The following is a 133,642-nucleotide window of genomic DNA, read 5'->3' on the forward strand; positions in this document are numbered from 1 at the left end:
GATCAATGGATGGAGACAGACAGACACTCCTATCGTCAGAGGGGACGTGGATCACAAATACATAGAGCTGGAAGGGATTAACAGTCACCTGGTTGAGCTCCACGTCCAAAAGAAGAACCAGGCACCCCATAAAGACTGGCATGTGCTTTTAAAAATAGAGGTTTAGCGGGATCCTACGACCGAAGCAATTGCAGCCGCTTATGGGGCTTCCTTCCACAAGCTGGCTGAAACCTTTTGTACGGATGATGGTGCCGAGGGATATCAGAAAGGCGGGGCGATTACTTTTGAACAACCTGCTCGTAATAATACGAGGGCATCAGGCTCTGTAATGGCACAAGAAGAGTGTGCCTACTTTCACCTGTGAAATGTTAGAGGGCAAATAATCAACCTGCAAGGCTCTGTTTTTGTAGTTTAGCAACTGGTGACTTTGCAAACAGAAGGCACACAGGGGAAGACCACGAAGTCAAAAACAACAACAACAACCATTTGGCAGATTTTGTGTTTCTTGATGAAATCCTTGAGAGTTTTATTTTTATTTACACCTGTTTTATGAATAATGTTATGTACTGAGCTGAATCCTAGAACAATAGGATTCAGAATCAGCGGGAGCTACCCAATCCAACTCCAGGTGGAAGTGAATCCGCAACCTGATTGGCCTGCTGGAGCAGCCAATCAGGCGGCTGGCAGAAGTGAATCTGCTACCTGATTGGCCTGTAGGAGCAGCCAATCAGGCTGCAGGCAGAAGTCAATCCATAATATAATTGGCCCACAGGTGTAGCCCTGAAGTAGCCAATCACGCAAGGCCCATTGTGTAAATAATGTATATAAGCAGATGGTTTGGGGAAAAGAGCCATTCGTCTTCTCTTCTCCTCCTTGATGACTATGAGCTGAATAAAGAGCATGAAATTCACTCTTGACTCCGAGTATATTTCACTGGCGACGAGGATGGGATCCTGCTGAGCTGACCGCCACCACGCACTGCACCGCAGCATCGCCACCTGCTGCACCGCTGCATCGCACCGTGCATCCAGGCTTCAGCTCCAGGACCCAAGGAACCCAGAATGGCAACCGACAGCAGCTTCTCGCCATTCAAACCAGCATCAGGAGACTGGGAAGGGTACGCCGCCCGTTTCAACTTCCTCCTGCAAGCGAAAGAAGTCACCAACGATGCCATGAAGAGGGCGACATTCTTCAGCGTCTGTGGAGAGGAGACGTTTGAAATCGCCCGGGCTCTCCTTGCACCTAGAGATGTCGCTACCGTCTCTTACAAAACAATAATGGAACGGCTGAAGGAGCACTTCTCACCACAGCCCTCGGTGGTAGCTTGCCGAAATGCCTTCTACGCAAAGCGGCAAGCCCCGGGGGAAACCATAACTGGGTTTGTGACCTCCCTCCGCCAAGCCGCCCGGTTATGCAACTTCTCAGAATTGGAGAACATGCTTCGTGACCGCCTCGTCGGTGGCCTGAGGGACGAGATGTTGCAACGACGCCTCTACGCCAAAAAAGACCTCACGTTCCAGATTGCCCTGGAGGAAGCCCTGGCAACCGAAGCCGCCGAGAGGTCAACGCAAGAGGCACGACCGGCCCCGCCATCCCAACCGAGGGTCTACCACGAAGACCTCACCGACGAATCCGAATCTGACAGGGAGGAAGTACACCGAGTACAGCGGCGCACTCAAGCAGCACACACACCACAGCAGCCTCGACGAGAAGGAGGGAACTGTGCAAGCTGCGGGGAGAACCACGAGAGGAGGACCTGTCGTTTCCGCAACGCAGAGTGCAGGCAGTGCAGAAAATTGGGACACATCGCCCGGGTGTGTCGGGCTCGACTCACCCGTCGACAAGCATCAGATGACCGACCCAGGAGCCCCAGGTCACACGGCACCATGCACCAAGGCAACTCGACGGAGATCACGGACTACCAGGTATTCCAGTTGCCCCATCCCAGCACAGAGAAAATTTATATAGAGGTACAGATAGAGGGAGCCCCATGCCGCATGGAGCTGGACACGGGTTCAACTCTATCCATAATCTCGGCCCGAACATTAAGGGAACTGTGCCCTAATGGGGGTCCCAAACTAAGGCCGGCCCCATTCACCCTCCGGGACTTCCAGAAACGTAAGGTCCCTACTATGGGGGTGGGGACCTTCAGGGTGCAATATCGAGGGCGAAAGCAACAATTGGACTTGCTGGTAGTTAAGGGCCCCTACGTTAGCTTACTGGGACTGGCATGGTTTGGACCTCTGGGGCTAGCCGTTACCGGGGTGAACCGCACTAGCTTACAAGTGGACGTGGACGCCATATGCAAAGAGTTTCCAGGGGTTTTCGATGGGGCATTGGGACGATATACAGGACCCCCCATTGCCCTACAGCTGGACCCCGCTGTACGACCCATCAGGCACAAGGCCCGCCGGGTCCCGTTCGCCCTGAAACCCCGCATAGACGAGGAATTGGACCGGCTCGTGGAGCAAGGAGTGCTGGAGCCGGTGCCCAACGCCCCCTGGGAAACTCCAATTGTCACACCCGTCAAGCCTAACGGTTCGGTCCGCATCTGTGCAGACTACAAATGCACCATAAACAAGGCTCTCACGGCCCGTGCATACCCAGTGCCAGTGGTCAGCCATGTCCTCGCCACCCTGGCTGGGTCAAAAATCTTTGGCAAACTGGACTTGGCCCAAGCGTATCAACAGTTGCCTGTGGACGAAGCCACAGCAGAGGCTCAGACGATTGTGACGCACAGAGGGGCATTCAGAGTTAAGCGGCTGCAATTTGGCGTTAGCGTGGCACCAGGCATATTCCAGAATCTAATGGACTCTCTCCTTAAAGGGATTCCTGGCGTCACCCCCTTCTTCGATGATGTACTGATCGCCGGGCCCACACCAGAGGAATTTGAGGACCGCCTCCGCTCCGTCCTGCACCGTTTCCAGACGGCGGGCCTCAAGGTGAAGCGGGAAAAGTGTTTACTGGGAGTGCCGCAGGTGGACTTTCTGGGATTTAAGGTGGACGCAGAAGGGGTCCATCCAACCGGTGACAAGGTACGGGCCATTTGTGAGGCCCCAGCGCCCAAGAGCAAGCCCGAACTTCAGTCATTCTTGGGACTATTGAACTTTTACCATGCCTTCCTTCCCCATAAGGCAGCGGTAGCGGAGCCCCTACACAGACTCCTAGATAAAAGGGCCCCTTGGGTGTGGGGCCAGCGACAAAGGGCCACATTCCAGGCAGTCAAGGACTTGCTCGTCTCGAACTCGGTCTTAGCACACTTCGACGAGAGGCTGCCAGTGGTGCTGGCATGCGACGCCTCTCCCTATGGCATCGGCGCTGTCCTGGGACACCAACTCCCGGATGGAAGAGAGGTGCCGGTGGCATACTTCTCCCAGACGCTTGCTGCAGCCAAACGAAACTACTCACAGAGTGACAAGGAGGGTCTGGCAATCGTGAAGGGCGTAAAAAAATTCCATGATTTCTTGTACGGGCGGCCCTTTACCATAGTGACTGACCACAAGCCGTTGCTTGGCCTGTTTGCCCCTGAGAAGCAGACCCCCCAAGTGTTGTCTCCACGTGTCCTCAGGTGGTCAATTTTCCTTGCCGGCTACCAGTATGCACTAATCCACCGCCCTGGGAAGGCGATGGGCCACGCAGACGCCCTCAGCAGGCTACCACTACCAGAAACAGGCCCCGACCCAGCGCCTGCGCAAGAGGTTATGACCCTGGAGCTGCTTCCCGACCGACCCATTCAGGCACAAGAAGTTGCGCACCATTCCACAAAAGATAGGGTCATCTCCCGGGTCCTGGACTGGGTGTGGCGAGGATGGCCCAGCAGCAGCCCCGGGCCAGAATTCGCTGGCTACACAAACCGCAAACATGAACTGTCGGCCCACAAGGGGTGCCTGTTATGGGGAAGCAGGGTCGTTGTTCCCCAGCCCCTCCGCAAAAGGGTCCTCACAGCCCTACACGAGACACACCCAGGGGTAGTGAGGATGAAGGCCCTTGCCAGGAGTTATGTGTGGTGGCCGGGGATTGACAGAGAGATAGAGGCCTGGGTCCAACACTGCCAGACCTGCCAAGAATCCCGCCCGGATCCCCCAAGGGCCCCAGTCCAGCCCTGGGAGTCCGCCCGACATCCATGGTCACGCTTGCACGTGGACTTCGCTGGCCCCTTCCAGGGAAAAACATTCTTCATAGTGGTGGATTCCTACACCAAATGGCTGGAGGTCGCACTGGTACCATCCACTTCTACGGCGGCAGCCATCCGGGTACTACGTAAGCTGTTTGCGACCCACGGGCTCCCTGACACCCTCGTCTCGGACAATGGAACCGCATTCACGTCAGAGGAGTTCCAGACCTTCACAGCGCAGAACGCCATCCGCCACATCCGCTCAGCACCATTCCACCCTGCCACCAATGGCCAAGCGGAGCGCATGGTGCGGACCACCAAGGACAGCCTCCGCCGCATGACACAAGGGGACTGGGAATACCGCCTTGCCGCATTTCTTCTAGCACAGCACAGCACCCCAAGCACAACGACGGGCCGGAGCCCAGCTGAATTACTAATGGGCCGGCGCCTTGCAACTAGACTGGACCGACTTCACCCCGACAGAGCTCAGGATGAGGTAGTGGTGGGGAAAGGCAGGTACCCCCGGACATTTGTGGCCCAGGACCCAGTGTATGCAAAGAATTTTGGGGCAGGCCCAGCATGGGTACCCGCCACAGTCACCAAGGTGACCGGTCCCGTGTCGTACGAGGTACTAACGGAAGGGGGGCAATGTTGGCGCCGCCACTGCGACCAGCTACGGCGACGATTCCCAGGAGGAACCCGGGAGGAGAGCGGGACAGAGTGGTCCCAAGGGGACAGCAGGGCAGTGAGGCCTGTAGAGCGAGAGGGGTGGGCAGGGGAAGCAGAAGCAGTAGGCACAGAGGGGCGCCCCGAGGCTGGAAGGACACCGGAACCAGAGCTACAACCTAGTGGTTCAGTGGCGCCAGACCAGACAGCCCTGGCACAGCCAGCAGCCTCGGAACACGAGCCAGAACCAGAACCCCTGACCAAGGAACACCCCAGGCCACAACGCACACGGAGGCGGCCAGCAGACCTTGGGGACTACGAATGCAACTTCCCGGGCAGGACTGGAACTTAGAGGGGAGGGGTGTTATGTACTGAGCTGAATCCTAGAACAATAGGATTCAGAATCAGCGGGAGCTACCCAATCCAACTCCAGGTGGAAGTGAATCCGCAACCTGATTGGCCTGCTGGAGCAGCCAATCAGGCGGCTGGCAGAAGTGAATCTGCTACCTGATTGGCCTGTAGGAGCAGCCAATCAGGCTGCAGGCAGAAGTCAATCCATAATATAATTGGCCCACAGGTGTAGCCCTGAAGTAGCCAATCACGCAAGGCCCATTGTGTAAATAATGTATATAAGCAGATGGTTTGGGGAAAAGAGCCATTCGTCTTCTCTTCTCCTCCTTGATGACTATGAGCTGAATAAAGAGCATGAAATTCACTCTTGACTCCGAGTATATTTCAAATAACTACAGATAGTGCTAGATATGGATCATTGTTGTTTAATCAGTGGGTCTTCTGCAGTTTCTTTGCAACCACTGAGAATTTTGAATAGCTGTAATAGAGCTTTCTTCTGGACAGCTGGTTGCCTTACATATGAAGCCACCAGCTGCCTCCCTGAGCTCCTTTGGGAGGAAGAGTGGGATATAAATTGAAGAAATAAAATGGAACAAATCGAATGAAGTCCATCTAACCAAGGGCTGTTTACTCTGACTGACAGCAGCAGCCTAAGGTTCTTGGCCAGAGTGGGTTCCACTCCTCACTATAGTCCACCCTGATAGCTGGGATCCGTTATCTAGAGCTAGATTTCTGGGTGCAGCAGAACACCCCTTGCAGAGCACCCCTTGCTCTTTTGTTCCTCTCCTCAAGGGACCCAATGCAGCTAACAGCATGCATACAAAATGTAAATAGACCGTTCTTATATGTTGGTTTGTTTTAAATACAGCATTTGAAAAACAAAATTCATATTTTAAAAATCCACTTAAAACACACAGAATCTTACAGAAGGAATAAGCTGTGCAAAACATAACTATCCCCTGGCAACATAAATTAGGGTTGCCATATTTCAAAAACTGAAAGTGAAAATCTGAACAGAGTTTTGGGGAACGGGGCAAAGTTGTTGAGCTTTTTTCTGCAAAAAATCTTGTGACATGGGTTCAGTGATTTTCCGCCTGGATACTGTTTCTGACTGCTATATCCAGGAAATTCTGGACATATGACAGTGCTCTACATGTCTTTTTTGCTGTCTTTCCTAGATATCCACAGGGCAGGAGGTTAGGGTCTTTCTGGGGAGAGAGAGAGGGGGATATACCACCATCCTGTAGTTCTGATACTTAACAGGAATATCATTAAGGAATGAGAATCAAAACCCTGCTTCATCTCAAATCAGGATGAATGTACACACAGAGGTTGGCACATGTTGGAATTAAGTAACTTAATGCAGATGTTGATTGAAGAATACTTTGAAATGTCTGGTCAGCTGAGCTATGACCACATAATTGATAGCCGGTGGTTTGAATCCTCCATCACGACGCTGTCCATTATCATCATTTTAACATATGAAAAAAAAGTAGCCAAGGTTAGCCATGTGGAAGTATATTTATTCTCCCCATAAATAAATTAATAACCATCTGTCTGGTGTACATCCCCACATTTTTCCTGTTTTGTGCCCAAAGAGGCAATTTACATCATGCCGCCTGGACTGAGGGTCAGCATGGGTCCAGCATAGGCCAAAGGCCCGCATCCCAAGAGGGGTCCCGCAGTCAAAAGCTCCAGAACCCTGCTGCTGCAGTAAGGAGGGGAGAGAGAGGGGGGGAGTTATGGGGAAGGGGCATGAAAGTTGTCTCACCCAAGCAAGGGCACTCCAGAACCTGGAAATGACACTGCTTGGACCTTAAAATGATAAAGGTTACTTTCAGATCATAGAGGGCTTCTCCATCCTCTGAACTTTTCAGGCACAGTCCGCAATTTAAAGCTTGGCATCCAAGTACTCCAGAGTTTTCCCTACGAAAAGCTGTTCTTTAAAGCTCCATTGGAGCAAACAGCAATCCATGGAAAAGCTGAATTGACATTTGCTCCAACTCAGCTCTAAAGAGCTGATTTGCTCAGGGAAAGTGTCTGGCTGTGGGTCCCTCTGCCTGGAAAGAGCAGGGCAAAAGATAAGCATGGATAAGTCTAGAGTCAGCATAACACTGGGAGTCTGAGGCCCAAACTACAGGCTAACAGCATGTAAAGTTTGCAAATGGCCTCTTCTGAACTCTGTCCCGGGGAGGAAGAGATTTGTAGTGGACAAGCAACATTTAAAGTTTTCCCTTTCCCTCTTAAAACTCAACCCAACACTTGCTTCCTGTCCTTGAGGGGACACACACACAGGGTACCACATACATGTTTGCATGTACCCTCCATCTGTCTCGATTTTTCCAGGGATAGTCCCAGAATTACAGAAGCCATCCCAGGTCCTGATTTGATCCTGGAATGTCCCAGTTTTCCTTTTTTCTATATCTCGGAGAACAATTAAAAGTTGGGGGGGTGCAAAAACAAAGTCCTGTTTATACAGAAAATAAAACGCCTGCACCAAATGAAGGAAACAGTGGTGGCGGCATATGAACCCCTTCCTATAATTTCAAAGGAAAAGGTAACCAATCCACTTTGAATTCTTTAATTGCAATGCTTCAGCAGCCAGCCATTTCTTAGGAAACGTGTGGAGTCTGACGCAGTCTACGCAGAAGTATTCAATGCAGTTTACTCCCAGGTAACTAGACAAAGGATAGGCAACCTTACACTGCAATCCTATGCATTTTTATTCCCACTGAGTTCAATAGGATTTACTCTCTGCTATGTTCCTGATCATACTCACAGTTTCCTCAAGACAGCTTACAGCTAAAATCTTATTCCATTCCATTTATCTGTTGAAAGTGTTGTACATGATCCCTTCCCTCACATTTTTTCTTTACAACAATCCTGTGAAGTAGGTTAGGTCATAATTGGCTCATGGTGACAGATGTATATGTGTCTATGAGGTCTCTCTGTGTGATGAGATCTCATTCTACTCATCCATAATGTGTGAATTCTCAATTTGTCATTCTGTTCCTGAAGTCGAAAAGGGTCCAGTTATACATGAAACATCACACAGGTAACACAGATACAGTCACACCTAGGTTTAAGTACACTTCGGTTTGAGTACTTTCAGTTTAAGTACTTCGCAGACCCGTCTGGAACGGATTAATCCACTTTCCATTACTTTCAATGGGAAAGTTCGCTTCAGGTTAAGTAGGCTTCAGGTTAAATACGGACTTCCAGAACCAATTACACTCATACTTCAGGTTAAGTACGCTTCAGGTTGAGTACTCCGTGGACCCGTCTGGAACGGATTAACCCACTTTCCATTACTTTCAATGGGAAAGTTCGCTTCAGTTTATGAACGCTTCAGTTTAAGTACTCCGCGGACCGTCTGGAACGGATTAATCCACTTTCCATTACTTTCAATGGGAAAGTTCGCTTCAGGTTAAGTATGCTTCAGGTTAAATACGGACTTCCAGAACCAATTACACTCATACTTCGGGTTAAGTACGCTTCAGGTTGAGTACTCCGCGGACCTGTGTGGAACGGATTAATCCACTTTCCATCACTTTCAATGGGAAAGTTCGCTTCAGGTTAAGTAGGCTTCAGGTTAAGTACAGACTTCTGGAACCAATTGTGTACTTAAACCGAGGTACCACTGTATCAGAAAGGCCAACTGAAGTTCTTTGGTGTCCCTAATATACATTAGGGAAGTAAAGGAAGAAGTCTGAAACTGGCTTCACATCATGGTTACTCCACATTGCAACAGAATCACAGACTTGGCAATTGTCCAGCGGGCTGTGTGAAGCTGAGCGTTACCATTTGCACTCCTTAAGTGGAATAATAACGTCTTCCAAACCCAGAGACACACACAGAGGGGGAGAGGGGTTGACCCCTTTGTTATGATCATGTGCCTGGTTGGTGTATCTTGTGATTTTTATATTGTAATTTTATGTTGTGAACCACCCTGAGATCTACAGGTCAGGGTGGTATGGAAATTTAATAAAGAAAGAAAATAAAAGAAGATTAAAATCACAGAGAGAGCCCTTTGTATGCACTATAGCAGGCTGGGGTAGCAGGGGTTGTGGTCACCAGTGAAAGGAGGTAAAAAAGAGGTAACATTGGGGGGGGGGCACTGTAATCTAAACCACTGAGCCTCTTGGACTTGCTGATCAGAAGGTTGGCGGTTTGAATCCCTGTGACTGGGTGAGCTCCCGTTGCTCTGTTCCAGCTCCTGCCAACCTAGCAGTTCGAAAGCACACCAGTGCAAGTAGATAAATAGGTACCGCTGGCGGGAAAGTAAATGGCTTTTCCGTGTGCTCTGGTTTCTGTCACGGTGTCCCATTGGGCCAGAAGCGGTTTAGTCATGCTGGCCACATGACCAGCATGTCTGTGGACAAATGCCGGCTCCCTCGGCCTGAAAGCGAGATGAGCGCCACAAGCCCATAGTTGCCTTTGACTGGACTTAACCATCCAGGGGTCCTTTACCTTTACCTTTTACCTTTAGTGAAAGGAAGGCCTCGAAGTTCACTCCCAGCATCCTAGGCCACCTTTGCCCATATCACCTTATGTGCAGAGCACAAACAGATAAAGGATGTGATGGGATTGGGAACAGCGTTTGGAGCCCCTGGCATTGTTCAGCAGATGCCCTACATACAACATTATTTTTAGTCGAGTTCAAAGCTGGCACTCAGGGAGATTAATGGATCAAACAGTCGCATCAGCTGCTGTTCCAACAGTTGGCCCCACTGGGTGGGTTTGGGGGGGGGGCAGAGAATGCTTGCAGCCCACGGCTCATGGCCTGAATGGAGCCAGCCAGCCAGCCAGCCACCCAACCCAACCTCACCCGTGGTGACTTAACAGGTGCCAGGCGCCTTGGCAGAACAGGGGAGCTGGCTATTTTGTCCAGTGTCCAGAACAAACTTCTTCCTTGATGTATTCATTTCCAGAATTAAAACAGGATATGTGCATGGGCTCATAGCTTGCCTCTCAGTTCTGTCCTCTCTCACCAAGGTAGTGGAAGAAGGGAAGTGTCGCGGTCACCCTGACCTGCGCAACACCCCCGGACGTTTTACAGTCTATTGATGATGCGCCAACGACAAAATAAATATCTGCTGTCACTGAAAACACTTCAGACCAGGATAATGTGAAAGTAAAAAGATGTTGCTTTATTGTGCGTACATAAGCGTAATGGTTTCAGTATAAGTCTTAGAATGTTCCAAATAACAGGTGTTTCCTATACCGGCCTATTACCTCTAATTAATACTATTACCGGCCTATTACCGCTAAAGACAACTAAATATATATTTGTAAATAAGCTCACAAACTCTCTATCTTGACTGATTATAATCCACCATCTATGCTCCACCTCAATATTTAAAACCAGCTCTCTCTCTACTAATAACCAACCAACTACCTCACGAACTCAGGGGTGGGGTTTTTATACTCTGTCAGAGCCCTCCCCCTTGGATTCTATTTGGATTAACCCTTAATAACCTGGCTTAATTTTAGGCTGATCGCCACAGGAAGCATTTCTCATTTCCTCCAAGTCCTCACCTCTCTGAACAAAGCATGTGAATAAATTGCTTTCCCCCCCCCCAACAAGAGTTTAAAAGCATGGCAAGAGAAAACGATGGGCCCATCCACACTTCCATAATTTCTAGGCATGGGTTCTGTCCTCCCCTACTGTCTCCTCCGGTGTCCCAGGTGTAATGGAAATTAAAGTATATGCTCTGAGGGATCACCTACCTGTGAAGATAAGTAAAAACTGTTAAGAGTGTGAAAGGATATTGTTAGGAGAATCTGCTAAACTCAGACTGTATTAAGAATGCGTCAAGAATGTTTGTGCGGGGAAAACGCAGCCTTGAGCTACCCTGATAAGAGAGTAGACACCCTGTTATTCTCTGTGAATCAGGCATCGAGCTCTGTTAATGCAGGGGTGCTTTCCCCCTGAGAATGTGACTTAATTTCTACACATTGTATAAAGGCTTATATAGAGGGAATGCCTCTATATTGGCCTGAGTAATTCATTGGCCATGGGACTCCACTTTTCTGAGTTGCCCAGCAGCAGCTGCTATGAGCTACTAAAGTTGTCTTAAACATCACAATGGTGTGGTTTTTGAAGAAATCTACCACACAGCCATACTAGAAGTACCTGGATCATCATTATCTCCTCCTCCTCCTCCTCCTCCATCATCTATTTATTTATACCCTGCCCATCTGGCTGGGTTCCCCCAGCCACTCTGTGTGGCTTCCAACAAAATATTAAAAATACAATAAAACACCAGACATTAAAAACTTTCCTAAACAGGGCTGCCTTCGGATGTCTTCTAAAAGTCAGATACTTGTTTATTTCCTTGACATCTGATGGGAGGGTGTTCCACAGGGTGGGCGCCACTACCGAAAAGGCCATCCGCCTGGTTCCCCATAACTTGGCTTCTCTCAATGAGGGAACCGCCAGAAGGCCACCGGCGCTGGACCTCAGTGTCTGGGCTGAACGATGGGGGTGGAGACACTCCTTCAGGTATACTGGACCGAGGCCATTTAGGGCTTTAAAGGTCAGCACCAACACTTGGAATTGTGCTCAGAAATGTACTGAGAGCCAATGTAGGTCTTTCAAGCCCGGTGTTATGTGGTCTTGGCGGCCACTCCAGTCACCAGTCTAGCTGCCGCATTTCTTCCACTACTGTAAAGAGCAACACTGTTGTAATTTGGTTGTTCTGTAGATTGAAAAGGGCGGTAAAAAATATATTTTTAAAAATGTTTATTAGGATGAACTCATTCTATAATTCTGAAGAATTTTCATAAATATTTTCTGAAAAACAAATTTGCAAATTGCTGCAGAAATAAGGAGCACTGCATTTAAGATTTGGGGGGGGGGGCAGGCGGGTGGATTTTAAAAAGCAAAAGCAAAAACCTGAGGGAACCAAAATGGACAGATCGTAAAATCAGAGTACAGTATTGTTGATTTGGAAGGGATTCTGAGGGTCATCTAGTCCAACCCCCTGCAATGCAGGAATCTCAACTAAAGCATTCTTGACAGATGGCCACCCAACCTCTGCTTAAAAACGTCCAAGGAAGGAGAGTCCGCCACTTCTCATGGGAGTCTGTTCCACTGTCAAACAGCTCTTACCATCAGAATGTTCTTTCTGATGTTAAGCCAGACTCTCCTTTATTGTTACTTGAAGCCATTGGTACTCTTGGGCGCAACTTATCAGACTCTGGAGATTTGAATTCAATGAGCTACCACCTCTTCTCTTTTCTTCAGCTGCAGCTCCCTCCATGCACCGTGTATTCTGTATTCACCCAATTTGCACGGCGGTTGCCCTTGCATGAAATCGCGTGAAATTGAAACACCCTGCTGCGCCCTTTTAGTGACATCTTTTATGACGTTGCCTGGTCACTTCCTGGTTCAGTGCTGTGTGTGTGATTGGGCACATATCAGTCGCACCTAAAACAGGGGTTGCCTGTATCTAGGGGTGTGTGTGTTGGGTTTCTTCTCTATCCAAAAACATCCTCCTTGTCCCTGTCCTAGCCCATAATTTTTAGATAAGATAGGCAGGCAGGCAGATACACTATATTGAACTTTGGCAGACTTTCATTTTGCTAAGCTGAATTGGAAGATACAGTACCTGGAAGCAGGGGACTTCAAGAAAGCTGAAAAACTCATGGTACTTGGTGGTTGGTTACAAAAGTGCTGGGCTGTCTCCTTTATCTGGCAAAGGACTTCCCCACCACACAACTGGGAGACCACAATGCAACTAGGGCACCAGTAATCCAGACATCAAACAGACCAGAACCACAATTCTTTAAACTATTCTCTCCCCACCCCCCACCCCAATCATGATCATGCCCAACTCCTTCCCTGTTCATAACAAACTCATGTTTGGTTTGATATAAATAGGAGTATAGCATCTAGATCAAGGGAAGTAATAGTACCACTGTATTCTGCTCTGGTCAGACCTCACCTGGAGTACTGTGTGCAGTTCTGGGCACCACAGTTCAAGAAGGATACTGACAAGCTGGAACGTGTCCAGAGGAGGGCAACCAAAATGGTCAAAGGCCTGGAAACAATGCCTTATGAGGAACGGCTTAGGGAGCTGGGTATGTTTAGCCTGGAGAAGAGAAGGTTAAGGGGTGATATGATAGCCATGTTCAAATATATAAAAGGATGTCATATAGAGGAGGGAGAAAGGTTGTTTCCTGCTGCTCCAGAGAAGCGAACACGGAGCAATGGATTCAAACTACAAGAAAGAAGATTCCACCTAAACATCAGGAAGAACTTCCTGACAGTAAGAGCTGTTCGGCAGTGGAATTTGCTACCAAGGAGTGTGCTGGAGTCTCCTTCTTTGGAGGTCTTTAAGCAGAGGCTTGACAGGCATATGTCAAGAATGCTTTGATGGCGTTTCCTGCTTGGCAGGGGGTTGGACTGGATGGCCCTTGTGGTCTCTTCCAACTCTATGATTCTATGGACACGAAGGGTTGTGTGGCGAATGGACAGTGACTAAGAATTAAACAAGTCAACTGTGTGGAGGGGGCTTCCAGGTGGGTATTTCTTATTAAAACAGAGCTCCTTGTGGATGCGAGTGCTTTTCCATGATGATGTTGTTGGCGCCCAAACGCCAGTGTGTATTTTACTGCCATTTAGCCCAGATCTACCCTTTCCATTGAGAGTTCTGAACAAGGGGTGGGCAAATCTGATAATAGAGGTTTCTCACAATTTCTCAATTTTTCTCCAAACTTAAATTGGATGGCCATCTGTCATGGACCCTTGGAGTCCCTTCCAACTCCGCCATTCTATGATTCTATGAAATTACTTTGCTTTTTTTTTTTAGGTCCTCATGAAAATTAATGAGCATTTCAGTGTGAATTTCACCTAATATCCACAGCTTTGTAGTTTCCTAATTTACACATTTTTGCAAAGCCATTTCTCCCACTATAATTATTTTCACTAATTATTTTTACGCACAGTTTTCCATCTTATATGGCCGGAAGATTGCACTGCAAAATGTAAATTTCAAAGGATTGTTGTGCCTTGATTCACGTTTCAGAAAGTATGAATTTGGGGAGTTCACCTTTCAATAACAGGTCACGTTTCTCCCTAATCCGAACAGCCTATCAGCACCACCATCATCATTTCTAAACTGCTTTATATTTTAAAGATAAAAAAGAATCCCAAAGTGATTTACAACCTACATTTGCAGTTTTGGCCCCCCATCTGAAAGCAATTTCTTTCTTTCTCTAGCCACTTTCAGATGACCTGTTTATGAAGTATTCATCCCGATTTGTTTGCAGGGGGGTGTTAAACAGCAGTGCATCAAAGTTAAGTGTTATCTCGCATCAAAGTTGGGTGTTATCTCACAAACTTCCCAGTACATTTTCCTGCCATTTTCCTTATTGCAAAAAAGTCCGTTTGTTGGGGGATGTGGTGGGTTTGTAGCGCAAGACTTCCCAATCAGCTTCAACTGCGCAGCCTGAATTTGCTGGTATATGACTGAATCCCGCCTGAAAATAAGTGTCTTCTCTCTTCAAAGCCAGAACTCGTTTTTTGCTAGTTCTTTTCATGCACCGTGAAGAGCAATCAAGGCAGAGAAGCCGCTGCAGTTCTCCAGGAAGTGCCAGTTTGGAGTGAGAGAGGTTGGAGCAAGAGCGGTTACCGTATGCCCAGGAGACAGCAAGCAAAAGCTTGCACAGGCTGGTATGGGGAGCAGCAGAACGGATGTGTGGTTTGGAGGGGTATGATGTATAGCAGAACTTTCTGCAGGATTGTCGCCACTAGGGGAGGAGATCTTCCTAACCTTTCTGAGAGCAGTTGGGAATGGTTAGCTGGGAATAGAAATCTGAAGTGGTTGGCTGGTTTTTTACAAGTCATATGGGTTTGGGGTATTTAGGGACCTGAGACTCATGTCTGCAGGAAGGGAGAAACCAAGCAAGTTTTACAGGAAGGTCTGCAACTTCACCAGATGGGTGCAAACAGATTGCCTGTAAATATGGATCCATCTCCCAGCCAGATCTTCAGGAAGCGGCAGCCAAGACAAGCTGGGGAATAAGAAGAAGAATCCGTGGAAGGGCTCTTTAGTATCATGCCCTGTTTTTTTCATCTTCAAGTCTGAGTGTAAAAATACAGCCCTGGCAGGTTGACCACCTGAGCACTGCCAGAAAAGATGGAATGCGTCACACAAACCTCGCCCCCCCCAAATGAGGCCAGAAAAGGGCACCGATCTGCATAACATTTGCATATGCTAATTTACACGTCTAGGCAAATTTAGAAATAGTTGCTATAATTTAAATAGAAATATAATACGTATCACTGTAGTGATAAGACTGTGGCCAGCTGACCTGGGTGCCTGCTCAGTCATCTAAGGGTTCTTGGCCACCTTCAAGGCCCCATCCTGCTCTTCCCCTTCCTTCTTAAGGTTATTTGTGTTTTAAACTGGACTTGGAGCAAGCAGTCCTTCAAATAGAAGACCATCATCTGTGAAGCATGACACCTAACCATTGCACCTAGACTGAATTGTTGCAGACTCTGAAGGGAAATGGAAATTCACCAGCTCCAGCTTTTTTTAAAATCGGTGAATTTTGTTTGCTGGAAATGTCTGCGGAGTTCACCTCTTGTGACACAAAGAAAAGAGACTGCAAACACACACACACACACACACACACACACACACAACATGCTGCCCCCGATTGCTCAGAATATTATGTTGGGTTCCAAGCAGATGCCTTTCATGACACACTGATGGGGCCTCCTCCTGGTATCCATTGTGAATTACTGTTTCTTGGTGTGCTGTCCACTTTCCAGGGAAATTTGGCAGTTTCCCTAGCAGCCTCCTCTGCACAGAGCTTGAGTGCTCCGAAATGGCTACTACGCGGCAGAAACACATAACGTAGGGAAGGGATTGCCCAGCCTTTCCCGTCCCCGAAATGCTCTGCCAACACATGGCTCCCAGGTGACATCCAGCGGCCAAGCCCATTCATCACAAGGGGGTGGCAAGCACCATACGGGCCACTCTCCTTTGTGCTTCCTCTGTGCTTTCAGCAACAGTTGTTACCGAGATATTGAGATTCAAGCAGGAGTTGAAGAAATGGGCAGCTTTTAAAATTGCTGGTTGAGCTCTGCGCAAGTTGTTGTGGACGCTGTCGAGAAAGAGAGATGGAGCAGGGAAAGTGGATCTTTCTTCTAAGCCAGTTTTCCTTCCTTTCTTTTCTTTTTGCATGAGAGTACGTGACTTTTCGTGCTTTGAAATGACAAAGGACGTCGGGAGGCACAGTGGAAAAGGCAATTCATATTCATCCTTAGTGGTTCTCACTTGAGAAAGGAAAGAAAAAGAAGCAGCCCTCTCTGTATCATTTACATTTACTTCTCTGCAGCAGGGTGGACAACAGAGCTACATCAGGTCATACCTGAAAGCTTTGTGAAGTTTTTTCAATGAAGGACTAAACACCACCCAAATTCCAGCCCCATTGAAAACCAGGATGACAACAGAAAGAACAGAGGGATGCAACACTTTAGAAGAGCATTATATAGATTCTCAGGAATGGATGAATGGCTGCTTGGATGCTCTTAATGCCATTTGGCACCAATACCAGAGAAAAAAACCTAGTGTGCGAGTGCTCAGAGTAAGAATAGTGCTTAGCATTTATGGAGCGCATTTTTCTAAGTGCTCAAAATTCACATGCCTTCTCTTCATAATTCTTACAACCATACTATTGTTAGCATCCTTCCTATTATCGCTGGGAGGCTGAGGAATACAGGCTTCTAAGGACCACGGCATTCATGGCTCAAGCTCTTAACCACAAAGCATAGCTATGTCACTCTTTCAGCACTTCACACGGACACAACTTGTTGTCAAAGACACTGTATCACCAGATGAAAAATTGTAGTCACCCCATCGCTTTCTCAGAGCTTAGGTTGGCAACCAGGGTGCAGAAGGTAGCCTGATAAAACATTGGGGGGGGGAGAGAATAACCAAAATGATCAAGTTAGACGGCTCTCCCTTTGAGGGAAAGCTAAAGCGTTTGGGTGTTTTTTAAAAGTTTTTTTTTTTTAAAGGCAACCAGGGAGATTGGAGGCTCGATAGGGACGTCTAAACTCTCCCCTTGTGCTAGAAATCAGGGTCATCCTACAGCAGGCATCCCCAAACTTTGGCCCTCCAGATGTTTTGGACTACAATTCCCATCTTCCCCGACCACCGGTCCTGTTAGCTAGGGATCATGGGAGTTGTAGGACAAAACATCTGGAGGGCCACAGTTTGGGGATGCCTGTCCTACAGGAAGAGACAGGGGTGCCGACTTGAATAAAATATTGGGCAGGTAAGCGTTGCCCCACACATTCGATCACATGACATGGCACACGTACACACCATTTGAATGGCAATGCCCATCCACTGGGGGGGGCAGCCCACTCAAATATTTTAGGGGGGGCAAAGCGACCTTGACCCTGGAGGTTGGCTCCTATGGGGGAAGATCAGCAGTGGAACAGATGCAGGACAGGCAAAACTTCACAAAATGTGCTATCAGCTTAGGTCATCACTGCCGCAAGGTTCCATGTGACCACCAGCTTGGGTGGTTTTCTTAAAAGACAAATTCATAGAGGACAGGTCTCTTGGCTGGTATTCCCAATGTTAGGTACAAGTGGTGTGGGAATATTCAGGGTGGCAGGATAGGATATATTGTCTATTAATATATCCTTCCTAACTTGCGCTAGCAAGTTGCTTTGCTTAGCAGAGTTTACATTCCCCTTCTCACGCACAGCAGATAACTAGTTGCAGGCTCGTGTGAGACAGATTGAATCGTACGCTCCTGGTGAGTTCCCTTGAATCCATCTTAAAAAGAATAAAGATGCCACAATCTTATTCAAAGATGATAAAAGAACTTTACTCACATCAGTTCACACTTGGATTCCTGAAGGCAGACTTAGTTACAAATATGTACATGTGGCTCTACCCCATATGGGGGGGATCCCAGTGCTTCTGCTAGCTGAGCAGTCCTAGCTAAAAGCTGATCAAACGAAGAAGGAAGTGAGAGAGAGAGAGTGCTGCATGACCCATCCTTTTGTAACCTGGACAGGTAAGGTCATGCCCACCTTCTATCACATGCAAAAGGAGGGATGCTCCAGCCAGGAGGAACAGGAAGTTTTGACTGGCTGGACCAAGCATTCCCCCATATGTCTTCTCTAGCGTTACAAGGAATGTTGTACTTGACTTCCTCTTATGGATCACATCCCACAAGTGGCAACATACCTCTGGATACTACGGTAGTTGCATGTGTGGTGGAAGGGAGTGGGCTCTACTGTCTCTAGGCTCTACTGGCGAGCTTTCCTGTAAACATCTGACTACTAGGCAGGCACAGTGGGGGGAAAGCCTTTTGGATGAAGTCAAGAGATGAGGAATCTGCGCCTATCCAGTTGTTATTGAGCTCAGATTCCCATTCAGTCGTAGCCAGCATGGCTAGTGGTCAGGGGGTGATGGGAATTGTAGTCCAGCAACATTCATAGCTGTCAAGTTCTCCCTTTTTTAAAGGGAAATTCCCTTATGCTGAATAGGCTTCCTCGTGAGAAAAGGGAAAACTTGACAGCTATGGCAACATCTGAACTCTAGATCTGGACAGCACCCCGTTGACCATCATGGGATGAGAAGGTCATGTCCAGCAGGACACTTATTGTGTTGTGGAACTGTATGCAAAGGACAGGCAGCATGGATTTTACTGAGCAGTGGGCACCATGGAGTATACCTACGGGACCGCCTCTCCCGGTATGACCCACAGAGGACATTAAGGTCCACAAATAATAACATACTGGAGATCCCGAGTCACAAGGTGGTTAGGCTGGCCTCGACCAGGACCAGGGCCTTCTCAGTACTGGCCCCAACCTGGTGAAACGCTCTGTCCCAGGAGACTAGGGCCCTGCGGGATTTGTCATCTTTTCGTAGGGCCTGCAAGACAGAGCTGTTCCGTTTGGCATTTGGACTGACGCAGTCTGACCCCACGGTTACCCTCCCCTAAGGTTTTATCTCATAATGATTTTATCTTATTTGTAGATTTTTAATTTTAAAATTGAATTTTAACATTGTATTAATCTGCATTTTAACTGAATTGTTTCTTTTATACTTGTGTTGATATTCTTTGTTGTCAGCCGCCCTGAGCCTGCTCTTGACTGGGAAGGGCGGGGTATAAATATTATTATTATTATTATTATTATTATTATTATTATTATTACAGGGGACATAAACTCCCAACAGACCCTACCAGCATGGCCAACAGTCAGGCATGCTGAGATTTGTCGCTTTGCAGTATCTGGAGGGTCACAGGCTTCCTGGCCAGGGCACAGTAGTGGCCTTCTGCCTCCTAAGTAGTGGTACCTCTACTTACGAATTTAATGCGTTCCGAACGCAGATTTGTAAGTCGAAAAAAATTGTAAGTCGAATCCCATAGGAATGCATTGGGAGAAAAAAATCGTAAATAGAAGCAACCCTATCTAAAAATTCGTAAGTAATAGAGATGTGGTTTTTTTTTTTTAGATTTGAAAGGAGATTATCAGTATAGCTGGGAAGAATGAATAATGGGATAGCGGGGTGCTCTAACCCTCCCCCTGTGGTCGTCTCCGTTCTGGGGTTCCCTAGTGGCAGAGGGGGGCTTCCGGAGTGGGGGGGGGAGGGGGGAGGGGGAGAACCAGCTGGAAAAGAACCATCCCTCCCTTCCTTCCGTACCCTGGAGGCTTTTGGTGGCAGGGAGAGTTCTGGGGTGTGGGGGGAAGGAGGGGAATGGAAGGAGATATATAAGTAAACAAATAAAAAATCTATTGATAATCTGATTAATTGGCTAAATGGACAATTTTAAATTAAATGAGATTAGAATGGTGGGTAAATAGTGAAAACTGTAAAGATGGAGCTGGTAAATGAAAATCAATAAAGGGGGGTGGGTCTGGGGAAGCCCAAGAGACAATGTTTAGGAAATTAGATATGGTTTAAATTCTTGATGTTGTGTGCTTGGTTTTTATTTTTATCATACTTTTTTATGCTGTGGTTTTTCTTTTCTGTTTTTTGTCATTATTCCTATTTTTATTTTTATTTTATTTTTTATTTTATGTGTATGGTTTTTGTTATTATGTAAAATCTTACTATGTAAAATCAATAAAAATTAATTTAAAAAAATAAAAAATAAAAATTCGTAAGTAGAAAAAATCCTATCTAAACCGCATCCAAGATGGCGGACGGAGCTCTATTCTGTAAACATTCATAAGTAGAGTTATTCGTAAGTAGAGGTAATGAATCCAGGGCATGAAAAATTAAACCCCTGGTGGTCATTTGAAAGTCAGCAGGATACATCCTGACTTTGTAACAGAGATAACAGGGTCTGGTGACTCACAGAATTTGGCTACCCAATGGGATGGGTGTGTGTCCATTCAAAGTCAGGTTTGGAAGCTCAGAACGAAAATCAAAGCTGAAAGAGACTCTGCACACTGCCCCTGAGAAACAATGCACTGTGGCAAAATAAATAACAGAAAGAAGACTTGGCGGGTGACCCCAAAAGAAGACCTACAGAGATATTTCCAAATCAAGCCAGTCTCTCTCCCCCCCCGCCCGCCCACACAAGCTTTCAGTATCCTCTCTCCTTAGACAGCAGGGGCTAGCCAGCACCCTTGGGTGAGCGCTGAGGCAGCTTGGATGGGGCCATGAAAGCCCACTGCAGTCAAGCCTGACTTGAGGACAACCCACACTGCAGAGCGAGATGTAAGTGCCCAGGTGACTGAATGCCAGCTTATGCCATCTGCCACGGTGGCAGGCGCAGAGAGGATTCCACCCATCTGTTCCCTTGTTTGGATTACAGAGGAGAAGGCCTTGGACCGGATTTGGAGAGGGGCTCTCTCTGGGTGAAACCAGCCCCCCCCCCACTCTCCAAAAGCATAGGAGGAGACCTGGCACTGGATCCGCCCCCCCCCCTTTCTGGGATGGACTCCAATGAAGAGAAGGCACTAGCCGCAAAGGCTGGGAGGGACAGCAAGGAAATTAACTAGGGTCACCCATCTCCTAGCAGCTACGGATTTGGGGGGCGGTAAGGGGGGGGCTAGGCCTACTTCCACCGTTTCCGTCTGGCATCTCCTGCCACTCAGGCTCCAGCACGTGCTGCGGGAGCAGGGAGCAGAAGGGCATGGGGAAATTAGTGCACACACCAGCTCAGAGGAGCCTGGGAATATGCCACATTTCGAAGGCACTAGAAAACCCTCCCCTCTTGGCAGTTCCCAGGATTCGGCGTCTGCCAGTCCTAAGTGCAGAGGGCAATTGTGTGCGTTCCAACGACAGCGCTGGGGCTTTTAAGAAGAGCCCCCCTCCCCGCACAGCTCCCGTCCTTTGAGCCTTTTAAAAAGCCTCTAAAAGCCTCTCTATTCCCTTTGGCCTTTGCCACTGCTGTTCTCCGCTTCTCCTCCAGCTCCTGTGCCAACAGGATAGCTCCCACTCCCCAAATGCATCGTAGACGCGAAAGGCCTCCTCCTCCACTCAGAATTTGGCTTCGGTCCTTCCAGGCCACAGGCACGGATGGAAGGAGGTCCCTGAACAGCTGGGCACGCGCCTGTCACTTCCTGCTCTGCCCTCCATGCTGAAACGGTGCAGAAGAACCCACCCATTCCCCTTGCAAGCACGAAAGCACACATGCAGGTCTCTTATAAACTTATTGGCAGGGCTGGATTTACGTATAAGCTAAACAAGCTACAGCTTAGCCCCCCCCCCCTCCAAAAAAAATCACTATTAATATACTTCTTCTTAATTGTATTTCAGTTCAACAATTACTTTGATAAAAATACATCTTTTGTTATGTGCAAATGGCTTTAGATACCTATTAGGTCCATAAATAACCATATAGCATATCTTCAACACACACAAAAAACAGTGACACTTTGTTGTTGACAAAGGACAGCTGGACATATAAAGGGCCCGGAGAAGAGAAGGTTAAGGGGTGATATGATAGCCATGTTCAAATATATTAAAGGATGTCATATAGAGGAGGGAGAAAGGCTTGTTTTCTGCTGCTCCAGAGAAGCGGACAACGGAGCAATGGGTTCAAACTACAAGAAAGAAGATTCCACCTAAACATCAGGAAGAACTTCCTGACAGTAAGGGCTGTTCAACAGTGGAATTTGCTGCCAAGGAGTGTGGTGGAGTCTCCTTCTTTGGAGGCCTTTGATGGTGTTTCCTGCTTGGCAGGGGGTTGGACTGGATGGCCCTTGTGGTCTCTATTCCATGATTCATCAAATCTAAACCCGGTCCTGCTTATTGGGAAGCAAAAGTTTCAAAGCAAGCTGACATGGAGGGATGTAGAACACCAGCAGAGGCTACAGATTTGGTCTGGGGAGAGGTTCAAGAGCTTGAGCTTAGAACTGCTCTTTCCTTGCCTTTTTGCACCACATTTTTCTCATACTCTCAGCCAGTGCTTTTTTCCTTTAAAAAATGTTTAGGGGTGTGCTCTCGTTTTCCTACTCATATTGAAATACTGCCCCTCAATGAGGCTGAACTTAGCTTCACAACATGTTTAGGGGTATGCGTACCCCTGCATAGAGGCGGAGCGAGCTGCTCTGGCACATGCTGTGCACCCAGGGCGGGGCTAGCCGCCAGGGGGCAAAGCTAGCCGCCCACGGGGGCGGGGTGAGCATCCCGGGGGCGGGGCGGCAATGTCACCCCCCCCTCAGGGATGACACCCGGGGCGGCCTGCATCCACCGCACCCCCCTTCCTCCGCCAATGCCCCTGCGCCCGCCCGCCCCCAGAAAAAAAGCACTGCTCTCAGTTCAGCCTCTTTGCTAAGGTCAAAGAATAGGCCACCTATCTTCTTACAATATAAATGGGTTTCCCCAGTCTGACTCCCAGCCTTGGACATTGTAGTCCTTTGGCAGGGTCCCAGGGTCTCTTCTATGCTTATTAGGATTTAGAGGTGCAAAGAACGCAAGGTGTATCTAAGGTACAACTAAAATGTAATTGCAAACATGTGCTCAGGAGTTAGCTTAGAAATTGTGCAAAACAAGCTTGACTGTGCAATCCTATGCGCGTTTATTCAGAGGTAAGTCCCACCGCATTCAATGGGGCTTGCTAATAAGTAAGTCTGTATTGAATAGAACCCTAAAAGTGGCAGGAAGGTTTCTAAGTGGTGGGGGCTACTCTGTTGGACTCCAGCTCCCAGCAGCCCCAGGCAGCTCGGCAAATGGTCTGTCTGGGAGGATGGGAGTTTATAGTGCAGCAACATCTGGAAGGCCACAGAATAGCCACTCCTGATAAAAACACCTATCAGATACAATACTGCAAATTTCTGATTAGCATTGAGGCAGAAATCGTTTAAAGTTTACAACTTGGGTTTGTTTCCCTTGAATTCTGGGCGGCTTCCCAAAAAATATTAAAATACAGAAATCCATCAAACATTAAAAGCTTCCCTAAACAGGGCTGCTTTGAGATGCCTTCTAAAGGTCTGGTAATTGTTGTTCTCTTTGACCTCCGGTGGGAGGGCATTCCACAGGGTGGGTGCCACTACCGAGAAGGCCCTCTGCCTGGTTCCCTGTAACTTGGCTTCTCGTAGCGAGGGAACCGCCAGAAGGCCCTCAGCGCTGGACCTCAGTGACCCGGCAGAAAGATGGGGGTGGAGACGCTCCTTCGGGTATACTGGACCGAGGCCGTTTAGGGCTTTAAAGGTCAGCACCAACACTTTGAATTGTGCTCGGAAACGTACTGGGAGCCAATGTAGGTCTTTCAGTACTGGTGTTATGTGGTCTCAGCAGCCGCTCCCAGTCACCAGTCTAGCTGCCGCATTCTGGGTTAGCTGTAGTTTCCGGGTCACCTTCAAAGGTAGCCCCATGTAGAGCGCATTGCAGTAGTCCAAGTGGGAGATAACTAGAGCATGCACCACTCTGGCGAGACAGTTTGCGGGCAGGTAGGGTCTCAGCCTGCGTACCAGATGGAGCTGATAGACAGCTGCCCTGGACACAGAATTGACCTGCGCCTCCATGGACAGCTGTTAGTCCAAAAGGACTCCCAGGCCACGCACCTGGTCCTTCAGGGTCACAGTTACCCCATTCAGGACCAGGGAATCCTCCACACCTGCCCGCCTCCTGTCCCCCACAAACAGTACTTCTGTCTTGTCGGGATTCAATCTCAATCGAGTAGCCGCCATCCATCCTCCAACCACCTCCAGGCACTCACACAGGACCTTCACCGCCTTCACTTACTACTACTACTACTACTACATATTTATCAATTTATAAGCAAACATAGACAAAGATTCCCATGTATGACTCTCATAATCACCATTCTGCCAGGAGAAAAAGAAGCCCTCTATACCTGGATGCTAAACCACTGAGCCTAGGGCTTGCTGATCAGAAGGTCGGCGGTTCGAATCCCCGTGACGGGGTGAGCTCCCATTGTTCGGTCCCAGCTCCTGCCAACCTAGCAGTTTGAAAGCACATCAAAATGCAAGTAGATAAATAGGTACCGCTATAGCGGGAAGGTAAATGGCGTTTCCATGTGCTGCTCTGGTTTGCCAGAAGCGGCTTTGTCATGCTGGCCACATGACCTGGAAGCTATACGCCGGCTCCCTCGGCCAATAATGCGAGATGACCGCGCAACCCCAGAGTCGGTCACAACTGGACCTAATGGTCAGGGGTCCCCTCTACCCTTTACCTTTTTTACAGAAAGGCACCCACAGCCACAATTTTGCTCTTCTTCTTCGGTTTGTTGCTTTTAACAGACACCCAGAAAGTCTATATCATGGGTAGGCAAACTAAGGCCCGGGGGCTGGATGCGGCCCAATCGCCTTCTAAATCCAGCCCGCAGATGGTCTGGGAATCAGTGTGTTTTTACATGAGTAGAATGTGTCCTTTTATTTAAAACTAGCTGGCCCTGCACGTTAGTCTGTCAAATGGCGGGTAACAGTCCCCCTTCAGATCCCCCTGAGCCTCAGAGTCCCCCTGTTTTAGTCTCCGATGAGGTCTTGGACACCTCTGGCGGATGGATATCCGTGAGTGTTGGATCTCGTGGCGGAGGTGGGGTTTGTGGGTGTGGCGTAGACTCCATGGGGAGGGAGGGGGTGTAGGAGGAGGAGCTGAGGGAAAAACGCCACTTGAGGGCGCTGTTTTAGTTTGTGGAAAAGCAGGTTTTTACCTGCGCAGGTATGAGATGTGAGGCATCTGAGGTTCTGCAAACACTCAGGTAGTGGCATGGACCGTTGTGTCAAAATTTCAGGATGATCGGTCAAGCGGTTACCGAGAAAAGTGGAGCCCACAGTTTCACCCTTTTTTACATTTTTATATATATAGATGCATCTCTGGGTTATTTGTGGGGCCTGCCTGGTGTTTTTATATGAGTAGAATGTGTGCTTTTATTTAAAATGCGTCTCTGGGTTATTTGTGGGGCATAGGAATTCGCTCTCCCCCCCAAAAAAATACAGTCCGGCCCCCCACAAGGTCTGAAGGACAGTGGACCGGCCCCCTGCTGAAAAAGTTTGCTGACCCCTGGTCTTTATGAACTGGCCAGCAGGCCTCTCCCGGAAGAACTACCAGTGCTATCAAATTGTGAAAGGAGAATGCGCTTCGTATTGGAAGTAGGTAAAGCACTGCAGGGAGGGCAGGAGGCAGAAAACCCAAAGAGATAAGTTCAGTGGGAGGGGTAGGAATGCCAGCAGAGCCAAGGCTGACCTGGAAATCACTGGCCAGGGAATCCTATAAATGTGGGGCAACAGTAAAACAGCATTGCTTCCTCTCTAAAGCATTGCCTTTAGTGGGGCCAAGCATGCAACCAATCCCCAGTAGGAAAGGGTAGGGGACTCGTGGCACAGCACCAGTGGTTGTAGAGCCTTAGAAATGGAGGTAGAGCAAGTCCTCTCTCCAGCTAGCAGACCAGTTTTCCAGTTCCTAACCAGTAGGACAATTCTCCCTTCCTTCAGAACGAAGGCGGAAGGGAGGAAGAAGATTGAGAGAGCACATCTGAAAAAACAAACAACAGGACACAGTCTAGATGGTGTGGCCTGGTGGCATCTCCTACCCGTGGCTGTTTTTGTCTCTCTCTTCTCTTGTGACCAAGCCTGTTGGCCAGTTCCCACACTTCCCAGAGCCCCCTCCGTGACCTGTAATCATCTCTGTTAGGCGGCCTCTTGACATCTGGTTGTCAAGAACAGGAACCCACAGGACTGGAGGTATTCATAGTTAGTCACACATGCGTAATAGATGATCCGCATTTATGCACGCAGTGTAAGCACACTGGTGGGGATGGAAGCCTGCAGGTGATCAAACTGGGCTTGCATCCCACACAAGAGCCGGATCTGGTGGAGTGCCATCAATTCTATGTGCAGAAAGATTTACCTACTTCGAACAAGGCTAAGCGGATGCATTCAGCTGCAGAGACAAAGGCAGCTCATTGTTAACGGGGCAGGGAGGTTACTGTAATGCCCTGGGCACGTTATCTACACATACATCCCTAAACAGCTATATTCCATGTTCAAATCTGCCCCAAAACATCCAGATAAAGAATACTGGTACTGTGTCACTTAGGGAAGGAGGGCTGCGCCTGAACCGAATATCTGATGCAGATATTTCAGTTTTTGTGATTTTTGGATTCCTGTTTGTAGAACTGTAATGTATCCCATTCTGCAAGCTTTCCAATCCTATTCTGATCAGCAGGGACTCAGGCACACTAATTTTTCACCCTGCTTTCTAGGTAAAGATTCACACTTTTCTGGTCCATGTCAGAGTAACCTTTCTCTCTGCTGCTTCCTCCATGAAAACCGGCTCTTCAATGCTCTTGGCAATCCATGGCAAACGTGAACTGCAATGTGTTCCAATACAGCACTAAAGAGCGGGTTTTCCTGGGTAAAGCAGTGGGGGCGGGGAGTGTTCGGAAACAAACTGGGAAAGCATGAATCTGAACCTAGAAAGTGCAGGGCAAAAGGTAACTGTGGGTGAGCCCTAGGTTGATCAGTTTCTTTCCAATCTGCCATTTGCTAGTTCGTGATCATTCTGTATTCTTTTGCAACTCTCCTCAACTCAGTGTAATCTGGCTAAGGATCTTCCAACTGAACATTTCTCCTGACTGTTCAAAGAAGGAGAATATTGGCAGGAAGGAATGTGTGCCGAGGAGGGTGACCGAGATGATCAAGAGTTTGGAAACCAAGCCTTATGATGAACATGTGAAGGAGCTAGGTATGTTTAGACTGGGGAACAGAAGACTGAGAGGTGTTATGATATAGCCATCTTCTAATATCTGAGGGGTTGTCTGTCGCATGGAAGATGGAGCAAGCTTGTTTTCTGCTGCTCCAGATGGTGGGACCTGGACCAATGGAATCTAATTATAAGAAAGGAGATTCCAACTAAACATTAGGAAGGGCTTTCTGACAGCAAAGAGCTGTTCAATGGTGGAACAGACTACCGCAGGAGGTGGTAGACCAGGGGTCAGCAAACTAAGGCCCGGGGTCCGGATGCGCCCCCCCCCCCCGGCTCATAAATCTGGCCCACAGACCCTGCCGCCCACTCGGTCAGTCCCCGCGCGCTGCAGACGTCTCGCTGCATTCCGCAACGCTGGCACGGCTTCTAGGCGGGCAGCGGCACTGGCGTGGCTTCAGATTGACTGCAAGAAGCTCTTGCAGCCAATCCGAAGCTGCAATGTTTGGATTTGCGTGCAGGGGCGGCGGCAGCGCAGAGCAGAGCGGAGGCCTCTCCCAGCACACCTGAGTGGGGCTTGGGCCTCAGGCAGGGGCCTGCTCTCCATCTCCCTGCAGAACGTGCAAAGCGGAGGGGATGATCATTGCAAGATTTGTGTGGCACTTGCATGGAGCCAGCGATTACGCACACACACAGAGAGACCTTGCCACAATATTGTTGTGACCGTTGCATGGTGCGCACTCACCCAGGAGTTGTTGCGCTCTGGTGGGATGTGATGTCAACTTAACTTTTACGCAGAGGGTTAGGCATGGCCACTCATGTCAACGGGTATACTCTTGAGTAAAAAATAGGGGAGTGACTTCTGAGTAAATATGCATTTAAAAAAAAAAAAAAACTATAGTCCAGCTCCTGGCAGTGTTTGAAGGACAGTGTTTAAAAAGTTTGAGGACCCCTGTGTTAGACTCTCTTTCTTTGGAAGTTTTAAAACAGAGGCAGGATGGCCATCTGTCAGGGATCCTTGAGTTGCAATCCCTGCATGATCCTTTAGATCCCTCCCAACTCTACGATTCTATGATGATTCATGACACTTTTCCTTTTTAAGCGCCCATTTACATTCATGCTGGAGCACTAGGCTCAGGGTGGGGTGGGGGTGGGACCTGGCTTTCTGACAGACTGAGCTGCAGCAGGCCTAGGAATTACGGTTGCAATCCTGCACACACTTCCCTGAAAGCAATTTCCATTGAATCCAATGCACGTCTCAGTACACATGCCTAGGGTTTCATTGTAAATTCCCTCCACTGAAAGCCTGCACCACATCTCATGCTCCTTTGCAGAGGACCTCCATATAACCTGCTATCTAGGAGGCACAAGCCAATCTGTTTGGAGCAGGTCCATCTTCCAACCTGGATACTTCCTGCAAACATGCCATGAAAACAGAGTTGTTGTTTATGCCGTCTTATGGCAGTTCAAGCTGAAGGAAGGGAATCTTCTGCCAGGTACAGCTTGCTCTGCCAAAAAAAACCACAGTGCTAGACCTTGAGGATACCAAAATCCTTTGTACTTTCAGGCTGTTGATGCTGATCAGACAAGTCTAATGCTGCCTATATCAGTGATCTCAGCAACTCCCCAACCACGAGGCAAGGCACCTCAGACAGCAGATTTTGGGTGCCAATAAGGGTGGCAGAGTAGGGTGCTTCCAGATGCGTGCTTATGGCGGGATCGGTGCCGCTCATACATATATGTTTTTCTCAACATCTACATAATGACCATTAACAGGCCAGCTTGTCTTTCCCCTTCCACACACACATTTAATCCAGATGTTACATATTCCCACAGAAAATTGGGTAAGTTAAAAAAAATGTTGCTGGCAACTCAGTTTGTGTTATCTGAATGACCCCCTTTGCAATGGACACCGTGCCAGAAACCAGAGTGCACAGAAATGCTGCTTACTTTCCCGCTGCAGCAGTACCTATTTATCTACTTGCACTGGTGTGCTTTTGAACTGCTAGGTTGGCAGAAATTGGGATAGAGCAACAGGAGCTCACCCCGCCGCGGGGATTCGAACCACTGACCTTCCAATCAGCAAGCCCAAGAGGTTCTGTGGTTTAGACCACAGTGCCACCTGCTCCCCTTACCATTGGTGTGTCAACCTCAAGCACCAAAAAACCCTGAGCTGGCCCTTGCCCTCCAAGAAGTCTCTAATTCTCAGCTATTAAAGAGAGTAGTTTTACACGCTTGCATCAGCCTATCCTAGCATTAAGGAACAATCCTTATATGATCCATATTGTTATAAATGTGAATCCCATCTGTTGGGCCGACGACGTACAAAAACCAGTAAAAGGCATTCTGTTTTCACAGGACAAGCTTGTGTTTGGCAGGCAGGCATGGGCCAGAGAGCACTTTGAAAGGGTCTGTTACCAACCCTTGAGAAGATGGAGGGACAATTTGTTTGGGAGATCTGGGGCAGCAAGACAAGCCTCCACTGCTCCATCTCTCTTTCTCTCTCTCCCCGAGCTCTATGTGTCACTAGCCAGAGCCAGCTCCAGGCTGGGAGGTGGCTAGAGCCCCACCAGGCCACTTCAGAAGCAGGCATCCTGACCTGAGAGCGACAGACACTTTAGAGGCACCCCTTCTTCCCGGAGGTGATGCCATTTCCCTCTCTGCCTCTCAGGATGACCCCAATGTGCCTAGCTAGTGGCAGCTGGATGGGACTAGAAAGCTGCTGCTCTTCTGCATGGCTGGAGGGCATGAGGACAGCGGCGTGCGTGCGGCACAGCCCACAAACAGCAACACTACCAAATGGCCTGGCTAACATCATGCCAGACTTAGCCATCTGCTCTGCCTGGGCCCCGTTCTCCACATGGCAGAGTTAGCAGCTCCCGCTCAGCTTGATCCTTGCCAAAGCCATTGGAAATATCTATTTTAAAGAAAGGAAGGGGGAGAGGGAGGACTCCCCTTAAGAAGAACTTCCACATGAGTTAGAGGGCATGATTTTACAACGCTTACAGTTTGGTCCTCGTATTTCCCGGTCCAGGCTCAAAAGCTGGGCTTGAAAGCTGGGACAGTATGACCCAGGAAGCCCTTGCTTAGCTTTAGCCACAGACCCACCAGGCGACCACAGAGGTCTTCCCTGGTCCAGTCTGGCCTCCAATGCAGATCTACTAGATTAATGAGTGTGTATGTGTGATGCAATTTGAAAGGTCCCAAGCAAATTTGAAGCGTCGTTCCTTTTATGTCCATCCTTGCTATTAGACAAAGGGTCGTCATTTTGGGGTGGGGGGTGGAAGCGGCAGGTGACTCAGAACATGATTAAAAGGGGGGGAAACAGCACAATATTGTGACACCCAACATTCTGCACCACAACAGTAATAATAAATATTACAAGTGAGATTAGTATTATTCAAATGCCTCAGCCTTCGAAAGCACTCCCATTCTGACCCCCAAGATGCTTAAAGCTCCAACAATAAGGGAGATTAAAGTCAGAAGACTCCTTCCTCCTCCTTTTGCTGAAGGGAATTCCGCTCCTGTGCAATTGGTAAGCCATGTCACAAAAATCTTCGCGGCACCGATGAAAAATTTAGAAAGAGAATTCAATGGGTAGGAAGCAGAGCACACAGCTGGGCCTGGGTACGAGAGGCTAGTGGTTGCTTGCCAAGCTGGCCTCTTTGCACCAGTCCAAATAGCTTTTTATCCAGTTCTTCCCAACTGTATGCCAAATGTGGGGAGGGGGGTGTTGCTGAAGGGCTAAGTGTGGCCAGACCCACAGCTCTGCAGGGTGGGGTGGAAGGTTTTTGTCAAGCAAGCAGAGCTGAGCCTTGAAGGAAAGCATTCCCATTTGAGCCCCACTTCTCGTCTGCTGGTGCCAGGAATCATTAAGATGTTGGAGAAAGTGAAGAGGAGGGTCTCCAAAGAGAGGTACTGACAAGAAACAAATAGGCTTAAAGAGGGGAGGAAGCGAGGGAATGGGAAAATGAGGGACGAAACAACCACCCCAGCCGGTCGTGTTCTTGCCACTGACAAATGTGTTCATCCAGACCGAAGCGTTTAATTAACTTGAAAAAAGGAAAGTTGAGTTTCCCTTAAAGTAGGCTGACTCTGGGGGGTGTCGGGATGGGAAAAGTGGCATGCACGGTGCAAGCTGGGAATGGCAGGGGAGTCGAGGAAAGCAATTTGTCCTCCTTTTTCCTCCAACACATGCCATTCTCCGGGGAGCATGATGTTATTAGCGGGGCTCTTAAGCTTCCCAGACTCGCTCCCTCTCCAGGGAACAAGGGAAGGGGACGCCAGCTAAACAATTAAGTAAAAGGCAGTTTAAAGTTGGCAAATGCTACTCAGGGAGATGCTGCTTTTTAGACTCCAGGTCCTGGCTGATGAGGAACTGATGCCAGAGACTGTCAGCTGAAGGAAAAGAAAGCTTACGGAGGGGGTGGGATTGATGGGAAACAAAGCAAGGAAAAAGTTGCAGGCAGAAATGGGGCCCGTCTAGATTCATCCAGCTTGCAGGAGCACATATTGGTGGGAGACGTCTCAGGCAGCCGAGTGGACCACTGGACCACAGGCAGCCAATGTGTAAATCTTGCCAGTATTCGGACCAAGGTCGTGCTGGAATGGTGACCTAGGCAGAGCCTTAGGAACTTCAAAGTTGGCACAGGAAGTCAGAACAAAAGGCAGCATTGATTGCAGGCAAAGGTCTAAGCCGGGCCAGCCTGATGCCTTCCTGATGTTCTGAACTTCTTCTGCCTGCATGGCCAAAAGTCGGTACAAAAGGGGCTGGAATAATAATAATAATAATAATAATAATAATAATACCTTTATTGCCATTGTACAACCTGTGTACAATGAAATTAAACGAGCCTCCCCCCCTCCCACCCAAACACTCAATCTCATTGCACTCTGTGTGCTTATCGAACAACACACCACCTCACAAATCAATTGCGCTAGGTTATTTTCCATTCGACAGCCTACCGGCCCACAGGTAGAAGCTATTTTTTAGCCTGTTGGTATGGCTGATTATACTTCTATATCTCCTGCCCGAGGGTAGAAGATTTTCTTCTTCTTCTTCTTCTTTGGCGATCACTCGTAGCCAAGTAATATTTTCTTCCATAAACACGGCTTTTGGGGTTTGGGTTGGGTTTTTGGAAGATGCCTGTGCGTGAATTGTGCGTAGATCAGTGCACGCTGACCAACACACAGTCTTCGCAGTAGGGCTCTGTTCCGATGGCATGAAGTAGTCACGAAAAACCGGTAGATTCCTATCTGCTGCAGCCTTCATGCGCCTACACAGCCGTTGTAACATACCGCTTGTTATCATCCGCCTGTTCTGCCATTGAGGGCTTCTTGGATCATTCTTTGTCTAGCTCCTTCCCTTTGACCTTACCGCCTTGTGTGACCCTGCTGGGAGTACGAGATTCCCGCCTTGTGTGAGGTAGAAGATTGAAGAGGTGATGGCCGGGGTGTGAGTCATCCCTGAGAATTTTTCTCGCTCTCCTAAGGCAACGATCCCTTGCAATGTCACCTAGCAGACTCAAGGGACAGCCCATGATATCATGGGCTGTATTCACCACCCTCTGTAGAGACTTTCTGTCCGTGGCTGTCAAGCCAGCATATCACACTGTAATACAATATGAAAGGACAAGGAGAATACGAAGCAGCAGAAGGTAAGGAAGCTGGACAAGGAGACTTAGAAGAGAGATAAACAAATCACCAGGCTGGCTGTGTACACACTCCCACTTACTCTGCATTCAGGGCACTCCCATCACTGGTTTGCAAAGCGGTGTCCACAAAACAGTAGCTGCGATCCACACCTATCATTTCATTTCTTAGGAAATATTGCATTCTGGTGCATTTTCACATCCCCCCAAATCCAGCTTCATTCCAAATTGAGAAGATGGACAACCTAGATGCATTTTAAATCAGAAATGTGCAGCAATAAGGGAGTTATACAGAATAGGCCAAAGGCTGGTTTTTCTCCATAAAAAGAACCAGGTTTGATTCAGTAGCCTTTACATACCCTCCAACATTTATCTGATGAAAACAGGGACATCCCATTCCATAATGATAATTTCACTATTTATACCCAACACATCTTACTGGGTTGCCCCAGCCATTCTGGGCAGCTTCCAACTTATATATGCTTCCAACTTTTGTGTGTGTGTGTGTGTGTGTGTGTGTGTGTGTGTGTGTCCATATATATATATATATATATATATATATATATATATATATATATATATATATATACACACAAAGGTACCACTGTATAGGGAGATCTCTCCCCCCCCAACCCCATACAGTGGTACCTTGGTTTAAGAACAGCTTAGTTTGTGAACAACTTGGATTAAGAACACTGCAAACCTGGAAGTAGGTGTTTTGGTTTGTGAACTGTGCCTTGGAATAAGAACATGTTTCGCTTCCTGTTGAGTGTGTTCCATTTGTAAATTAAGTCCCCTGCTGCTATGGCAAAGCACGCCTTGGTTTAAGAATGCTTTGGTTTAAGAACAGACATCTGGAACGGATTCAGTTTGTAAACCAAGGTACCACTGTGGTGCTGGAGGAGACTCTTGAGAGTCCCATGGACTGCAAGAAGATCAAACCTATCCATTCTGAAGGGAATCAGCCCTGAGTGCTCCCTGGAAGGACAGATCGTGAAGCTGAGGCTCCAATACTTTGGCCACCTCATGAGAAGAGAAGAATCCTTGGAAAAGACCCTGATGTTGGGAAAGATTGAGGGCACTAGGAGAAGGGGACGACAGAGGACAAGATGGTTGGACAGTGTTCTCGAAGCTACGAACATGAGTTTGACCAAACTGCAGGAGGCAGTGCAAGACAGGAGTGCCTGGCGTGCTATGGTCCATGGGGTCACGAAGAGTCGGACACGACTAAACGACTAAACAACAAACAACCACTGTATAGGATTGCCTTCAGAAAGCTCGGGGGTCGAATTGCTCCATATCCTTCAACATTTCTCCAGGGAAAATAAGGACATCCTAAGGAAAAGTGCTCTGGTCCATAGGGTCACGAAGAGTCGGACACGACTAAACGACTAAACAACAACAAGGAAAAGTGGGACATTCCGGGATCAAATCAGAAACCAGGAGGGCTTCTCTGAAAAATAGGGACACTTGGAGGGTCTGCATTTATAGGTGGCAGGGTTGCCATCTCTGTAAACAGCTCCTGTAGCTGTGCTTTGCACTGCAAATTCATTAGCGGATGATCATGCACATCCCCAAGCCGTGAAAAGCTTCACCTGTTGGTTTCTACCAATCAGGTTGCTTTTAAAGGCACAATAGGGAGAAATCAATGGGCTGCCTAGGGAGGAGCAGGGGGAGGTAGCGATATCCTAAGCCTTGCGAGAACAATATTGCACTTTCTTTTTCTACATTGCATGCTTGAGTGGTTCACCATAAGGGGCACCAGGAAACTCCCAAGTTAAATCTTGTCTGACCCTGACGGTTCTCTTTATTTTACTGCCTGCTATAAATCTGGAACCGCTTAATACTTCCAGTGACACAACACCAATGGCACTTAAACAATACTGGTAGTGTATACTTGTACCTTTGATTATGTAAACACTTGTTTCTTCCATCTGGTAATCATTACTGGACTCTTTTGTTGTCAAGTAATGAAACTGCTAGGATCCCGCAGTTGGGGAGCAGCCCTGGGGTGTCTCTCTAGAGGTCCCTTGGATATTGACACGTAAGTATTCTCAATTGATTGTGGAAACGGGAATTACATTCCTCTCCTTGTGCAACTGAAATTAAGCTAAAATAAATGAATGAGCAATTGAGCTCACTTCAAAAATGAAATAAGGAATCAAAGGTTCTGCCGGCAGGAAACAAAAACCGAATAATTAAAGTGCCAATTCAGGACTGTTGTGGTCTCCGCTGAAAGGAAATAACTAATCAAAGGGCCAGTAGGGGAGAAGCAGAAGCTACTTTTATTTTATTTTTTAAAGGAGGGGTCAAAAGAGGAAATGATAAAGGAAAGGCAAGTTAGTCAGGAGAAGCCTAGACCAGGGGTTCCCAACGAAATTTTCTCGAGGACCCCTCATCGAGCCGCTATTGTGACAAGGACTCCCATTAATTCCAAATCCTAAAATTAAAAAGTGAGAGCCAAATTAAGAGTCTTTTTATATTTTATATTTATACGTTTTTTACAGTTACGATTTAGGTTCAATGGACACTGACAAGATCGGTTCGAGAGTCACTGACTTACTTGCTTGAACATCAAATACATTATCTTCCTCTTCATCTGTAGGCCTTTGCCGTTTTAACGAACCACTTTTTAACCAACGGTCCATTTTTAACTACGCGAACTGTAGCTTCCGCGAAAAACAACGCTTTGTTTACAAACACTACTGTTTTGCAAAGAGGCAGCGCACGCCAGGGAGGAGGGAGGGGAATGGAGAAGACAGGGTACCTGCGCAGTAGCGCACAAATGAAGCCGACGCGCGCAAAGCATCTTGGGGAGGTGAGCGTTTAGAATGCGCGCGCTGCCTCTTTGCAAAACAGTAGTGTCTGTAAGGCGCCACCTAACGGCATACAGCAGAACTACTGCCTCTATCTAATTCTAGTTTTGCACTAGACTCTGCTCATGCAGGAAGCGGCCAAAACAAAAAATCTGTTATCATACAAAATATATTTAATATATTTTTTATTCTAATAGCATCTTGCGGACCCCTCTGGCATAGCTCGCGGACCCCTGGGGGTCCCCGGACCACCTGTTGGGAACCACTGGCCTAGACGGCAGACAGGTGGCACTTCAACTGGAATTTCAGGTTTTAAAATCACCACAAATCGAGGGTGGAGGAAAACAGGTAGAGTAAATAGAAATCACCAGAATGCAACTAATGTCATCTCAATCTCCATAAAAACTGAGTGAGTTAATGAATTTCACCAGATAAATTAGCTAGTGGAATTAACCAGAGAATAATAACCTTCTTGAAGCAAACGTCACCTCCTGCACTAGAGCCCTTTAGTTCTGCTGAGGCCTTGCTCTTCTACAATAAATCAAAATTTAAACTAGTTCCACAAGACAGTTAACATGTCTTTTCCCATGGTCAATATCCTTCTACAATTTCCTCTGAAGCCGCATATAGTTTAGACCAGGCATCCCCAAACTGCGGCCCTCCAGATGTTTTGGCCTACAACTCCCATGATCCCTAGCTAAGAGGACCAGTGGTCAGGGATGATGGGAATTGTAGTCCAAAACATCTGGAGGACCGAAGTTTGGGGGTGCCTGGTTTAGACGGTGTAGTTAGGTCTGTAGCCTTCAATAAGTACAGTATAGTTTAACGTAGCTCCTTCTCTCAATCACAACCATGACTGAAATATGCCCTTTATTGATTACCAGTAAAGGTAAAGGTACCATTGACCATTAGGTTCAGTCACGGACGACTCTGGGGTTGCGGCGCTCATCTCGCGTTATTGGCTGAGGGAGCCGGCGTACAGCTTCGGGGTCATGTGGCCAGCATGACAAAGCCGCTTCTGGCGAACCAGAGCAGCGCACGGAAACACTGTTTACCTTCCCGCGGGAGCGGTACCTATTTATCTACTTGCATTTTGACGTGCTTTCAAACTGCTAGGTTCGAACCACCAACCTTCTGGATCTTCTGATTGGCAAGCCCTAGGCTCTGTGGTAGCACCTGCGTTCTCCAAGCTATCAGCACTTTAATTGGTTGTTTCCTATTCACTCCCAGCTTTCATAATACCAAACCAACATTAGGCAGTTACAGGTAGGTAGCCATGTTGGTCTGAGTCGAAGCAAAATAAAAAAATTCCTTCAGTAGCACCTTAAAGACCAACTAAGTTTTTCTTTTGGTATGAGCTTTCGTGTGCATGCAAACTTCTTCAGATACACTTGAAACAGAAGCGTCAGACCCTATATATATATATACAGAGGGTGGGGGGGTGGGGGGGAATGGGTGATGGGCTGATAGGAGTGGTAAACCTTTTGATGGCTGTTAACGACTGCTGATGACTGCAATTGGTCCTGCGGGGGGAAAGCAAGGGCTGAGGCGCTAAAGAAAGCTTGATCATGCATAATGAGATAAGAATCCTATGTCTTTGTTCATCCCAGGTGGCTCCATGTTTTTAAGCTTGGTAATGAGTTCCAATTCAGCAACTTCTCTTTCCAGTCTGTTTCTGAATTTTTTCTGTAATAAAACAGCTGCTTTGAGATCTTGTATAGAATGTCCTGGGAGATTGAAGTGTTCTCCTACTGGTTTCTCTGTCTTGTGGTTCCTGATGTCAGATTTATGTCCATTTAACATTAGGCAGTTCCTGTTCCCATGAAGAGGGGCTCTAATGACTCATTTTCTCTTTCCATTCAGATTATTGATCTTGTGTGTGTGTGTGTGTGTGTGTGTGTGTGTGTGAAACAAGTATTAGCTCTGGCTGCAAAAGGGAAGTGGGTCATTAATGCCCCCTTCCAATGAACAGGTAGGACTCATACAGCGTTACTGAGTAGGGCTGGCCCAAGACATTTTGTCACCTGAGGCAAACCACACAATGGTGCCCACCACACCCCCTGCCAGGGAAGAAGGGGTGAGTGAAGATCTACATCAGGATCAAGGGTGGGAGGAGACCCTAGCACCTCCTATTTGCCAAGAGGTTGCTGTAGAGGCGGCATTGGGAGGGGGCAAATCCAGCCTCCAAGGAACCTGCCACAACTGTTGCTGCCGCTGCAATAGCAACAACAGGCAATGCATTCCTTGGAAATCCTGCCACCTGAGGCAGTCACCTCACCTTGCCTCATGGGTGGGCCGGCCCAGGTGATGAGGAAGCAACCAATTAAAATGGTAGTAGCAGAAACCGCTCGTGAAGAATACAGAGACATTTGCTGAGTGATGTTGCCATCTTAAGCACACTTAGGACTCCGCTATACAGCTGCAAAAAAAACAACAACCAAAAAACGTTTTAAGTGTGTTGTCAAGTGCATTATACAAATGTGATGGCGATGGTGAGCTATGGCAAATCCAATATATTTTTCAATATTTATTTATTTATTTATTTTTAAAGCATTTTCACAACATTTTTTATATGTGTCTAGATTCCTTAGTGGGGCTTGCTTCTTCTGAGTGAACATGCTTAGGATCTTGCCCATGTTGTAGGGCAATGGAGAATACGTACAGGAATGTACAGTTTTAATTCTGCTTTCAGCTGACTGAGGAAGAACAACAATTTAGCAGCCCTAAAAGGGGGCCATTTAAAAAGATGGGAGGGCAACAAAAGAAACATTGCAATGCAACAGTCTGCAATGTCTGGTTTTTCTTAGTAATGAAGTGATACACAATATTAATTTCAAAGAAAACTGCTAGTGTAGAAGCAGCCCTCTCTCCTGTTATTAGTCTGTTAAATTAGCCCTCTCTCCTCCCCGCTTTCTCCACAAATTTATTACATTGGGAGTGGGGGGGAGGCTAGATAAAAACACTTTAAGAGATTGCTACCACAGGATAAACAAGTCCAAATTCAAATGTCCAATGAGAGCTCTGTAAAGCCAATCCAATATAAATTCCAGTAGTTGCCCAGTGCTTGTAATGGGCAAAGAGAGACTTCACCTACTGCCACAATGATCTCTGCAAACTTGGGGGATGCCACTAAACTAGGGTTTATAATTCAGGGAATAACTAGAGGGGGCCATTGGCTTCCATAGTACAGTGGTACCTCAGTTTAAGTACACAATTGGTTCCGGAAATCTGTACTTAACCTGAAGCGTACTTAACCTGAAGCGAACTTTCCCATTGAAAGTAATGGAAAGTGGATTAATCCGTTCCAGATGGCTCCGCGGAGTACTTAAACTGAAAGTACTCAACCCGAAGCGTACTTAAACCGAGGTATGACTGTATTTGCGCCAATATTTGAAGAATTCAGACTGGACAAATGGCAGTTTGAGCGCATTTGTCAAAGAAAGCTACTACATGTTTTATATTTGCTAGTGGGGAAGTGGAGGGGATTTCATTTATCCAATTGCCTTTGCTACGCATAGACAGTGCAGTGGGGCCGAAAGTTTCTGAGGAGTAGAAAGTTTGGAGGAAATGGGGAGAAGAGACAGAGTAATAATGCTTTGTATAAGCAACTTGAACTGAAAGGTGGTGGTGGGAATTCAAGGATGCAGAATTAATGAAATTGGAGCCCAGCCACGAAGCAGGTTAACACCCTGACTCTTGGGAAAAGTTAAAGAAAGGATATTTAATGACCACAAGTGCCCCCAAATCATTCCTCCGGTTAAAACTAGTCCAAGCAGAGAACAAGCATGAGAGAGAGAGCGGAACCTTGAGGTAACAGTGCCTTGGAGGGGGCTATGTAGAAATCACACCCTCATTACAGGCCTTTGGAGGTAATTATTATTATTTTTTATATCAGCTTTGCACAGGGATCATTACCCTCCCGTAGAAATGAGCCGTTTTTCCAGTACAGCAATCCTGGTATCTCATTAAAAAGCATCAGGCTCAAAGCAAACAAACCATCACATGTCATTTTCATTTTAATAGGGGGAAATAATTATTCTCACAGCCCAAAACGTGCATAAAAGTATCTCATAAAATAAGAGCCTGGTTTCCACCAAGTGTTCAAAATGAGGTGTGTGTGAGAGAGAGGTGCTGATCAATTGTTCGATTGTTAGCTGCCTACGGTGTGAAGGAATGTGAAAGCAGCAGAATACTCTAAATTTAAAATTGAGAAGCAAGGTAAGAGGTGAAAGGAATGTTTCTGAAAGGCAACTGATGCCTCCTTGGGGCTCATCCAGACTCCCTTTTGCACTGCGTTTTTCAAGAACAGCTCTGCTCGTCCCAAGACCATGTCCAAGCTGAGTTTTTTGTCCTGCCACTTTCCCCATGGAAAGCCACAGTTTGCTGCTGAATCAGAATAGCAATTTGCAGAAACCCAATCTACTTCATCTACTTTTGAAATACATTTCAACTCCAACTCTGCTCCATCATTCCCTCTCCGAGATGGCTTCAAACCTCAGACTCTGACTTCTGTGGAATAAGGCAACCAATAGCACTCTCTGTTTTGATATATAATTTTTATTAATTTCCACTTTTACCCCCATACCCATTACAGATAGACGAATAAATCAATGACTTAATAAATATTAACAGAATCTTCCAGTCATAATACATCCTTCATATCATTAACAATTACTGTTCTTTTCTTCACAGAAATTGAAACATTCTGCTTGTCCACCCGCTGCATCTCTCAAAGTTTTGAATTGACCTCCAAACCTCCTCAAGCATTCCACTGCTATCACTGTTCTTCTTCTTTTTAACTTTCGCCTTTTCTCTACCCATCCTTCATTTTTCTCATTGGTTCCAGTCTTATATTACAGCATTACATTATTAGGTGTTCATAATTTCATAATTTCACCTTGTATTTACATATTGAGTTAATAAAGTTTATATTTATCCAGTTTTTGTATACTTGTGTTTTATTTCCTCCCTACTGATCATGTATTGAATTATTCAAACCAGTTTCTCCATATATTCCATAAATTTCCCCCATTCTTTGTTGAAAATTTCCTCATCTTGGTTTTTAATTCTCGCTGTTAACTTAGCGATTTCTACATATTCTGTTATTTTACACCTCCACTCTTCTGTTGAAGGGACCTGTTGCTGTTTCCATACCTGCGCCAAAAGTAGTCTGGCACCCGTCGTGGCATATAAGAAGAATTTTTTATCCACCTTTTTAATATCTTCTCTTACCAGTCCTATCAGAAAGGCTTCAGGTCTTTTCTTAAATGTATATTTCAGAATCTTTTTTAACTCATTATAGACTTTTTCCCAATATTCTTTAACTTTCTCACACCTCCACCATGCATGAATAAAATCAGCACTCTCTGTTTTGATTGGAGGAAAGCTTATTCTGGACCCTGTCCTTGTTTCAACAAACTAATTCTGGATCTCTAGAAATGGGGATTTGGTGGGCTGGGAGATGGGGGTTCAAGGTTTTAGTAGCCAGAGCTGCCTCCTCCTTCCCTTCAACTATGATGTGCTCATGCTATGTCTGTACAGTGATACCTTGGTTCTCAAACACCTTAGTTCTCAAACAACTTGGAACCCAAACACTGCAAACTCAGAAGTGTTCTGGTTTGCGAACTTTTTCCAGAAGGCAAACGTGCTCTGTTTTGAGTGTTACGCTGATGTCTGTTTTTGCGATTTATTTTGCATTTTTGTGGCTGTGTAACCCAGTTCAGCTACTGATTGATTGATTGACTGATTGATTGTGTGACTGCAGTACATTGTTTATTGCTTTCATTTTATGGATCAATGGTCCCGTTAGATAGTAAAATTCATGTTAAATTGCTGTTTTAGGGGTTGTTTTTAAAAGTCTGGAACAGATTAATCCATTTTGCATTGCTTTCTATGGGAAAGAGCGCCTTGGTTTTGGAACACTTTGGTTTTGGAACGGACTTCCAGAACGGATTAAGTTTGAGAACCAAGGTACCACTGTATGAGCTCCAACTGTTAAGGTCTCCCCTGTAAGAGTAAGCAACAGTCAAGTAGGTTTTTTGGTTTTCTTTAAGGCACTGTAGAATGGGAACCAGTGTGCCTTGGACCCATGTGTACTGTATTCACGGCCTGATTTATTGTCTCCAGGCACTGCAGCCGCCTGCAAGATATTCCCACACGACGAGGTTGATATTACCCCCATTGTTCTGCCCGGACACTGAGGTCCAGTACCGAGGGCCTTCTGGCGGTTCCCTCGTTGCGAGAAGCCAAGTTGCAGGGAACCAGGCAGAGGGCCTTCTCGGTAGTGGCGCCCGCCCTGTGGAACGCCCTCCCATTAGATGTCAAAGAGAAAAACAGCTACCAGATTTTTAGAAGACATCTGAAGGCAGCCCTGTTTAGGGAGGCTTTTTAATGTTTAATGGATTATTTTATTTTATTTTTATGTTGGAAGCCACCCAGAGTGGTTGGGGAAACCCAGCCAGATGGGCGGGGTATAAATAATAAATTATTATTATTTTACAGATTGCTCCCCCACTTAGGCGATTTTCACTTATGCATGAGGAGCCCCAGAACCATCACATAAATGGGTGTGGGTGGGTGTCTGTATTATGAACGATGCAAGACCAAAGCAGCTTAATGAGTTTAATGGTGAATCACCCAGTTTTGTTGTGGACCCAGGTGGCGCTGTGGGTTAAACCACAGAGTCTAGGGCTTGCTGATCAGAAGGTCGGCGGTTCGAATCTCTGCAACGGGGTGAGCTCCCGTTGCTCGGTCCCAGCTCCTGCCCACCTAACAGTTCGAAAGCACATCAAAGTGCAAGTAGATAAATAGGGACCGCTCCAGCGGGAAGGTAAACAGCATTTCCGTGCGCTGCTCTGGTTCGCCAGAAGCAGCTTTGTCATGCTGGCCACATGACCTGGAAGCTGTCTGCGGACAAACGCTGGCTCCCTCGGCCTATAGAGCGAGATGAGCGTGCAACCCCAGAGTCGGACACGACTGGACCTGATGGTCAGGGGCCCCTTTACCTTTACCTTTAGTTATATATAATGATGATAATCTCAAAATGGAGGCATCCGCTTTTATGGTGGGGACCAACCACAGACATGAGAAAATATCAGAACTGGGAAAATATGGCAAATTGGAGGTAGCAGTAGAAGCTGAGAGGCGAAACTACTGTTGGCAGCCATTTTTAGTACAAAATGGTGCGCTCCATCTTAAGAGCTACAGTCGCCTTCTCACCCTTTATTGGAGAAACTGAAGGCCACAGTTCCAGGCCTGCACTGCAGGACACAACACATCTGTGTCATTATCATCAAGATACAGTCAGGCATTAAAGTAGATACAAAACCGGTAATTCAACTCAAAAAACTTCACCAACCGTCCTGCAATTGTTAGCTTCTAGTAATTGATCAAGAGAAACTATCGGTCACTCTGAAAGCAAAAAATAAAAAATAAAGATGCCAAATGGAATACACTTTGGGTTGCTGCAAAGCTAAATCTAGTTAAATTGTCATGTCCACTGTCCCCTCAACCCCCCCTTTCCCGCTCATAAGAACACAAGACCATAGAATCATAGAACTGTAAAGTTGGAAGGGACCATAAGGGTTACCGTAATCTAGTCTCAACTCCCTGCAATGCAGGAATCTTTTGCCAGAGTCTGATGTGGGGCCTGAGATTAAGAGTCTCATGCTCTACCAACTGAGCTATCCCAACACCTGAGAATCACTACTGAATCAAGCCAGTGGCCCATTTAGTTTAGGAAAGTTCTTAATGTTTCATGTGTTTTTAATATTCTGTCCGGAGCCGCCCAGAGTGGCTGGGGAAACGCAGCCAGATGGGCAGGGTGTAAATAATAAAATTATTGTTATTATTGTTATTATTATTACTCCACCATCTTGTTCTCAGCTGAAAAGTTGTCTGTGGGGAACCAGGGAGCAGAACATGAGCACAAGAACAACACTCGCCCCTCTCAGAGTTTCCAGCAACTGGTAGTCGGAAGCATTGCTGCTTCAACTGCGGAGGCAGAGCATAGCCATCATGACTAATTTATTAAATTTAAATTTATTTAATTTAATTTAATTTAATGTACTATCCTATACCTGCGGGTCTCAGGGAGGTTCACAGGAGAAAATCAGAATATAAAACCACAAAGTACAGAATCAATATAAAAACTACCACCCAATAACAAACACACACCACACACACACATTTTTAAAGGGCATAGGATGTCAATCAAATAATAGCTATCGATAGCCCTTTCCTCCATGAATTTGTCCAATTCTCTTTTTATTTGGTTGGCCAGCGTTGCCTCCCGTGGAAGGGAGTTCCGCAGGTTAACTCTGCCGCTGCGCCCTGACTCCTTCCCGCTTCAGCGCGGACCCAAAGCGACTCAATGTTACCCCGCAGGGCGCGTCCCTTTAACCTTTCCTATCTCTGTGACGAGAACGATCAACAAAAGCAACTCTCCGCGAGGCGGACCAAGCGCGCGATGACGTCACGTTCCAAAATGGGAGCCGCGGCGGCGGCGTGCAAAATGGCGGCGCCCTCGCGACTCAGATCCAAGATGGCGCCGCCCACGGGTGGAGGAGGACCCCGGCTACCAAGATGGCCGCCCTCCTAGCTCCTAGCTGCTGGCGAACCGGCTGCAAGATGGCGGCCCTCGGAAGCGTCCGGTTGGCCCTCGGAGGCGTCCGGCTTTACAACGCTCGGCCGCTGAAGCGGCGGCTCGGAGGGGTTTACCGGCCGGACCCCCAGAACCCTCGCACGCCGGCCTGGCAGCTGACGGCCGCCTACGAAGCGAAGGTGTACGGGCGCCACGGATCAGCCTCCGGGGTCGACCCGGCCGGACTCTGGCCCAGCCCGGAGAAGCTCCGGGAGATGGAGGCCGAGGAGAAGGCCTGGTACCGGCCTCTGAGGGAGATGCAGGAGCGGCTGGACGCCAAGGAGCAGAGAGCCGAAGCCAAGCGGCGGCAGAGGTGAGAGGCTGCGGCCCAGGGCGGCCTCCCCCCCCCCGGGTGGGGTGGGATAATATGGATAATATCGCTTAAGCCTTAGGGATGGAAATGGATCTATCGACGACTGAGTTAATTGATTCATGCGACTTTTTTAAAAAAAATAATCTTTATTGCATATTAAAAATTTACAAAGAAAACATATATTAAACATTACAATCCTCAAAACTAAAAAGGAAAAATACAAAAAGAGTAAAAAAAAATAAAAAGAAAAAAAATGATCAAGTACCCAAAGTTATTCAAAGGATACAAACGGAAATTTGATTATAGTATTCTATACTCTCAGGGACCCAGGTGGCGCTGTGGTTAAACCACTGAGCCTAGGGCTTGCTGATCAGAAGGTCGGCGGTTCGAATCCCTGTGACGGGGTGAGCTCCCGTTGCTTGGTCCCAGCTCCTGCCAACCTAGCAGTTCGAAAGCACGTCAAAATGCAAGTAGATAAATAGGAACCGCTACAGCGGGAAGGTAAACGGCGTTTCCATGTGCTGCTCTGGTTTGCCAGAAGCGGCTTTGTCATGCTGGCCACATGACCTGGAAGCTATACGCCGGCTCCCTCAGCCAATAATGCGAGATGAGCGCCCAACCCCAGAGTCGGTCACGACTGGACCTAATGGTCAGGGGTCCCTTTACCTTTACCTTTTTATTCTATACTCTCAAGCTCCCAGAAAGAAATTATACTTATACTCCATCTTTTCTTTCTTTGCAGTCACTTTCTGCAAACAAAATAAAAAAATTCCTTCCAGCAGCACCTTAAAGACCAACTAAGTTTTTATTTAGTTATGAAAACTTAGTTGGTCTTTAAGGTGCTGCTGGAAGGAATTTTTTTATTTTGTTTCGACTACGTCAGACCAACACGGCTACCTACCTGTAACTAGAACTTTCTGCAAAGACATGATTCATGCGACTTATGCCAGGCTGTTTTTGTTTGTTTGTTCTTTTTTATTATGTTTTTTTTATAATTTCTTTTCTGTTTTACATTTTAGAATATTCATTTAAACCACCTTAACATATCAATGACTTCCCTTCCTCTCTTTCCATGGTTCATTTACAAAACATAAATCCCTGCATATTTTATATACGGTAATCATCCATCAAAACTTATTTACGCTGCTGAATTTGTCTTAATTCTGCCCACGTTTTCAAATAAACACGGCTTTCCTCCATATATCCTATTACATTATTGCTCTTTGTTGCTTTGTAAATGCCGCTTTGGGATTCATTTGGGTGAAAAGCAGCATAGAAATGCAATAAATCAAGAGCAGCGAGCTGCCTGCGAGGGTTGGACTAGATGACCCTTGGGGGTCCCTTCCCAAGTCTGCAATTATAGGATTCTGTGAACCTTTGGCAGGATAGGAATACAGTCAAACCTTGGTTTACGCCTACCTCGGTGAGTGACCGCTTCGGCAGGCGACCGCCACGGACCCGGAAATGTTTACATCCGGGTTCCGCGGCGTTGAATGCGCAGACATGATCTGCGCAGCACGTGCGTGCACAGAAGCGTGCCTTCGGCGAGCGGCCGCCTCCGCGGAATGGATTGCGGTTGCAAACTGAGGTACCACTGTAGAACAAGTAGAGGTGTCTGTATTTTCACATATGAGAGAGTAGGAGGGAGAAGATGGGTCATATAGGATGGCTTGTATTGTATCCGGTCACCAGAATTGGTGAAGGCATGAGAGAGGGCCAGTGCAAAAAAATGCAAAAGTACAGGTGACTGCACACATGCTACAAAAGCTATTGTATATATACAATAGAGGAAAAGGAGAGGGAGAGAGCGTCACAATTTTTTATCATACTTAGGGTTGCCATTTTCCCCAAAGTGAAAATCAGGACAAAATTGTTGAGCTTGCTTTGGGGTGTGGGGCATCAAAGTTTTCAAAGATGGGTGCCATTTCGCCGACCTAAAATCCGGATGTATGGCAGCCCAGTTATGCATTATCTTGTTCCAAAAAGATTGCAGAAAGCTGGGTATATTAGCGCTATTGCTAAAGTATCCTCCAGGTTACTAAAGCTGACACAAATGGAAGTAGCCCAGGAGGGTGTCTCAAACTTAAGTGGCTAGACTAGAGAGCAATAGGTAAGATTTGATATTGTAACGCACATGGGCGGGGAATAATATGAAATGCGCCTTCTAAGAACTGGTTATTGTAGGTAAGAAGAGGAACAGTATATCCTTATTTACACAGGGCACCGCTGCTTACCTTTCTGTAAGGTGTCTTGGCAGTCAGTAAACAAAAATGTCCTTTTGGAAAGACATGAATTGTATGCTGAGGATATGGGTCTCTGGTTTCTCACAATGATTTGTTGTTTAGTCGTGTCCGACTCTTCGTGACCCCATGGACCATAGCATGCCAGGCACTCCTGTCTTGCACCGCCTCCCGCAGTTTGGTCAGACTCATGTTCGTAGCTTCGAGAACACTGTCCAACCAGCTCGTCCTCTGTCGTCCCCTTCTCCTTGTGCCCTCAATCTTTCCCAACATCAGGGTCTTTTCCAGGGAGTCTTCTCTTCTCATGATGTGGCCAAAGTATTGGAGCCTCAGCTTCACGATCTGTCCTTCCAGTGAGCACTCAGGGCTGATTTCCTTCAGAATGGATAGGTTTGATCTTCTTGCAGTCCATGGGACTCTCAAGAGTCTCCTCCAGCACCACAATTCAAAAGCATCAATTCTTCGGCGATCAGCCTTCTTTATGGTCCAGCTCTCACTTCCATACATCACTACTGGGAAAACCATAGCTTTAACTATACAGACCTTTGTAGGCAAGGTGATGTCTCTGCTTTTTAAGATGCTCTCACAATGATAGCCAACAGGAAATCTGATGTGGAAGATACCACCCAGGCCACCTTTTAACTGCAAGGTGACACCAGCCTTCTGCCTGCCTGCTCCTTTTGGCTGTGTCAAAAGTGGAGACAAAGGGCATTGCAAAAGACAAGACACTCAAAGTACCGTATGCTGGGCCAGATATATTGTTGGTGTAGCCTTCAGCTGGTGGTAATTTTGCTTTCTGAATTCAATTCTGATGACATTTAGAAGGAAAAGATTGATTTTGCCCACCTCCCTCAGTTGTTTCCTAATTATGCAGGTGACTTGTACCGTAGGCTGGCTTCAACAATTGCACTTGCCCTAGCAAATATGGCATTGTCTCCTCTTGAGCACTGAGCAACAAGCCTTCCTCCCAACTTTGGTGTGCAGGGATCATCCTGGCAACTTCATGGCAAGTCCTATCCCTTACTAACGTTGAAAGGGAGGCTGGAGGTGCTAAGCCAGGGGACCCCAAACTAAGGCCCAGGGGCCGGATGCGACCCACATGAGCCAATTGTGTGGCCCCCCGACGGCCCCTGCCACTCCCCGCTCTTATCGGCACGGCATGGTGCGGTTGCCCATCTCCAGGTTGGCGCAGCGCCAGAAATAGCTTGTGCACATGCATGGGGGAACACGCTCCCATATGCATGCACACAAGCTATTTCTGGTGCCACGCCGACCCAGAAGTGCACTGGAAATGACGTCTGCGCATGCGCAGAAGCCATTTCCGGTGCTGCGCCACACCAGAAAAAGTGAGTGCACGTGTGTATGGGAGCATGTCCCCCTGCCCTTTGGCCCGCTGCGCGATCAGCGCTGAAGGAACTGGCCCGAAGCCGGGTAAGTTTGGGGACCCCTGTGCTAAGCCCTTTCAGCATCTTAGTCCTACAAGGGTTAACCCAGCAAGCCCCCATCCTTTTCAGCTTGGTGGGAAGAGCTTCTGTGGCCGCACTCTGAGCTTAGCATACCGGTAGCAGCTCTGACCCCATAGCTTACTCAAGTCAAAATACTCCCTGCCAGTCTGCATGAAGGGTAGAGGGAACTTCATTTGCCGTTGGGTAGAGGCACTTTTTTCCATCAAGCCAGCAGAGGGGAAGGCTCTGATGACCACAGATTTTGTCTTCACTTGCAACGCTGGCCAAAAATTGTAGATCCTTGGCTTTTAGGCTGGTTCCACATTCTCACTCACTGTGATAAGTATGCTGCTGCCCTCTGGTGAGCATTTTGAGTCTTAGCTGCTGCTACCTTGACCTTGGGGAAGGAGGTGGGAATTGTCCTCACAGTGGCCGCAAGATGATCCCCTCTACTCCAAGGCTGAGGTCCTTTGGGCGCTGAATTGCAAATCCACTTGGGGCATCTGGGCAATGCAGGTTGAAACAGAGAACAACTTATCTTCCTTTCCATTGGAGGCCTGAGGCCAAGAAACATCATCTTGGTGATTACCAGGGCCAGTCAGAATTAAGGACATCTGCTGGAGTAATTCTCTCCCTCCAAAGGCAAACCTTTGGACCCATTTGAGATGGGAATTGGAGACTGTATTTCAGTGGTTCTGTTCCAACAGGTGGACTGGTTCCAGAAAGTGGTGCTGGGGAACTGTTGCTCTGCCATGGCACTGGTAGTATGAAGTTCTGCCAGAGTTTATATCTCACCCTCTCCCAAATGCTCTTTAACGTTTATGTTATGCTGCTGAGTGAGGATTTAGGACTGGCTGTCATCCTTTTGACTGAATTCAGGTAGGATAGCGGAAGTTCTGAACAATGATCTAATGTCAGCGGGTAAGGGCTAAAAATTGACTCACAATCCAGGTAAATTGACAGTCCCATTGGTAGGTGGCTTATCTGAACAGGGAGGTAACAGTCAACCTGTTGCACTCTTGGTTAAGGGCCAGTTTGCCCCATGGAGTGCTGTTGTATATGGTGCTCACACTAAATGCACAGGTGGCACATGCGACGTAATGCACATTCGCCTGGCACCACCTGCAGTCCCTTCCGGATAGAGAGGCTGGCCACTAGTAACAATTTATGTTGCCTTTTAAGACTCCTCCAAAATTTCAGCTGGTGCAAAGAACACGGCAGCTAGACTCCCTGGAAGCAGAGTCAGTCAGAATCCCTCTCAATTATTTTCAAACAGGATTCTGGTCCATTTCTGGGGTCAACTCAAAAGTGCTGATTTTAACCTATAAAGTCTTGTTAGGTTTGGGACCTGGGTATTGAAACAGCAGTAACAACAACCTGCTCTGTACGAATATTGCCCAAACATTAAGATCATCCTCAAGAGGTTCTCCTCCAGTTGCCTCTGCCTTTGCACATATGGTGACTGGGAAAGAGCCTTATTTATTGAGGTGTTCCAACCTTGTAATGCTGTCCCAGGATGTCTCACCTGGTGCCTACCTTGTCTGGGTTAAAACTATTCTAGTTGTCAGGGTGTGGGTGTGGGTGTGTGGTCACATTGACATACTTCTTGCTGTTGCTTCTGCTGCTTTATTGTGCCCTTATTACTGAGTTATTTGTATTTTCATTTTTTAAACTTACTGCTTTCAGAGTTTTTTCAATTGAAATGTGAGGCTTAAGTCATTTTAAATCAAAGAGTGTGGCATGTCTTGAAGTATTCAAAGGGAGTCTGTATCTCTTTTTTCCAGCTTGCTGGGGAGTCTGCGGGTGTTTGATGTCCCATTTTTTTGCTCTCTTCACAGAGAGGAGCACATTGCTGCCCAAATGGCCAAGATGCCAGAGATGATTGCAAACTGGTTGCGGGGAAAGGAGGAGCGCAAGGCCAAAGAGCGTGAAGAGAAGGAGCGGCGGGAGAAGCTGCTGGCTGAAGCCCGTGAGCGCTTTGGTTACAACCTGGATCACCGCAGTGCTGAGTTCCAAGAGATGATGCAAGAGATGGAGAAGGCTAGAAAGAAGGAAGCAAAGCTGCAGAAGAAGCAGCGGAGAGAGGAGGCTCTGGCCAAGAAAGCAATGCAAAGAGCACCTGATGCCTCACTCCCAGACAAAGAAGGGGAGGTGGTTGCAGCAGAGGCATCACATCAGGTCACATAGTCTGTTGGGGCTCTGAAAGTGCAGACTCTGTACTGTGCATTGAGTTAACCTGGTGCAGAGGCCCAGCAAGCACATTTCTTGCAACCCTTGATCCTGCCTGAAGGTCATTTTCCAGCTCTCTGACCACCGATGAGAGAATATTCGTACCTTTGCTGCTAATGCATCTGAATTCCTTGTTGGTGGGTCCTGAGGGTGATGATGTCAAACTTTGACTTATATCTTTCCAGTGCAGTAAACTACCCTCACTTACCAGCTGGCTGATGTGTTGTGTGCAGTTACAGACAAATAAATGTACGTGGTATTTTTAACCTTGGTTTTCTTATATTTTAAATTTAACAGTCTAATAACAGGAGAAAGAGCCCCAAACCTGCCAAGCCCAGCATGTCGTCTGTTTGTATTTTGCCCTTCCTTCAAGGAGCACAGAGTGTTATCCTCACAACAAAGCTGGAGATGTGGGCCAACCTGTGGTTTCTTCCAAGGCCACTCTGTGACCTTCATGGCTAGGCAGGGACTTGATGCTCTGGGTCTTTGTTTAAACCCAATTCCAGCTCCTGTGCCACTCTGTGTTTTGATTAGTTGCTGTGTGTCCACCTTTTGAAGGGAGGCAAGAAAGTTGGCACTTCTTATGGGGCAAACGTGTCCTGCTACAAGCACACACAAGCTTCAGTTGTCAATAGAACAAGTGAAGTTAGGGCTTCTCCCCATTTTATTTTAGCAACTACTTTAAATGGCACTTGTGTGTTTATATATAGTACCAGGGTATTGATGAGCAACAAGTCACAGTGATTTTCTTCAGTGTCTAAAAAACCATAAAGCAGGCAACAGGGTTTGACATTATTTGAACCTCCATATAAATAGGTGATGTGAAACATCAGGTATTTCTGACAGCCCCAGCTTGCCAATGAGCACTAATAATTTATTAATTGCTTTATTCGCATATTTTGACACCCAGTCACTCCAGACCCCAATAAACAGCTTGTGGGATTTGACATCAGCTGGGCCCTGCAGTGCTATGAACTATCACCAAATGTGCAAACTTAATGGGTTCTGCTTCATTTTGTGTTGGGTAAGTCTTGTTTCAAATAGGATCTGTTTAGCTCCCGAGCTCTTGTTGTGGAGTCCGCAACTGTACTCAGTTTGATGTGATTATGTTTCAACAGGCAGGAGCAAATCCCACTCGGAACTTTTCGGTCAGACCTCTGCTGAAACCAGGGACAATTTACATGAACAGCTGGGAAAGGACTGATACGACTGCAAACCTCTGTCTGCAGAGAAGCGGAGGGTGTATTGTCATGTACAGCTATAGCAGTAGCATCAACAGTATCCTGTAAAAAGAGGCAGTAGGCTGCCCTCTCCACTCCAAACTGTTTAGCTGGAAAAGTCTATAGGTGGGTCCCTTTTCCACAATGGACAGCCCAAGAGACGTTTGTAGCATGGTGATTGCTTCCCTCTAGTGGGACAATTGTAGATTCAGATCTATCGGACTTCCATTTTCGAAACAGCCTCCATTGGGAGGTGATCCCAAATGAATGAACAGAAAGCAGGGGAAATGAAAGTGATACAGGCCTTTTTAAACTACAGCCCTAGCATGCTTAGCTAGAGTAAGTCTTAAAGAACTTGTAGGAAATTCTTAATAGACATTCAGAAGAGGTTCTAATTTTTAAAAAGTTCATTCCTTCCTAAAAGTCTTTCAGAACTTTATTGGGCAGCTAGAATTGAAAGGGGGGGACAGGTACACATAAGATCATCTAAAAGTACATGGAGGGATACATACATATGTTCAGCTCTGTCTCAGTTTCTCCCATGACAAATTTGAGCTCCCATGACAAATTTGAGAGTGATCACCACGTGGTCATCTATATACAGTTGTGAACTAACCTCCAGCTTTTTCTTCTTTACATCGACCAGTTAAACCGCTCCTCCTTTTGGGGGCTGATAAAACAAATACCTTACACTTTAACCCTGGATTTTTGTTAAATTAAAGCAAAACACCTTATATAAATTATTTTTTTATTTTACATACATTTGTCATAATTATTTAATCACCCAGTGCTGGCACCAAAATTTCTACATAAAGTTTTAAAGTCCAAACTAGGTTAATAATTATTTTTTTAATAAAAAAAATCTCCCACTCTTCCCCATCCAGTTAGTAGTAGTGACAGGATTTTGTATGTGTGCGGTTCTTTTTTTTTTTGGTTAGCATTTTGCTTCGGTCGACTCCCATGGGTTGTCTACTTTTTGCATATTTTCATTTTTTTTAACATCAGCTCTCAAAGCAACACCCCCCCCCCCAACTGAGTGCCCAAGTCATAGGCCCACCAGTGTTAACTTATCTACACACGATCATGCAAGATGTGGGAAGTTTCTTAACTGCAATGTGTATGCAATTAATGGAAAGCAGGAGGGCGATGCAAAAATTCTTGTAAGGAAAGAGGGATGACAAGAGATGAAACAGTTGCAAACCTTGCAGGGCTTTCTCAAGCACAGGTCCGACCTGTGCTCCTGTGAGTATGGGACAGAGTTGGTCACGGATCACAAGGGGAATTTGGGGAAAGTGCCACGTTCTGGACTAAGGTACAAATCACAAGCCTGCCCAAAGAGAAGGGACAGAGACACATTGTGCATTTTTTTAAAAAAAAGGAACACACTATCCTGTTTCTATGGAGCATAGCACATAAGGCAGAGAATAGCTAAGGCAAGGCCTGTCGTTCTAGACGTTTACTCTGCAACACAGATGAGTTAATTTCATGCCAGTCCTCTTTAACATCTACTCTTAACAAGGACGACACTGTTTGCAACCCTTCTTTTGTTCTTAGCAGCACCCCTGCATTTTCCATGAGATGAGGGTATGGTGAAATAGTTTAGCTGCTACAGCATAAGCTTCAGTACATTCACATTCTATCTCAGGGGTAGGCCTGGGCTGTTCCAAGTTAGGGCAAGGCTCCCTACCACAAAGCACAGGACTGTTCTTTATCCAGTTGAAGTAGCATTTTAGAACCATGCAATTGTAGGGTTGGAAGGGACCACCGAGGCTCATCTCATCCAACCCCCTGCAATGCAGGAATCTCAGCTAAAGCATCCATGGCAGATGGCCATCCAACCTCTGCTTAAAAGCCCTCAAGGAAGGCAAGTCCACCACCTCTCGTGGGAGTCTGTTTCACTGTCAAACAGCTCTTACTGTCAGATATTACTTCCTGATATTTAATCAGATCTCCTTTTCGTAACTCGAATCCATTGGTTCAAGACCCAACCCCTCCAGAGCAGGAGAAAAGGAGCTTGCTGTATTGAGCCTCAATCTTCCCTAACCTGGCTCATAAAATGGGGTGTGCAGGTGCCCAATATTTTATAAGTATGTTGAAAACAACCTGTAGGATCAGGCCAATGACTCATCTAGTCCAGCATCCTGTTCTCACAGTGGCCAGTCATGCTTGTAGGAAACCCGCAAGCAGAATTCAAGCACAGAAACACTCCCCCCGCCTGTTAGTGATGTGTTGCTACATTTGATTTAATGCATTCTCTCCACGAAAATAGGAGATAAGAGTGTAGGCAAGGAGTGGAGAAGAGAGCCAATGAGAGTAGCAAGAGAATAAGTTAGCATGCCACTGCCTCCGTCCACAGCAAAGAATTTTCCACGAGATCCATCTGTAGATAAATGGTGACCATGCAAAAGGGATGCATGAAACTGTAGCCGCTTTTATGCTCTGCCTCCACGCATGCAAATTTATTTTTTTAAAATATTTTGCCACGTGTGCTCATGATATGAGCAACACTAAATCACGTGGATCCTCTCACATGGGTTTAACACGCATCTCTAATAAGCAACCCTGAGTAAAAAGTATGGCAGAAGAGTTCTGAGTAGACAGGGTTACCAGTACGGATGTGGTCTCCCCCCTCCTACAGAACAAATAAGTGCTACCTACTGTAGAAAAAAATAAGAACGCAAAGTGGTTGCGTTCTTATTCCCCATCTCGGTGAATCCGTAGAACTCATCACTAGAGGCCAATTCAATAACCACATTGAAAGGAAGACAATTTCGGATGGTAGGCCCATCGGCTGCTTTTAACCAGGATGATCAGCAATGAACATATATACGCATGGACAGCACTGAAACTTAAATGATAGAAGAGATCGCATTGCCCTGCAGCTGTTTCCAAAGTACCACGGTCCAGTTATTACATGAGGTGGTTTCACTTAAAATATTTACCCACCCTTGTGTAGGACATGAATGACTGGCTGTTACCCTGCTTCAAGAAACTGCTAAAATCACCACCTTATTCCTTTCCAACATTTGAAAACTTTGTCCTTAAATGGAGAACGATCAAATCAGTACCAAAAAGTTGAAGGCCACAGCAGAATGTTGAGATAAACCCAGTTTCTAGCCAAAGCTGGAAGTCTTTGCTAGGCGACTGAAACTTTCAGGTTCAACACCAATGTGAAATGAAATGATGCAGGCTCCAGGGTGCTGTGGCTTGCTGAGTTAAAAGATCAGGGACCAAGAAGGCAAGAGGATTAGGGTTTGCCAACGAAAAAGGAGACAGTAAACCAAAAAGAGTACTACATCCAGAATGCGGTACTACATCCAGTACTACAACTAATCCAGAATGCGGCAGCTAGACTGGTGACTGGGAGCGGCCGCCGAGATCACATAACACCGGTCCTAAAAGACCTACATTGGCTCCCAGTACGTTTCCGAGCACAATTCAAAGTGTTGGTGTTGACCTTTAAAGCCCTAAACGGCCTCGGTCCGGTATACCTGAAGGAGCGTCTCCACCCCCATCGTTCTGCCCGGACACTGAGGTCCAGCTCCGAGGGCCTTCTGGCGGTTCCCTCATTACGAGAAGCCAAGTTACAGGGAACCAGGCAGAGGGCCTTCTCGGTAGTGGCACCCACCCTGTGGAATGCCCTCCCACTAGAGGTCAAAGAGAACAATTACCAGACCTTTAGAAGGCATCTCAAGGCAGCCCTGTTTAGGGAAGCTTTTAATGTTTGATGGATTTCTGTATTTTAGAATTTCGTTTTTTTTGGAAGCCGCCCAGAGTGGCTGGGGGAACCCGGCCAGATGGGCGGGGTATAAATAATAAATTATTATTATTATTATTATTATTATTATTACATCTTCAGGTTATTTCCAAGTATTGATTAGATTGTTGGAGGAGGGGGGAGATCTTAACCTTCATTTGTAGGACCTTGAGAGAGGAGGCTGATTAATGAAGATGAGATCCTCCTTTCAGCTTCATTGATTAGCAAGCAATTATTTCCCCAGCTACTCCCTGGTCTTGGAAGTCAAAATTCTGATGGGTAAAGCCTTGTCCATTCCCACACACCAAGTATCAAGCACTAGATTGGTAGCCAAGCAGCACAGCAGGTGACGACAACACATTCCTTCCAAACGCACCCACCCGAGGAAGGAGGGATCATCTCAAGACCTTGTACTTTGACAGGTTCCTTCTTTGGTCTAGGTGCTCCTGAGAGCAACAGTTCACCTCCTCTTTCGAGACAGAAGGCAGGAAACACACCATCCCCTAGGAAGGGCTGTCTCCAACTGCACCGTTTTCTTCCTGTCCAGCCTTGAGTTTGGACAATACAGCATGTATCCGGAAGAGAGTGCGCGACTCCATTGAATAATTCTTGTAGTTGTTCCTGTTGGGAGAGGCAATCAGCAGGTGTTATATCCTGGAATGTGTTTATTCTGCTCATTGTATTTAACAGCATCCCAAGAAGGTATGTGGGGGTTTTTTAAAGCATCTCAGGAGCCAACCAATGAAATGACGGTAATTTGGATTAGGGATCATATGGGATCAAAGATCTGGCTCGGTACGAAGCAGCTTCATGTTCTGCCTTACTGGTTCTAAGATCTTATTGCCCGGAATGCAGTTTCAATGGTTGGATTGGGGGAAAGGCTGAGTGGCTGAACTGGCAACCTTTATTCCTTAACCTCCATAGGGTTAATAAATCTTATGGGTACATTACAGGGTAGCAAGAGCTTCCGGGGAAGCTTTTGCTCTTCCTTAAAGTCAAGCATTGTGGAATAAAGCAGGGGCTCACTTACTTCGCCCGACGAAGCAGTTGCACAGCCTCCTCATTACGGCCTTGTGCCACATAGAGGAGACTCAACTCCAGGAGTGCGTTTGGTACCAAGTAGTGATCATACCGGATCCTCTTCTCACTGCAGACAGGGAAGCAAACGTGCATGGAAAGCGGCTGGGTTTAGGGTGAAGGTCTACTTGGTCTTGACTTATTTGATTTATTGAATTTATATACTGCCCTATACCCGGGGGTCTCAGGGCGGTTCACAGAATAAATTCAAGATATACCGTGTTTCTCATATTTTAAGGCATCCCTACAAAATAAGGCATGGCAGGATTTTCCTGAGGTGGAAAAATATAAGGCATACCTCGAAAATAAGCCATACTGGGTGGTGGGAGCAGGTCTGTGGCAAAGAAGGGTTGCTGCTGCCGCGTTAATCCCGGGACCTGGCTGCAGCGTCAGCGCGCGCAGCCCCAGGACCTGGCTGCAGCCTTTGCGTGCCGCGCGCGCAGCCCCAGAACCTGGCTGCAGCCTTTGCCTGCCGCGCGCGAAGACCCGGTGGGAGCAGGTCTGTGGTCTGTACAGATACTGGTACCGGTACTTAATTAAAAAATAAGACATCCCTTGAAAATAAGCCACAGTGGTTTTTTTCCCAGGAAAAAATAAATATAAGACATGTCTTATAATATGAGAAACACGGTAAAACCACAAAATACATAATAAAAATAAAAAAACAATAGCCCCCTCCCAAATAAAGACGATTTTAAAAGGGCATGGGGTGTAAATCAGTCCAACCAAAGGCCTGGTTAAAAAGGAATGTTTTTGCCTGGTGCCTAAGGGTGTATAATGAAAGCGCCAGGCGAACTTCCCTGGGGAGAGTATTCCACAGACGGGGAGCCACTGCAGAGAAGGCCCCATTCTTGTATTGCCACTCTCCACACCTCTAGAGGCAGAGGCACATGAAGGAAGGCCTCATAAGATGTGAACTCAGGGTCTGGGTAGGTTGATATGGAAAGAGGTATTGGAATGGAATGAACATACAGTATATGAACTAATAAGAGGTGGAACACAAATGGGAACCAGATTGTTGTGTTTGCAGAGGATTCTAGGTAGAATGGGAAGCAGCTTACTCCTTCAGAAGCATCTAATTACTTTCAACCATCTAAAGCAGGCATCCCCAAACTTCGGCCCTCCAGATGTTTTGGACTACAATTCCCATTATCCCTGACCACTGGGTCCTGTTAGCTAGGGATCATGGGAGTTGTAGGCCAAAACATCTGGAGGGCCACAGTTTGGGGATGCCTGATCTAAAGGGTGAGGCCTGAGGAAAGGAGGCATGAAGCCCTCTTTCTGTGCCATGCACAGTGATCCTTACCTTGGGGGAAGCCCAACTCATTCTAAAAAAAAAAATCCCATCTCCTCCTCCAAATAGACTCTTGGGAATCTCACCTGCCATGGACAGCACTGAAGCAAGCCTCTGCTTCAGCCGAACTGTGCAAGTGCTTGAGGACCAGGCCTTTGAGAAGTAGCACCAGACACCGGTCGTCCACCTGGTACTCACTGGCTGAAGGTAATGGGGAAGAATAGGAAGAAAAACGGCAAAAAGAGGGGTGAACCGGGCTAAGCAGTTGCTGTCCCCAGCTCCATACTTGAGCAGCAGTTGGCAGTTCATATACATTCAGATTATTGGTCCAGCAGACACTTCCTTTGTTCTCAACCCTACAACTAGGCAGGGAAGCTTAGTGTTTCCCCGCTTACATGAATTTCCCTGCCCAGTTGGACATAAAATTCACACAGAAACAGAGGCTCTTTGTTAAATCTCGCTTGAAAACATCTCAGGGGCTGTGAGAAGACCGAAGGAGAATAATAATAGAACTGTTTGGAAAATATCTGGACTATGTTGGACTATAATGATTGAAAAGGATTTGGAATTTTGATTAGAAAGGCAGTATTTATCGATGTATAGAATCCTCAGAATTTGAAGCATGGGAAGTCAAGAAATTTTATAATTTGGCATAATATTGGGATTAATGGATATGCACTTGTATAATTTGGAATAATTGGTATGATATGATTGGTTTGTAAGTGAAAAATTTAATAAAAATTGTTTTTTTTAAAAAAAATCCCTGCCCAGTTTACTTGTGACAGACACTTTGTTAAAAAAAAAAATACAGGCCAGAAAAGGAATACACAAAGGTATCTGTTGCCAGCTACCGTTCAGGGAAGAAAGCTCCAGATATTATTTCCAGGGATCAAGGAATTGTAACTTTGAAGTACAGTACAAAATTTTGTGACCTTGCCTTCTCATGGTTTCAGAGAAATTCTGCCAAGTTACTGACAAGGATTTGAGAACTAAAAGAGGTTATCAATATTTCCCAAACTTTTAGCATGCCATTTCATCCCTGGAATCAGCTAGACTGGTACAGTAAAGAAAAAGCAATTTCTCTATGTTGTATGTGCAATATGGGACGCGGGTGGCGCTGTGGGTTAAACCACAGAGCCTAGGGCTTGTCGATCAGAAGGTTGGTGGTTCGAATCCCCGCAACGGGGTGAGCTCCCGTTGCTCTGTCCCTGCTCTTGCCAACCTAGCAGTTCGAAAGCATGAAGTGCAAGTAGATAAATAGGTACTGCTCCGGTGGGAAGGTAAACGGCGTTTTCATGCGCTGCTCTGGTTCACCAGAAGCGACTTAGTCATGCTGGCTGCGGACAAATGCCGGCCCCCTCGGCCAGTAAAGCGAGATGAACGCCGCGACCCCAGAGTCGTCCACGACTGGACCTAACGGTCAGGGGTCCCTTTACCTTTATGTGTGATATATAACATTGTGCCACCAGATGGCAATGTGGAGTCCTGTTTTTCTCTGCCTGTTTTTCCTGTTTAAATTTACAATGCTTTTCCTGTTTAAATTTACAACTCCCGTGATCCCTAGCTAACAGGACCAGTGGTCAGGGATGATGGGAAGTTTGGGGCCGAACTTTGGGGATGCCTGGTCTAGATTCAGCCCCTGTCTACCTTGCCCCAAAATCCTATTACTACTTATATCATTTACTCCTCTAAATATTATGCCTAGATATTAGGATATGCAACTTCTATTTTTTTGCATGCATTCCAGAACATAATTTGCTATTCTAGCAGCTTTGCATGCCCACCCATACTTTGCCACTTTCGTGAAACCAGTGTGTTACCTGGTGCTTTCTGTAGCAGCTTCTCAGCCTGTGTCAGAGTCTCTAGAGTCCCCTTGAGCAGTTCCTGGCGCTTGCCCAGGACGGTGAATCCATTCCACATATACATCATCTCCTGGGAGGGAAAAGCACAGGTAGGGCATGGTGATGATAGCAGGAATTTGGGGCGGAGGTGGAGAGAGGGGAGAGAGAAGAGACAGAGCCTGCAGCACCTCCTTTCTCGTCAAACTATTTTTGCCAGCCCAGGGGAAGCAGACAAAAGCTTCTTGCCTCTTGAGACTCATACATGCATCTCTTGTGTGCAACTAGATGCACACAAATGGACGGGTGTGGGAGGACACAATGTTCCTCGGATGTGAGAGGTAGCAAATACAGTGGAACCTCGGTTTATGAACACCTCGGTTTATGAATTTTCAGTTTGCGAACGCCGCGGACCCATCTGGAACAGATTAATTCACTTTCCATTACTTTCAATGGGAAAGTTCGCTTCAGTTTATGAACGCTTCAGTTTATGAACAGACTTCCGGAACCAATTACACCCATGGTTCGAGTTAAGTACGCTTCAGGTTGAGTACTCCGCGGACCCATCTGGAACAGATTAATCCACTTTCCATTACTTTCAATGGGAAAGTTCGCTTCAGTTTATGAACGCTTCAGTTTATGAACAGACTTCCGGAACCAATTATGTTCATATACTGAGGTACCACTGTATGTTTTCTGCATCAGAATTTATGAGAGGAAAATGCACACATCTTTCTTTTCATTTCTGCGTGCGGTCCCTAGACCAATTTAAAACTGGTATGCAAATTGAACAATGGAAAGAGAAGAAAGGAAGTCATTGATTTAAGGTTTTTAAATGAATATTTTGAAATGTAATTTAGAAAATTTAATTTTATATATATATATATATATATATATATATATATATATATATATATTAAAAAATAAAAAGGCAATGAGAGCATGGTCATGAAAAAGTTTTCCATTCGCTTGAAACCATGACATCTCTCGCACTCATGCCCATAAGCGTAGAGAGGTCATGTATCTCCACCCTTACCAGGGCTGGCACAGGCAGAGGAACATGTTCGCTTGCTTTGTAGCGCCTCGCTTTGCGGATGGCGAACTTCTCTGTGGGTGGAGACTTCCCTGCGATCTTCTGCTTGAAGGAGGAAACTTGCCTGCAAGGGAAAGACAGGTGGAGAGCCTCACTGCAGCTTCGTTCCAACAGGGAAGCCGAAGAGAGAGACTCTGTGCTCCCAGAAGTGCTTCATCCAACTTTCAGGGACTCTGGCTATGCTCGCTCAAGGAGCCTGCCTGCTGGCAGGCAGCAAACCTCATCCACAGCTTGCAGCCATTCAGATAGGCACCAATCACACATCATTCCTCCAGTAACACTGCTGTTATTTCTCCACGGCAAATATTCTGGCAAAACACTTGCAGAACTGAAGCTCCTAGACTAGGAGTACTCTAGGTATTACCACCTTAGACCCTGATGTTGGGAAAGATGGAGGGCACTAGGAGAAGAGGAGCGACAGAGGACGAGATGGTTGGACAGTGTTCTCAAAGCTACGAACATGAATTTGACCGAGCTGTGGGAGGCAGTGAAAGACAGGAGCGCCTGGCGTGCAGGAGAGCCAGTGTGGTGTAGTGGTTAAGAGTGGTAGACTCGTAATCTGGGGAACCGGGTTCATGTCTCCGCTCCTCCACATGCAGCTGCTGGGTGACCTTGGGCTAGTCACACTTCTTTGAAGTCTCTCAGCCCCACTCACCTTACAGAGTGTTTGTTGTGGGGGAGGACAGGAAAGGAGAATGTTAGCCGCTTTGAGATTCCTTAGGGTAGTGATAAAGCGGGGTATCAAATCCAAACCCTTCTTCTTCTTCTTCTATGGTCCATGGGGGTCACAAAGAGTCAGACACGAGAAAACGACTAAACAACAAACATTGTCCCTCCCTCAATACGTGCTAGTTTCAGACACAAGGGAGGGCTTTTACCTGAAGAGCTCAACCTCATCCTCACCAAAAGGCCGTGGTTCCTCTGGAGGCAGCATGCTAAGGAAGGCAGCTTTCATGTACACATACATTGCCTGTAGGGAGACAAGGAGGATATAAAGAAGGGAAGAAGTCCAACCAGGGACAGAGCAAGGTGGTGGGAGGGAGGACAGCAGCAGCAAGTTTGCTTTGGGGAGTTTGACAGCCTGGGAATCATAGTGAGCGAGACTCTTCTGACAGAGCTGGAAAAGGGAAAGGAAAGCACAAAAGGGAAGTCCCTTCAGCTACAGACATAACCCAGCATTGGCCACTCACAAACTAGGCATTTTGGAAGTTTCGAGAGCTTGGAGGGGCATGTAGCAAGAGCAACACAAAATAGATTCCATGGTTCAAGAGTGGCTGGAAAACACCTAACCCCAGATGCATGTCATCTGGCCATAGTGACTAATGATAATGGACTCTGACCTCATTCAGAAAGTAAGGGACAGGATTAAGAGCCTGGCGGGCAGAATATCGGCTTTAGTCATCAGAGGCTGAATCTGAGTGGGCTTTGCACTGCAAGCCTTGAGGGAAGAGAGGGAGAAAAACTGTGAAGCAGAAAACACACTCGGAGCTTGATATAAAGGGCAAAGCCAGCCTGGCTGCATAAGGTCTCCTAGCAGCCACTCATGCTGGTGATAGTTTTAACACAGTGAGGCCTATAATAGGGTCCCTTGCCGCATTGAACAGGGTGCAACTCCAGTCCCATAGCACAGCTGCAAAATATTCTGAGTTGGGCCTGTTGTATGCTAAAAGGGTAAGAAGAAGTACTCCCAGGCAATGCTTCACACAGGCATTGCAGTTCCAGGATCTGCCTCCTGAAGTTACTGGAGGTTCTGCTATTTTGGATGAAAAGGTGCCCAGAGCCCTGTGGATCAGCTAGTATCAGAAGAAGGCACCTAGCCTCAGCGCTCTCTTCTTATTTGAAGCAGGGAGAAGTCTCCCACTTTCCAGAACTGAAGTCTATCTCAAAGGAAACCCTGCAGGGAACAACAACTCCTCCGTCCCACTCCTCATTAACCTCCTGTTTGCATTTCGCACCTTGGACCAGCGATTCTCCTTGCTCAGCAGGTCCGCATAGAAGTAGGCCATCTTCCACATTCCTTTGTAGGCAAAGCACCACATCAGCTCCCAGTAGCACATATGGTGAAACTGCTTCCAGGCCTGCTGGGCTGAGCAGCCTTCTTCAAACTTCTTGATGGCCTGGGCAGAGATGGAGAGGCCAAGCCCAGGTTAGTCCAGAAAGGAGGTGACGGGTGGCAGCAGCAGCAACCAGCAGCTCAGTACCTTTCACTAGCAAGCACGGTGGGAAGGGCTTTATGCTGGAAGCAAAATTCCCAGCCTTTCACCATGGGGGAGCTGTGATGTGGTGGTGTAACAATGTGTGCGGCCGCCTCTCACCTCATTGATGTTCCCTTTGATCTCCTCTATCCTCCCAGCGAAGAATAAGAAAATGGCACTCTGCAAGGGCGAGAGAAAGAGGGCTCAGGCATGAAAGACAGGGAGCCACATGGCAGAGGCCCCATTGGTCAACCCACTTATAAGGGCAGAGAAGAACCCACCACAGGTCTTTCCTACAGCATCTCTGAGGGCCTGAGGCCTTCTGAGGCTGACAAGATTAAGTTTCTCCCTCAATGCAGCAGTCAAAAGGCGGGAGAGTTGTGAGAAACCACCACCCAACACTAAACACACCAATGGCCTCGGTCCAGTATACCTGAAGGAGCGTCCCCACCCCCATCGTTCTGCCAGGACACTGAGGTCCAGAGCTGAGGGCCTTCTGCCAGTTCCCTCGTTGCGAGAAGCCAAGTTGCAGGGAACTAGGCAGAGGGCCTTCTCGGTAGTGGCGCCCGCCCTGTGGAACGCCCTCCCATCAGATGTCAAAGAGAAAAACAACTACCAGACTTTTAGAAGACATCTGAAGGCAGTCCAGTTTAGGGAGGCTTTTAATGTTTAATAGATTATTGTATTTTATTTTTCTGTTGGAAGCCGCCCAGAGTGGCTGGGGAAACCCAGCCAGATGGGTGGGGTATAAATATATTATTATTATTATTATTATTATTATTATTATTATTATTATGTCTGGTGCTTTGGATCTGCCTCGCGCAACACCAGAGTAGGGCACAAATGCCACCCAAGGCACAGGGGCTCCTGTAAAGCTTAGTAGCAGAAATCCAAGAGATTCAAACCCCCACCCCCACCCCAGTCACAACAGAGGGTGCCGGCCTCGTCTGCACAGGCAGCAGAATGATGTGGTAGATTCTCAAAGGTGGGAAGCAGCCGCTTTAGACTGCAGGGGCCATTTTAGAATGCATCCCATTTATCTGAATGCATTTCAAGAAGAAAGCCAGCACATTGCGGGCAAATGTTCTAACCCCATTTCCCTCCCTGGTGTGCTAGGTTTCTGCCTACAAGGAGACGTATATCCAAGGGAGAATTTAGGGGAGGAGAACAAAAACAAAACAAAAAAAAGATCCCCCACCTGCGGTCCGAAATGGCACAGTCCATTCTACCAATCCATTCCGCTGCTTATGCAGAGTCAGCCTGAGTCTTGAAAAAGACACGGGGCACAGAGACAGGGATGGGAAGAGAGAAAAAGAGCGCAATCTTAATATGGCAAAAACCCCGAACCAGAAGGCATGCTGTCTGCTGCAGAAGTGCTCCGATTTGGGGTGGGGGGTGAGAAGAAGGAGCGGAGTCCTTAATGAAAGCCACCAGCTCCACCACCGCACTCAGCTTTAGCCAATCCACGGGTCGCCTTCTAGCCTTCTGGAGATAGTAGCTAAGGGGGCTGACGCAAAAGGGAATTATGCCCCAGCCCCGCTGTAATTTGAGCACCACACCACTGCCTCAAAGTGGGGCAGGCAAAGCCTAACTGATCCCTCTTAGGAACATTAGGCAAAGGATGCTTCTTTAAGGAGCACATGACTGCACAGGTATCAGGTGAGTGCCTGTAAAGCCTGCAGCGCTTTGCAAATCATCCACACCGTGCCTTACCTTAGGGTAGCGGGCGAGGTACGGACTCAGGAGGGCCTCAGCCTCTGTAAAATTGTCTTCACCAATCCCTGGTGGGAGCACAGAAAGGGGGGGTTTAAGCATCTTCGCAAAGGGCACCCTCTCCGCTGATGTCCCTAAGCAGAGCAAGGCCACAGTATTTTGCACCACCACAATATTTTGCACCACCAAAAGATTTGCTCCAGCTTCTCCTGCAGTGTCCCAGGGGAGACACCTCTCTCCCATTTGGTAATTTCAAGCTGTTAGGCCAGCTCTAGCAAGCTCATGGCTGAAAGGAAACTTGAGCGGAGGACTTCACAGCTCGTACTTAACCACCACATATCTTCAGCCCAGTTCAGTCAATATCAGAAGGATTTGAATTCTGCAGCCTTCCTCCCTCCTCTCACCCACCTCAGGGCCCTCCCTTCAGTTCCCTCAACAAACCAACTTCTAAATCAGAAGAATTTGCATAGACCCCAATGCAGTGGCATAAAGCCAGAAGTGGCAGGAGACGTTCCATCTGAGCAGATACTGAGCCGAAGGACTGACCCTAAACAGGTCATGGTATAAAAGCCCCCAAGTGGGGAAAGGGGGCCCTAGACCCCCACCCTTACTCTTGCCAACCCAATTTTCTATTCTGCTTCCCAAAGGTGGAGAGAAGACTTTACCTAAGACGAAGGTAAGGAAGGTGTAGTAGCAGAGGAGCAACATTGTACAAAGCAAAGCCCGCAGGTTGGCTGTGGTGGCCCCCTGATGCAGCTGCTGCAGGCCGTAATCCTGGTGGGGAAGAAGAAGTAAAAATAAGGTGAGGGTTGAGAAAGAGAGAGTCGGAGGGAACAGCTCTTTGTAGGTAAACGCAACAAAGATCAGCCATGTGAGATTTCCATTCAGCACAGGTCTCTGGATGAGCAGACCCGGGAAATACTGGTACTCAGCTAATCAAAGAACAAGCTAGTGCAGAGGCCTGCTACAAACACATCAACACCCATCCCAGCATGAGGGACGAAACAGCACACAATAGATAGCCTTAAAGACCATCATCACATTGTCCGTCCGTGTCTCTGAACTGGAAGTAATGACTTGAGGCGGCAAGTAATATCAGCTACACAGCCTCCAACATTTCTCCGATGAAAATAAGGATGTCCTATTCAATGATGATAACAGTAACAGATAGTCCTGGGTACCTAAAATGTATAGGAACTTATTCATGTATGGAAAAAAAGCCGAAGCCCCAGCAAAGGAAGAATGGATACAAAAACTTAAGGAATACGCAGAAATGGCGAAACTTACCAGAATAATAAGAAATCAAGATAACAATTTTTTATTATAAAAGAATGGAAATGGTCTATTGAATATTTACCAATAAACTATAAACAGATAAAAAACATTGGCAGGATTATTCAATAGACCATTTCCATTCTTTTATAATAAAAAATTGTTATCTTGATTTAAACAAGCAAACTCTTTTAAAAATGATGATAATGACGATAATGATGATAATAATAATAGTTGTTGTTTTACTATTTATACCCCACCCATCTTGCCACTCTGGGCAGCTTCCAACATAATATAAAAACATAATAAAACATTAAACATTTTTTAAAAAATCCCTATACAAGGCTGCCTTCAGATGGCTCTGGAGTCAGAAAACTCCATATTCTCCCACATTTCTCTGATGAAAATAGGGAGATCAGAAACTGAGAGGCTTCTGTAAATCTGGAACTGTCCCTGGAAAATAGGGACACTTGGGAGGGTCTGCAGCTGCAGCATTTGGGTGTTATTTGCCAGTCCACCTGATCCAGGTCTTGAGTGTGTACAAGAACTACGACTAGAAAGCATTCTAGATCCAAAGTCCTTAAATGCACCTGTCAGACCACACACAGCTTCAGTGGCACCTCTAAAAACATGGAAAGTCCCACCCACTTCGTAGGCTTGGAATAGGCAAATGAGGTGGCCTCCAGATGTCAGACACCAACTCCCGTCAATCCCAGCCAGCTAATGGCCAGGGATGATGGGACTTTTAGTCCAATAATATCTGGATGGTATTGTCTATACACCATGGGTAGGCAAACTAAGGCCCGGGGGCCAGATCCGGCCCAATCGCCTTCTAAATCCGGCCCGCGGATGGTCCGGGAATCAGCGTGTTTTTAAATGAGTAGAATATGTCCTTTTATTTAAAATGCATCTCTGGGTTATTCGTGGGGCATAGGAATTTGTTTTTAAAAAAATTCATAATATAGTCCGCCCCCCCCCCCCACAAGGTCTGAGGGACAGTGGACCGGCCCCCTGCTCAAAAAGTTTGCTGACTCCTGGTCTACACTTACATTAGAGGAAGGAAGAAATAATTGCCTTGATCCCTAGAAAAGCCTCTGCACATCTTAAGTGCATTTAAAAAAAAAAAAACTTCCTTGTTGGAGGGAACTGCCAGGTGGGTGCTAGAGTATGGAGAAGGTCCATAGGCTCCTTCTATAGCATCTCCAGGCAAACTGAGCTCAGAAAGCAGAGCGGGGAAAGAGCTTTCTCTGCCCCAGGTCGCAGGCAGATCTTCCCCATCAAAGTAGATATACAGAGCTAGATGGGTAAATGACAGCATTTATATCTAGAAATAATCGTGTCCATTAGCAGACCACATTCTGCCTCTTCAAACACACACACATGGGCAGGCAGTCGTACCTTGTCCCCTGAAAACCCTGCAAATTCCAGAAGTCTCAGGATCCGGGGCGGGAAAAGGGAGAGCGTCTGTGGAAGGAAGACATCGACATGAATGGAAACGGACTCCCTTGTGGGGAGAAATCCTAGACTTTGCACTTCTTCAGCAGTGGAAAGCTCCACTTTTCGAGTGTGATCCATTTGCAAATGGACAGATCGGAAGCAGACAGTGTGGTCCCTTCCTGATGTTGTTAGGATTCCAACTTCCACCAGCCCCTGCCACCTTGGCCAATGGCCAGGAATGTTGGGAGCTGCAGCCCAGCAACAACTAGAGAGGGCACCATGTTGACTATTCCCTTCAGAGGGGAGGAGGAGAGAGACAAAAATGACAAACTCCAACGGGCTGCTGCTTGTAACTCAGTTTCTGTCCTTATACCCGCTGGGGAAGCGCGTGCAGACTCACCAAGTTGAAGGCACCAATGCCCAGCGCAACTCCCCCCTCCAGATGGGCGCGAGAAGGAGAACTCGATGGCAACTGATGGGGCTGGATGAAGCTGTTGAGCTCCCTAAAAATGTAAGAAGATTTAGTAAACCCCACTGCACCCTCACCTACTAGGAGCGAAGCATGGAAACCAGGCATCCGAGCTCACAGTTTTCCTAACCACTAGACCACTCCCACCCTAACCTTGAGCCGCAGAGTTTGAAGATACTTCATTGTTGTGACAGGGGTGAATAGGAAATGCAATTCCTTCTCTCCCCCCCCCCCCCTTCCCCATGCCATTGCTTTAAGTCAAAGAAGGACTATGTTCCGGATTAAAACATCCAACACACATTTCAGGAACGGTCAGTCTAGAACAGGCATCCCCAAACTCGGCCCTCCAGATGTTTTGGAACTACAACTCCCATCATCCTTAGCTAACAGGACCAGTGGTCAGGGATGATGGGAATTGTAGTCTCAAAACATCTGGAGGACCGAGTTTGGGGAAACCCGGTCTAGAAAATGCTTGTTGAGCAAGGCAGACATGTCCTGGATGGCCACTGTCCCAGTTTTCCATAGATGTCCATGACACTTGTGGCCATTTCCGTGCATTGCTAATCTGGCAAGTAAGTGGGCAAGTGGACATTTATTTCCTCTCCTTTCAGTTACGGACAGTGTAAGTATCCCAAAACTGGGAGTGGTTTCCTGACACTATGTGGGATGCCTGCTGGAGCAGTAGCTACATCTCAGACTTTTCTCACACACATTCCTCTGCGGATGTACAACACAAAGATAAATCACATGTTCTTGGGACTGTACCATTCCAGGTACAGAGGTGGGGGGAGAGAGGGAGGGAGAGATTCAATATTTCTTACACACAAACCAGCAGAAAGAATTATGGTGCAGGGAATTATCAGCTGAATTTCTCTACATGCACAAATTGTCCCAGAAACCTCTCCCTTCCTGAACCTGGCATGGAATCCAGCTGTCCTGCCCCCGCCCCCCTTCTTCATTTCATTCCCTTCACTGTCGCTGCCTCTCATTCCCAACTTTGTGCTACCTGTGATTCAATACTGCTCTGTTGTTCCAGCCCTGCCAGCTGTCACCACAACTCACCTGTAGATGAGGTAGCTGCTACGCACCTTGATTCCTCCTTTTATGAAATTCACCATATTTTCATCCTGAAAGAAGAAAAGGAATTTTGAAAAGTCCCCAGCTTAGGAAGATAAGCCAGCTCCTTAAGTCTGATGTGTTTGTGTGATGCCACCGGGACAGCTGAATGCAAGCATCCATTGCAGGTCACTGCTGTAAGGGGAAGGCACAAGCAGTGGGTGCCTCGGCACATTGGTCCCAAACTTGACACGGATTGGAATGGGGAAGCTGTTGAAGGGAGAGATTTGCCAATTGTGTTATTGAGCAAAACTATCTGATCATATGGACCTAATGGACCTAATGGTCAGGGGTCCCTTTACCTTTACCTATCTGATCATATAGTTTGCATTGTATAATTCTGATTGCATGGCTTAGCCCCCCCATATCCCTAAAATGCTTCTTAAAATGCTTTCCTTTTTGCCTCAGCATCTGTGCACCAAAGTGGGCCAAAGTGTAATAAAAACATTCGAGAGCAAGACAGAATGCCCTGCTAAGCTATCAAGGCCGGATGACTGTCTTGTCTGATGCTAGCAGTCTGACGCAAAGAGCAGGCAAGATAGATAGGAATTCAAGCCCCCACTCGAGGCCGGGTGAGGATGCTACCGGGGTAGCATGAGTCAGCATGTGTTTATGCACAGGACAGGATACGGATTTTCCTTATATGGATTTGTAACCCATGACCCCCTTGTGTGTGCACATTTACAGAGGAGGGGGAAGGAGCCCAAGAAGTGTATAAGAATCTTTGCAAATTTGTGTCTCTTTACTCTTGTCGTGAGCTGATCACCAAGAGTCTCTTAAATTTAAGAATTAAACTCTTTCTCTGAATGGAACTCAACCCGGTGTCGTTATTGACTGTCTCTGTCCCTGCCTGGGCGCAACTTAAGAACCCTTATCAGCTAATAAGGCTACACTGTGGTCCTTCGGATGTTGTTGGATGACCGCTCTGATCATCCCTGACCATTGGGCCAGGCATGCTCACTGGGGCTTCTAGGAGTCCAACAGAATCAGGAAGGCTGCAGGATCCCCATCCCGGGCATGGATAGTGGAAGCTAATCGCAGAATGGGAAGCGGAATTGCTCCATGTTGGCCTGGCTTCCCCATAAGGCAGCATACAGAATCCTTGCATGCAGTCTGTGGCTTGTGTTACATATGAATCTGTGGATTGGGACACTAATTATATATTGCCATTACAAGAGAACTAGAAGCTGGGCCAAAGACATTTGCCTCCTGAAATCCAACCCATCAGAGAGAGGAGGAAGAGAAGTGGCTGCTTACCCGCAAAGCAAAGTTAACATAGAAGTGCGAGTGGCTGCAGTGCTAAATCTCTGCTGCAGGAAGGAAAATGCCTCTGACTCCACCTGCTACAAGACCTCTCTCACTGGGACACCTCCATTTCAAGGGGTCCTGTCCCACCACTTGAAAACTGCTGCCCTGATGGTTTGTGCCCTGCAGTGGAAAGAAGCTCCCCTTACCTGCAGGAAGGTGAGGGCAGCCCGGTGCAGCAAGCATTCTGCGTAGCACACTTCTGCATGCAGCTCCTCTATAATAGGGAAAGGAACAGGTTCAGGGAAGACATGTGTCATTCCTAACCAGGCTTACCACGTCCTCCTCTGTTCAACCCTTAAACATTCACATCCACCCACTGGAAACAGCAGCACCAAAGGAAAAAATACCCTGGATCTCTCTCTGGTCCTGAATGGGGTAATTGTGCCCCTGAAGGACCAGGTGTGCAGCCTGGGAGTCATTTTGGACTCACAGCTGTCCATGGAGGCGCAGGTCAATTCTGTGTCCAGGGCAGCTGTCTATCAGCTCCATCTGGTACGCAGGCTGAGACCCTACCTGCCTGCAGACTGTCTCGCCAGAGTGGTGCATGCTCTGGTTATCTCCCGCTTGGACTACTGCAATGCGCTCTACATGGGGCTACCTTTGAAGGTGACCCGGAAACTGCAATTAATCCAGAATGCGGCAGCAAGACTGGTGACTGGGAGCGGCTGCCGAGACCACATAACACCGGTCTTGAAAGACCTGCATTGGCTCCCAGTACATTTCCGAGCACAAAGTGTTGGTGCTGACCTTTAAAGCCCTAAATGGCCTCGGTCCAGTATACCTGAAGGAGTTTCTCCACCCCCATCGTTCAGCCCAGACACTGAGATCCAGCGAGGGCCTTCTGGAGGTTCCCTCGTTGCAAGAAGCCAAGTTGCAGGGAACCAGTCAGAGGGCCTTCTCAGTAGTGGCACCCGCCCTGTGGAACACCCTCCCATCAGATGTCAAAGAGAAAAACAGCTACCAGATTTTTAGAAGACATCTGAAGGCAGCCCTGTTTAGGGAGGCTTTTAATGTTTAATCGATTATTTTATTTTATTTTATTTTTCTGTTGGAAGCCGCCCAGAGTGGCTGGGGAAACCTAGCCAGATGGGCAGGGTATAAATAATAAATTATTATTATTATTTTAGAGATTGCTCCCCCATATTATTATTATTATTATTATTATTATTATTATTATTATTATTATTATTACACATGTCTGGAAGCTGAACTATTTACTTATTTGCAACACATCAGCCAATAATGAAGATTCCCTGCCCCAAAAGTAAGGGGGAACCTCCAGACATTGCACACCTTATATTTATTCCTTTCCACAAACTACATCAAGACAAACCAGAGAAGGTAATGTAAGGATTTCTGTACTGGATCAAAGATCCATATAGTCCGACCTCCCTCCAGATGTCTCTGGCAAGTGCACAAACATTAGCTTTCCCCACCCCTCATAGACCGAAGGAAAAATGCAGTGGTCTTGACTCCCACAACCGGGCCACTAACTCTTCTCACCCTCAGTACAGGCATCTCCGCCTAGCCGACTGGAGAAGGATCCGGTCACCGTGCTTTTCCTTCGAAACCTACCAGAGGAATCCCAAAAGGGATGCATAGTTAGGTTCCACTTCCTCCATCCTAACCCCCAGAGAATGCAAGCTGGGCATCCTCTTTGGGCTGTCACCACCCACACCTCTCCCCTCCCCTCCCCTGAGCCTATGCCAACCCAACGATTCCCATCTACCCCTTAAGACCCATGTTCAAATTGAGGAAGAGAATGTTGCGTAAAGAAACAACTCAGAAGGCTACGAGATTTCCTTCTCCCCTGTGAGCAGCTGGCCTAGTAGTATTGAATCCTGACTTGGGCCAGAAGGAGAAAATGAAATGCAGTGGTACCTTGGTTCCTGAAGGGCTTAGTTGTCGAACAAATCAGCTCCCAAATGCTGCAAACCTGAAAGTAAGTGTTCCGTTTTGCAAGCGTTTTTTTGGAAACTGAACATTCAGCGCGGCTCAGGGGCGTAGCCAGGATGAAAATTGGGGGAGCAAGGGGCGGGACCAAGGGGTGGGGGAGGGGCCACAGCATAGCTGCCAAGTTTTCCCTTTTCTCTCGAGGAAGCCTATTCAGCATAAGGGAAAATCCCTTAAAAAAGGGGATAACTTGGCAGCTATGGGCCACAGCAGGGCAAGGAAAGCTCTCTGCTCCCTTGCCAGCTTTCCCTCCACCCGCCCCGGCAATCACGGAGGGGGAGGAGGGGATCGGAGCAGCCCGAAATCAGGCCGCTCCGGCCCCCTACTCCCCCTCCTTGAACGGCAGGGACAAGGGGGCGCCAGGATCAGCCCGAAATCGGGCTGCTCCGATCCCCTCCTCTCCCTCTGCGATCGCCGGGGCGGGTGAAGGGAAAGCCCCAGAGCCTCGCAAAGCGGTTGCCTGGCTTTCCCTCCACCCGCCCCACAGCCAGCCAGGGAGAAGGGAGACGGCACCGGGCGGGCAGCGGGGCAGGCTGGCCAGCGGCCCTGCTTCTAGGGGGGCAATTGCCCCCTCCTGCCCCCCTGCCTATGCCCATTGTGCGGCTTCTGCTTGAGTGCAGGCAGAGCGTAGCTGGAGGGTGACGAGGTGGGCCCCCGCCAGGGGCGCAGGCAATGTGGGGTGCAAAATCAGCTAAAGATATGCCCATAAATATAAATATTGATTATTGCCTCATAAGAAATGGTTTTAAATAGAGGGTGAATTGAATGGGGGGGAGGGGTTAGTGGAGAGGCGGAAAGAAGAGCTAATTTGTCCATGGCTAGGGGGAGCAATCTGGACGGTTTGGCCAGGGGCACAAGATTGCCTAGCTACAGCTCTGAGTGCAGGAAGCTCCTGCAGCCAATCGGAAACCGCGCCTTGGTTTTCGATTGGTTTCAGGAGTCAAACGGACTCTCAGAATGGATTAAGTTCAAGAACCAAGGTACCACTGTACCCACTCACAAGTGATGCAGCCAGGTGAGGTTTTGGGCAAGAGCACCCCCCCCCCAATTTAGAAGCTATTTCCATTGCCCTAACATGACCATGCAAAGTCTACAGAAACAGACCTTATTCCCCACCCCAAGAACTCCCCCCCAGGTAGTCCCCACCTCTGGCAGATTTCCTGTGCCTCTTTCATAGTGTGTCCAGCATGAACAATGTCATCGTGCTCAAAGGTCATCATGGCTTGCATCTCGAGAATGGTGGCATAGATTAAGGCATGATACATGCTCTCTTTGGCCCTGTCGAAAGAGATCAAAAAAGGGAAGCAGGTGTAGTTGCAGGCAATATAGTTTTTTTTTTAATCAGTGAAGGCAAGAGCTAGGGATGGTTGTATTGTTTCCTCCTTCTCATATTTGCCCCACAAAAGGATGTAGGATTGGGGGGGATTTGAATTTCACCCATATACACCAGAAAATCAACGCCCGGCACTACAACAAAGAAAGAAAGAGATGGCCACATTCCTGATCACAATTCATTAAGTTATAAAAAGGAGAAGAGTCAACACTTGAAGATTTTGGAATGTCCTCAGCCCAACTTAGACTCTGCTGGGGTTGAATCCACATAGACCAGTTACCTGCTGAGTTGAACCCATGAACCAGGATTCAACCCAGTCTAATTTCTTTGAAATCACTGCCATAACTTAACGAAGTTACAAATCAAGCTTTGTGAGAATCTTAGCATGCACAGGGCAGGCAGGAGGCCTTTCTGAGACAGGGAGAGGCTTGAACAACAATATTCAATGGCATTCTGCTTTTAGGAAAAGCAGAGCTCTCCTTTTCATCTATTTTTCTTCCTCTGCTTTTGCTGGCAAATACAGGAGCAACCTCCCGTGCACACGGATGGCTTTGGGTTTTGTTTTCGTTCCTTTTCCAACGTGCACAAAAGGCGAAAACTCCATCTTCTAACTTGCACAGGGTGCTTACCGTTAAAGGTATTTGCACCTGCATGGGACCCAGGTGGCGCTGTGGGTTAAACCACAGAGTCTAGGACTTGCTGATCAGAAGGTCGCCAGTTCGAATCCCTGCAACGGGGTGAGCTCCAGTTGCTCGGTCCCAGCTCCTGCCCACCTAGTGCAGCTCCTGCCCACATCAAAGTGCAAGTAGATAATTAGGGACCGCTCCGGCGGGAAGGTAAACGGCGTTTCCGTGCGCTGCTCTGGTTCGCCAGAAGCAGCTTTGTCATGCTGGCCACATGACCCGGAAGCTGTCTGCGGACAAACACCGGCTCCCTCGGCCTATAGAGCGAGATGAGCGCCGCAACCCCAGAGTCGGACGCGACTGGACCTGATGGTCAGGGGCCCCTTTACCTTTACCTTTTTCCCTTAAACAAAAAGCAGCTTACACACAAAACTTTTAAAGCACAGCAATGAACTCCACAGATTCGACAGACCTCATTAAATACATATTTCTGTAGCCAACCAATAAAAGTCACATGCTATGGCCGATGCAATCGTCTCAATTTCCAGAGGTCATGTGAAATTAATATATGGGTTTTGCAACCCCTCCAGAATGCTAAATGGTGGAATGTGCTCTAGTACTCCAAGCACCATCACAAAGGCTGGAATAAGCTGTTTCTCCCATTTGGGGTTATAATTTTTTGTTTTACATTTGCTGGTAATTTCCAGGTCACTCTCCTCTCCTATACCACATCACTGAATTAGAACTGGACTAGGGCTGGGCGATATCTGTTTTTCAGCATTGTGATATATCACCAGCTAAACATCCCAATATATCATGGTGTCTGACATAAGGATGGAGATACATGGAGGCATTGGCTGGCTTCACAGTTTTTCCTGCATCATGATTTTTGCTGATGCCTGCTCTTATGATTCGCTGCTCCCTGCATGAGGTAGTGCAGAGCTGCTTCTGGTATTATTATTTATTTATTTATTTATTAGATTTATATACTGCCCTATACCCGGGGGCGGGGAGTCTCAGGGTGGCTTCTTGTCCCCCTCCCTCCAATAGTTGTTGTTCCACTGTGTTTTTTTATAATAAAAAATATATTGCTAAAACCCAAATGAGGCTTTTGAAGATGAATTTGGGTCAAAATTTATTGATTTGGTAAAACGGAAGCTAAAAAGGAAGCCTTGCAGGGGGATTTTTTTGTGAATGGGAACAGAGTATAGTAGCAGCAGTTAATGGAGACTTTGTAACAATTTGGATGTAGAGAATCTCTTTCTTTTAGATACATACTGCATCAGTTTGTCTGGTTGCCTTCAACAAGTTACTTCAAGGCATAAACTGACAGTCAGACAGAAACATATTATGGCAGTTGATACTTTGGCAGAGTAGGAGATATATGAAATCACTTGCTTAAAATTCTAAGCAGGAGAACGCTCTATCTGGGGGAGAAATCTCCCAGGAAGAGAAGAGAACCTGGAATAGCTGGAGTTGGACTGGATTAAATTATAAGTGCACACTGAAGACCAGAGAATTAAGTGTAATAATAACTGCAACACTACCTGCCAGAAAAGAACTCTCCAACATCTGCTGACATTTTTGGAAGCATATTTCGGAATATAACATATTGGATTACAAATAAAAAAACTGAACTCAAATATATTGGATTACAACTAAACTGAACTATAACAGATTGGATTACAATTAAAACGTCGGATTGCTCTCAATTCACCGCCACCTTTTGAAGAAAGAAGGAACTGTACAAGAGAAGTATAATTTGATACACTGGTACCTCGACTTACGAAGGTGATCCGTTCCGCGGCGCTCTTCAGATGTCAAATCCTTTGTAAATCGAAGCGTCCATTTTGCACATGCGCAAAGCGCAGTTTTGCTCTTTGCACATGCGCAGACCGCGTGCCCCGCTTCTGCGCATGCACAGAATGCACATGTGGCGAAAATACTTCCGGGTTTGCGGACTTTGTAAGTCGAAACCTTCGGAAGTTGAGGCATTCGTAAGTCTGTATTGACTGACTGTGCTGATTTTAGTTATTTGCTATGCTGATTTTACTCGAAATTGTCCTGTTCGAGATAGGACTGTTATTTGTTCCTCTTTTTTTTCTTTATTATTTTTTATACTGCAATTCTTAGTGCATTTTCTTCTCTATTAACCTTTTTTGTAAGGAGTGCCAAGGGTGAGTAAGGGAAGATTACTAGGTTCAGCTAGGGAGTGGGAAATACTTTCACTTCTGAGCAGAACCAAAAAACACAGCTGTGACCTTGACTAGACAATAACAAAGATACTAATGGTGGGAAAACATTTTAGAGTAGATACAGAACAAGAGAAGCGTGATTTGGGAGCTGTCACAAGGAAATCTACAATGGAGAAAAAACGCAGGCTGCCTCGCCAGAGTGGCGCATGCTCTGGTTATCTCTTGCTTGGACTACTGCAATGCGCTCTATGTGGGGCTACCTTTGAAGGTGACCCGGAAACTACAATTAATCCAGAATGCGGCAGCTAGACTGGTGACTGGGAGCAGCCGCCGAGACCACATAACACTGGTCTTGAAAGACCTGCATTGGCTCCTAGTACGTTTCCGAGCACAATTCAAAGTGTTGGTGCTGACCTTTAAAGCCCTAAACGGCCTCGGTCCAGTATACCTGAAGGAGCGTCTCCACCTCCATCGTTCAGCCCAGACACTGAGGTCCAGCGCCGAGGGCCTTCTGGCGGTTCCCTTGCTGTGAGAAGCCAAGTTACAGGGAACCAGGCAGAGGGCCTTCTCGGTAGTGGCACCCGCCCTGTGGAACACCCTCCCATCTGATGTCAAAGAGAAAAACAACTACCAGACTTTTAGAGGACAACTGAAGGCAGCCTTGTTTAGGGAAGCTTTTAATGTTTAATAAATTATTGTATTTAAATATTTCCGTTGGAAGCTGCCCAGAGTGGCTGGGAAACCCAGCCAGATGGGCAGGGTATAAATAATAAATTATTATATATTATTATTACTACAGGGAGAGACAGCAGTGGAAAAGGCAGGAAAGGCAGACTACACTGACTTCCTTACACAACAACTTATTGATTTTAGGAAAGAGATGATACAGTCAATGAAAAACTTGGTGCAACAGGTACACTCAGCATAGCTGTCAAGTTTTCCCTTTTTTCGCGAGGAAACCTATTCGGCATAAGGGAATTTCCCTTAAAAAAGGGAAAGCTTGACAGCTATGACACTCAGATATGGAAAAGTCTACTAAGTTGCTGACAGAACAGTTCGGCAAGTTGGGTGAGAAAGTCAATAACTTAGAAGCAAAGGTTGGTAAGTTGGTGGGAAAACAGTGAAGAGTTAAGCCTTTTGAAATAAGAACAGGAAGTGGCTGGGGGGGGGGGCTATAGGAGGCCTCAAAGAAGGACAGGAAGGGCTGGAGACCCAGACCCTTCTTTTACAGTTAAAAGAGAGAGAGAGAACATTGAGGATGAGAGGACTACCAATTTCTGAGGAAGAACAGAATTTAGAAACATATGTAGCAAAGACAATATCAGAATGGATGGGGGAGAGTCAAGAATGGGTGGAGAAAATGATTGAGAGTTGTTGCAGAGTACGCTCGAGGGACGTTAGACAGGCACAGCGACCAGGAGATGTCCTAATAATATTTGTGACAAAAAGAGTGAGGGATGCAATCATTCAGAAAAAAATTGAGGACAGTCTGGTGGTTGCTGGACAGAAAGTGGACATTTTTAGGGAACTTCCTTTTAAACTTAGACTCAGAAGACAGAGATACAAGTTTTTGACTACAGCTTTGAGAAAGGAGACATAAGTACCCAGAGGGGGTCTCCTTTACATTCATGAAAATGAGATACAAACTGACATCAGAATTTCAGGCCAGAGAATTCTTTGAAAAGTGCAGAAGGGACTTAGAAACTGGACATGACATTTTAAAAAGCCCACTAGCAGAACATAGAGCTGCCTTGGAGCGGTTGTCATTAGAATGAGCCGGTGGAAAAATAGATATTGTAAGCGACTCTGAAAATGGCACATCTTAAAATATTGAGCTGGAATGTTAATGGTTTGAACGACAGAGCTAAACGCAATAGGATTGAACATGTAATTTCTAAACAGAAATTGGATATAATCTGTCTTCAAGAAACACACATTGCAAAAAAGCATAAAATAGTTTTAATTAACAAAAGACTAGCAATGGATTTCATCTTATCAGATAATGCAAAAAAGAGAGGAGCTGTTTTTTACAGTAATCCTGCACTTGAACCAAATTGATCCAAAAAGATGAAAAGGGAATAATTTTAATACCACAAATTAAAATCCAAGGGGGAAAGGTAATTTTGGTGGGAATATATGCCCCAAATGAGAAAAAAGCACGGAAACAGAATTACTGGAATATGCAGATCAAAAAATTATCTTAATGGGAGACTTAAAAAGTGTTCCATCATTAGAAAAAGATAGATCAGCTAGGAAGAAAGACACAAAAGAAGGCAGATTACCAAAGACTTTCTTCAATTTGGCTCAAACTTTAAATCTGATAGATATTTGGAGGGTAAAACATTTGTTTGATAAACAGTTCACTTATTATTCTCATGTTCATGATAGCAGTTCAATCGGTCATGATTAAATGGGCACAAGATATAGGGCATAATCTACAATTCGAGGACTAGGGAAAACTGGAAGGTAGATTTGAAATTTACAGACTGTTCTCTTTTGAAGGAAAATCATATGAAAATGATGTATAGATGGTATATTACTCCAGTAAAAATGGCAAAACTGTACAAAACTGGGTCAAACATATGTTGGAAATGTAAAGAAAAAGAAGGTACATTTTATCATATGTGGTGGGAAGGTAGAGAGATTTAAAAAGTTTTGGGAGATGATATATAATGAATTGAAAAAAAAATGTTTCAAATGAAATTTATTAATAAACCAGAAGCATTTTTGATAGGGATTTTAGGACAAGACCTGCCAAGAAAAACAAAGAACTTATTTATGTATGCTACAACAGTGGCAAGAGTCTTATTGGCACAAAATTGAAAGAATGAGGAAATCCCGATGAAAGAACAATGGCAAGAAAAGTTGATGAGTTATGCAGAGATGGCAAAGTTAACATAGAGAATGACAACCGTGACTTTAAGGAAGAATGGGAACTTTTCACAAATTATTTAAAAAGACAGCAAAAGGACTTGGACTCCTTGGCAGGTTTTGAATAAACATTCACAAATTTATTGGTAGAACACATGACAGATAAAGTAAGGATATGTACAAATTTACATGTACATAATATGTATTAACAAATCAGAGAGGGGAGCTGAGGGAAGTCTCGAGGGGGTGGGAGAGGGAGGGAGGGAGGGAGGGGAGGGAATAAAAAAGGGGGGAAATGTAACTGATTATATTGACTGATAACTTGCTTTGTTAAATTTGTTTAATAAAACCTATAAAAAATAATATTGCTACCATTATGAATGGCTTCACATCCTTCTTGGCACAACCGCCCCCCTCCCCCCCCCCGTTCCAGCCAGAAGTGACTACGAAGTTCAAAACAATAACAAAGGCACTAATCCAGGGGTCCCCAAACTAAGGCCCGGGGGTCGGATGCGGCCCAATCACCTTCTAAATCCGGCCCGCGGACGGTCCAACAATCAGCATGTTTTTACATGAGTAGAATGTATCCTTTTATTTAAAATGCATCTCTGGGTTATTTGTGGGGCCTGCTTGGTGTTTTTACATGAGAAGAATGTGTGCTTTTATTTAAAATGCATCTCTGGGTTATTTGTGGGGCATAGGAATTCATTCATATATTTTTTCAAAATATAGTCCGGCCCCCCCACAAGGTCTGAGGGCCAGTGGACCAGCCCCCTGCTGAAAAAGTTTGCTGATCCCTGCACTGATCAAATTCTCCTCCAAGGCCCCTTGGTCTCACTACCCATAGACTCCCTTCTTTCCACCATTCCGATTTGTTTCAGTTGCACACCAAGGGCCAGTCAGGTGCTCCAGGTAAGGAGGGCTGGAGGAAGGTTCAACTGCTTATTGGGGAGGAGAGGGAAGCCCTGGGTCTGGTGTGTCCCCCCGCCTCTCCACAAAGGTGACTGGATCAGGCCCTTTCCCCACTCACCTGGGTTGCAGCATCTCCAAGCTCTCACTGAACTGGTTTTTCAGGAAGCGGTTCAGTGCTTCTGTGCACTCGGCCAGGGCAGCCTCCAAGAAGCTGCTGCGGAGAAGGAAGGCGCAGAAAGAGAGAACTCGGTTAGCCTCCCTGGAAATGGCCCGTGAGACCTTTGATAAGATAGCCACACCCCACACATGCAGAACACATTTGAATCACATGGCTTTCCCTGCCCCTCCCCCCTTGCCGGAAGCCTGGGAACTGTAGTTTGGAAAGCGTGCCAGGAATTGTAGACCTGTGAAGGGTGAACTACAGTTCCTAGAATTCTTGGGGGGAAGCCGTGTGATTTAAGTGTTGGCACGACATACTGTACTACAGTACTACAGAGAAACATAGTCTAAGTGGGCCGCCCTAAAAGGAGAATAATAATAATAATAATAGTCTGCTGCCCATTTTTAATTTTTATTATTTATAAAGGTAAAGGTAAAGGGGCCCCTGACCATCAGGTCCAGTCGTGTCCGACTCTGGGGTTGCGGCGCTCATCTCGCTCTATAGGCCGAAGGAGCCGGCGTTTGTCCGCAGACAGCTTCCGGGTCATGTGGCCACCATGACAAAGCTGCTTCTGGCGAACCAGAGCAGCGCACGGAAACACCATTTACCTTCCCACCGTAGCGGTCCCTATTTATCTACTTGCACTTTGATTTGCTTTCGAACTGCTAGGTGGGCAGGAGCTGGGACCGAGCAACGGGAGCTCACCCCGTCGCAGGGATTCAAACCGCCAACCTTCTGATCAGCAAGCCCTAGACTCTGTGGTTTAACCCACAGCGCCACCTGGGTCCCCCATTTATTATTATTATTTATATATTTATACCCCGCCCATCTGGCTGGGTCTCCCCAGCCACAATGTATGCCCAAGAGGTCCACAGTTCAAAACCACACTTCACACCAGCAGCTTCAGACAGGCATAACAAACAGTATGTCCTACATACCTGTCAGCCATCCCGTTTTAACTGGGACACCCACCCCAGAATGACAGAAGCCATCCTGGTGTTTGATTGGATTCCGAAATTTCCCATCTTTTAGTCTTGCCACAAGAGTACAAGACTCAAAGACACTTGTTTTTGGGTTCCGCACAAGCCAGCTGGCTCATTTTGAAAAGGAGAGGAAAATGTGTACCACCCCATCTTTTAGTGGGTGGCTGGAGCTCTTCTCTATGTGCCCTCTGCCACCTGCATCCCTCCTGAGCACAGTCACCTCTTCCTCTCCAAGGAGGCGGTCCAGCTTCGCTCTCCTCCTGGCCACAGGAAAGGACCCCAACAATGGTACCAGGCTGCCAGCTGCAGCCTCTGCACTCCAGCTGCCACTGCTGCTCTAGGTGGCCCTCCCAGGGTCCTTGGCGAGGCCCACCCTCTTGCTGCTGGCCAGGTGGAGGGAGTGCTTCTACCAGGGCACACCAGGCAACAGCTCCATGGAGCTCAAGTACCAGGTACAGGGAGGAGGGTTCGATAGGGCAGTCCAGAACCCAGCCAGCTGATCAGGCGCATTGGGAATGAGGCAGGTGGGCAAGTGGCCCTCTTCTTCGTGGTTAGTGCCTGGTGATGGTGGAGGAGAGCAGCAGGTAGACTGCTCCTGAAGGTGGGGTTTCCACTAAATGGGTTTTACTTTTGACAAGACATGCCTTGGAGAGCATTACCAGAGTGACTATTTTTCAGTGTATAGAGGTGAGGGTGTGTTTTTTTAAAAAAAAATTAAAGAGAGACGCAAAATCTATTTCCTCATCTAACTAATCCTCAAATTAACCCTGTGAGGTATATTAGGACAGGGTTCGTTGAACTGAGAGGGAAAACAGTGATGGCCTAAGAAAGTCAGAATTTGTCTCGTGCTATCAGAGGAACGCTTCCTGCTTCCTTCCCTCCCTTTTGAGGCTAGAAAAGGAAAGGCCTGGTGTTTCTGTTTGTGAAAGCAACAAGCTCCCACCCAGCTGACGCACTTCACTCAGCCCTTCCAGCAAGCACAGAGTTACCAAGTTCGAACACTAAGCAAACACAGGCTTGGCAAGGCCTTTGCCAGCACATCCACCCCACCTTGTTCAAACAGGGCAGAGACCTGGGTCCTCAGAGGCCAGACATGCCCTGCTAACGCTCCAGATGGTCTTCTGAGGGAGATGGGGCAGGAACCAGAAATACTAGGTTGGCCACAGGGCTATGTCCCCGGTGGTCCCTGCTTCAACCCCTGGCTTATCATAGCAAGCTGCACTGGGCCACAGAACCCAGTTTTATCTACATGGGCTGGTAGCAGCTCTCTTGGATTCCAAGCAGGAGTCTTTCCCTGGGAGGTTCCAGGGATTAAATATAGGATGCTTTGCTTTCACCGCCGAGCCTTTCATCTTCAAGTTAGAGATGTCCAATTGAAGGAGGACTGGGGAACCGGTGCCCCTCCAGATGTTGCTGGACTGCAACTCCCATCATGCTTGACTATTGGCCACACTGGCTGGAACTGCTGGAAGCTGGGGGTCTAACAACATCTGGACGGTCACAGGTTCCTCACCCTTGAACTAAAGAGTCTCTCAGGCAAAGGGTGCTTGGCGCTAACCTACCAGATACACAACCTGACAGCTGCATTCCAAGGTACCCTGATCGTAAGTAACAGGATCTGAGAGAGAGAGAGATTTGCCTGAGATCGCAGAGAACTTCTGTCCATCACAAAGCCATTCAGGAGGAGCCATTGCTCTGAACTGCAGAGTAGCAGCTAATAGATAGCAAGCAGCATTCAAAATTCGCCGGCTGCATTTTGCACCTGGCTATCGGCCACTTGCGAACAAGTGAAGAATGCCTGGGCTCCAGGATGGTGCCTGACGTCTCCACCATCTTGAGATACATGCCTGGGAATCTCCATTATATTTTATCAGCGCAGTCAGAAGGAATTTCAGGAACCAAAACATCATATTGGAAAATACAGCTTTGGCCCCAAAATGGCAACTAGGCATTCCGTTTTGGCGACTGTAACTGTGGGTTTAAAAGGAGCCGCTGGACCCCCTAGCTTATATATCTGAGTTTCTAACAGTGATAGCAAATCAGGAAGATCCTGGCTGAAGTATAGTTGTCACAGTGGCCTGCAACCATTAATGGGCACCTCACACGCTGAACCTGAAGCCATCTCAGCCCAGGCACTAACTCTGCAATGTGGATGTCGCAGCACAGCTTACCTTTCATGTCAATATAGTTTGCACAAGATTACCCCTGCAAACCCCACTGAAATAAGAGGGGTTATAAATGGCCCACCATAATAATTCCCTTCCTGGATCACACCATTTGGCCCTGCATTTGGGCTCCAGATGTTTGTGTGCCCTCAAGCAAGCAAGGCACAGAGGCCTATATCCCTGGGCTGCTCCTGTCCTGAACATCTACTGTTTACAGGCGCTATTTTACTTACGAACCTGCAGGTGGAAATTTACACCTCAGAAACCAAATTCTAAATTATACACCTTCATTTCATTTCAAGTCTCTCTCTCTCTCTCTGTGTGTGTGTGTGTGTGTGTGTGTGAAGTTCTACTTTGGATGCAGATGGGAGGGTACACCGCAGAGTTGTTGTTTTTTTTTAGTCAAATATCCCATCGCTCAGAGTTTCGACCCTCAGTACAGTATTCCCAAAAAGCACTGCAGGCGGCTGGAGGCTCTTTCTTCCTAAGGAAGGAAACCGCATGCAAGATCACCTGTAACTAAATCAGATCCCCGTTTGCAGAGATGGTCAGCCCTCTCGACATATCAGACCCACCATCCCTGACTACTGGGCGCCACTGGCTGCGGACAACAAGAGTTGAGAGTTCAGGATGCTGCCCCCGCCACCCCGATTTGAGAACTTCCCGATTCAAAATCCACGCCACAAAATCCTGCTTTAAGCTCCACGCGTTCAGAGGTGTGCTAGTGCTTTGTCGTGGGTCAATATGTGCGTAGCCTTTCTGCTCAGTTAGGGTCACTCACAAAGGATTCGCCTTCCCCCTAACGGCCTAACCCTGCACTTGCCGCCCTGGGAAACGTTAAGGGAGACAAAGGGCGGGGGGCGGGGGGGGGGTTGAGGGCAAATTCACTGGTGGCACCGAAGAGGAGATGACTGAGAAGCCCCAGCACGAAGTCGAGGGGGCTGCTGGACCAAACGGGCCTTTGTCAGGAGACCTTGGGGACATCCTGCATGTCCCATCTCTTCCCTCGCGCGCGCCCCATGCAAAAAAAAAAACACACACAAATCCTTCCATTTGTTATGCGCTGTCTTATGCGCCAACCTCCCCCGCTGAAACCCAGGGAGCCTGGCTTGATCTCCCTCTTCCACTGCTTGTTGAAAGCACATTCCCCCCCCCATTTTTAGCCCAAACGAGAGACGGGACCTCTCTTCGCAGGATCGCTTCCCCCCGTCCCGCCCTCTGCCTTGGAGAGACTCTGCATTGCAGTGCCCCGAAATCAGAGCCCTAAAAGTCTCCTCCGCCTAGCAAGAGGTTTTTTTGGGGGGTGGGGTGGGGAGCGGGGAAGAAGGAAGGAAGGAAAGAAAGAAGGAGAGATGGAGCCGCTTTCCGTCCGGCAAGCAGCGAGGAGGGCTGCCGCTTCCCCTGCCTCGCTCACCTCCTTACCTGCTGCTGCTGCTGCTTCCGCCTTCCAGAGCCATGCCGGGAGAGCTGCCAGGCCGGGAGCAGGAGTCGCACTCGCAGCCCCTTCAGGAATGCCAGGCGACACGCAGGCGAAGCGGCCGGGCTCGGCCGGGCTCCGCCCTGCAGGTGGCTCCCTCCCATCCCCTACCTGGGCTGCGGAGCACAGGTGACAACTCCGCCCCCCCCCTTTCCTGCCACCCGGACCGTGCCGGATTCTCGCCTCCCCCAGTCCGGCATCGCCTCGTCCATTTAGAGAGAAGAGGTCTGGACCAAAAGCAGGCAGGCAAGTCACAGCCTTGCATATAATGTATATATATGTGCGTGTATATACCAGGCACGCCCAACAGGTAGATCGTGATCTACCGGTAGATCACTGGACATCTGTGGTAGATCACTGGTAGATCACTGGCTCCCCCCAAAGCAGCTCAACAACTTTAGCTCCCCTAAAAAAGCTCAACATTTTTGCCCTGCACCCCCCAAAAATGTGGCTTCCTCCTCCCTAAAAGGTCAACAACTTTGACCTGAACCCCCCAAAACAGGGCTTTCCTCCTCCCTAAAAAGCTCAACAACCTTGACCTGAACCCCCCCAAAGGGGGTAGATCACTGCCAGTTTTTAACTCTCTCTTTAAGTCTCTTGGGAGTTGGCCACCCCTGGTATATATACACACCTCCTCCAAACCAGACAGCCTTTCGTGTCTCTTTTCTTGCTTTCCCCAGAAGGGCTCCTGCAGATATTCGATAGGTGTGCCTGTGCCAGCTGTTCCTTTGCATTGCTTTAAGACACGGATGGAGAGAGGGGAAGGGAAGAAGGGTCTCCTGAAAAGGTGCTCAGGGTTGGGCATCCAATAACCTGTGCAAAAGTTATGAAACAACTCACCAACTTTTGTTATGGAACATCACAAGCACCCCTTGCCAGACTGTTGCTTAGGGTCTACGCAACATTTTAAGCATGTTCCAAGCACCCCGGTCATAAGCATTTATCCTGGTGGTATAGCCTTTACAACAGTCCTGGAAGATAAGGTCTTTCTTATCCCCCTTTTGCAGATGGCAAGACTGAGGGTGAGAAAATAGCATCCACCCACCTATCCGGCTTCTCCTTAATCACTTCCCAATCCCAGACTGAGTTACAAAAAGATGAAGAAATAGCATATACACACAAGTAAAATCACAGCAGCCAGCCTATGATTTAGAATACATTCCACTGCCAGCAATACTACAGTCAAAGCCTGAGATTGACTGTTGTTGCACTGGGTTCCGAAAACAGCCAATGACAGTGCCAAGTGAATCTCAGAAGCAGAGGCCTCATCACTTCCCCAACTCTGGCACTCTCCAATACCTTATTTTAAGCATTACAATGTTCTAATGTTCCAACAAGGGAGGATTTTCCTGTTTTAGGGAACACTTTTGCCTACACCCAAATAATCCAACCTCTTCTTTTTACCACCAGTTCCATCTGTACCAAGGAATCCTGCCACTCCAAAACAGCTGCACTATGGTCACTTCCAGACAACCTGTTTACTGAGCATTTCCCTTGATTCTGTTGGGAGGTTAGATGACATTGGCTGCTTCTTGAGCAAGGCAGTCTCGAGCAGGTTGCGCGCCCTGGCGCTGAGGGGCAGAGATCGCTCCGGTGCCCCCGCCCTCGCCCCGCGCCACCGGGACTCTACCTAGAGCCGGCCCTGTTCTTGAGCATTCATTCTGATTTGTTTGCTGGTAGGTTAGTTCCCTGTCGCTTTCCTTACTGCAAACGTTTGGCTTTATTTTTTATTTTTGCAGGCGGAGGGAGGCATTGTTGCCCAGAGCGCTGCAAACAACTTTAATGGTGCATCCTGAATTTGCCAATATGTGATTGAATCCCACCCAAAAATAATGACAGCATGGGGAAGCACTCTTAGTGGTCTAAGAGTGATCCTTATTGTTTTGCCACACTGCAAGAGTCCCTGGGTGAAATATAGCTTCTCTGGCACTTCTAGATAAACAGCTTGTCCAACCAGGGCAGCTGTACTGTAGAAACCTGTTGGTACTGTAGAAATTCTGTTGGGGAATTTCGGACAGCCCTTTCTCATTTGGAGCATAGAAAGTTCCCAGATGAGGGGAGCAGAGAACAAAAGCATCATAGACTCACACTTCCACAGGGTCACATACAGTACTGCTATGCTATGCTATGCTATTGATGAGAGTTCCATTAAACAATTAGCCTTCTTACACAACCACAGCAGTTCCTATTAGAGAGACTTGAGCAAAGACAACTAAAAGCAAGACAGGAGTACAGGAAGGTGGGCGGAGGTGCACAGCTACATAACTGATTGGTACTGAGGCTATTTGCATTGCTAATGGTTTGTCTGTTTGGGAAAGAGAAGCCTTTCTGCATTTTTCAAGAGGGTTCTAATTTTGGTTAGGTAAAAGGTGGGGGGGGGGGAGGCAGACTTTGTGTGTTTGGATTTAGTTGCTTCCTTCACCACAGATCTCCTAGAATCATAGAATTGCAGAGTGGGAAGGGACCTATAGAGCCATCTAGTTCAACCCCCTGCAATGCAGGAATCACAGTTATGGAAAGTGCAGCTGTTTAGCCCTGGTTAGCGCCAAAAGAAATATCAGCCTCAAAAACTTTAATTACTTCCTTGAGATGAATTTCAGGAATAGAAAGAATCCCTTCATTTGCTATCTGCCTTAAAGAACAGGGTAGCTTTATTATTTCCTCTTTCATTGATCTGTTTCTGCACTAAATGTGACCAAACCTGCTTTCTGGAAACGCCCAGAGTCTTGCAGAATGGCCATGTGGTATGGGGAAGTCCACAGGGCAACAGCTATTTTAAGCACCCAGTTAAACTTTAAGAAGAGCAGTTCTAAGCTCTGTAACGTTGGTCAAATGTCACTTGGCTTTCTAAGCAGTTCTGTGGAGGTACCAGGATGTAAAGGAGTTCAGTAAGCTAGCAATAGAAAGCTCAAATCACAAGTCACACACGGAAAGCTTCCATTCTTTCTTGCCTCCTGAAATAGGAGCTGCACTGACCAACAAGGCCACAATGGGAATGATAAAATAAACAAAGAACTTGTAGCATTAAAAGTCCTTGTTAAGGAAATGCATGAGAATATGAGGTTGAGTAAAATATTCGGGTCCTGATTAGGGATCTTCTGATGCTCCGCAGATATAGGAGCTTGTGTGTGTGCAGTAGCTAGAATGCTAGAGAACCGAAATCTGCTCTCCTTTTGTTAAATATTCTCCAGATGTTCGTTCTTTAGCTGCTAAAGAAGCCACCAAATGTTCTTGAGGTATTTTATACCTGTGTACCTGACAGCCAGGGGCATCTGATTTCAACATTTGATAACTGCAACTGATACTTTGCAATATTTGATAGTTGGCCAACAATGGGTTTTAGTATTGGAGTGTACTGGTGGTGGATTATTTTTTTGTGGTAAAGGGACGCGAGTGGCATTGTGGTCTTAACCACTGAGCCTCTTGGGCTTGCCAATCAGAAGGTCAGCGGTTCGAATCCGCAATATGGGGTGAGTTCCCGTTCCTCTGTCTCAGCTTCTGCCAACCTAGCAGTTCGAAAGCACACCAGTGCAAATAGATAAATAGGTAGCATTGCAGCGGGAAGGTAAACAGTGTTTCTGTGCGGTGTCCTGTTGCGCCAGAAGCGGTTTAGTCATGCTGGCTACATGACCCGGAAAGCTGTCTGTGGACAAACGGCGGCTCCCTCGGCCTGAAGCGAGATGAGCGCTGCACCCCTTAGTCGCCTTTGACTGGACTTAACCGTCTAGTGGTCCTTTACCTTTACCTTGATTATTTAAAAAGCACCCTGCTTTTAAAATAGCATATCCTCAGGAAAAATCACCCACATTAACATCTGCATTACAGAGAATTTGAGCGGGGTGGTATGTGCACTCAATATGCTTGGGCCAACGCTGGTCCTTTTCACTGCCTATTGGTAAAATGAGGATTTGCATAGGAATATACCTAATAATTGCATGGTTGCACATTGCAAAGGAAGAACAATATGAGTGGCTACATTGTCTTCAGCTGTTGCTCTAAATGGGAAACCACAATAAGACTCCCAAAGAAGCCAAGGTTCCCCAGAAGAGAGAATCTGAAAGCCACAGATCTAGCATAAATATACCGGTAATATTGTATATTTTATAGGCCATAGTACTTATTAGTCAGTATTTATAGCTGACATGCACCTCTTCTAAATCACAAAGAAAGCAAAACACATACCTGGATTTTGCTTTAAAACTCATGAAAAACTGAATTGTGAAATTAGAAAATTATTTGCAGATGTTCAGAGTTTGCATATTTGCTTCAGCTCCATGGCTGCAACCCAGAATCAGCCGACTCCACCCTGAACTGAAGAGATCCTACAACTCTCAAGCAACTTCAAGAGCTCTGTGAGAAAGATGCTGCCACTAAATAGGCACATTTCAGCTGCCTTTATTCTTCCCTTCCATTCATGCATAAAACCTTTCTTGTCAACAGCCAGGCCTCTGTCATTCCCAAGGTCTTCAAGCACAGACGTTAAAAACAAAACAAACAGTGTTAAGGAAGCACACACAGATCCTTGCCTAGAAATGAAGCGGCATATGGTGCAAAACAGGTGGCAAGTCGTGTGCACCTCAGAGAAGTGGATTTGATTCCAACATTTGGATTTAAGTGAGATGCTAACTGGCATTACCTCAGGGGTTGGTAGCTAAATTGCTTCCAGGCTCCTGCCATGGCATTTCCACAGGTGCCAAGGGCCCAGTTGTTTGATCCTCACAGTGGCAATCTGGCCTCTCAGCTCCCGGCACCAGCTGTGTCTCAAGAGGTGGTTCCTTAGCAACCAACAAAGCAAGGCCTTGCTGCTGCGACAGTATTCCAGGGGCGTGCCTCCTCCTGCCAGCCATCCCTGGGGGAGCTGTGCCAGGGGAAGGCCTGCCTCTTCTGTCAATCATCTACTTGGTTTGCCAGCAGACACCAAGATCTCTGGGAGAAGCCCATCCTTTAGTCTCCTGCAGAGCTATTGAAGGGCTGTTGGAAACTGAGACATCAAAAGGAAAGTACAGCAAAAGCCCTGCTCGTTTCAAATCTGGCCTGGAGTTTTGTGCCTATACTGCAAGCACATACCATGAAGAAACCCTGATCTTGCCCTTTTACTGGGTTCCAGATGTTCTGACCTTCTGACGGAGCCCTACATTTTTTCATTGCACCCTCCAGCACTTTTGGCATGTCATAAAGGTAAAGGTAAAGGTCCCCTGACAGTTAAGTCCACTCACAGATGACTCTGGGGTTGCGGCGCTCATCTCGCTTTACTGGCCGAGGGAGCTGGCGTTTGTCCGCAGACTTTTTCCAGGTCATGTGGCCAGCATGACTAAGCCACTTCTGGCACAATGGAACACCAAAACCAGAGCAGCGCACGGAAACGCCATTTACCTTCCCGCCGGAGCAGTACAGTACCTATTTATCTACTTGCACTGGCATGCTTCCGAACTGCTAGGTTGGCAGGAGCTGGGACCGAGCAACGGGAGCTCACCCCCATCACTCTTCATAAAGGTAAAGGTAAAGGGGCCCCTGACCATCAGGTCCAGTCGTGTCCGACTCTGGGGTTGCGGCACTCATCTTGCTCTATAGGCCGAGGGAGCCGGCGTTTGTCCGCAGACAGCTTCCGGGTCATGTGGCCAGCATGACAAAGCTGCTTCTGGCGAACCAGAGCAGCGCACAGAAACGCCGTTTACCTTCCCGCCGGAGCGGTCCCCATTTATCTACTTGCACTTTGATGTGCTTTCGAACTGCTAGGTGGGCAGGAGCTGGGACCGAACAACAGGAGCTCACCCCATTGCAGGGATTCGAACCGCTGACCTTCTGATCAGCAAGCCCTAGACTCTGTGGTTTAACCCACAGCGCCACCTGGGTCCAGGACAGCAAAGGTTTCCCTCTGCCAGGTTACTCACCTCAGTCTTTCACCACCTCCCTATTTATAAAGCAGCCTGGAGGCTTTGATTGACGGCCCCTACTCAAAAGGGCTGTGCCCTTTTATAAAGCTCCTCCCATCTGTAACAAGAGAAACCACCACATGGCCCTCCTAGGCCCTACATACTTAGCTGTGATATGCCAAGGGGGGCAGGCTGGAGCAGAGCATAAAGCAGCTTCTTCTTGGTCACCCAAGCACTGTGTCTTGAGGTCCAGGGAAATATTGTGGACCTCAGATTATGGACGCAAAGGCTGCTCTTGCCAAGGCGACTTTATTTTAAAGCTGACGCAAGCAGCACCAAACTGGTGGCATTTATGTGCCAATGAAGCACAGACAACTCTTAAAAGTACACTTGCTTTTAAAATCCTAGCAGAAGCTTCCCCAGCAGCTATTCTAACCCCCCACCAAATTAAGATAATACAATTTTGAAGGGGTTGGGGGGTGTCACAAATACCTTTCAGCATCACAGCAAGAGTAATCAGTAATTATTTTAAGGATAAATGGGGGGGGTTCCTTGGAGATGCAACAAAAAACATTTGGGCAATGACGAGAGCCTATGGGAGTAGTCTGATTTTTTTTTTTTTAAAAAAAGACTTTTTTAGAAGGGGGAAATAGTGGGCCTTGGGGGGGGACACAATAAGCCATTTGGCAGGACAACAGAGTGGGAGACCCAAAGGACTGGTCATTTTTTTAAAAAACCCACTAATTTTAAAAACTATTTTTTTAAAATAGCAAATTGGAGGTGGGGTCTTGAGGGACTACAAAACTCCCATCTGGGGGCAGAAACATAAAATCCAGATCTCCACCCCCCCCCAATCCTGTGGCTTGACTAGTGCCACCAATTATGGCTAGAGCCCACCTTTTTGCCCTGTTGTAAAAAGTTAGGTGCCATGAGGCATAAGTGTATGTTCCATACACCAAAAGAGAGAGATATAGGGAAATATACTTCTTTTCATGAACCTGTTCTATTTTCACACTTGGTTAGCTAGCTGCAAAACTAAGCAATTGGAAAATTCCTTCTTTCTGGCAAGTAGCAAGGCAATGACAGGGCAAATGGCAGGTAGAGAAGAAGCAGTGCTGGGAGATAACAACCAATACTGCAACCCCATCCTTGGAAAGCACTGGGGCCTCTTGCAAACAGATATGACCCTGAGAACAGGAAGTGTGATTATTTAAGAAAAGGTGAGGCCCTCCCATGTTTACAAGGTGCACACCCGTTATATGCGCGCGCGCGCGCGCACGCACACACACACACACACACACTTCTGCTGGATCTTCCTTCCATCAGTGAAGCTCTAGCATCTGCCCTTGTATTTGAATCATGCTGCAATCCCCTGTAGGTTAAAACTACCAAGCTGGAGTCAAATTCAGAAAACAGAATCCAGGCACTGGCAAATAATGACACCCCCGATACAGAAGAGAGCAGATGGCAGGAGGGGAGAGGAAGCTGCTGCTTCTAAGCATTAATCTCAAGTAATTAGCCAATTTAGGGAGAGGCAGCCAAAAGACAGCTGATGTGTGTGGGCGCGCATGCAAACGCCTCTCCCTCTCTCACACACACATGCACGCAGTCACCAAACGCTGAGCAGAAATGAGCAAGTTGGACCTGAATTGCTACTCACAGGACACCTGCCATTAATCACCATCTTGCTTGGAGGGATCAGAGCCTTCCTCTCCCCCCCCCCCCCGCCCAGACTGAGAATCCAGTTGCCAGCCAAGTTTCTCTGGCCACCGAGAGCACCCATTTCAACGAGCCAACTGTGCACATGGCACATGGAAGAGGCCAGGAGCCTGGAGGAGCAGACAGAGGAGCGTCCAGACTGACGGGAGCAAGCCCTGTGTTACTGAGCAAAGGCCCCAGCTGGTGCCAACTGGAGGGAGCATTATGTGGGCACATGGCCACCAAAGTCCAGGGGGGGGGGAATGCATCCAAGGGTCAAGGAGGCATAACATTACATACCAGACAAGTTGGGCCCTTCTTGCTCTGCAGAGAACTAGAAACGAATACTGAAACTTCTGGACCTGCGAAAAGACTTAAGGCAGGCTGAGCTGGTCAGCTGCAAGAACTTGGGCCATAAGCATAGCTTGGCTCAGTCCTGGACTTGCCTGGTTCAAGGAAGCCTGCCTGTGTCTTCCTTTAGCCTCAGCTTCCCTTGCACAGAGAAACACAAGACCGAACAAATAAATTAGCCGCCCAAAACTTGGTAAAAGAAAGATGCTACTTTCTAGCCTACTTAGCCAGTATCCTTTCAATAACTATTTTGAACATGTCAGCAGCCCTCTTCTTCTGTCTTCTTGGGACTTGCTCTTCTTCTGTTGCCTGGAGCTCTTACCACTTTGGAAATTAAAAAACAACACACATTCACTGAAGGAGATCCCGTGTCCCTTTCCTGCCACTGAGTGGCTTTGAGAGCTTCTTTATTTCATATTCTGTCCATAGTGCCCAGAATAGTGCTCAATCAGATACAGAGAAGAAGCAGATCTCTTCAAGGCAACACCCACCCAAAACTTGGAAGGATAAAATGTCCCGTGTTTGCAGCTAGGGGCACAACTCTGGCAGGTCGGCCAAACAGAACTGCAATTAACTCATTAACCAATTTCCAGAAAGGGGCCTGGTTGGTGGTCTTTGCTCTTTTCAGACTTAGCAAGTAAAGCTGGTCAAACTTCCCTTCCCCCCCTCCAGCCATTTCTCCTCTAGTTCTTTCCACCCATCTCTGATAAAATACACATCTGTAGTTTCTCTCCCCAAGTCCTCAGCAGCTGAGAGAATGTGCTTAAATGAAATTGCTGTGTCAAGCCGCTGAACTGTTACATGTGAACACATTTTGCAAGTTAAGCAATGTTGTGTATTGCTTGCTTATTTCACATAATTGATTCTGCTTTTTAAGTCATAGACTGGGGGAGAGAAGCTATACAAAGGCCCCTGCCCTGTAAACCTCAGGCACAGGATTCAGCACCCAAATTCCACTCCTGGGCAACACTCTGCTGCTCTGAAGAGAGCCGTAAATCAACAGTGACATCATTCTTCAGCACCCACTTCTAAAAAAGTTTCCCATGCCACCTCGATCATCAGCTTTTTTGGTTTGCTTACTACCCAGATACCTAGATGCTGTCTGAATGCCTAAGCCACGTCACAAGGTCAAGTGGAACAGCCGTCTCAGGAAGATTTCAAACAGGGTTTACAGTGGTACCTTGGTTCTCGAACTTAATGCGTTCCGGGAGTCCATTTGACTCCTGAAACCGTTCGAAAACCAAGGCACGGCTTCCAATTGGCTGCAGGAGTTTCCTGCACTCAATCGGAAGACGCGCCGGACGTTCAGCTTCCAAAAAACGTTCGCAAACTGGAACACTCATTCCAGGTTTGCGACGTTCGGGAGCAGATTTGTTCGGGAGCCAAGCCGTTTGAGTGCCAAGGTACCATTGTATTCCAGTGGAGAAAAGCAACTTTGCTTATCAAATCAGGAGAACTTATACTCTTTGGCCCTTACCTACAGCCATGTTCATAACCACTGGATACTCACTTTCAGGCTTGAGAACCAGAAATTCCCCTTTCCTCCATGTCTCCCCTGCCTATCCCCCCCCCCCGAAAAAAATCACATTAGTTTTACTTATCCAGTACATATTACACACTGTCAATCATAGCCACAGAACAATATCACACAATTTAGCAGTAATTTATGGCTTCAGAATTTATTTTTGAGGCATAGAGGCAATACTCCTGATCCCTCTGCAGTGGGCATGTGCTGAGGAAAGACTGGGACTCGAGACAGGATTGTTATGAGGGTAGAGGGGGGAGGCAGTAGTCAATTTCATGGTTCATCGAAGAAAACGGGGGTTTAGACAGGTGATACTGACAGTTTTATTGATGTTCAAACCAGCAACAATTTTGACCAACATTCCTATGATAAGGTGAAGGATGAGCTAAACTGGAGGAAACTCTGCAGTTCTGTGCCTGTGCATCTCGAGTTCAAGGTCAATTTCACTTGATATTAGAGACTGAAGCCAAGTACCAGATCAGCTTCTTGGTGAGATCAATCAGGATATGTTCATGTGCAGTCAGTTCAAACTCAAGCTTCGAAAAGGTACATCAAAGCAGAATTTTCCTTTTTACATTTTCCTATAAAGATTTGCGAAAATATGTCAATTTGATATCTCCCACCAAATTAAAAAAGCAAAGCCCTCACGCCAACGTTTAACAAAGAGATTCTGTCTCCCCCAATACTAATGGGTTTCCTTTAAGGAAAAAAAAAAGTCCTTAAAATGCAAGAATCTTTCAAACAACAGGTAAATCAAGTTAATACCAGAAAATATTAATTTCCTTAAAACTTCCACAACACAGAAAATGTTAAAAATGGAATTCATTCAATGGACACGAGTGCCAAAAAGTCGCTTTTAAAGACTTGCCTGCTTTAGAGGTTTGTAAAAAAAAAAAAAACCTCCTCCTGCTTTTGCTAATGCATGTTTCAAGATGTTAATGTTAAAACAATTCGAAATCAAACTTTGCGGAGCAATGTGTTACATGAGTGGCGAGTCCTGCTTAGGCAAGTCTGGGGAAGCGAGACGGCAAAGGCAGTTCAGCCACACTTCTCCAATTCTGCAGAGTAGCCATGGGAAGTGGGATAAATTCAAACAGTCAAAGGGGCCCCAAGGTATGAAACCTGCTGTATCAAAGGGCAACTGTCCACCAGCCCCCAATTTCCAGTACTACTTCTGAGAATTTAATTTAAGAAGAGGGCCAAAGAGCTGCAGTTACATGGTGGGTGGCTGCTTAAAAGAGGAGGATGAAAGGTAATACCAGGGCTGGGAAATGGGATTTTATGTGCAACATTACAAGGTATTCCTCCCATCGTGGCACAGCCTCTTCAGTGCAAGCACAGTTATCAAAAAGAGATCATCAGAAGGCAGGTCACCCACCTAGTGCAAGCAGCTCTCTGGAACACGGATGAAGAACTGGACTTCTTTCAAAGGCCAGTGGAAAGGGAAAGGGAATAATACTACTGACAGAATTAGTTGATGAGCCCAGACATATTTAGGCATTGTAGCACTGTGGATTGGTGGGGGGGGGAGGGGGGAGGGATTTGCAAACAAAAGAGCAATCTGTTTGCACACACGCAATCAGCTCAGATGGGAGGAGGTCCAATAGAACCCATCTGCCATGTCAACCTTTCCCTGAACATCCTGCTTGCCAGTCCAAGGACTGTCGTGGGATGCAGCTGGGCTCAAATGCAGCCATTGTTTTTTGGGGAGGGAAAGAGGAGAAGGTGCGTTCGTTCTGCTTTTCCCCCAACTGCCCAGTTTCCAAGGTAGAGTATTTTCCTCCAGCCAGCAAAATTGCCTGGGACATTCTAAAATCATACCATTCCCCAATCCCAATACGTGCCCCTTTAAATAAACGAATATTTATATAGAGAATTTTATATAAAACTCTTTTCTTTTTATCACTCGTCATCAAAGTTCTGACTCAGCAGGAAGTTGGCCGCCAGATTCTCATTCTTCTCACAAGCAAAGTATGCCTGGATCACCAGGCTCTCAGGGAAGCCCAGGGCCTTTAACTAAGGGTGGGGAAGGGGGAGAGAGAGAGAGAGAGAAAGAAAGAGAAAGAGGAAAGGAAGGAAAAAAAGTTAGAAATGCTCTGATTGGCAACACTGTGTGTCCTACAATCTCACCCTTCCTGTAAGGAGCCAACTGCCAGGAATGTTGCCAATGAGAATAATAATAATAATAATAATAATAATAATAATAATAATAATAATAACAACAACAACAACAACACACAAACCCCCTTATGGGAGATCCCAACATGCCTATCCTGAGTTGGGTCAGGTCTGGGGAAGGCAAGTACCAAAATAAGGACCATGGCACTCTAAAGCATGATGCACCACAGGAGCGAAGTAGGCAGACATCATTAGTAGGGTTAGCATAATTATCAGTTCCGCTGCAGAAAAGGCTCGTTCTTGTGTTGTCACCCTCCAGACATTTCATGGAGGAGGCACACAAAGAAGGGCCTCAGAAGATGATCTCAGGGTCCCAGCCAGGTTCATATGCTCCCATACTGTGGCATGCCTTTCCTCTTCAGTTGCTTCAAACAACTTATAAGATATATTTTGCTCAGGCTTTCCCTGGCCCTTAAGATTGGACCTTGTTATTACTGAACTCTTGTTTTTTATAATACAGATTTACAGGTTGTTGTTTTTCTCTCTGTTTTTGTGATACTGTTTTATTGTTTGTACACTACTTAAAGATTTTTAACATATTAAGCAGTTTAGAAATGTGTGTGTTTTTAAAAATCAACAAATATTTCAGTACAGAAAACTGGATTGTTTGGTGCAGAACTGGCTTATAACCATGGTTCTATAGCCTTAAAGGTAAAGGGACCCCTGACCATTAGGTCCAGTTGTGACCGACTCTGGGGTTGCGTGCTCATCTCGCATTATTGGCCGAGGGAGCCGGCGTATAGCTTCCAGGTCATGTGGCCAGCATGACAAAGCCGCTTCTGGCAAACCAGAGCAGCACAAGGAAACGCCGTTTACCTTCCCGCTGTGGCGGTTCCTATTTATCTACTTGCATTTTGACGTGCTTTCGAACTGCTAGGTTGGCAGGAGCTGGGACCAAGCAACGGGAGCTCACCCCGTCACAGGGATTCGAACCGCCGACCTTCTGATCAGCAAGCCCTAGGCTCAGTGGTTTAACCACAGCGCCACCTGGGTCCCTTCTATAGCCTTAGAGAAAGACAAAAGGGAATGAAGCAAAACCACATGTTCAGAGCTCACATGCCAATCAGCTTATTGCCAGGCTGCTGGCACTTCCTGCCCTAAAGCTCCTGTGCTGCCCTCAGACTCTACTGCGGGGCTGACTAACCTGTGAGCCCTGAGGAAGTCCCTTTTCCAGCCTCCCTGCCCATTGGCCATGCTGGATGTGGCTGGTGGTACCTGGAGTCCAACATTATCTGGAGGTCCTCAGGTCAGCCAGCCAGCCTAGCTCTTAGTCTACACAGCAAGGTGATGGGGAAATGACTTGTAATACTAGGCAATAACCTGAAAGACCCACCCTTTCCGCTGTATCCACCAAGATGTCTCTGTAGCCTACAGGAACTAGGGCAAGATGTAGAGGCCACCACCTTGGCCGCTTAAGTGTTCTGTATCTCATGAGGGAGCAAATCCTACAGGCAGAAGCTCCAGTACAGAGAGCAAGAGACTTCCCTTCTTGTCCCTGCCCCAGACCACTGCTCCCCTCTTTTACCCTTTCTATGGCTTCTTTTTCCTGAGGCGTGACTTGGATGTAATTCATCTGAGGGGCTTCCTCCCCAATAGCACCCATCTCTCCTTCAATGTCTGCGATGTCAGGTACTTCACCCAGTGGTTCATTGAGCATCTGAATGAACTGCTCCTGGTGTTGGCTGATTTGCTGGAGGAGGAAGAGAAGAACTTGCTGTTATCAATTAACACATGCCTACACCCCCGCGACCTCTCAGGGCCTCTGGGACAGCAAACCTCACACAAGCACCTCCAAAGGACATGAAGGGAAGAGAAGACTCAGGAGACCTGACCTGCCATCCTTTTCTCCTACGTTGAAGACCTCACTCTTATGCCACTGAATTTTCAAGTATGTTGTATTCATAATCCTCCTTCTCTAGCCACAACACACACTGCATCCACTGCTAAAGCTTGCCCATACAGTGGTGCCTCGACTTACGAATTTAATCCGTTCCAAAGGCACCTTCGTAGGTCGAAAAATTCCTGTCGAAAAGCGCCATTGGAAACGCGATTTCCCATAGGAATGCATTGGAAACGGAAAAATCCGTAAGTCGAAGCAACCCCATCTAAAAATTCGTAAGTCGAAAAAACCCTTTCTATAACCGCCGCGGTTTCCATTCGGATGTCGAGAAATTCGTAAGTGTGTGGCCATTTGCCCCATTCGTAAGTCGATAAATTCGGTTGTCGAGTCGTTCGTAAGTCGAGGTACCACTGTATATAATTAAGGCAAAGCAAAGATGACTGAGCCAGCATTGATCACCCTGACCCAAGGCCTAGGGTAGGCAAATCAGGAGAACTGGGAGGAAACTGAGCCATGAGGGTTGGCAGCATCATTTAAAGGAGGAACCCCAGGCACTGAAAACGCCCACCTGAAAAGTAGGACCTGGCTGTACAAGTCAATGACATGCAAACAATGCAAACAACAACACAAATGGTGCTGCCTAGCCAGGTTAGCATACCCACTTGGCTCTGTTGTGCCTGCTATTTCTGATGAAATACAAAGCAACAGCCAGAGAGATGCTGAGAGTCATGGTGCCCAGGCTGGCACCAGAGCGGGATCTCAGACCAGTGTAACTTTCACCCATCTGGTTGCTCCAAGGCTGTCCCCAGCTGACTGAGACAACAAACAGAGCCCGTCCACTCAGTTACCTGCAGCAGTTGAGGGTTCTCTTGGCCTAACTGCTGGAGCAGAGCTGGGAGCAGAGCTGGGTTCTGCTGGATCACCTGACGCATGTTCTGGAACTGGGGCTGGTCTCGCAGAAATTCCAGAGGGTTCTCTCCTGTAGATGCAATGAGTGTTAAAGCCATGCATGCGAGTAGAACAGCAGCGAATGGGGGGGGGGCTGGGCATGTGCGTAGAGAGAGGAGTGCATATGAAGCCATCAAGGGGCAGCACTCTCCCAACATGCCACTAAGCAATGCACTGCAGCCTAGTCAGGCACAACTGTTACTCCCCATAGTCCACCGTTCCAGTAAACTCTTTATATGAAAGTGGGGGTGGGGGTGGGGGACGGGACACACCTTCTGGTGCAGACTGCTCTTGAGGCTGGCTCTCCTGGATGGAGGCTCTCTCTGGTTCTGGGCTACCTGGGATACCCTGCAAAGTTAGAGAAAGCAAAGTTAACGGAACTACTTCCATATCATATACTTTTCAAGATTCCATCCACAGCACACTAATGGCTACACCCAGAGACTGTGTGGGAACTGTTCAAGGCAAAACAAACTATGAAGGCAGTTTCTGTTGGAGCAAGACTTCCAGTGACAGGTGGGAACATTTCTGTTCTCTAGATTTCCTTGCCCCCAAGTCCAGTCGTGTCTATTGCCTGCTCACATCTCTTCAGTTTCAATTTTATTTCACCTTATGTGACTAAGGATGTTTGCTTACATTTACAAAATGTTAATTCTGATGGGGGTTTTTTTCTGACTCCCAAATTTAGTTTAATGTAGGAGTGCAAGGATCCAGCCCTCAGCCCTTTGCAGAGTGCCCAACTAACCTCACAAATGTTTAGATAAAGCAAGCTCCTTGGTTGGCATCCGTGGTCTTCCTCTGTGCTATACTAAGCAGGGGAGACACCAGAGCAAGCAAGATGCAGAGAGCTGAGAAACCGGTATGGAGTCATCCTTCTAGAGGACCTGTCTGAGATGGTTCGGAAAGCATGGTGCTCTGCCTCTTTCAAGCAACCTGGGCTAGCAACAGAGTTGTGGCGGCAGTGAGCAGAAAATGTTTATAGCACACCAGTGAAGTGGAAGGGAAAGGAAGCCAGGATCACCTCTTGTAGAACTGGAGGGAAGCCCAAATACAGTATATTGATGGGGGTAGGACAAACCTAGCATTTCTCCTTACCGTTAGCAGGTATTCCACAGCCCGGTGAGGGTTGTTGTAGCTGGCCCGTAGAGCTGCCACCACCCGCTCTCGCTCATAGCCCATTGACATGATTTCATTCAGCATTGTCTCATACTCTGAGCCAGTAACTGGAAGCGGAAATGGAAGACAGTGTGACGTTAGGGGAAGAAAATGTGCAACTATTTCCACCTGACCCTTGCGTATGGGGAGGGAAGCAAGATGGGAAGCTGGACTGGAAGGCAACAGGTCACTTTGCCATTGCCAGCATCCTCGTTACAATGTCTGCAGAACCAGGAAGCCTTGTACCCTTGGGGCTTTGAATACCAGTAAACTCCAAAGCTTCAAATCTATTCCCAGATCTTCAAAGTCCCTCTAATGGCTGAAAACAGAATTAAGATCTCAAGCCTATTTCCACCCAGAGACACCACCCTCTCGAAAGCCCCCTGAGTTTGGCTACTAAATCTCATTCCTCTTATAGAACTGGAGGCTGCATCGAGATCCCCAGGTTTTAACCACTAGACTGCTTCCAGAAATGGGGATGGAATCCAGAATTTCCAGTTTCCATGGCCATAGCTCAAGTGCTAGATGCTGCTCCCTATATAACATGGCCACAAAAGGGCAAGCGGGTGCCCACTATGCCGTAACCTTGATGGAAAGAATACAGGTATCAGTGGCTGGTGTCAGAATTTGGGGGTGAAATCTGCTGAACTGTTACCACAAGCAGTGTTCAACTTTTAGACCCAGGATCCATCTTTAACCCTAACCTGCAACATGAGACCCACTTTTAATTTTTTACTATGTATGGTTCCCTTTTGCTGCCATCTCTCCCCACACCCCTACCCTCTTAAAGAAGCCTAGAGCAGTGTTTCCCAACCTTGTGCCTCCAGATGTTTTGGGACTACAACTCCCATCATCCCTAGCTAGCAAGACCAGTGGTCAGGAATGATGGGAATTGTAGTCCGAAAACAGCTGGAGGCACAAGGTTGGGAAACACTGGCCTAGAGCAAACATGATGGTGCGGCCTCAGGTGCAACCCACTTGTGGCTCCCAGCTGACGTTTGCATGCTGGATCCCCATGAAACAGCAGCGGAAGGAGAAGTGTTTTAACCACCAGGGACCATTAGAGGGCAGCACTTCCTAAGTTATCCTGTGCTGTATTGTATTTAGAAGTCCATCAACTATGGATCTGAAGACCATAGAAATTTACCAGTCAAAACAGTGGAATAAGGGAGAGAGTGGTCCCAATCTTATAAGAGCAAACTGCAGCCAAGGAGCTGAGAGCTCTCCCCCGTGGCAAGCGAAGGAAAGGCGCTCACCTACCTAAAGTGGAAGCTGCATCATCTTCACGTCCCATGCTACCTGAAGAGGGAACAGAGCTGCAAATTTAAGAGAGAGAAATAGTAGCTGGGTCCTTTCAGATAACTGGCCAAGAAAACTGAAAAGCCAAATATAAACTAAGCAATAGAACAGCTGATTTTCCCTTCAGTTATACAATCTCTCTCCTACCCCCTTTGCTGACAAACAGCAGGCAAATGCTTTGCCTAACGCAGTGGTTCCCAACAGGTGGTCCGGGGACCCCCAGGGGCCCGCGAGCTATGCCAGAGGGATCCGCAAGATGCTATTAGAATAAAAAATATATTAAATATATTTCGTATGATAACAGATTTTTTGTTTTGGCCGCTTCCTGCATGAGCAGAGTCTAGCGCAAAACTAGAATTAGATAGAGGCAGTAGTTCTGCTATATGCCGTTAGGTGGCGCTTTACAAACACTACTGTTTTGCAAAGAGGCAGCACGCGCATTCTACTAATGCTCACCTCCCCAAGATGCTTTGTGCGCGTCGGCTTCATTTGTGCGCTACTGCGCAGGTACCCTGTCTTCTCCATTCCCCTCCCTCCTCCCTGGACGCTTATAAAAAGACTCTTAATTTGGCTCTCACTTTTTAATTTTAGGATTAGGAATTAATGGGGGTCCTTGTCACAATAGCGGCTCGATGAGGGGTCCTCGAGAAAATTTTGTTGGGAACCCCTGGCCTAACGATTCTTACCACCACCGAGGCCTGGAGTGCAACTACAATCGCCACATTTCAGGGGTACTGTTCTGAGAGTGGGTGGTGGCGCTAAAACTGGTGGTATGAAGGTATGAAGCAACAGAGGCCAGGAGAGGAGGGCTGCTCACCCCCAAAACACATGCTCTTATGTACCTTCTTGTTTCCCACCCCAGTCCTGCACCCTTTTTACAGACGTCTAATAACGCCAGTTAGCAACCCTAGCTGTATTCTGACACCACAGGCCTTCACCTCCCTCTTCCTCTCCAAGAAGACTGAGATTTGAGGCACCTAGGCTGTGTGGTTTGCAGCCCACTTTCAAACCCACTCAAATCTCCACGTGTGGAGAAAGTTTCCACGTTAAAGTCCTCAAACGTAGAGGAAAGACCGGCAATAAAATCTAACCGCTAAACAAACACAAGACCACAACCGGCTGGTCCAAGTGATGGTAGGCTAATTCTGTGTCCCAGCAGCATCTGCTCTATAATTTATCCCCAAAGTCAATTTACTCCAAACATTGTTGGATTTTCAGAACCAATCATGATTTCCAAGGCCTAGAATTTCTCCCTCCATTTTATCATTCCAGCATCACCTACAAAACAAGTGAGAGTGCGGAGGGTGGCAGGGTATGTGCCAAACTTACCCAACTGATTCCTGGGGGGAAACAGTCACTAACTCTTCAGGAGGCTTCTCCTCGCTTGATGGAGTTCCTAGTGGGGGTGAAAGAGTAGCTGCTCCAGGCAGCAGCATCTGTCCAGAGGATGGTGTAGGCTCTGATGGGGGCGCTGCCTCACTTGGTGAGGGGACAGGAGCTCCTGAGCCTGTTTTGTTCTGAACAGAAAATCAAAATGAAACTTAGAAGCAGATAAAATGCATTTCTATCCCACAGAGAAAAGCAAAGGGAATTGACCTTCAAGTTAATTCTGAGAAACCAAGAGAAGCAACTCCTGGAATTGTCAATGCCCTGTAATCGCCTTTCTTGGATGCGCCCACACCCCAGGGCTGAAACCTGCACTGTCAGAAACATGCACCAAATCTGATTCCTAGCACACCATCCTTTGAACCACAGCAAGGAGGGGAGGGGAGGGGAAGCTACTGAAGCAGAATCAGTCTTCTGTTCCAAGGAAAGTATTCCCATGAAGCAATGGAGGTGCCCAACCATACCTTGGTGACCATCACCACCACAAAGTTCTTCTCATCAATCTTGTACTCCTTGATAGGGACATCATCACTCAGGATCTTGCCAGCATAGATAAGCTTCTGTCCCGACACTGGGAACGCTTCCTTGCCCTTTTCAGCCTCAATCTTCTCCTTAAGAACTCGGACCTGTGGGTCAAGACCAAACTGGTTCCACCATCTGTCTTGTACTGAACGCTTGAGAGTCAAACTTTTCCCACCCCAATAAGCATGGCTGTAGAGATATTTGAATTGGCCCGTAAGCCACATTCTTCCAGCACAGTGAACCCTGTCCCGTATCGAATGCTCTTTTGAGTACTGTCTTTACTCCTAATGAGGAGAGATGGATTCAGAAAGTCCCTTGCTTCTAAAAGCTTTTAGGAAAGCCAAACCTGTTGCCCTGCCATCTATAAATACCAAAAGCAAGAGTAGACACACACTTCATGGTACTTTCACCGGTTCAAAGAATCTATCCCCCCCCCCCCAAAGACCATTAATAGGCAATCTTCCCTGCTTCTGGGGCTGCTCTCCATTCCCACAAACATAGTACAGCTCCACACCTCTGTAGGATTTTATGATTATATGGTGGTTGGCAGCATATAAACACTACATTCCGCACTACTGTCAAGGTTCAAGAAATCCTTTCCCTCCCCTGGTAGTATAAAAAAAGCAGGTAACAAGAAGAGTCCTTACCATGTAATTTATTCAGGATTTACAGAATGAGACAAAGGAATGTAGTCCCTATCCATCAATGGCGTTGCTCCAATTAAAGTCCCATCCCCCTACATCGTCTCTATTCTATGTCACCCATGCGCCGACTAATCTACGTTTTCTGCCTCTGAGCTCTCTGTTCTACTACTCTCAAGGCACACCTGGTTCTGTGAGGTGGGTGGTCAGGAATGCTTTCTAAAGACACTGAGTCTGTCAGCTGTCTCTTCCCTTGTGCTTTTTCTTCTTCCTGCTGTTCCTCTTCCAATATTTCCCAGCTTCTGCCCTCTGCAGCCTCTGAACAATGCCCCTCTGCAAACCACTGTTCTAAATCTATACCAGGCATAGGCAAACTCGGCCCTCCAGATGTTTTGGGACTACAACTCCCATCATCCCTAGCTAACAGAACCAGTGGTCGGGGATGATCGGAGTTGTAGTCCCAAAACATCTGGAGGGCTGAGTTTGCCTATGCCTGATCTATACCAGGCATCCCCAAACTGCGGCCCTCCAGATGTTTTAGCCTACAACTCCCATGATCCCTAGCTAACAGGACCAGTGGTCGGGGAAGATGGAAATTGTAGTCCAAAACATCTGGAGGGCCAAATTTGGGGGTGCCTGATCTATACTGTCCTCCTGTTCTCGGGAAGGTTCAGGAGAGGGGGGGGCACCATTCAGTCCAGCCCCTGACAACTACATTTGTAAGAACTCAATTGTTTCATGGGCAGCACCCAATCTTTGGAACTCCCTGCCTATTGAGATCAAGCTGACACCTTCACTGTACAGTTTTCAGTGTCTGTTAAAAACATTCTTGTTTCAAAAAACCTACCCAATGCTTAGAAAGTTGAGGTAATTTTAGTATTTTAACTCTTGTATGTTTTAAATATGGTCGTGGCTTTTTCTTGATTTTCTTGCTTATCTTTTTGTAAGCTGCTTTGAGATTGTTTTTATTTTGTTTTTTACAATCAAGCACTGAATAAATTTTATGAAATAAAATAATAATAATAAACGATCATCATCCAAAAAGAGAAGGTTCAAAAAAATGAAAGGTCTTGGATTTAAACAAAAAAAGCTTCCTTAATAGGACACAGAAAAACATTCACCTTTGTGAACAGTAAGCAATTGTGGTTTAGATTAAAAAGGAATTTCACAAGATGAGATTGCATAGGGAGGCAGTTGTCCTCTGCATTGTGTGCCAGTCTCTCTTGAATGAATCCCCAAAGCTGTTTTACTTCTACCTATATTTCTGTGCAGGTTGAGACGATGGATGAATGGTCCTGCCCTGTCCGTACAGTTAAATTTTGATTAAAAAAACTCAGTCCACCAGGATGGAATATATACCTCGCACAAAACAGATCATTCAGCTTGTGACAAAAAGTAAACATTTTTTTTTCCTTTCAAAAGGTCATGTTTGGGAATCCTTACTAAAACAGTTTTGGAACTTGAATCAAATCAGAACATGATAAAAGCTAGCAAATTGGTTAAGTTCAGGGCTTATTCATATGTAAGCACTGGTGTTTGAAGGATTTACTATGTTCCACTGAAGTTAAAAGCAAGTTGCCAAAGAAGCATGCCTCTTGACCCATAGTAGGCAGAGACTGAAAAATAATAATGAATTCTTAGCAGTTACCACTCCTCATATGTGTTGTTCCAGGATTATATGACAAGGGAGGAATCAAGGTGATTACTCCAGATTTATGTTACTTTTAATATCTGGATTCATATTCAGGCTCACTTCATTCAAACAAAACCAGATGAATCAGCATAATGTTGAAACACAGGAGGCAGAAATCTACCTATAAATAGCATGGGTAATAAAATACATAAAACACTGATTTAAAAACAAAAACTGAGGAACGATAGACATTGGTGGTGGGAAAGAAGCTACCAAAACAGCAATAAATCTGACAGACTGTACCCTAGATCAGTTGGTCATGGAACTGATCAGAGGAGTGGCAACTCTGGACCTAATCTTGAGTGGTGCTGAGGACCTGCTGAGAGATGTGGGTGCTGTTGAACCAATTGGGAACAGTTACGAAAGCACGTCAAAATGCAAGTAGATAAATAGGAACCGCTACAGCGGGAAGGTAAACGGCGTTTCCATGTGCTGCTCTGGTTTGCCATAAGTGGCTTTGTCATGCTGGCCACATGACCTGGAAGCTATACGCCGGCTCCCTCGGCCAATAATGCGAGATGAGCGCGCAACCCCAGAGTCGGTCACGACTGGACCTAATGGTCAGGGGTCCCTTTACCTTTACTATAATGCTATCAAATTAAATTTATATACAGACAATTGTCAAGAAAACCCAAAGGTCACATTTGACTTCAATAGAGGGAACGTCCCAAAAATGAAGGAATTGGTAAACAGGAAGTTTAAAGGCAAAGTCAATAGGGTCACACCTCTCAAAATGTTCAGGGGTTGTTTAAAACCACATTAGAAGCTCCGTTTAAATGTAAATAGCAGATCAAAAAGGTACCACCAGGGCCAAGAGGATCCCAGCATGATTAACTAGCAGAGTTAAAGAAGCTATCAAAGGCAAGAAGGCTTCCTTTAGAAAATGGAAATCTTGTCCAATTGAGAAGAAAACAGAACGCAAACTTTGGCAAAAGAAATGCAATTGAACAATAAGGGATGCTAAAAAAGAATCTGAGGAACATCTTGCTGAAAGCATAAAGACTAACCACAAACAATTATTTAAATACATTGAAAGCAAGAGACTGGCTAGGGAGGCAGTTAGTTGGACCTTTGGATGGCAAGGATGTCAAGATATGCTGAAGGAGAATAAGGAGATTGCAGAGAAGCTGAACGAATTATTTGTACGTTATCTGCCTGCACAGTGGAATATATATGGGAGACCCCTGTACCTGAACTAACTTTTAGAGGAACAGAATCTGCCAAACTGAGGCAATTAGAGGTGAAAAGATACAAAGTTATTATAGGCCCTTATTGAAAAAAATATAATTTGACAATTGCTGGGTCTGGATGCCATCCAGCCAAGAATTCTGAAGAAACTCAAATGTGAAAATACTAAACTTCCAACAAAAATTTGTAACTTGTTCCTAAGATACCTACCTCCATACCTGAACAGTGGAAATGATCAATGTAGTGCCATTTAAAGCGGGGGGACTGGGGGCAGGGGTAATCCTGGAAACCACAGACTTGTTAGCTTAGCATCTCTTCCAGAAAAACGGTTGAAAAGCATTGTTAAAGATAGAATTACCAATCATACAGAAGAACAAGCCTTACTAAAGCAGAACCAGCATGGCTTATGCAAAGCTAGGTCCTTTCTTACTAACATATTCAATTTCTTTGAGAAACAACCATATAGATAGAGGTAACCCAGTTTATAAATACTTTTTTAAAAAAGCTTTTGACAAATTACATAAAGTACCTCATCAAAGACTCCCAAGCAAGGTTAGCAGTCATGGAATAAGAGGAGAGGTGCTCTTGTGGATCAGTAAAAAGCAGGAAGCAGACAGCAGGAATAAATGGACAGTTCTCCCAATGGAGGGATGGTACAAAGTGGAGTCCTCCAAGGTATTGAGACTTGTGTCATTTAACTTGTTCATAAATTATCTAGGTTTAGGAGCAGTGAAGTACTGTAACCAAGTTTGTTGATGGTGCCAATTTTTCCAGGATGGGCAAAAATAAAAATCTTAATTTCACACATACATTCATGGGGTCTTAACTAGCAGTGACTGACCAGGAATAAGATAGTAGTGGATAGCTTGATAAATATATTGACCAAGAGTGCAGCAGCTGTGAAAAAGGTGAATGCCATGCTAGAGATCACTAGGAAAGGGATTGAAAATAAAACTGCTAGTATCATAATATCTTTATACAAATCTATGGTGCAACCACACTTGGAATTCTGGGTACAGTTCTGGTTCTTCCTTCCTCTTAAGAACAGAACTTGGGGCCATCCATTGAAGCAGAATATTGGAAGGCTCAGGATAGACAAGAGAAAGCACTTCTTCACATTAAGCTATAGAATTTGATCCCACAAGAGATAGCAATGGCTACCAACCTGGATGGTTTTAAAAGAGGATTAGGCATTGATAGAGAATATGGTGATCAATGGCTATTAGTCATGGTGGCTGTGCTCTACCTTCAGTACTAGAGGCCATATGCTGGAAGTAACAACTATGAAAACAAAATGATGCTAAAATAACCAAAATGTAAGCCAATAGGTTGCACTCATGTTCTGCTTGCTACAGCCTCTGTGAGAACAGGATGTGGGACCGCATGTACTTTTGGTCTGGCCCAGCAAGCTCTTCTTATGGTTCTTGATTTGGGTTGGGGGAGGGGGAGAGAGAATTTCAGGACTACAAATACTAGACAAGGCACCCAGAATAGGAGATGCTAAATCGGAAAACAACCAATCTGCATCTGATTTTGAACTTAAGCACGTGCTGGGAAAGCTAACGTAGGGAGGAGGGGGTGGAAATGAGAGCAGCCCCTTTATAGATGTTGGTATAACTATGTGCTACACAGCACAGGGTGTGCATGTGGAATTAAGAATAAAGCACGACTGGAAGGAAGGCGCCCGGGGCGCGCGTGTGTTACGTGCCCAGCAGCGAACAGATCCTTACGCCAGTAAGGATCAAGGATTGTGGCTACACGTGTATTGAGAGAGAGCGCGCCTTCGAGAACCCCCTACTTGACAGCTTTTCCTGTGTGAGCTTTGTGGCAAAACAAACGAGCGGTGTAAGTTGTTCTTTTAGGACTAACTTCTAGGTCGGGAGAAGTTGGAGGATCGCCTCTGTGAGGCGACCCGGGGGTGGACTGGTTCCCTTCCCCACCCCCACCGCAGGAATCTCTTGCGAACGAGAGAGGGGGATCTGGAAAGCGAGAGGCGAGGAGCACCGCCCGCTTAACCTGCAAGGCGAAAGGGGGCTCCTGGCGCAAGAGGGTTGGGGGCGCTGAAGAGGCCGGGGGAAGGAGAGGGGGTGGGGAAGGGGAGGAGGACCCGCCGCCCCTCACCGTCTCGTCAGGCTCCATGCGGATCTTGAAGGTCTGCTGCTGGAGGGTCTTCAGGGTGACGGTCACCGCCATGGCGGGAGGGAGGGAGGGGAGAGGGCGGCGGCGACAACTGGCGGTTCCTCCCAACGGACTCAGCTGGGGGTCCCCCACAACAACATGCAACTTCACGACGACGCCATTTTAATCGCGTCCGACCGCCGCTTCCGCTCCCTGACGGGCCCTTCCCACGTGACAGGGGCCAAGGAAGACAGGCCGAGGTGTTCCTTAACCATAGAGTCAGGAAGGCTAGAAACGCACGCACGCACGTTTTCCGGCTTCCGGTTTGTTTCGGCGATTTTCGTTTCGCGCGCCTTCTGCGCAAGCGAGTAACGCTGTGGGGGCAGGGGGCGGCGGAGGGGGTGATTTAAGTTGGGGGTCCAAGTCCAACGTTAAGGAACCAAGCGAAAGTCATGTGGTACGATTTCCCCCTGGGAGGATTCGGGGGTTTACTTCCAAGTAGGCACCTCGACGCGCCTCCAGCCTGTAAATATTGACAGGGCGACTGTACAATGCACAATGCTAGTTCCCCATCGCCTCCCTGCCACCCTTCTTAAATATTGGTATATTTGCGATTCGGTATTTTCCTCAGGCGAATCAATGTCCTTGTGCGGTACAGCATCAGCTACTGACTTTGCCTCTCTGTAGGGCATTAGAGACAGTCGTTACATTTCCAAGACAGGTGAGAGAATGGCTCTAAATGTCAGCAAGGGTGTTTTCAGATAATGGAAGGTCTAGAATTTTGTCCTGAATGGGAGCCCAGTCACGTGACAAGGACACTGACCATCTCTTTCCTTCCATATGGGGGAACTTCACCAAAGTAAGGCTGAATACTCAAGTGATTCTCCAAAAAGGAAAACCTTGTGCTTGAAAGTAACTCAATTCCTCATTGACAAGGGACAGGCCATGCTATCATTTTCTACAATCCTATACAATATTCTCTTTTTCAAGAGTAGAATTTTATATACTCTTAAACCACTTTTTGGCAAGTGACCTTGCTTTGCTATAGAGCACAACACTCATCCAAACACAGTACAACACAAATCTGTTTATGGGCCAGACATGAAGTTTAATTTAATAGAAATTTTCTTCAATCTTCCATACATTCAAGTGTGAACAAGTGAGATGACTCCTCGTGTTAGTCTCTGCCTCCATAGGCTCTTCGGTTCCTAGCTCTCTGCCCGGACACATCTAAAGCAGAAATCACCCCCACCCCTAGTGATCCTCCAGCTGAAGCTCTGCAATGACCACCACCACACCCCAACACACACAAGGCTGTCATATGAAATATCTAAAAGCTAAGGGTGCCATCCAAATTGGGTTAAAAGTAATAGTTTGCTTTGCTCATTGTACTTTGTGCTTTTTAAAAAAGCACCTGATTTGTCTAATGGGCACAGCAGCAAAAGTGACTGTTACTACTCTTAGAACAAGACAGGATGTCAACATCCTTTGTCTTACACATCATACAATACTGGTTGTGTCAATTTTGTTTCCTGGAAGCCATCTAGTATTCCATTCCCAGGTATCCCACCCCTTTTAAGTATGAAACTACCATTTGGAGCTTCAAGTATCTTAAAAAGATAAGCAAAAGGGCAGGCAATACAGGGGAGTTCTGCTTTATGGACATCCATTTCTGGAGGGTGACTGGAGTCAAACTTTTGTGAAAAAGTGGCCATATTCTTTAAAAAAAAAGATGGTCAATGGCATCATCCCCATTTCAAAGGGTTATGTTCCTACAGTTAGCCACCTTAGGATGCAGGTTCTAGTTCTCCCTCTACACACATGAATGAATAACTGGTGACATTTGGGAAGAGGGTTAAGACAAACAAACACACCAATAAAAAAAAGTTCTTTTGTCTCATAGAGACATTACTGTTATCCCCTCTCCTTTGTTGGGTTCAACCAAGCAGACTGCATGGTACAGGCCCAGGGCGAGGCTCAGCCAACAAGCACACCTAACCACCCCTAATCACAGCTCATCCTTCAGTGGGCCCTCTGTTTCTTCCTCCTCATCCTTTTCTTCCTCATCCTCCTCATCCTCTTCATCCTCCTCATTATCTTCACCCTCCGGTTCATCGTCTCCTTCCTCTTCTTTCTTCTTCTTATCTTCTTCCTCCTGCTTCTTTCGTTGCTCCTCATCCTGCTGCTCTTTCATTTTCTTCTCAGCATCCTAGTGACAATTTAAAGGGATATATGTTTTTGAGTAGGGGTTACCATATTAAGTAGGACTCAGGAGTATGGTGCTAAAGCAGGCATCCCCAAACTGCAGCCCTCCAGATGTTTTGGCCTACAACTCCCATGGTCCCTAGGTAACAGGACCAGTGGTCAGGGAAGATGGGAATTGAAGTCCAAAACATCTGGAGGGCCGAAGTCTGGGGATGCCTGTGCTAAAGGCTTGAAAACCATGCAACTGCCCTCATCTCTCAGCAAAGATATATCATAGACCATAGAACTTAGCGATGGCTACAAGCTTTGAGTGTTTGCTCATTCCATACTTAAAACTCATGGAGGGCAGAAAGGAACAAAATACATCAACAGATAGTAAGCCAAAATCAAATCTCCATATTCAGGTTGGTAACTTCCCATTTGTGCACAATCGGCAAGGGGGCAGAACAGGGCAAGCTTATGCACATCGGACGGACACAGTGCCTCAGAATGCAACCTCTGTAAATGGGGAGTTGCTCACATATGAATGGGGGAAGGCCATCACTTCCATACCTTACCACTGTGTTTGGACAAGGCATCTGGCTATTAGAGAGAGAAGCCTGAGCCTTGGGCTCTGATCCACCAACTAACTTAGCTTTCTATATTCCACCCTTCAGCATACTATACTTCCAGGGCTAATCATGAAGTATTAAGAACATAATGATAAAAAGTGGGGGAAATTGTGGAAGGTAGATCTGAAATTTACATATTGTTCTCTTTTGAAGGAAAACTACATGAAAATGATGTACAGAAGGTATATTACACCAGCAAAAAATGGCAAAAATGTATAAAATCGGGTCAAACATATGCTGAAAATGTAAAGAAAAAGAAGGTACTTTATATCATATGTGGTGGGAATGTAGAGAAGTCAAAAAACATTGGGAGATGATATATAATGAATTGAAAAAGACATTTGTAAAAAAAAAAACAGAAGCATTTTTGTTTGGGATTTTAGGACAAGTCCTGCCAAGGACTTATTTATGTATGCTACAACAGCGGCAAAAGTCTTGTTAGCACAAAGATGGAAGAATGAGGAAATCCCAACGAAAGAACAATGGCAAGAAAAACTGATGAGTTATGCGGAGTTGGCAAAGATAACATACAAACTACGTGAGAAGCACAACCGTGACTTCAAAGAGGAATGGGAACTTTTTTACAAACTATTTAAAAAGACAACAGAACGAATTGGACTCCTTGGCAGGTTTTGAATAAACATCCACAATTAGTAGAACATATGATAGAATATTGTGCCATATCACCAGCTAAATATTGTGATATTACAAACATTGTGGTATATCAGTATAAGAATGGAGCGACATTAGCTGGCTTCACGATTTTTCCAGTATTATGATTTTTGCCAGTGCCTGCTCTTACGATTCACTGCCCCCTGCTTGAGGCAGGGGAGAGCTGAGCCAACAGAGCTAATACGGGCTCTGCAGGAATTGAGAGAAGCATTGGTTGGCTTAATGTTTTTTCCCAATTGTGATTTTTTCAACACACACAAAGATTCGCAATATTTTGCTAGGTCAAAAAATTATGAAACCGGTATGACAATAAGGACTTCAAACTGGTTTTGGATGATATATCATAGAAGGAATGAGATTGAGGCCAAAGGTCACCCTCAACATTTTAACATAGTCCATAGCATTTTCTAAAGCTCAGAATCTGGAACCTGCTCATTTGAAGTGGAGATGAAGATTATTCATTTAAAGCACTTTACAGAACCTAGGTAAAACAAGATAATGATGTGGTGACGAACCTGGCCATTAAGATCAAGAAAAATGACTCCTTACCTTAGTGGCACCCCAGGTTTCATTGCCAACTTCTTCAGCAAATTTCTCATCATCAGTAATCAGGAAGTTGTCAAAAATGGTGCCAGACTTGACCTGTAGCAAACAACAATGAGCTCCAATGTTTCTACGTAACTCTAGGTTTTTCTGACAGCTTATAAAGTAACGAAGCGTTTCAGCATCACTTCCAAACACACTATAAGTAGGTCTTGAAATCAGCCATAATTTCTCCACCATCAACTCCAGATTCATTTAAGTATTTACACACTACTTTTCTCTCATAAATCCTGCAGTTGAACACAGAATAAGACATCACAAAATTGCCAATGACAGCTGCTGCTTTTGATACCACATTTTGAATCAAGACCACCTTAACAGCATAGCTATTACCATCTTGGATAAAGGCTGTTTATATGTTCTCTTTTATTACTACATTGTAGTTATGGTATTCCTATAATTTGGTGTCTGGACACAAAAGTGCCTTAGATTTGAGACTGCTCACAACTTCTATTAACATTTATTTTACTTATTTCAATAATTTTTATCCTGCTTCCCCACTAAATGAATGCTTGAGAAAATTGGCAGCTGTGGCAACTAATTTATCTTATTAAGTTAATATGTTTTCTGTGAAGTTACTTATAGTTTTCTATGTCCTCAAAGTATACACCACAGGAGCATATACAACAATCCTGAAAGTCAGGAATGCCACCAATAAATCCAGAACACATTCAGATGCTGGGGCAGGAAGCACTGGAAAAACAGGAAACTAGGCAAACTTGCATCCTTAGATAACGTTCTTCTATGCTTAACATCTAACCTGAACTTTTTAATAGTAAGCTTCTGGCTGGTATATGAATGTGGCAACTTCTCTTTTGTGTTGTTCGTTGTGAACAGAGCATGGAGAAGTGGGATATTGTATCAAGAACTCACCTGCCATAAATCCAAGCCAATAACACCAAAGTTTTCAAAGAAGTAAAGGTCAGGATCAGGAGTGTACTCAGGATTATCTATCTCAGGATGAATCCATTTCCCTTTGTAGTTGGGGTTGTCTATCTGACGAGGTTTCCACTCTCCCTGCAAAAATATATTGATGAAAAATAACAGTAAATCCAGAACCTACAACTGACACACAGAGCATAAATTTCCAGTTTTAAAATAAATCTCCAACACTTAGTGGCCAGCACGTTTGATAGCTTAAGCATGGAAGGGACAAACAGAAGAATAAAAAAATGAATGGCTTGCATTAATTCCAATTTTAATTCAACCTTCTTATAGATGTATGTGTACATTCAACGCTCTGGTGGTGTTTTAAAAAAGGACACCAATTACCATACTTTTCAGCGTATAAGACTAGGGTTTTTTTTACTAAAAAATCATGTTTAAAATAGGGGATCGTCTTATACATGAATAGCGCATAGGGGAAATGTGGGATTGGTTGATGCCAGGAGCCGGAGATTGTCTGCAGTGTGTTATTGGTGTCTGCGGCAAGGAGTAGTTGATTGGGTGTCGCTGCGGCAATTGGGGACAGACCTTAGGAGGCTGTTTGTGACATGCGCGTGTTAGTGTCGGTCAGGCAGGTGAGTGATTTCCCCCCCAAAAAGCTCAGCAACTCTAGGCAATCCTCCCCCCAAAAAGCTCAACAACTCTGGGCAATCTCCCCCCCCCCATTTTCTTAATTTTTAGTCCCCAAAAATAGGGGGGTGTTATACACGGAAAAGTACGGTATGTTCATATTCCTGTGTTGTTCAAAACATCCAAGGACCAATTTGATTTTTTTTCACCTGGATCATACTATTAACCAATATACTTGTTTTCAACATGTCTATAACTACCTACCCAGAAATACAAAGATAACACTGAAATTTTATATATATAGCAAGGCCATCTTAGACCAAGAGCTTGAAGTCTAACTCCAGTATGATAGATAAGAGAGGTGGTTCTAAATCCAGGTAACAAACCCTCTTTGCATTAAGAAGTGTTTCAGGGGCAACCATTAGAACAACCACCCAATAAAGATTCAATATAACTCATATTTGCAGAGGAATAAAATATTCTTCTATATTAAAAATGACATTTTGATTAAAGACTAATTATGAGGGACATCACTTTAGAAGAGGCATTCATCTGCGTAAGGGACAAGGGGGTGCCTCTTCTAAGACTGCTTTCTTTTAGACGTCTATTAATTAGAGGCACTTAAGTGAGGAGTTTGGTGGTGTGGCTTTAAAAAAGGAAAACATCCAACACTGCAGCCTTAGCCACTACTTACCTTGTATTCTGGATTTTGGATTACTGGTGGTTCCCACTCGCCATCCATCTCTTCATCCCAGTCCTCAGGCTTCTTGGCATCAGGATCAGGAATATGTTCTGGCTTATCCCAGTCCTGAAAACAAGTTGAGGGAAAAATAGGTATTAGGCAACGTTCTCACCCAACCAAGATCAGTATTGCCTTTCTGCATTGCAGGGGTTGGGCTAGATGACCCTCAGGGTCCCAACTGTACAATTCTGATTCTGCACAGCCATCAGTTGAAGCTACAGTGTCACAATCTCTCCTCACCCACTCACAAATAACATAACCATTTCCCCAGCTCCCTCTTATTGTCTACCCCACAGTTGAAACTCTGGTTTCAAGTCTGGTGCCTCTGTTTACATTGCTCTTACGTGCTGTGTATATTGTTGGTGCTATACCACCACTAGTACACACTAACCTCTGGTTTTGTGTCTTCAGGATCATCTATCTTAGCTCTTTCATCCCAGTCATCTGGTTTCTTTGCCTCTGGATCCTTAATTTTCTTGGGAGGCAGGAAATCCCAGTCATCCTCCAAGCTGCCAGACTCCACTTTGTTGTTGTCAATCTTTACTTCATATGTGTTATCAGGCCGCACGATGAGGGTATAAAGATGTGTAAACTCGTCATCCTGTCAAAGGAAACAGCTTAAAACTGAGGATAACAGATTCCCTTTAGCCTAGGGTGGAATGCTTTTCAGCAAGAAAAAAAGAAGGCAGATTTAAGTCAAGCTTCCCACTGATACTGCATACATTTCCACAAGTCTGACTACTAAGCCATATTAATTTACAACTAAACAGTATTTTTTACACAGCTTCATTTTTTGAACTAGGCTTTGCATTACTATCACACTGAATACATTTTGCATGCTTTCATTTTTTACCTATGGGGAGTGCCTTATTCCCATAGAGCCTCTATTGTGAAAAACAATTAAATATCAAAACCTGCACACTGGACAATTCTATTTCCAAACAATTAAATGCCCACAATTGTTTGAGGCAAGGCTGAAGTTTCTGGGTAGATTCAGAGCAGTATTTTAATGTTATAAAAAAATGAATGTTAGAATGTAAATAGTTGCATCTGATAAATGAACAAAAGTATCAATTTAGACAAAAGCCTCATTTAACTCTATATATATGTTTCGGAGCACCAACATGTTAAATTAATAAGAAATTTCATATTTATAAAATTCTTCCCAATGGTAGGCCCATGCAGAGTAGCTCCATTGAAAATAATGGCTAGTGATCTCATTGGGTTCAATCCAATAATAACTTTGGGGAATACAACCTAATATCTGGTTTGATTTAATGAATATCAATTCTACCCATTTTTATCCATACTGCTTTCTTTCTAGGATCAGAATTTCAAAAGGACTTTGCTCAGTTAGGTCTCCACACACTCACTTTACAACGGATGTCCTTATTGATTAAGACATTTTTGCCTTTGTAGTTGAAGATCACATGAACTTTCTTGGTACCTGGGCCACAGATATCAGGACCTGCATTGGAGACAAAGGACATAGGCTTCATAACAGAATTAAAATGGAGGCCCACACCCAGATGATCAAAAGGGGGCAGCAAGCATTCAATTCAGTCTCATACCACAATGCCCACTTACAAGAATACAGAAAATACTCAGGGGTTCACTACTGCATAGCTTAATCATTTCCCAATAACAAACGATATTTCTCAAATTAGGTGCCATTCCAAAAGCAGACCGATGCAAGTGTTGTAGAATGGTTTCCAATTCTTGCCTAGCACCATGCAAGGCTATACCCCCTGCCCTCTAAAAACCAAACACCATCATGCCCATTTACTGGCATACAGTACATGGAGGAGGCCCAAGGGATGACTATCAACCCTCATTTTGCTGCATGGGCCTCTTGACCCCCTCCTACAGCCTTACAGATTAGCAACTGCCCAAACAAGTATGTATTTCAAGCAAGCGCACTCACCAAACATGATGTTGTACTCAGAATCCCCATGCATGTCCTCTTGGTTCAGGGTGGAGGGGAAGAGTTTCACATAGCCACCTCCACAGTCAATGTTTTGTTCGTGTTTCACTGTGAACTGGACCACCAGGGTCTTATCCTTGTTGCTGAAGCGATCAAAGAGAGCAGAGAGTGCATAGAAACGAGCATCCTGGCTTGTCTGAAGTCCTGGGAAGATGAGACATAGTCGAGGTGTATATAAGAGACCAGGATATCATTACAGTCATACAGACACTTCAGGTTGCGTCTTTTCGGGTTGTGCGCTGCGCGAACCCAGAAGTACCCGAGGTTTCGGCACTCATGCATAAGCACTAAATCGCGCTTTGCGCACGCGCGGAAGTGCAGAATCACGTGGTGCTGCGGGTTGCGAATGCGCCTCCCACGAAGATCACGTTCGCAACCCGAGCATCCACTGTATTATAGATGACAATAGTGTGCAAATCTGATTATACAATACCCTCAACAGAAACCCGTTTTTTATTACCTGGGGGACCAGAAGTGGAAGAATAATCCAATGTTTACAAGTCTGTCTACAAAAGTTGTGGCAAGTGAAGACTCAGGGATTGCACCAATATACTGTACTACCATTTAGTAAGGCAAGCCTGATCCTGTGCAACACTGCAATCATCACCTTCAGATCTAGGACTCCATTTGTGACTGAATTAAGAAACACAGTCCTCCAGAACATCTCCTTTACCTTTGTCTTTCTCTGCATCTCCATAGAATTTGCCAGCAGTAAGCTTGAATTTCCCATAGTCAGACTTGTGCTTTGATTCTACCCAACGGCTTGTCCAGGCATCTAAAAGGAACAAAAGGAACAAATTTTGAAACTACTGTAAAGAGCTACAATGATTCACCACATACATTTGGTTAACACTGAGCTACAAATGCTCCCAAGACCACAAAGGGAAAATCAAAAACCTTTCAAATGCAACATGCGGCATGAACATTTTCCCCCTGTTCTGTTACAAAAATAATTTTTGCAACAAGCTTACATTTTTGTAATGTTGCAGTGAGCCTGTACAAGGAAGCAAAACGTCAGTCAAGATCAGTTTTGGTTGCAAAACATCATGCCTCACCTCAATTCTTTTAAAATGAGCTTACCACTCGACTTGAAGCAAGCTAAACTGATTCACCTTAATATACTGGATACAATAATGGACTATCTGGTATGATGACTACAGGTATGAGCTGGGTCCAAAACCTTGCTTTTGGCCATGACATGTGATGGCAGTCTCAGGACAAGGCAGTCTCAGGACAACTGCCCAACACAACATCTACTTTGCTTGAAGTGATTACGGTGATTTAGCATATAATGGGTTCTGTGACAGAAAATAAAGGATTTATATGTGGCCAACATCTCAACCCCTTTTCAATGCTGTGATGCATATGAGATCTGTATGCTGATTCTGCTTTACTTGTTATTAGATGACTTCCCCTGTTGGCTACTGCAGCTCTTGCCAATCTGGCTCACACCAGGTATTTGGGGACCACAATTCCCCAGCAGGCATGCACCAAGTTAGTGAATTGTGGTTTACTAAATGGTCCTCTATTTTTGTGGGTTCCCTTGATCTTTCCTCCCAGTCAGATCTACTTCACAAGGTTGTGGGAGATGAAGTTGGCAACATGAATTTGGCCCATAGCACATTAAAAGGGTGGAATGCAAAAAATGATTAGTGAGCAAATTCTGATCATGTGTAAGTTAACATGAACTTGAACTAGAATTTGTTAAGATAAAACACTTGTCTTAACCTGAAAAATCCTAGCAACAATTTCAGCAGTGAATAAGAACATGCTTTACCTGATCACTGCAGACGCAAATGACCTACCCAATTTCTATCCACCATAAAATGCCTACATATAATATGCTACAACAGAAAAGCAGTATTAGCATCTTCACTTTTGGGGTACTGGTTACATTTAAGAGGGGGCACTGCAACTGCATGGCTTCTAATGTAATAGCTTTGCTATGAAAAATGCTTAATTAAAAAATGTGTAATTGAAAGTGTTCAGGTTCACAAATGAAATGATTAACACACAATCCTATACATGTCAATCATATGCCAAAGTGTTAAACATGGTTTACTCAAAGTTAAATGAAGACTCCAGCTTAAGTCTCTATAAAGAGGAACAAGGGAAGACGCATATCAGACGCTCCACAGCAGCTGGGCCTCACTACTGGCAATTTCAGCTAGTATTATCAAAAGGCTCTACTGGACAATAATTGACTCCTGCAGCAGTGGTGTAACAAAAACTAGTCTTGAGGTGCTAAAACAAGCTAAACAACTTCCACTCCCATCTTGCACCAACACCCATTTCTATCCTTATAGCCAGGCACATAACACAGGAAAACCACCATATTTCTGTAGAGTTTTTAAGAGAAAAAACAGCTGGCAGGGTCTACACTGCTTTTCAATTATCCACCCCAGGATGCACCTGTCATTTTCGATACTCGCAATGGGCGGTCTGTGTGTTCTAGAGACATCCCCACAGCGATCTATTTAGCCCGTGTTCTATATCCCCATGGCCCCTGCTGATTATGGCTTAATTACCTACTCCCCATCGCATCCCAGGTCTAGACTAGACACAACAAGACCTATGTCCTTGTCACACATGCAGTTAAGGTGGTATATTCCCCAATGTGTGTGTGTTTGGGGGGGGGGGGTTATAGCAGGTTCCATCACATCTGCTAGCTGCTCTCAAGCGAGGCTCTTAAAAACAGCAACTCAAAAGGTAGCATATGAAGCTGCTCCTGTGAAATGAGAAGATTATTGGCAGGCCGAGTTGCTCCTGAAAAAATGGGAAGGAGTGTGACAGAATGAATGCATCCTTCGCACAAGTTCCCTCTCTTAAGGTGCAATGCCCATTTTTACCTTGAAAGGTGGGGGGGGGAGAGCAGCCATACATTCCTCTCCACATCCTGCCCTTCATGTGACAGGATCATGGAGCTCCCAAACAAGCAAGCCCCTTCTCACTCTCTACACCAGCCTTAAGGGACGCTTTCTCCCTCCTGGTTCTGACAGCTGCGGAGCCCGCCCGCCCGCCCTCCCCGAAACAGAAACCCGGCCCGCTCCCAGTCGTGCCTCGGCCTTTGCTGGCTTAAGCCGCAGAGGGGCATCCACCCCTCGGGCCCACCCTCCACCCCCAAAATGGGAATAAGGCCGACCCCGCCCGAGGCGCGCGCGGAAATACTCGGAAGGGCTGCAAGGAAAAGCGAATATCGCGATCCTGTCATACGACACTTGACAATTCGTGGGGGGGAGCCTTCTAAGATGGCGAGGGGAGCAATTACATCGACGCGCCCCCTCCCCCGCGGCCTCTAAGCCCCTCCTCAGGCGGCACAGCCCCAAGCGATGCCCGAACTCCCGCGGCCCAAGGGAAGCCCACCCGGCCCCCGGGAGCCTCCAACAAGCCCCCCCCTCCCAGCGAGCCGCGACTCTCACCTCCGTCCCCGAACTCCTCCCTGAAGTACTGGGCAGGCCCGGCCGACGCGAGAGCCAGCAGAGCGCAGAAGGCGAAGAAGGGACCCATCTCCCTGCTTAAATTTTATTTCCCCGCGCGGCGGCCCTTTATAAAAGAGCAAAAGCTCCACTTCCAGCTCCGGAGGTGGACACCGACGACAGGGCGACTGCGGCCGGCGAGGAGCTTTCGGTGCTCTTTTATAAGGCTGCTCTCCGAACGCCCGCCCACGCCTCGCTCCGATTGCTCCGTCCGGCCCGAGCTGGCGCTGCTATTGGTCCGCCGACAGCGCGGCGGGCTGGGCGGCACCCCCGAACGTTGGCGTCCCAGATGGCTGCTTCTTATTGGCCGCCGGTCCCGGCCAATGAGGCACGACCACGCGTTCGGGGGGAGACGCCCCCTCCCCTCCGCCGTGGGTGCGTCACCCGTTTTTTTTTTTCTAGCAACAGCCCCACGTGAGTGCAGCGGGGTTTTAAAGGGCCAGTTCACGGCAATCTTTCCCACGGCCACCCCATCCCCTCCCAAGCCAACGCGTTAACTGGAATAGCCATATGCAGAATGTGTTCCCAACACTAACAAGCACACCAAGGTCTCACAGTGAACAGCTGAATCAGCCTTGTGCTATCTAGCCAGGCACCATATAAATTGTACTGGCAGATCTCTAGTTAGATGGCGAATAATTGGAAAGGAACCTGGATCAAAAGTACTCAAAACAGGTGCCTACCCCCCCCCCTAAATTGCTGGGTCTGGAAGAGCAACACACCTGAAGTGTGCATGCACATGAAAGCTCATACCAATGACAAACTTAGTTGGTCTCTAAAGTGCTACTGGAAAGATTTTTTTTATTTTGTTTCGACTATGGCAGACCAACAAGGCTACCTTCCTGTAACTTGCACCGTAAGAACACACCTGAAAGGTTAACACTTTTCTTAATAAGTTTTCCTGGACTACAGTGCACTTCATCAGATGCATCATGAGATGATGTCCTGCCTAATAGAAATGTCTTGGGGATGGAGGCCGTGTTGTAAACCTTCTCAATGAGGAAGCTCACCAAGTGACCTTATACTAGGTCATCTTCATGGGTCTTATAGATTCATAGAATCAGAGATCATAGAGTTGGAAGGGACCCCGAGAATCATCTGGTCCAACCTGAATATGCAATTGTCCCATATGGGGATTGAACCTGCAACCTTGGCATTATCGTCAGCACCACTGTCTAAACAACTAGCATTGTTTATATCCAGCTGTTTTGAGGAAAGCATAGGAACCTTGAGTTCACTGGAGGAAAGGTGCAGTAAATAAGTTAAATACATAAATAAATGAGGGCAAAATTAATTAAATGCAGGAAGTACAAGTGATTGAAATTATTTACAGTGCACGAAAAAAGCTGTTGATAATGCACAGACATGTTGCCAGTAGCACAATTTCCCCATCCTCTAAGGCTCTCTTACAAATAATTAAAAAATAAATAAATACAATGCCCATGATTCTTTTGGGGGAAACCATTAGTCTTTGGGACCCCAAGGGTCATTTAGTCCAACCCCCTGCTATAGAGGTAAATTTGATAAAGGTTTAAACCATATCTCCACCTCCCTCTAAAGATGCTTGGGAACTGTAGTGTGTGTGCGTAGCCTGTTAAAAAGGCAAATAGTAAAATGCAAATATTTTCGGCCACATTTACCAGTAACTGGCTAAAAGATTTCGTATCAGCTTGTAGTAGTCTGTTCAGAGATGGAGAGCACCAATGTGTTTGCATGCTCTCCTGAATCTATCCCCATGATAGCTCTGCAACATTTCTACAAAAACTGAACCACTGGTTTTACCAGGGATGTGTGCTAAGAAAAGTACAGTGCTCAGTTGTGTTTCAGGAAAGAAAAGAAAAGAAAAGAAAGAGGAAACACTGAGGAGGCTATGAGAGAGCTACTGTTTCTAAAGCACAAAAGTAGTTTTGCAGAGTGATTGAGTAACTTACTCAGCATAAAGCATAGAGCCACAACCGGGACTGAAAAATAGCAACCACAAATGAACAGAAAACAAAGGCAGCATGGTTGGGGCAGAAGAGGCTAATAATGATATAGGCTGCAGGACTAATATAGCAATTGTTATAATCATAAGGGCTTCGGTAGGGTAGATTGCTGCACAAGCAGGAAGAGACAGCTTTACTGGAATCAAATTATTACATTGGGGAAAACCTGCATGTAGCACAGACAATTGCACCACGCTCTGCCATAGCCATAGGCAACTGGGAACTCACAGCAGCCCTCAGACCTTCTCTTCAGACCTCCTCTACTGCAGTCAGCAATCCCAGGTAGGCCGCCTTATTACGCAGCTCAACTACCGGTACCTCTCCTCAGATAAAGCAGAGCCAAAGGTTGTATGTCAGACAACCCCCTGCTTCTTTGATCCCATCAGAACCAAACAGGTAGCAGGAAGCCCTCATCTCTATGCACCTCAACCAGGGGCTTACCTAGGGCTCTTTGCTGGTCTTTGAACGTATTAAAGTTTTACTTACTTACTTACCTAGGGCTCAGCCAGGTTCGCATGGGTGAGACAGACAAAAAGCTCTTAACCCCTCACTCCTGCACTTATGCGAGCAAGCCATTGGTGTGTATAGAAAGAACAAGAGTCCTACCCAAGCCTCTATTGCTATTATTCCCCTTGGAGACCTTTTCAGGACCAAGGACTGTATTGGCACCTTCCAACCTCTGCAGAGAGGAGGGCATACACCAGCAGTGGGCATGGCCAAAAAGGGCATGTGGTCCCCCCAACAGCTTATTGTCTGTGTCTCTTGACTGACACAGGAGTCAGTCAGGGAGTAGAGCAACTGTATTGCTGCCTTTCCTTCCCATCAGAATACAGTGGAACCTCAGTTTATGAACACCTCGGTTTATGAATTTTCGGTTTATGAACGCCGCGGACCCATCTGGAACGGATTAATTCACTTTCCATTACTTTCAATGGGAAAGTTCGCTTCAGTTTATGAACGCTTCAGTTTATGAACAGACTTCCGGAACCAATTACACCCATGCTTCAGTTTATGAACGCTTCAGTTTAAGTACTCCATGGACCCATCTGGAATGGATTAATCCACTTTCCATTACTTTCAATGGGAAAGTTCGCTTCAGTTTATGAACGCTTACTCCGCGGACCGTCTGGAACGGATTAATTCACTTTCCATTACTTTCAATGGGAAAGTTCGCTTCAGTTTATGAACGCTTCAGTTTATGAACAGACTTCCGGAACCAATTGTGTTCCTAAACCGAGGTACCACTGTATAATGCATTTTTCTGAGGTACCACTGTATATAGTCCCTCTGAAAAATGAGTTGCCACCTGACTCTTTTTAAAAGCCTGTTCACAAAAGTATATTTTGCCGTTTCTCACGAGCATACTAACTTGGGTTTTCTTTGGTGGTTATCAGTAGACAATGTTCTGCAATGATGGAAGGACCCTGTATTTTCTTTGCTCTTTCTTCCCCACCCCCCACCCTCTTTATTTAGATTAGATTGGCTTTTTATTGTATTGTATGGCAAAAAGTTTCAATAAAATCTATGGAAGGCTGGGAAGACCCTGCTCTATATCCAAATGGGCAGGAGTGGCTGGGGAAACCCAGCCAGATGGGCGGGGTATAAGTAATATATTATTATTATTATTATTATTATTATTATTATTATTATTATTATTAACACAGCATCCTCTCCTGCAAAGCTTAATGGGGGAGTGTGGGGCCATATGGGGAGAGGTACTTTCTAAGAGCTAAATTATGATTGTACATATATGGGGAGAGGTACTTTCTAACAGCTAAATTATGATTGTACATTTTTACTGAGAATTTGATTGTTTTATCTTTTTTGTAAACCACTTTGAGGGTTTTTTTTCTACAGTCAAGTGGTATATGATTTTTTGTAAAATGATAAGTAAATGCGGATCACACTGAGTCAACAGGCTCACACCCAATTAACTGTGTGCATTATTGCATCTGAAATATATGCAGCATACTCGTAGTCCTAGATCTTCCAAGTGTTGGAAATGAAAACAGCACCTTGAATTGTACCTAGAAGGTAACAGGCAGTCAATGCAATTGCTACAGAACCACTTGAAAATGTTATTTTTTTTTCTCCCCCTCCCGTGTCAAAAGAAGGATCTGGGTTAGGGTTAGGACCGCTTGAATCTTCAGAGCAGTATTCAAAAGCAGCATTAGATCACATTGCAGTAATCTGTATCTGAGGTTGCATGCAAATGTATAAAGGCAACCAGGTCCGTGTTTTCTAAAAGAGGTCCACCCGGCATATCAGTCATGACTGGGGGGGGGGATGCATTCTTGGCGGAATTGGATTTCAGGAATAGTGCTAGATCAAAGAATACCCTAAGCTAGTCTTTCAGGGCTGCGTGGAGTAATGTATGCCACCACTAGAATTTTATGTCCCAATTGTATTCTGCATTTCCAAAACTAAGCCTGCAATTCTAATGCATACTTTTCCCGGGAGCAAGCTCCATGTGGGACTTCATATCTGAGTAGACACTACCTATGATTAACATTGCAAGGCTCTCAAAATGGCTATTTTCCCCAGAGCCGTTGGCTCTCCACCATCTGCTTCATCTTATCAGGATTCAACCTTTGCCCAATTCACTAGGCCCCCAGACAAACACTGGTTAAGAACACACTGCTGCTGCTCTTGTATTAGTTGAAAATAAAACACAGAGCTGTACACAGTATCATCTGCAGCCTACTGATTACACAGAATTCCAATGCTCCAGAAATTTCTCTCAGGGGCTTTTGACAAACAAGGGACAGGATTGGAAAATGGGAAAAGAATGGCAATCTGATTTATCCACCCATAAAAACATATGAGGCAAAAGTTATCTCACAAATGGTTTATGGGGCAGACCATGGTAATTTGACCCCAGCTGAAAATGGCACAAAACACCAATTTATAAGAAGGCTTTTTTTTGTACAGTCCTCCCTACAATGCAATACCCCTTCAACAGAGATGAGCAAATTTCAATTTCATTAATTAGATTTGTGAACCACCCTTCATCCAAAGAGCACAGGGAGGTTCGCAACAACAAAATACAAAATGAATACCCAATTATACTACCCCAGACCCTACAACAGGGGCTTCAGACAAACCCACTTGCCCCAAGGGGAGCAGAGAAGCTTCAAGGCACGACACTTGTTTGTCTTTTCCGTTTTTAATGTGTAGTTGTATGGATGCTAATTATTGTGATACATTTTATGGAATTTCACTTCTATATGAGCAATATAATATTGTTTGGTTGGCATCTGTCTGTCTCGATAGAAAATGGGAGTGCGCCTCTGGGGTTGAGGTAAAATTGCTGGAGAATCACAGCACCTAATGTGGCTGCAGAGACCAGTAACTTGTGACTGCTTCCTCCCGTATTGTTTTTGCTGCATTAGTGACATCCCCAGGTCGCAATCAGGGGCATGGAGGTCCTGGGCTGCCCAGATAACAAGACCTCTCCTCTTAGCCTCACTGATGTAGTCCAAAGGAAAGGAAAGCAATATGTTTCACACCAGCTTGGTTGCAGGGGTACAAGGCACCATCCAACCGTCTTAGGGACTCCAGCCCGGATCTTTGTAAAGTTTACTCATCAGCCTTTTATTCTCCCAAAGATGTTCTGAAAGGTCTGGACTTTTCCTTGGGGTTTATTCCTGGAGTCTTTCCCACAAATGTGTGGCAGCAGATGTTTAGGATCAGTTTTCCTTCTCCTAGATGGGGCTACCTTCCCAGATTGACGAACCCCACCTGCCCCCTCATTTCCCTCTACAGCACATGCAGAAACTGCTTTGTTGACTGTTGGATCCACCATTGGTCTTGTCCATTCAGTCCACTGGAGCCTGTCTTTGAATGCAGAGGAAGTCCCCAACTCACCAAGGGTTTGAGTCAGTCAGGGAGTAGAGCAGAGGTAGGCAACCTAAGGCCTGGGGGCCAGATGCGGCCCAATCACCTTCTAAATCTGACCCACGGACGGTCTGGGAATCAGCATGTTTTTACATGAGTAGAATGTGTCCTTTTATTTAAAATGCATCTCTGGGTTATTTGTGGGGCCTGCCTGGTATAGAATGAGTAGAATGTGTGCTTTCATCTCTGGGTTATTTGGGGGGGCATAGGAATTCGTTCATTATTATTTTTCAAAATATAGTCCGGCCCACTACATGGTCTGAGGGACAGTGGACCGGCCCACGGCTGAAAAAGGTTGCTGACCCCTGAAGTAGAACAACTGTATTGCTGACTTTCCCTCCCATCAGAATATTGTATATAGTCCCTCTGAAAAATGAGTTGCCACCTGACTGTTTTTAAAAGCCTGTTCGGATAAGTATATTTTGCTGTTTCTCATGAGCATACTAACTTGGGTTTTCTTTGGTGGTTATCAGTAGACAATGTTCTGTAATGATGGAAGGACCCTGTATTTTCTTTGCTCTTTCTCTCCCCCCCCCTTTATTTAGATTGGGTTGGTTTTTTATTGTATTACGGCAAAAAGTTTCAATAAAATCTATGGGAGGCTGGGAAGACCCTGCTCTATATCCAAGCTATCCAAGGGTTTGAGTCAAAGCCAGGCATCCCCAAACTTCGGCTCTCCAGATGTTTTGGACTACAATTCCCATCATCCCTGATCACTGGCCCTGTTAGCTAGGGATCATGGGAGTTGTAGGCCAAAACATCTGGAGGGCCACAGCTTGGGGATGCCTGGTCAAAGCCATTCCCAGGGTGTGGCCGCTGTCGCATGCTGAGAACTTCTAGGAGCCACAGGTGAGAGCTGAGTGTGGAGAGCTAAGGAGCACAACATGTCATCCACCACAGATACTCCTCCTCCCCGAATGCCCCATGGATCCCATAAATACTGCATACAGTATATAAATACTATAAAATAGTATACAAATACTTTCAATGAATACATTTCTGCTGCATTTCATAGCAAGCATTAGCAGAGCAAGGGTTCTTCACGCTATTCCTGAGGATAATTAGTCCAGAAACTGTTAAGCCACTAAAACCCAAACTGAATATGTGGTTAGACACAGGATATGGCAGTTCTTCAGACATCTTGGCTTCCCCCCCCCCTTCCTAAATTTAGACACGGAATGGAGATTTCATCATGCATTTATATCACACTGGAAGCAGGCATGAACTGAGAGCTGGCTCATTATTTTTTGTGTTGCCCTCTCTTCTCCTTTTGCAGAGAGACATTTGCGGGCACACCGTGAGCTCAGATTAGAGTGGGAGGTGGGCTGGGTTCCTGGGCAGACATGACAGTTTGGAGGGCCGGGGTAGCCTCAACTGTTTGGAGGGATGCTTGCTGCCAACAGCCCCCCATGTGAGGAATGACGGTTGTCCTGAGATTTCCTCTGGGGATCCTCTCTCCTTTCCCAGACTGAGCTTGCAGGTGGTTAGGGATTCCTGTTAGGGAGAGAAGGTTGAGAAAGAAGTTAACAGTAGAGAGAGAAAATCAAAAGTGTTTCCCGTCCGTCATTTAGGGGAGACGAACTTTGCTCCAAGTGTGAGTGTTAGGTGTTTGGTTCAGGGCCGGCCCTATGATGAGGCAGTCAGGTAGGTGCCTTAGGTGGCAGATGCTGAGCAGTGGGGAGTAGACAGAGCTATGAGTGCCACAAGGCCTCCCTGTGCCCCCTACACTAGCCTGCTGCTGCCCTCAAGTGCGGTGAAGGATACTCTGCTTTCATCAGTATTGAAGTACGACTCAACTATCAGGCCAATTGGCTTCTGTATGTGTGTTGGAGGGCACCATCTTCTCCTTTGCCTCAGACAGCAAAATGTCTTGAACCGGCCCTGGTTTGAGTGCTCTTCAAAGTACCATGCACACTTCTACTGTGCTGCCCCATTCTGGGAGACCCCCTCCTGAGCTAAAACTCTCCCACATGAGAGGTGTGCGAGGCTGGGTGTCACACCGTGAGGGGAATCCTCTATCTCAGCGTTTCTCAACCGCTGTTCCGTGGCACACTGACCCGCCGGAAAGCAATATTTGGCAAGTGTTTCTTATAGTCATAATTATAATATAGGGCGGCACAGAGTTAAATTTTTTAACTTTTTTAATGGTGGTGTGCCTCGTGATTTTTTTCACGGAACAAGTGTGCCGTGGCCCAAAAAAGGTTGAGAAACACTGCTCTATCTGAGTCTGCTGCAGGCAGGGGTTTATATTCGGTCCAGTACACCTGAAGGAGCGTCTCCACCCCCATCGTTCTGCCTGGACACTGAGGTCCAGCGCCGAGGGCCTTCTGGCGGTTCCCTCGCTACGAGAAGCCAAGTTACAGGGAACCAGGCAGAGGGCCTTCTCGGTAGTGGCACCCACCCTGTGGAATGCCCTCCCATTAGAGGTCAAAGAGAACAACAATTACCAGACCTTTAGAAGGCATCTCAAGGCAGCCCTGTTTAGGGAAGTTTTTAATGTTTGATTTCTGTATTTTAATGTTTTGTTGGAAGCCGCCCAGAGTGGCTGGGGGAACCCGGCCAGATGGGCGGGGTATAAATAATAAATTATTATTATTATTATTCCGCTGGTAGCATGTGCTGATTGGCTGCCAATCACTCCAAATTCAGAGTGCATACCCAAAATGGGGTGGGTGAAACCAGCATGTGGAGCGAGGACCTGGTTTTCTGGGTTTGAGGCCTAGGCCATTGTCTCTTTTGGTGAGTGTCCTGGGGCACCACCCTTTTGGTAGGCATAGTTTGCACCTAGTTACAACGCATACCCTCCAACATTTCTCTAATAATAATAATAATAATAATAATAATAATAATAATAATAATATATTATTATTATTATTATTATTATTATTATTATTATTATTTATACCCCGCCCATCTGGCTGGGTTTCCCCAGCCACTCTGGGCGGCTTCCAACAGAAAAATGAAATAAAATAATATCTTAAACATTAAAAGCTTCCCTAAACAGGGCTGCCTTCAGATGTCTTCTAAAAATCTGGTAGCTGTTTTTCTCTTTGACATCTGATGGGAGGGTGTTCCACAGGGTGGGTGCCACTACCGAGAAAGGCCCTCTTCCTGGTTCCCTGCAACTTGGCTTCTCGCAACGAGGGAACCACCAGAAGGCCCTTGGTACTGGACCTCAGTGTCCGGGCAGAACAATGGGGGTGGAGACACTCCTTCAGGTATACTGATGAAAATAGAGACGTTCTAAAGGAAAGCGGGACTTCCGGGATCAAATCAGAAACTGGGACAGCTTCTGTTAATCCAGGACTGTCCCTGAAAAATAGGGACACTTGGGAGGGTCTGACAATGGTACAGTAGCAAGCTGAGCAGGAATTGGATGTGTTGTATGTCCTTTGACCTGCCTGACCTTCTCCCTGCAATTGTTGGCTACTCATGTATACTCTTTTTCTTCATGATTTCTCCTTTATTACATTTCTTATACGTGCCCTTCTTAAATCTCAGCTCATCTGCATGTTTCTTATTCTTCTGCAGCCACGCCAGTTTCTTTAGATGCCTCCGACTGTTCTTTCTACATCCTGTAGTAGTTGGAAACTGGATAGGCAGGTAAAATCTTGGGGAAACCCATGTCCCTGTTTCTGGGATACTTGCTGTATTTAGGGCAGGAACCCAGCTGTGCAGACGGTGCAATCACATGCAGTGGCTGGAGATGATTTGGTGCTGACTCGAGGCACTCTCGCTGTGTGCGCTGCATGGATTGGATGTGCTGTTAACACAGATCACCCCCACGTTAGGCACACCCTAAACACCCGTGCCAGAACAGACGTTGCTGATGGTGGATTTGATTAACCACAGTCTTGTGCAACACATCATGCTCTTTGCTTGAGGTGAAATTAATAGACCAGGGTTGTGAGCCATACAGGCCAATTCAGTGCATATTTATTCAAAGTAAGCCTGCGTAATTCAAATATACTTGCAATCACAGCCTGTGTAAGTTTATGTAGAAATTAGAGCCTTAAAGCAAACTTCCTATCTTACTTGTAGGCTTCACCTGTGATTAACAGGATTAACAGGATACTAGACTAGTTGCTATAACCTTCAATCAGATCCTGCAAGTCTCTTCAAGGAGGCTTAGTTTGGTCAGACTCAAGTAAAAAAATAAATAATACATTACTTCTGGCAAATGAGCCACCATAGCAGCTAGAGGTCTGTGAAAATTTGTGTCCTGGGCTTTTTAGACTTGTCTACCCATGTACTGTCTGAAACCAAAGGAGCACAATGGTTGTCAGATGCAAACCCCCTCCCCCCCAGCTCTCCTACCCCACTACCAAGACTTGTACACCAGATAAAAGGAAAGTGTCTGTCTTGGGATGCTTACTGTCTGATAACAACCGAATTGGCAGCTTCCTTATGCTTTGTGTGTTCAACATCAGACAAAACATTTCCTGAGATATAACTCGGTTTAATATGTAACTTGGTGATAATAATGCTGAGAGAAGCTTCACCTAGTAAAGCCTGCAACTGGCCTTCTGTTAAAGTTTATAAGAACAGGGCTTGTTTGTTTGCTTTTATGTGGCAATCCTAAACTCTCACCAGGTGCCCCAGAAAACAGAATGAAGACGCAGAAATCTCAGGAATAATCTGGATCGATGCTGAGGCATTATGATGGGGTGGGGAGGAAGGAGAGAGAGAGAGAGAGAGAGAGAGAGAGAGAGAGAGAGAGAGAGAGAGAGAGAGAGAGAGAGAGAGAAAGTGCCAGTATGGATTCACCAGGAGTGGCACTTTAAGCCTGTGCAGCTTTCCTCACTTCCCTGCATGAGAAGCTGTACCAAGTGTCCTCTTCCTCACAACCACTGAAAGTGCCCAGGTCATCCTACAGCTGGAAGGCAAAAATAATGTGGAATGCAGCACAATGCAATGACGATCAGGGATGGTATAATGCTTTTTGTGTTTTGAACACCATCCTGAGATCTACGTAATATGATGAAGGGTGCCATATAAATGTTTTAAATGAATAATGTTTTAAATGAATAAATCTTTATATTTGGTAGTTATGAAGAAGTGGGGCTTTTGATGGCTCCACAAACACACTCCTGCACTCGACTGATACATCACAACACTTTGGAGATGGGGTCCTATTGGATATGGAATCGGGACCTAAAAGAACAGAAGGAGCTGAACTGGAGGTGCTGATGTTTAAAGTGAAATATTCTTTAAAGCGGTCAAGTATGGCTGATGGTGCCCTGAAAACCAAAGGGGCGAGACTTTATAACCCAAAAGAGCGACGGTGACAGAGAATGAGAGAGATGAGGAGGCCTAAATGCAGAGAAGGTTGTGACACATTAAGAAGGCTAGAATGGACCGTTCTGTAGATGTGTAGTGTTATCATCTCAAATGGCTGTAGTGCAAAATCTGATAGGTATGCCCCAGGTCCCTTTGCAGAATGATCCTCCTATAAATATTGCTGCTGCCCCAAGCAGACAACTTAGATTGCTTGGGCTATTGGGGCTGCCTTGCAGAGAGATTGCTGGTCGTGCTGGTGTCCTTTATCTACATGTACAGGACAAGGACCAGGGTGTACCTAAGACTTTCTGGCATGTGCAGTTCAGGTATCAGGTGTGCCACATAAGCACACCCAATCTCTATGTAAGTCCCCTATGGCCAAGCCCTTGAAATTCAAGTGACTTTCATATTATGTGAAGCCCAGGTAGTTTCTGTACCCAAGAGTTTGCCATCTAACTCTGGGGAACAAAGTTACGGTAATTGTTTCTTTATGAACAGTCTCTGAAGACTGGGGGAACAGAAGGTATGCTTCCAAAATCCCTGACTTCACCCCCTGTATTTTACAACTTTGGAAGAGGTTCACACCACTTTGAATAACCCTGACAAAATCATTGTAGTTGGCATCCCGGGTGACCCTATGCAGAGACTATGTCTCCACCTTCTTGAGACAAGAGGTTGGATTATTACTCTTAAATATTGGCTAAAAATTCATTTTAATACCGATCCAGATAGCCTGATATCCTATCTTCTGAAAGACAGCCACAGCTTTATATGGTTCTCTAATGTTTCCAACAAACTTAGGCAACTAGGCCTTCCAGTGGACTCCCTCCTGACATATGAGAACTCATATATCTTTACTCTTATTAAGCAGAGACTGCTTGATATCGAATTCCAGAAACTTCATCCTGCCCAACCCCTAGTATGCTCGCCTGCCTTCCTGGGGCTGCTGCCACACCAAGGATTTATACCTAATTATTTATATGACCTGGTATCTCCTTTTTATCGCAGAGAATTTATGTTGGCCCGCCTAAATGCTTTTCCATCCTCTGTGTTATCCGGAAGACTCAAAGGCATCCCTTACTGGAATAGATTATGCCCTTGTGGCCAGAAAGAGGTAGACTCTATGGCTCACATGATTCTGGACTGTCCCCTTTCCAATTTTTTCGACTTTGGCCCCCCTTTATCCTTTACGAGACCTGGAACCCTCCCCAACAAGGAAACAGT

At 46.4% G+C, this 133,642-nt stretch overlaps 4 protein-coding genes across 9 annotated transcripts; 1 reads left to right on the forward strand and 3 right to left on the reverse strand.

Annotated features, from left to right (window-relative positions):
• The first annotated feature begins 44,250 nt into the window (after nucleotides 1–44,250).
• On the forward strand, nucleotides 44,251–53,103 carry GADD45GIP1 (GADD45G interacting protein 1). Of its 2 annotated transcripts, XR_004691367.2 has the most exons (3): nucleotides 44,251–44,658; nucleotides 50,182–50,821; nucleotides 51,691–53,103. XR_004691367.2 is itself a non-coding variant. In XM_035097030.2 (2 exons), the coding sequence occupies exons 1-2, from the start codon at nucleotides 44,288–44,290 to the stop codon at nucleotides 50,528–50,530; spliced, it is 720 nt and encodes a 239-aa protein (XP_034952921.1). In that variant the 5' UTR covers nucleotides 44,251–44,287; the 3' UTR covers nucleotides 50,531–50,836. The 2 variants fall into 2 exon arrangements, 1 of the variants encoding a protein (XP_034952921.1); XM_035097030.2 differs by lacking the exon at nucleotides 51,691–53,103 and having other exon boundaries at nucleotides 50,182–50,836.
• Nucleotides 52,671–90,262, reverse strand: LOC118097872 (tetratricopeptide repeat protein 39A). Of its 4 annotated transcripts, none has more exons than XR_009556857.1 (18): nucleotides 89,670–90,262; nucleotides 80,367–80,459; nucleotides 73,461–73,592; nucleotides 71,865–71,932; nucleotides 70,508–70,575; nucleotides 69,000–69,064; nucleotides 67,869–67,971; nucleotides 67,430–67,495; nucleotides 65,425–65,533; nucleotides 64,760–64,827; nucleotides 63,167–63,226; nucleotides 62,807–62,968; nucleotides 61,730–61,821; nucleotides 60,795–60,915; nucleotides 59,741–59,852; nucleotides 58,007–58,117; nucleotides 56,580–56,696; nucleotides 52,671–56,170 (listed from the first exon to the last, which is right to left on the reverse strand). XR_009556857.1 is itself a non-coding variant. In XM_035141157.2 (18 exons), exons 1-18 carry the CDS (start codon nucleotides 89,708–89,710, stop codon nucleotides 56,053–56,055), a joined length of 1,710 nt encoding a protein of 569 aa, XP_034997048.1. In that variant the 5' UTR covers nucleotides 89,711–90,259; the 3' UTR covers nucleotides 52,671–56,052. The 4 variants fall into 4 exon arrangements, 3 of the variants coding, with proteins under 3 accessions (XP_034997048.1, XP_034997049.1, XP_034997050.1); XM_035141157.2 differs by having other exon boundaries at nucleotides 58,007–58,121; nucleotides 89,670–90,259; XM_035141158.2 differs by lacking the exon at nucleotides 89,670–90,262 and adding an exon at nucleotides 84,979–85,087 and having other exon boundaries at nucleotides 58,007–58,121; nucleotides 80,367–80,462.
• Nucleotides 90,263–94,612: 4,350 nt separating this feature from the next.
• RAD23A (RAD23 homolog A, nucleotide excision repair protein) lies at nucleotides 94,613–109,728 on the reverse strand. 2 transcript variants are annotated; one of them, XM_035140816.2, is made up of 9 exons: nucleotides 109,452–109,728; nucleotides 103,751–103,912; nucleotides 103,230–103,417; nucleotides 101,862–101,917; nucleotides 100,542–100,669; nucleotides 99,719–99,794; nucleotides 99,347–99,477; nucleotides 98,184–98,348; nucleotides 94,613–96,496 (listed from the first exon to the last, which is right to left on the reverse strand). In XM_035140816.2, the coding sequence occupies exons 1-9, from the start codon at nucleotides 109,521–109,523 to the stop codon at nucleotides 96,383–96,385; spliced, it is 1,092 nt and encodes a 363-aa protein (XP_034996707.1). In that variant the 5' UTR covers nucleotides 109,524–109,728; the 3' UTR covers nucleotides 94,613–96,382. The 2 variants fall into 2 exon arrangements, with proteins under 2 accessions (XP_034996707.1, XP_034996708.1); XM_035140817.2 differs by having other exon boundaries at nucleotides 101,862–101,896; nucleotides 109,452–109,644.
• An 807-nt stretch (nucleotides 109,729–110,535) lies between these two features.
• On the reverse strand, nucleotides 110,536–121,400 carry CALR (calreticulin). The gene is made up of 9 exons (XM_035140815.2): nucleotides 121,200–121,400; nucleotides 118,454–118,555; nucleotides 117,721–117,924; nucleotides 117,170–117,264; nucleotides 116,188–116,397; nucleotides 115,749–115,862; nucleotides 114,413–114,556; nucleotides 113,486–113,578; nucleotides 110,536–111,657 (listed from the first exon to the last, which is right to left on the reverse strand). The coding sequence occupies exons 1-9, from the start codon at nucleotides 121,285–121,287 to the stop codon at nucleotides 111,457–111,459; spliced, it is 1,251 nt and encodes a 416-aa protein (XP_034996706.1). The 5' UTR covers nucleotides 121,288–121,400; the 3' UTR covers nucleotides 110,536–111,456.
• Nucleotides 121,401–133,642: the final 12,242 nt, after the last annotated feature.

This window comes from Zootoca vivipara, chromosome 16, assembly GCF_963506605.1.
Source record: "Zootoca vivipara chromosome 16, rZooViv1.1, whole genome shotgun sequence".
Lineage (NCBI taxonomy): Eukaryota > Metazoa > Chordata > Lepidosauria > Squamata > Lacertidae > Zootoca > Zootoca vivipara.

What these genes read in the sequence shown, in the direction of transcription:
- CALR (XM_035140815.2), bottom strand. Translation starts at nt 121,287, where the DNA reads ATGGGTCCCTTCTTCGCCTTCTGCGCTCTGCTGGCTCTCGCGTCGGCC. An exon ending in AGATGCAGAGAAAGACAAAG is followed by an intron (nt 117,925 to 118,453) that starts GTAAAGGAGATG and finishes TCATCTTCCCAG; the next exon opens with GACTTCAGACAAGCCAGGAT. An exon ending in TCCAAAATCCAGAATACAAG is followed by an intron (nt 114,557 to 115,748) that starts GTAAGTAGTGGC and finishes ATATTTTTGCAG; the next exon opens with GGAGAGTGGAAACCTCGTCA.
- GADD45GIP1 (XM_035097030.2), top strand. Translation starts at nt 44,288, where the DNA reads ATGGCCGCCCTCCTAGCTCCTAGCTGCTGGCGAACCGGCTGCAAGATG. An exon ending in GAAGCCAAGCGGCGGCAGAG is followed by an intron (nt 44,659 to 50,181) that starts GTGAGAGGCTGC and finishes CTCTCTTCACAG; the next exon opens with AGAGGAGCACATTGCTGCCC.
- RAD23A (XM_035140816.2), bottom strand. Translation starts at nt 109,523, where the DNA reads ATGGCGGTGACCGTCACCCTGAAGACCCTCCAGCAGCAGACCTTCAAG. An exon ending in TGGTGGTGATGGTCACCAAG is followed by an intron (nt 103,418 to 103,750) that starts GTATGGTTGGGC and finishes TTTTCTGTTCAG; the next exon opens with AACAAAACAGGCTCAGGAGC. An exon ending in AGAACCCTCAACTGCTGCAG is followed by an intron (nt 98,349 to 99,346) that starts GTAACTGAGTGG and finishes TTCCTCCTCCAG; the next exon opens with CAAATCAGCCAACACCAGGA.
- LOC118097872 (XM_035141157.2), bottom strand. Translation starts at nt 89,710, where the DNA reads ATGGCAGGAGCCTGGAAGCAATTTAGCTACCAACCCCTGAG. An exon ending in CTCTGCCTGTGCCAGCCCTG is followed by an intron (nt 59,853 to 60,794) that starts GTAAGGGTGGAG and finishes TTTCCCTCCCAG; the next exon opens with GAGATGATGTATATGTGGAA. An exon ending in CAACTGCTTCGTCGGGCGAA is followed by an intron (nt 56,171 to 56,579) that starts GTAAGTGAGCCC and finishes CTCTCCCAACAG; the next exon opens with GAACAACTACAAGAATTATT.